Source organism: Helianthus annuus, chromosome 3, assembly GCF_002127325.2.
Source record: "Helianthus annuus cultivar XRQ/B chromosome 3, HanXRQr2.0-SUNRISE, whole genome shotgun sequence".
In the NCBI taxonomy this organism is placed as follows: Eukaryota; Viridiplantae; Streptophyta; class Magnoliopsida; order Asterales; family Asteraceae; genus Helianthus; species Helianthus annuus.
Window position 1 is genome coordinate 175,461,326 of NC_035435.2, and position 142,928 is coordinate 175,604,253.

General features: G+C 35.6%; 17 protein-coding genes across 21 annotated transcripts; 8 read left to right on the forward strand and 9 right to left on the reverse strand.

Moving 5' to 3' along the window:
• Positions 1–3,417: 3,417 nt before the first annotated feature.
• On the forward strand, positions 3,418–5,335 carry LOC110931111 (pectinesterase 2-like). The gene is made up of 2 exons (XM_022174518.2): positions 3,418–4,331; positions 4,550–5,335. The coding sequence occupies exons 1-2, from the start codon at positions 3,455–3,457 to the stop codon at positions 5,236–5,238; spliced, it is 1,566 nt and encodes a 521-aa protein (XP_022030210.1). The 5' UTR covers positions 3,418–3,454; the 3' UTR covers positions 5,239–5,335.
• Positions 5,336–12,839: 7,504 nt separating this feature from the next.
• Positions 12,840–14,758, forward strand: LOC110931110 (pectinesterase 2-like). Its single transcript, XM_022174516.2, has 2 exons — positions 12,840–13,753; positions 13,972–14,758. The coding sequence occupies exons 1-2, from the start codon at positions 12,877–12,879 to the stop codon at positions 14,658–14,660; spliced, it is 1,566 nt and encodes a 521-aa protein (XP_022030208.1). The 5' UTR covers positions 12,840–12,876; the 3' UTR covers positions 14,661–14,758.
• Positions 14,759–41,531: 26,773 nt separating this feature from the next.
• On the reverse strand, positions 41,532–43,728 carry LOC110932666 (protein FAR1-RELATED SEQUENCE 5-like). The gene is made up of 4 exons (XM_022175986.1): positions 43,457–43,728; positions 43,101–43,311; positions 42,321–42,884; positions 41,532–42,155 (listed from the first exon to the last, which is right to left on the reverse strand). Exons 1-4 carry the CDS (start codon positions 43,726–43,728, stop codon positions 41,532–41,534), a joined length of 1,671 nt encoding a protein of 556 aa, XP_022031678.1.
• Positions 43,729–47,147: 3,419 nt separating this feature from the next.
• Positions 47,148–49,222, reverse strand: LOC110931108 (pectinesterase 2). Its single transcript, XM_022174514.2, has 2 exons — positions 48,294–49,222; positions 47,148–48,044 (listed from the first exon to the last, which is right to left on the reverse strand). Exons 1-2 carry the CDS (start codon positions 49,150–49,152, stop codon positions 47,368–47,370), a joined length of 1,536 nt encoding a protein of 511 aa, XP_022030206.1. The 5' UTR covers positions 49,153–49,222; the 3' UTR covers positions 47,148–47,367.
• A 1,149-nt stretch (positions 49,223–50,371) lies between these two features.
• Positions 50,372–51,216, reverse strand: LOC110931109 (pectinesterase inhibitor 9). Its single transcript, XM_022174515.2, has one exon. It carries the CDS (start codon positions 51,182–51,184, stop codon positions 50,561–50,563), a length of 624 nt encoding a protein of 207 aa, XP_022030207.1. The 5' UTR covers positions 51,185–51,216; the 3' UTR covers positions 50,372–50,560.
• A 3,041-nt stretch (positions 51,217–54,257) lies between these two features.
• Positions 54,258–57,396, forward strand: LOC110931103. Of its 2 annotated transcripts, none has more exons than XR_004889000.1 (3): positions 54,258–55,866; positions 56,485–56,679; positions 56,950–57,396. XR_004889000.1 is itself a non-coding variant. In XM_022174509.2 (3 exons), exons 1-3 carry the CDS (start codon positions 54,331–54,333, stop codon positions 57,075–57,077), a joined length of 1,854 nt encoding a protein of 617 aa, XP_022030201.1. In that variant the 5' UTR covers positions 54,267–54,330; the 3' UTR covers positions 57,078–57,396. The 2 variants fall into 2 exon arrangements, 1 of the variants encoding a protein (XP_022030201.1); XM_022174509.2 differs by having other exon boundaries at positions 54,267–55,866; positions 56,490–56,679.
• A 2,378-nt stretch (positions 57,397–59,774) lies between these two features.
• On the forward strand, positions 59,775–61,673 carry LOC110931104 (molybdate transporter 1). The gene has a single exon (XM_022174511.2). The coding sequence runs from the start codon at positions 60,166–60,168 to the stop codon at positions 61,546–61,548; it is 1,383 nt and encodes a 460-aa protein (XP_022030203.1). The 5' UTR covers positions 59,775–60,165; the 3' UTR covers positions 61,549–61,673.
• A 3,369-nt stretch (positions 61,674–65,042) lies between these two features.
• Positions 65,043–67,293, forward strand: LOC110931105 (UDP-glucuronate 4-epimerase 3-like). Its single transcript, XM_022174512.2, has one exon. The coding sequence runs from the start codon at positions 65,573–65,575 to the stop codon at positions 66,893–66,895; it is 1,323 nt and encodes a 440-aa protein (XP_022030204.1). The 5' UTR covers positions 65,043–65,572; the 3' UTR covers positions 66,896–67,293.
• Positions 67,294–67,325: 32 nt separating this feature from the next.
• On the reverse strand, positions 67,326–70,387 carry LOC110931106 (SOSS complex subunit B homolog). The gene is made up of 2 exons (XM_022174513.2): positions 70,262–70,387; positions 67,326–67,905 (listed from the first exon to the last, which is right to left on the reverse strand). Exon 2 carries the CDS (start codon positions 67,884–67,886, stop codon positions 67,467–67,469), a length of 420 nt encoding a protein of 139 aa, XP_022030205.1. The 5' UTR covers positions 67,887–67,905; positions 70,262–70,387; the 3' UTR covers positions 67,326–67,466.
• A 9,629-nt stretch (positions 70,388–80,016) lies between these two features.
• On the forward strand, positions 80,017–83,294 carry LOC110931102 (BRASSINOSTEROID INSENSITIVE 1-associated receptor kinase 1). Its single transcript, XM_022174508.2, has 4 exons — positions 80,017–80,558; positions 81,110–81,370; positions 81,535–82,407; positions 82,518–83,294. The coding sequence occupies exons 1-4, from the start codon at positions 80,105–80,107 to the stop codon at positions 82,997–82,999; spliced, it is 2,070 nt and encodes a 689-aa protein (XP_022030200.1). The 5' UTR covers positions 80,017–80,104; the 3' UTR covers positions 83,000–83,294.
• Positions 83,295–84,183: 889 nt separating this feature from the next.
• LOC110931101 (pentatricopeptide repeat-containing protein At2g45350, chloroplastic) lies at positions 84,184–86,275 on the reverse strand. Its single transcript, XM_022174507.2, has one exon. It carries the CDS (start codon positions 86,221–86,223, stop codon positions 84,277–84,279), a length of 1,947 nt encoding a protein of 648 aa, XP_022030199.1. The 5' UTR covers positions 86,224–86,275; the 3' UTR covers positions 84,184–84,276.
• A 965-nt stretch (positions 86,276–87,240) lies between these two features.
• LOC110931100 (probable protein S-acyltransferase 14) lies at positions 87,241–90,530 on the reverse strand. Its single transcript, XM_022174505.2, has 7 exons — positions 90,063–90,530; positions 89,405–89,627; positions 88,444–88,535; positions 88,187–88,310; positions 88,023–88,108; positions 87,870–87,935; positions 87,241–87,792 (listed from the first exon to the last, which is right to left on the reverse strand). Exons 1-7 carry the CDS (start codon positions 90,270–90,272, stop codon positions 87,667–87,669), a joined length of 927 nt encoding a protein of 308 aa, XP_022030197.1. The 5' UTR covers positions 90,273–90,530; the 3' UTR covers positions 87,241–87,666.
• A 5,010-nt stretch (positions 90,531–95,540) lies between these two features.
• On the forward strand, positions 95,541–101,091 carry LOC110931098 (protein transport Sec1a). Its single transcript, XM_022174503.2, has 21 exons — positions 95,541–95,720; positions 96,035–96,090; positions 96,912–96,993; positions 97,182–97,260; positions 97,400–97,450; positions 97,542–97,638; positions 97,750–97,782; positions 97,857–97,985; positions 98,064–98,252; positions 98,334–98,417; positions 98,507–98,605; positions 98,689–98,759; positions 98,993–99,089; positions 99,353–99,478; positions 99,573–99,668; positions 99,764–99,880; positions 99,962–100,039; positions 100,149–100,348; positions 100,462–100,543; positions 100,646–100,735; positions 100,862–101,091. Exons 1-21 carry the CDS (start codon positions 95,648–95,650, stop codon positions 100,877–100,879), a joined length of 1,947 nt encoding a protein of 648 aa, XP_022030195.1. The 5' UTR covers positions 95,541–95,647; the 3' UTR covers positions 100,880–101,091.
• A 158-nt stretch (positions 101,092–101,249) lies between these two features.
• On the reverse strand, positions 101,250–104,711 carry LOC110931099 (proteasome subunit beta type-1). Its single transcript, XM_022174504.2, has 7 exons — positions 104,558–104,711; positions 104,370–104,477; positions 102,596–102,677; positions 102,378–102,507; positions 102,154–102,296; positions 101,956–102,042; positions 101,250–101,519 (listed from the first exon to the last, which is right to left on the reverse strand). Exons 1-7 carry the CDS (start codon positions 104,602–104,604, stop codon positions 101,445–101,447), a joined length of 672 nt encoding a protein of 223 aa, XP_022030196.1. The 5' UTR covers positions 104,605–104,711; the 3' UTR covers positions 101,250–101,444.
• A 20,746-nt stretch (positions 104,712–125,457) lies between these two features.
• On the forward strand, positions 125,458–130,361 carry LOC110931096 (protein cornichon homolog 4). Of its 2 annotated transcripts, none has more exons than XM_022174502.2 (5): positions 125,458–125,650; positions 129,295–129,476; positions 129,700–129,822; positions 129,897–129,959; positions 130,161–130,361. In XM_022174502.2, the coding sequence occupies exons 1-4, from the start codon at positions 125,579–125,581 to the stop codon at positions 129,925–129,927; spliced, it is 408 nt and encodes a 135-aa protein (XP_022030194.1). In that variant the 5' UTR covers positions 125,458–125,578; the 3' UTR covers positions 129,928–129,959; positions 130,161–130,361. The 2 variants fall into 2 exon arrangements, with proteins under 2 accessions (XP_022030194.1, XP_022030193.1); XM_022174501.2 differs by having other exon boundaries at positions 125,463–125,650; positions 129,700–129,784.
• Positions 130,362–132,195: 1,834 nt separating this feature from the next.
• LOC110931095 (AT-hook motif nuclear-localized protein 1) lies at positions 132,196–135,659 on the reverse strand. Of its 3 annotated transcripts, none has more exons than XM_022174497.2 (7): positions 135,559–135,659; positions 135,419–135,450; positions 134,693–135,083; positions 133,815–133,876; positions 133,485–133,616; positions 133,247–133,408; positions 132,196–132,653 (listed from the first exon to the last, which is right to left on the reverse strand). In XM_022174497.2, exons 3-7 carry the CDS (start codon positions 135,066–135,068, stop codon positions 132,363–132,365), a joined length of 1,023 nt encoding a protein of 340 aa, XP_022030189.1. In that variant the 5' UTR covers positions 135,069–135,083; positions 135,419–135,450; positions 135,559–135,659; the 3' UTR covers positions 132,196–132,362. The 3 variants fall into 3 exon arrangements, with proteins under 3 accessions (XP_022030189.1, XP_022030191.1, XP_022030190.1); XM_022174499.2 differs by having other exon boundaries at positions 134,693–135,105; XM_022174498.2 differs by having other exon boundaries at positions 135,529–135,640.
• A 3,450-nt stretch (positions 135,660–139,109) lies between these two features.
• Positions 139,110–142,607, reverse strand: LOC110931094 (zinc finger BED domain-containing protein RICESLEEPER 2). The gene is made up of 5 exons (XM_022174496.2): positions 142,469–142,607; positions 141,400–141,707; positions 139,628–141,315; positions 139,481–139,554; positions 139,110–139,339 (listed from the first exon to the last, which is right to left on the reverse strand). Exons 2-4 carry the CDS (start codon positions 141,704–141,706, stop codon positions 139,489–139,491), a joined length of 2,061 nt encoding a protein of 686 aa, XP_022030188.1. The 5' UTR covers position 141,707; positions 142,469–142,607; the 3' UTR covers positions 139,110–139,339; positions 139,481–139,488.
• Positions 142,608–142,928: the final 321 nt, after the last annotated feature.

The window sequence follows — 142,928 nt, forward strand, 5'->3', positions numbered from 1 at the left end:
TGAAAACCCGGGGACAAATCAATCGATGAAAGAAAGAGCGGGTCTAAATCCTGGCCATCGGCTAAATTTATCCCACACTATACACAAGTCACAATCATATAGACTATAATGCGGGCCCTTTGTAATTCACCATGAGTTTGTGTGTTAATCAAGCCCTAGCCATTTTAGTCTATTGATCTTATTTGTCATCATCAGGCACTTTTGGATATGTCTATTTTTGCAAAGGTTGAAAATCAATGTTTATTTTATTAATTTCACCGGTCAACATCTCTATTTTGGTGACTTTTCATTTTATTTTTTAGTAATTTGTTTTCTCTTGATACCAAGACGGTGTAGTGTTTTTGATATGATATTGAATCAAACTTTCTAACACGTACCAAGCATAAATATATTTTTGTTATTTAAACTAATTGATGAATTAAGTATATTGATGTGTATAATATATAGTGTTTGACAAGACAAACTAATTTGATTGCTTCATTGTAGTGTTATCTGATATTTGATTAATTCAATTAGAGAACATGGTGTATTAATCTGTTTACACCCCAGGTGATTAACCTGTTCATGTGTCGGTGTATCAACCTATTTACCACATTATCATGTAATTTTATACTCATGTCAAAATGACGTTTTACATGATATATTCAACAACATTCGATCACATACACCACTGTGATCCCAAGTTCTCCTATGTGACCTTGACTAATTATCAAACTAAATAAACTCATATGTACTAGGTAATTTACATATACTTTCATACGGGCATGTAACTCTCACCTGTACACGTAAACATTTTGTTCACATGCCTGAATAGGTACGAAAACTCAACCTGAACTATGCTAGCATGGCACTACTTGCTAATTAGGTAGCCAAACCAAAAATCACTGTACAAGCCTCGTCTAATCCTATGTGGAAAGACGCTATGAAATGAGTTGGTACATCATGAAACCTAGAGTTAGTTTCGAAATCGTTCATGAATAAGCCTTGTCTAGTAGATGGACGTTAGTATTGCAATTTTTGTAATGACATTTGGATCTGGGTGGGTTATATGGATCAACCTACAGGTTTTAACTAAAAACTTTCCTAATTAGGTTTGTTAGTTAAAGAAGGCAATCTATAGGTTGAAACAGACACCTAGAGCTTGGTTTGGGACGATCTATGAATTTCCGAAGCATAACGGTTTTACACCAGCTGAGGAAGACAAAATCGCCATTGTTCATGTGTATGTGGACGATCTGATTATCATGGGTAATTTGGTGAATGTGGTGAATCAACTCAAAACTAATTTGTGTACTCGTTTTATTTTTCACGAAGGACTTAGGTAGATTGAAACACTTCATTGGTTTAGAACTTGAGTATGAGACAGATGGGGTTGTACATACTCAAAGCCGGTGTGTTGTTGATGAAGTTTGGAATGGAAGCTTGTAAGCCGATGAAGGGTAAGAGCTAAAAGATGTTACTATGTATTGACGTATTCTCATTTTTCTAACTATGAAGCGACCATATTACGTATGTTGTTGGGATTTTAGCATGTCTGTTCAAGCTCAAAGTAATCCGACAGTTAGTGTTACATTTTGTGAAAACTAACCCTAGTTATGGAGTTAAGTATAAGGGGGAGCCTAAGTTGGAGTTAACTAGATTATCTGGTGTGACTATGCCAGAGTTCTGGATACGAGACGTTGCACTATAGGGTATATATTCTTGATTAGTTCAAAGTGTTATTACTTGGTGTAAACCTACGATGTCACTCTCGACTACCGAGGTTGAATATTGAGTAGTGACTACAAGAATGTGTGTGGCTTGTTTGATTGTTAAAGGTGTTGAACCTAGTTGCAAACGAAAAGGTGGTTATGTTTGGTGACAATTTGACTTCCATATTATTGGCCAAGAATACTAGAAAAAAAGCATATATAGGTTGCACTTTCACTTTATACGTGAGAAGGGATTGAATGGTGAAATTGATATCAAGTATATTAATACTTTGGATTAAGCGACTGGTGTATTCACAAAGAGTTTGCCTAAAGAAAATTTAATGAAGTTATGTCCTCTTTTAGAATGAAGGAAGAAAATATAGATTGAGAGTATCGAAAGAGAATGATGAACGTGACAATGTTTATGAGGGTGGTATGGTTTGATCTCGTGGGGTGGCTTGATGGAGATCAGGAAATAACAATTAATTTAAGTTAGTATTATTTTATTTTGTTTATCAGAATTTAGTTTTATATTTATCTAATTAACTTGTTTCCTTAGCTATTGAATAGGTATCACAATTTGAGTAGAGTCTATTTTTATAAGGGTGTCTATATAAATCCACATTAGGTTTCAGTTTACTTTGATTTCGTCTGTCGATTTGACTAATAAAACGAGCCGCCGGGACAATCTTTATTGTGTTCGTGAGATCGAGTTAGTTATTTTCCTCCGACTTCACTTCGTTTTGTTTAACAGATTCGAACCGATATTATCCGCTATGACGAACCGAACCAAACAGATACCGATAGAATACGCCGCAACACGCGAGGATTCTCACCAGTTATTACACAAAAAAAAGAAATATAATTTGTTAAGTTATTAATTGAATAAAAAAGAAAAAGCAAGCTGATCGACAATGCCAGCAAATCAAGACTTGCTAAGAATTCACTCCATCAAATGATATGCATAAAGACTTCCTGGTTGTGTATTACTTTTTAAATTTTATTTAATATATAGCTATTAATTTGTTTTCTTTTCAAACACTATGTGTGTGTTATATAAAGCTTTTGAGGATAATATCAGGTTTTTGAACCTTTCAAACTGGTTTCAGGTACATATATTCTAAACTAACGAGCTAGCCAATCTTTGACTTCAACAAATATTTACAAATTATGCATACGTATTTATAGTAAAGATTCTATAATTATCCAAGATTAAAGAGCTGTTGTTTTTCTGTGATCTGCAAATTCAGGGGACATGAAGACATAACGTCACTTTCAATTCGAAAGCGGCTTAATTCTAATTAGAGACTGAAAGACAAAAAGTGATTTATTTGATAAATCCACTAGAACATATATAATAATATTCAAAAGTAGTTGTAGGTTATTCAAAAACCAACCTCCTTCCTCCAAAAACTTTTGGCATCATTTTGATGACTTACCAAATTACGTGTGCTCCCCTTCAATTGTAGCTAGCACACCACATGCAAAATATGTTCTATTCATACAAATTTAAAACACAATAAAATTAAAATCAGTACGACTAATTAACTTATAATGGAAAGTTAGCATGTCTTCTTGTATTGGACCTAATTAACCAGCTGACTACATATGAAGGAAAGTGCCAGGTGGTGCACCCCCTTAATTGGTTGGATTCTACTTCTATATAAACCAACCCTTTGCATGCAAACACTCACAACAACAAAATAACCAGCTTTATCTACACCAATCTTTTTGTTAACAATTTTCATTGCTTTGTTGATCAGATGACGACAACCTTTACATTTATTGCAACCCTAGTTTCATTTCTTCTACCTCTGGTAGCTGCTTACGGATACAATGATTTGGAGATTACTTCATGGTGTGGTCAAACACCACACCCAGAATCATGCAACTACTTCTTAGCCAACAATCAATATTATTCAGGTCCGGTGATCAAACAAAAACCTGACTTCGTTAAGGCCTTATTAAAAGTGACCCTAGAGAGGGCGCAACACGCTGAGTCGAATACTCGTGGGCTTGGCCCAAAATGTCGTAACAAGCTTGAAAAGGCTGCATGGGATGACTGCATTGAGCTTTATGAACACACAGTTGAAAGGCTCAACATGACTGTTGATCCTCACAAGCCGTGTAACCAATACGAGATGCAAACCTGGCTCAGCACGGCTCTCACAAATCTAGAGACGTGTAGAGCTGGGTTCCAAGAGCTTGGTGTCGATGGCTACATGTTGCCGCTAATGAACAATAACGTATCTTCTTTGATTAGCAATACGTTGGCCATGAATAAAGAAGGAGGATCTCCACCCGATAATTACCAAAAAGGGTTCCCAACTTGGGTGAAACCAGGAGATCGCAAGCTGTTACAATCTTCAAAACCTGCGTCTCAGCAGGCTAATATTGTGGTGGCTCAAGATGGTTCGGGTAATTACAAGACAATAGGAGAAGCTATCGCGGCTGCTGCAAAAAGGTCTGGTAGTGGTAGGTATGTGATATACGTTAAGGCAGGTACTTACAAGGAGAATATTGAAATCGGTACAAAGTTGAAGAACATAATGCTATTAGGAGATGGTATTGGAAAAACCATCATAACCGGTAGCAAAAGTGTTGGAGGAGGTTCTACCACTTTCAATTCAGCCACTCTAAGTAAGGAAGTTCAATTACTCACACAAAAATACCATTTCTTTATCAATTAACTAAATCTACCATAAGTTATGTGATTGAAGTCAGATTGACCTTAAACATGCATTTTCTTCAAAAAAGTAACATTGTCAAAAGGGAAAAGAAATTACACAATTGTACATTATTTATATTAGAAAATTGGTTTATAATATTGTTTTTTTTTTTTTTTTTTATAAAATCAGTTGTCGTGGGAGATGGATTTATCGGTCGTGGCATCACCGTTCGAAACACCGCAGGGCCACAAAACCACCAGGCGGTGGCGCTTCGGAGTGGTTCCGATCTCTCGGTTTTCTACCAATGCAGCTTCGAAGGCTACCAAGACACACTTTATGTCCACTCCAACAGACAATTTTATAGAGAATGTGACATATACGGGACAGTTGATTTTATTTTTGGCAATGCGGCTGTGGTCTTTCAAAATTGCAACATTTACGCCCGTAACCCACCTAACAAGACAAACACTGTGACCGCACAAGGTCGGACTGATCCAAATCAAAACACAGGAATCTCAATCCATAATAGTCGTGTCATGGCCGCCTCGGACCTAAAAGGGGCCACGGGGTCCGTTAAGACGTATCTTGGCAGACCATGGAAGCAATATTCAAGGACCGTGTTTATGAAAACATTCCTTGATGGTCTTGTGGATCCTGCGGGCTGGATGCCATGGAGTGGAAACTTCGCGCTGGACACGTTGTACTATGGAGAGTACATGAACACGGGCCCGGGTTCATCAACCACCAAACGGGTTAACTGGAAAGGCTACCGTGTGATCACTAGTTCCACTGAGGCTGCAAAGTTCACTGTTGGAAACTTTATTGCCGGTGGTTCATGGTTGCCAGCGACCAACATACCCTTCACTTCTGGACTTTAATCCACTCGTTAGATATATTACATATATAGGTGACATATATTGAATTGGTTATTAGTTGCATGTTTGAAGCTCAAGAATAAGTGATCGGTTATTCAAAAAATCCGACATCATTATATAGCAAGGATTGTATTATTTTTTATTTTTATTGTAAAAGAATTAGTGTCATTCTTTATGGGTTTATTAAGGGTGAAATCATCTGTAAACAAGTCTGTAATAGTGTATAATACAAAGTGTTTCAATTGCAATTTAGTTTAACACCAGTTTAATTCAACCAAATCATTTTTTATGCTTTACTTTTCACAATCAAATGAAACATGTAATACTAATTGTATGCTTCTTGTGGATACAACACTTTACTTACTCTAAGTATTTAGTTTAATTGTGTGATTTTAATGGATGTTCTTGTTGAATTGTGTAAACCCATTAACTGAGACCTTCGGGTTTGGGGCGTTTCAAGACGTGTCCAAACCAACCAAATAAAAGATGGTAAATATGATATGCCGGCTAGGAAGGCTAGAACTAAGCTAGCAAAAAACCATGAAAAGTACAATGTGACCCAAAAGAGAGAACCAGTAAAATGATACACATGTAAAACCTGGGATAAATTTAGCCAACACATGAAAACTCGGGGACAATTCAATCGATGAAAGAAAGAGCGGGTCTAAATCCTGGCCATCGGCTAAATTTAGGCCACACTATACACAAGTCACAATCATATATACTATAATGCGGGCCCTTTGTAATTCACCAAGAGTTTTTTTGTGTTAATCAAGCCCTAGCCATTCTAGTCTATTGATCTTATTTGTCATCATCAGGCACTTTTGGATATGTCTATTTTTGCAAAGGTTGAAAATCAATGTCTATTTTTTCTTAATTTCGTCGGTCAACATCTCTATTTTGGTGACTTTTCATTTTATTTTTTAGTAATTTGTTTTCTCTTGATACCAAGACGGTGTAGTGTTTTTTTATATGGTATTGAATCAAACTTTCTAACACGTACCAAAAAACGGGGACGCAAGTCTAGATCTTCCATGATACTATACATACGTGTGCATACTGTATACGACCTCAATAAATGATCAACAATCACATGTCCAAACAAATAAGTGATAATTTTATCACAGATTCTTTGCGGGAGTCAAGTTCGTCTCTTTGCTGTACGAAAGTACTGACTTGTTCACGGACTTGCTCCTGTGCCCTCATGCATCGAAAATCAAGTTCCTCATCAATAAGTGATTCTATCACATAGGGCTTGTTTTCAATAAAAAATAAGTGAGTTTCTCACATCTTTTATACGGTCAAACAAATGATAATCGATATGCTCACCGGTAAGATGAACTCTCATGGATACCTTGATACGGGAATGTGTCGTGTGTGGATAAACACCGGTCGGTAAGTATAAATCATACCTTATCGTATCCCCTAACCATGATTACATCTGATAAGTTGAGCTTAAGTGGAAAACAATACCGATAATTGTTATAAGATGCTTATCTAAATGTTAACTAATTGAACAACAAGAGCGTTTTGGCATGACCGTACACTGATATGATTCTCTTACCCTTGAAACTCGCAAAAAGATTGTTCTGTAAATATTTATTTACTGCTTTTCGTTTCTGCATCTTTGTATATATTTATTTATTGCTTTCCGTCTTTACATTTGAAAAATGAAAAACACCAAAAAGATTTTAGGTGTGTTTTAATTTAAACTTTATAAAAGCCAAAAAGATTTTGCTTCTAGTTTATTTTTGATTGACTGATGTTGGAGCTCGAGTCTATCCTACCCAAAATCCTGATTGTAAGCCAGAAAACAATTGCATCTTCATAAACTGTCAAAGTTAACAAGTTTTGAAAGTTAAAGGATTAAATCTGAACATTTTTAAACTTTCAAACTGTTGTCGATCGGTGTTTGATTGAGATTTGATCTCATATGTGTCGTTTGTTTAATTTGTCTTTATTCCAAACGGTTGTTCTCATTACGTGTTTAGATTTCTTGTATATGCAGATGCGACATCAGAATCAGCTAAAGGCGAAGAGAACGTGTCAGATGACAAGCCGTAAAGTGAAGACACGACGTTGATGCAATCAGAAGATCAAGATGATCGGGTTGCAGTTGATCACTCATCAACACCACAAGGATCTAAAGAATTGAAGATCAAAAGATTCACGAGCATAACTCAAAGGAGAGCTTATCTTAAGGGGGAGTTTGTTAACACACTTCCTAAATGAAAAGGGAGTTTGTTGATACACTTTCTACTTACGACATGTGAAGACTTTGAAGATCCTTCGACATAAAAGACACGGAAGACGAACCATCACGAGTAGCGTCCAAGGGGAAGTTTGTTGGTACACTTTATGTAGACGCGACTCGACTCGGTTCAATTCGGTTCGACTCGGTTAGGTCCGGCTCAAGCCCGACGTCACGACATTCCTCTGTCATGCGCCCCAGAGTTCGACACGCGAAGCACGGAGAGCCGCGAACAAATCCCGTTTACACATCATCATGACATCATCATGATGATGTCACAAGTTGACCAATCCTTACAAATCTGATTGTTAGAATTCACGTTCATGCATTGGGCCAATCAATTTGTCTTATCAATTGTAGTTGGGCTTGCATTTGGGCCGAAATCCATTTCTTCAGCATGTATGTCGACGAAACAGAAAGGGTTTCGTCGACTTTGGGGTTTCGCCGAGGCCTCTTTGTGTTTCGTCATGGTCTGTGTCTTGTACCCTATAAATACCCCTCATAGTTTCTATGTGAAACTCATGAGAGCTGAGACTTTGAGAGAGTCTGTAAAACATTGTTTGTATATGTTTGTATCCATTCTCATCCTTAATCAATAGATATTGAATCTTTGGTTACGCGTGTGTTTTACACTATGTTTGGTTTGCACCGTCACGGGGATTCCGCACCCGTTACCATGTTTGTTATAAACAAGGATTTGGTTTTCGTATCGGATCCTCAGATTTCGGGACCTACATATTTTCGTTTTATATGACTAGTTTATATGACTATTTTTCGAAGTGTAACCCATTAACTGAGACCTTCGGGTTTGCGCGTTTCAAGACGTGTCCAAACCAACCAAATAAAAGATGGTAAATATGATATGCCGGCTAGGAAGGCTAGAACTAAGCTAGCAAAAAAACCATGAAAAGTACAATGTGACCCAAAAGAGAGAACCAGTAAAATGATACACATGTAAAACCTGGGATAAATTTAGCCAACAGATGAAAACTCGGGGACAATTCAATCGATGAAAGAAAGAGCGGGTCTAAATCCTGGCCAACGGCTAAATTTAGCCCACACTATACACAAGTCACAATCATATAGACTATTAGGCGGGCCCTTTGTAATTCACCAAGAGTTTTTTGTGTTAATCAAGCCCTAGCCATTTTAGTCTATTGATCTTATTTGTCATCATCAGGCACTTTTGGATATGTCTATTTTTGCAAAGGTTGAAAATCAATGTCTATTTTCTTAATTTCGTCGGTCAACATCTCTATTTTGGTGACTTTTCATTTTATTTATTAGTAATTTGTTTTCTCTTGATACCAAGACGGTGTAGTGTTTTTTATATGGTATTGAATCAAACTTTCTAACACGTACCAAAAATAAATATATTTTTGTTATTTAAACTAATTGATGAATTAAGTATATTGATGTGTATAATATATTGTGTTTGACAAGACGAACTAATTTGATTGCTTCATTGTAGTGTTATCTGATATTTGATTAATTCAATTAGAGAAGGTGGTGTATTAATCTGTTTACACCCCAGGTGATTAATCTGTTTATGTGTCGGTGTATCAATCTATTTACCACATTATCATGTGATTTTATACTCATGTCAAAATGACATTTTACATGATATATGCAACAACAACATTCGATCACATACACCACTGTGATCCCAAGTTCTCTTATGTGACCTTGAATGATCATCAAACTAAATAAACTCATATGTACTAGTTACATAAGGTAATTTACATATACTTTCATACGGGCATGCAACTCTCACCTATACACGTAAACATTTTGTTCACATGTCTGAATAGGTACGAAAACTCAACCTGAACTATGCTAGCGCGTGGCAATACTTGCTAATTAGGTAGCCAAACCAAAAATCATTGTACAAGCCTCGTCTAATCCTATGTGGAAAGACGCTATGAAATGAGTTGGTACATATAATGAAACCTAGAGTTAGTTTCGAAATCGTTGAAAAGCCTTGTCTATCAGATGGACGTTAGTATTGCAATTTTTGTAATGACATTTGGATTTGGGTGGGTTATATGGATCAACCTACAGGTTTTAACTAAAAACTTTCCTAATTAGGTTTGTTAGTTAAATAAGGCAATCTATGGGTTGAAACAGACACCTAGAGCTTGGTTTGGGACGATCTATGAATTTCTGAAGCATAACGGTTTTACACCAGCTGAGGAAGACAAAATCGCCATTGTTCTTGTGTATGTGGACGATCTGATTATCATGGGTAATTTGGTGAATGTGGTGAATCAACTCAAAACTAATTCGTGTACTCGTTTTATTTTTCACGAAGGACTTAGGTAGATTGAAACACTTCATTGGTTTAGAACTTGAGTATGAGACAGATGGGGTTGTACATACTCAAAGCCGGTGTTGTTGATGAAGTTTGGAATGGAAGCTTGTAAGCCGATGAAGGGTAAGAGCTAAAAGATGCTACTATGTATTGACGTATTCTCATTTATCTAACTATGAAGCGACCATATATTACGTTTGTTGTTGAGATTTTAGCATGTATGTTCAAGCTCAAAGGAATCCGTGCCTAATTGTCGCACAGTTAGTGTTACATTTTGTGATAACTAACCCTAGTTATGGAGTTAAGTATAAGAGGGAGCCTAAGTTGGAGTTATCTGGATTATCTAGTGTGACTATGCCAGAGTTCAGAGTTCTGGATACGAGAGTTGCACTATAGGGTATATATTCTTGATTAGTTCAAAGTGTTATTACTTGGTGTAGCAAAAGACAACCTACAATGTCACTCTCGACTACCACTACTAGAAAAGTTGATCATTTGTTACGGAAATTTCCTACGCAAAAAATTGTATAGCAAATTCCGACACATCTGCGACGTAATTTTAACGAGAATTTTTTAAACAAGTTTGCTACATAATAGCAACACAAATCTAATTAAAACTATTATTTTAAATTTTGCATCGGAGATGCGTAGCAAAATAGCAATTTGCTACTAATTTGTGACGGAACTATAATTCTTATAAAAAAATTAAAAAAAATTACGGCTCAATCGAGTAATTACAACGATTCTTCGATTTTTAAGGCTGTTGTTTGTACTTGTACTCAGGTATGAACGATTTAGGGCTTTGTTGAGTTCGTAGTTTTGTTGTGTGAATCAATTTATTAGTTCTTGATCTTCAATTATAATTTATAATTACAAATGTGTTCAATTAGGGTTTCAAATTGTTCATCCAAGTTCAATTCATTTTATTAAAGATCTGTTCAGTTAGGGCTTGGTAAACAGGAGCAGGGGATTGCCACTCTATTGATGGTGAAGAAGACGGATAGGAGAGCGGGGGTTATTGACAATGCGAGTGACCTAAGCATAGCCGGAAATGAAAGTAAGAGGTGTTAGTATCAATGGACAACGTGTTGTGCTTGTACTTCTTTGGAACATTGTAAGCATATTTCAGATAGTATTGTTCTTTAAACTGATTTGATCAATATAGCCCTGCCTGGATATTGAATTATAATTGGGAATAACTGTGTGCATTTATAAGTTTAGTAATACACAATGGCATCTGAATTCTGGATATAGAGTTAAACAAAAATGTTCTAGCGAATGAGATATGGTTGAGATATGTGTGACGCCTACTATATCTTAGTTGAGCAAAACCACACTGTAAGTAATAGTTTAAAGTATATGAAGCTTTTTAGTTGAGTGTAGTCCAATTGTTTGATGTAATGCCTAGCTGAAAGTGAGCCGGTTTGTGTTTCTTGAATTTGACAGGATCTAAAAGCGATATTGGACAACGGGGATGATCTTCCTTTTCCAGATGGTCTTTTGGTTAACAGACGAGGATCAAACGCATTTACGTTTAATGTCCAACAAGGTTTGTAAAGTTGAAATTGGAGTAGTGACTACAAGAATGTGTGTGGCTTGTTTGATTGTTCAAGGTGTTGAACCTAGTTGCAAACGAAAAGGTGGTTATGTTTGGTGACAATTTGTCTTCCATATTATTGGCCAAGAATACTAGAAAAAAAGCATATATAGGTTACACTTTCACTTTATACGTGAGAAGGGATTGAATGGTGAAATCGATATCAAGTATATTAATACTTTGGATTAAGCGACTGGTGTATTCACAAAGAGTTTGCCTAAAGAAAATTTAATGAAGTTATGTCCTCTTTTAGAATGAAGGAAGAAAATATAGATTGAGAGTATCGAAAGAGAGTGATGAACGTGACAATGTTTACGAGGGTGGTATGGTTTGATCTCGTGGGGTGCACTACAAGAAACTGAAGCAATAGGGGCGGCGGATGTCGTCGCTATTGATGGCCAAAGTCGTCGCTAAAGGGTAATAGCGGCGACATGTCGTCGCTATTATCTACTGACTCCACTTCGTTTTGTTTAACAGATTCGAACTGATATTATCCGCTATAACGAACCGAACCAAACAGATACCGATAGAATACGCCGCAACACGCGAGGATTCTCACCAGTTATTACACAAAAAAAGAAATATAATTTGTTAAGTTATTAATTGAATAAAAAAAAAGCAAGCTGATGGACAACGCCAGCAAATCAAGACTTGCTAAGAATTCACTCCATCAAATGATATGCATAAAGACTTCCTGGTTGTGTATTACTTTTTAAATTTTATTTAATATATAGCTATTAATTTGTTTTCTTTTCAAACACTATGTGTGTGTTATATAAAGCTTTTGAGGATAATATCAGGTTTTTGAACCTTTCAAACTGGTTTCAGGTACATATATTCTAAACTAACGAGCTAGCCAATCTTTGACTTCAACAAATATTTACAAATTATGCATACGTATTTATAGTAAAGATTCTATAATTATCCAAGATTAAAGAGCTGTTGTTTTTCTGTGATCTGCAAATTCAGGGGACATGAAGACATAACGTCACTTTCAATTCGAAAGCGGCTTAATTCTAATTAGAGACTGAAAGACAAAAAGTGATTTATTTGATAAATCCACTAGAACATATATAATAATATTCAAAAGTAGTTGTAGGTTATTCAAAAACCAACCTCCTTCCTCCAAAAACTTTTGGCATCATTTTGATGACTTACCAAATTACGTGTGCTCCCCTTCAATTGTAGCTAGCACACCACATGCAAAATATGTTCTATTCATACAAATTTAAAACACAATAAAATTAAAATCAGTACGACTAATTAACTTATAATGGAAAGTTAGCATGTCTTCTTGTATTGGACCTAATTAACCAGCTGACTACATATGAAGGAAAGTGCCAGGTGGTGCACCCCCTTAATTGGTTGGATTCTACTTCTATATAAACCAACCCTTTGCATGCAAACACTCACAACAACAAAATAACCAGCTTTATCTACACCAATCTTTTTGTTAACAATTTTCATTGCTTTGTTGATCAGATGACGACAACCTTTACATTTATTGCAACCCTAGTTTCATTTCTTCTACCTCTGGTAGCTGCTTACGGATACAATGATTTGGAGATTACTTCATGGTGTGGTCAAACACCACACCCAGAATCATGCAACTACTTCTTAGCCAACAATCAATATTATTCAGGTCCGGTGATCAAACAAAAACCTGACTTCGTTAAGGCCTTATTAAAAGTGACCCTAGAGAGGGCGCAACACGCTGAGTCGAATACTCGTGGGCTTGGCCCAAAATGTCGTAACAAGCTTGAAAAGGCTGCATGGGATGACTGCATTGAGCTTTATGAACACACAGTTGAAAGGCTCAACATGACTGTTGATCCTCACAAGCCGTGTAACCAATACGAGATGCAAACCTGGCTCAGCACGGCTCTCACAAATCTAGAGACGTGTAGAGCTGGGTTCCAAGAGCTTGGTGTCGATGGCTACATGTTGCCGCTAATGAACAATAACGTATCTTCTTTGATTAGCAATACGTTGGCCATGAATAAAGAAGGAGGATCTCCACCCGATAATTACCAAAAAGGGTTCCCAACTTGGGTGAAACCAGGAGATCGCAAGCTGTTACAATCTTCAAAACCTGCGTCTCAGCAGGCTAATATTGTGGTGGCTCAAGATGGTTCGGGTAATTACAAGACAATAGGAGAAGCTATCGCGGCTGCTGCAAAAAGGTCTGGTAGTGGTAGGTATGTGATATACGTTAAGGCAGGTACTTACAAGGAGAATATTGAAATCGGTACAAAGTTGAAGAACATAATGCTATTAGGAGATGGTATTGGAAAAACCATCATAACCGGTAGCAAAAGTGTTGGAGGAGGTTCTACCACTTTCAATTCAGCCACTCTAAGTAAGGAAGTTCAATTACTCACACAAAAATACCATTTCTTTATCAATTAACTAAATCTACCATAAGTTATGTGATTGAAGTCAGATTGACCTTAAACATGCATTTTCTTCAAAAAAGTAACATTGTCAAAAGGGAAAAGAAATTACACAATTGTACATTATTTATATTAGAAAATTGGTTTATAATATTGTTTTTTTTTTTTTTTTTTATAAAATCAGTTGTCGTGGGAGATGGATTTATCGGTCGTGGCATCACCGTTCGAAACACCGCAGGGCCACAAAACCACCAGGCGGTGGCGCTTCGGAGTGGTTCCGATCTCTCGGTTTTCTACCAATGCAGCTTCGAAGGCTACCAAGACACACTTTATGTCCACTCCAACAGACAATTTTATAGAGAATGTGACATATACGGGACAGTTGATTTTATTTTTGGCAATGCGGCTGTGGTCTTTCAAAATTGCAACATTTACGCCCGTAACCCACCTAACAAGACAAACACTGTGACCGCACAAGGTCGGACTGATCCAAATCAAAACACAGGAATCTCAATCCATAATAGTCGTGTCATGGCCGCCTCGGACCTAAAAGGGGCCACGGGGTCCGTTAAGACGTATCTTGGCAGGCCATGGAAGCAATATTCAAGGACCGTGTTTATGAAAACATTCCTTGATGGTCTTGTGGATCCTGCGGGCTGGATGCCATGGAGTGGAAACTTCGCACTGGACACGTTGTACTATGGAGAGTACATGAACACGGGCCCGGGTTCATCAACCTCCAAACGGATTAACTGGAAAGGCTACCATGTGATCACTAGTGCCACTGAGGCTGCAAAGTTCACTGTTGGAAACTTTATTGCCGGTGGTTCATGGTTGCCTGCGACCAACGTACCCTTCACTTCTGGACTTTAATCCACTCGTTAGATATATTACCTATATAGGTGACATATATTGAATTGGTTATTAGTTGCATGTTTGAAGCTCAAGAATAAGTGATCGGTTATTCAAAAAATCCGACATCATTATATAGCAAGGATTGTATTATTTTTTATTTTTATTGTAAAAGAATTAGTGTCATTCTTTATGGGTTTATTAAGGGTGAAATCATCTGTAAACAGGTGTGTAATAGTGTATAATATAAAGTGATTCGATTGCAATTTAGTTTAACACTAGTTTAATTCAACCAAATCAATTTTTATGCTTTACTTTTCACAATCAAATGAAACATGTAATACTAATTGTATGTTTCTTGTGGGTACAATACTTTACTTACTCTGACTATCTATGTCAATTGAGTTTGACTTGACTACGGTTACCACTTATCGTTTGCATGCCCTAAGAACCGGATGACATCATAGTAACTTTAAAATCTTCAAAAATATAAAAACTTTTCATAATAAATTTACTCTAATTTGACTATATAGTCATAAATTTAACACCAACTTTATGATAAAAATAATGTCTAATGAGTCTACTAGATACAATCACAGGTTAAAAGTACTCTAAAATTATAGCATCATAAACGTTAAACCAGACATACTTGTCAGCGTGTTAATACGAAAAATTAAACCGAAATGTAAAACATAGAAAAAAAATAACTAAGTCAACTTAGGATCTGTGTGTTGCGACAGGGCCCTTAAACGGGCAAACAATAGACGTAAAAACATTAAACCACATATGCACGTTGCAGTGTCTTAACTCGTAAAATATAGACTAAAACGTAAAATGAAAAATTTGTAAAAGATGATAAATCTAGGGGTTATAAGTTAAAAAAAAACAATAATAAAAAAACGTTGGACCACACACGCGTGTTGTATCGTGTTAACTTACAAAAAATTGACCGAAACAAAAAATATAAAAAAAAATTGTGTACAGTTTCTCCTATTGCTATTATCAATTAGGAAGAAAATAAATTGTGTAAAAACAGATATACGTTAGATATTTGGATAGCATTCATGCCAATAAATAGATGTTGCACACTCGCACAACACAAGTGAGGCAAAGAAGCCCAGGTTCCTACCAAATCTTCAACTAATGGGCCATGAAAATCTTTTTAGATCTGGGCCTGAATTTTATTGGATTATGGAGCTTTTGGGACCGAATTTTGATGTGGGACCGGATAAATGAGTGTAAAAGGCTCAAAGGAACAAGTTACGTCATTAACATTCAAGAGTAGTGTCAAACTAAACTTATCTTATCTTACATCTTATATTATAGGAAAAATTACAAGTTTTGTCCTTTATCTATATACCCTTTTTCAGTTGGTGTCCTTTTTAATGAATTTTGACAGATTTTGCCCTTTATAGGGAATTTTGTTGCACGTCTTGTCCTTTAGCCCTAACCCAGTTAGATTTTTTTGTTAAATCTAATCATGTGCAAGGCATATGAGGGCATTCTTGTAATTTCATCTTTCTAGGGTATATTATGTAAATACCTTATATTCAATGACTATTTTGTAAAAGAATAAAAAAAATATAAATAAAATATATCTCAGATCTACAATTCCTCATTTGTTGTTCATCCACCACCGTGCAACCACCGCCCAACCACCACCACCGTCGTGAAAGTCCAGCATCAGTTGTTCATCCATCGCTCAGATCTGCAACTCCACCACCATGGTCTTCAACATCTCCTCCGCCATGAATTACAAGAATTGTTTCATTGAAAAAGCTAGGGTTTGAAGAAATTGGAAGTGTATGTTTGATGGTGGTTATGTTATGAGAGTGGGGTAAAAGGATATGACAAGTTCGGGTGATCTTCAACAGAAGCCCCACCTCTGCAGCGTTAGCCCCCCTCTCTCTTTTTAACTTTGATGTCACAAAATTAGAGTAGATGTAGTGATGGATAAGCGAAGAGGCCATACTTGTCCTGAATAAACAATTCAATGATTTGTGTTCTGCCATTATCATGCTTGAAGAAGATGGATACGCTCTGATGCATCAGTAATATCCTATTTTGAACTTGATTCAATGAAGAATTAAATTTCGCATACAGATATGATGTTTCTATCTGCTCTGGACCACTTTGCTTGGACAAGAGAGAAAAAGAGACTTTTTATGTATATGTAATAATAATTTTAAAAATGTTTTGTTTTGTTTTTTAAATAATATTAAAAAAGGGGTAAAAAGACTAAAATACCCTTGGGTAACCAGATTTAACAAAAAAAATCTAACTGGGTTAGGGTTAAAGGACAAGACGTGCAACAAAATTCCCTATAAAGGGCAAAATCTGTTAAAATTCGTTGAAAAGGACACCGCCTGAAAAGGGTATATAGATAAAGGACAAAACTTGTAATTTTTCCTATATTATATATAGAGTTACCTTCACGTACAAACAGTCACAAAATGTATGAAAGACATAGAAAAAAAAACGTGATGCCATTTCGTAATTATTTGCTCGTATGGTAATTATCAAAATTACCCTACAAATGATCTTCTAGGGTAATTTTGATCTTGTAGGGTAAATTTGTAAAATGTTCTTGTAGGGTAATTTTGATATACTTGTAGAAGAATTATGATACTCTACAAAATTACCTATAGAGTAAAGTACACGAATAGTCTCCGTGGTTTTCCAAAGTTTTGGATTTAGTCCCTAACTTTTCAAAATTACACCGATGGTCCCAGTGGTTTGCACTTTGTAACGAATTTAGTCCCCAACTTTTTCCATAAATACGTGGATGATCCCTGTGGTTTGCACTTTGTAACGCATTTAGTCCTCAACTTGGACCTCCTGAAACCTTTAGATGTGTTGGCTGGGGACTAAATGTGTTACAAAGTACAAACCACATGGACCATCCATGTGCTTTTAGAAAGCTAGAGACCAAACACAAATTTTTGAAAAACCATAAGGACTATCTGTGTAATTTACTTTTACCTACAAGATCAAAATTATCTTACAAGATCAAAATTACCCTACAAGAACATTTTACAAAATTACTCTACGAGTAGATAATTACGAAAATGCCATAACATTTTTTACCTTTTCACTCTATTCATACGTTTTGTAAGATAAGAGTATTTGTATTTAATCTTTTGTCATTATATATATAAAAAAATTAAATGGTAAACTATACAAGTTGAAATTGCTTTATCTTTCTTTACAATTATGAAGTAATATGTAAAATGGATATAAAATATAATTCTCATATGTAAAAAATATAGAAGTCGACAAAAGACAGAAACTATATTGTAATGCCCCAAAACCCGAACGTTTAACTCACTAATGAGATTTCATGGAATACGAGATAAAATGTGACAAATATGTTATTTAACTTGGTCACAATACAAGTTAGATAATAGTAGTAAAGTTTGTGACTAAACAATTACCACACTAAACTCAAGGGACTAAAGGTGACAGGTTAAGAAAGATAGATTAATAAATATGAAATAAGAATTAAAACACACACACACACATCAGGTGTGTGTGTGTTCGACGCCCAGAACTAGAGAAGAAGGGGAGACCCTTCTAATCACAGAAATCCAGCCAATTGAATCCCTAATCGTGACTAAATCTCATGCATGTCAATGATTTCTTGATCATCTAGGCTTATTAAAGCTTAAGGTAAGAAGAATTTGATAGTTTGATGATTTTGAATATGTAGGGTTTCAAGAAATTCCATGAGTTTATATGAAATTAGTATGATATTGAACTAAGATCACCATCTAGAACATTATGAATGCTTGAAATCGATTAAATCAATGTTGGGAATGAAAACCCACTTAGAGTAGAATGAATATGAGTTGTAAAGTGTGAAATTGGATGAGGGTATGTATGATGATTGTTTATAATAATAAATTGTTAGTTAGAACTGAATTAGAAGAGAAGTTATGTGAAATTCTATTGAATATTGATGTTCTTGATGATATTGATATGGATTGGTCATGTTATGCAAATGATACTTGTACACTATGCTTAATTAATGGTACGCCCACCAAGTGTATGATGAAATGCCTAAGTAATGATTTTAGATGAGATTGTATGCAATTAATGGATGAATACGCATAGAAGGTGTTAATGATGAAATTGATAGTAAACTAACATGAATAATGTGCTTTAGATGAAGTTCATATGATAATTCGGGTTGAATGCATGTTTTGATCAAAATCATGCATTTGGGGATTGTACCTTATGCTTGTATGGTATGACGGTCACCATGGAATTGATTAATTGTTTAATGGTGATTAAGAAGTGAATGTGTACTAAATATATAACATATGACCATACTAGTAAAGGATGATGTTATGAATTACGCTAAGTTGTCTAACTTAGCAATGTGGTTGTCAAATGTAGAATCATGAAAGCTTAAATATGTGTGAATTGATTATGTGTATATTGTGTATGTGACTAGGTGATCATGTAGTTGTATGTGTCATACAACATTGTGTATGGAATGATTATGATGTCATTAATATGGTCCACCATATCAACATAATGTGTGTTCAAAATGTTGGAAGCTATATGCTAGAAGGTTGACTTTCTGAAAGTCAACCGAGAATATATAGCATGGTTAGGCATTTTTGACACAAATATGAGAATCAAGAGATCATGGAATATGTGTTAGACAAATTACGTGCTATTTGTGATAACGAGTTTGGATTTCGAAGATATTGAGTAACGTGGTTGACAATTCATGTCGTATGCGTGTTAGTGAAAGTTAATGTAGATAAGAGTTGGAAAATGTGTGTTAATATGAATGAGCATGAATACTAACATTATTATGGCATGACAGCATGAAAGGATAGGAACCACACTAGCATGGACCAAGCATGGAAGGCTAACGGGTCAAAATGAGACAAGGAAGCGGCTACGAACACGGATGCACAAGGTAAGTGACTTCCGACTCACTTCTTAGTATGCATATTTTTTTTTCATGTTCACGAAAGTGGGAAAATTATGTAAGGTTATGTAATGATGAAAGTTTTAAGGTAAGCATTGAATTAGTTTAGTCGGGGGTAGTCTTCTAAGTCGAAGGTAATTGGATGGGTTTAAACGGGTCGAATAATTATGTATAAGTAAGGTAGCGGTAATGAAATTCGTAAAGATTATGGACCCGGGGCAAGGATTCTTAGTCTAAAATGTAGGGAAAGGTTTTACAAACAATTAGAAACAAGTTATGTTGATATATGCATGAACGGGTCAAAATTTGGTAAAAGGGTAATAAGCCGAAGGATTAAAAGTCATAAAGTTAGGTAGTCCAAATATTGGATTTTCACTCCATGTGATGGAGAAATAAATTACGGTCGCATAGGAAAATGAATCGGGTAAAACGGATCAAAAACGAGAAAGTTATGCTCGTTTCCGTGAAATCGAGTCGTGCTGAGAATTATACAGCACCAGCTGCAACAGTCTGATCAAATCAGGCCGTGGCGTAGCGCGACGGGAATGCCCCAGGCCGTAGCGCTACGCGAGCGTATGCCAGTTTCGCGAAAATCGTTTATTTTAACCGTTGATGCATTGCGAACCTGTCCGGGCCGTTTTTAAACGCGTGTAAGCTAAGAATGATTAGTTTATTCCTTGTTTTAGGAAGTGTAGACACGTATGGAGGTATGTATGAATATAGGTTGTATGTATGATTGAAGGTATGTTTGGATGTATGCAAGTAGGTATATATATATGAGCGTAGGCACGTATGTAGGCATACGTGAAGATATGAATCTATGTTTGAAAGTATGTATGTAGCTGTGTATGTAGGTAGTATGTATATGTACGCAAGTGAGTATGTACGAATGTATGCATGTATGTAGATATGTATGTAATGACATAGATGTGTATATATGTGGGTATGTACGTATGTATGTTTATAAGTATGTGAGCAAGTATACGCGGATATATGAAGGTATGTATGTGAATAGGCATGTATGAGTTAGGTATGTTGCAAGTAGGGATGTATGTGTATATATATGTATAATGCTATGGGTGTACGTAATGATGTAAGTATGGATGTATGTAGATATGTATGTAATGATGTAGATGAGTATATATGTGGGTATGTACGTATGTACGTAGATGGTTATGTGTGAACATATAAATATGTATAAGTATGTATGAAGGTAGGTACGCAAGTATCCAATGAAATTGAGTACTAACGATAATATTAGCGTACCTGGTGAATGAAGTGTAACGCAGGAATAGCAAAGAAGTCTCACCATGGATTGTATGATCAGATGGAAAGCTGGGATGTAGAGAGTTAACGGAATGAAAAGTAATCGTGAATAAATCTTGTATGTTTATAATGCGTACTAATGTTATAAATTTTATGTGGTGAGCTCAGGTAGTACGAGTCATGAGGATCATCAAGGAATAGAGATCGAGGATTGAGTCACTAGTGAGATTGTACTTGAACGTTGATGTATATAACGTAGTAAATATAAGCTATGTTTTTACTTAGTAAATAAGTTGATTGATGGGTTTATGTGAAAGAGTTATGTTAAAGTTAAGTTTTAAATAAGTTAAGGTATTTATAATGAAAGAAATTTTATAACACGAATTTCCGCTGCGACTTTTAGTCAAATACGTATTAGGGTCTTACATATATGCATAAGAATTTCCTAGCCCAATGCATGTATCAAATAAATAGTTTCATTTATATCTAGGGTAAATTACACTTTTCGTCCTTTATGTTTGTATTGGATTGTAATTGATGACCTTTAACTTTAATAATTACAGTCACAGTACTTTATTTGCAAAACTCATTACAATGTACGTCCTTTAACAGTAACCCAGTTAATTTTTTTAGTTAAGTTTAGTCAGATAAGGGCAATTTAGTCTTTTAACTTAAAAAAAATGTTTTTAATAAATAGAACAAAAATTATTTTCAAAACACTTTGCTGTTAAGTCGTGTGTAGTTCCAAACTACCCAAACAAATTGCAATGACAGTGGCATAATCTAGAACCTTCAAACAAAGAAGACGCCTAGTCAAGAAACACCGCCACCACGATCGCTAACAACCACCTCCACAGTCCCTTCTTGTCTCCCCATCCTCGTTCTCCCTTTTCCGATGCTACCCACCACTTACCACCCCACCACCACCATTATCACGGCAACATCTGACACCAAGCAACCACCACCGACACCAAACAATCACCACAGCCGACACCAAACAACCACCACCGTTGGTACCAAGCAACCACAACCACCGTTGTTTAACCAGAATGATGAACTCGTTCATTTCTGATTTTCTTAGTTCAAAGAAATCAGATTCCAGATAGAAAACTTTAACTTCTTTGTTCATTCATCAAGTAAACCGAACTTCATCTTCATCATGTTCGCCGGAATCTGAAGGTACAACACCGCTTCCATATCATTCTCAAAATTCCTTCAAACCCATCCTAATTAGAAAACGGTTTTGTGGTAGATCTGAGGGAACCGGAGGTGGGCGGTGGTAGTAGTAGATCTGAGGGAACCGGAGGTGGGCGGTGGTTATAGATCTTGGATCTAGTTTTCTTTTAGAGATGGGAAAGAGTTATAGAGAGAGAAGAGTTACAGAGAGAGAGAGAGAGAGAGAGAGAGAGAGAGAGAGAGAGGAAAAAAAGGATGGTACAGATATATAAAAAGGTAAAAAAAATTATTATTTAAATTCTATTTTAGTAAAGAAGAGTATTTTAGTAATTGCATATGACTTAACAGAAAAAGCTAACGTCTGTTAGTGCAAAGGACGCACAGTATAATGAGTTTTGTAAATAAAAGACTGTGACTGTAATTATTGAAGTTAAAGGTCATCTATTGCAATACAATACAAACATAAAGAACGAAAAGTGTAATTTACCCTTATATCTATGGGTTGAGATCCTGTACAAACAGTGCTAACTGTAAGAACCGTAAGAACAGATCTGAGTCGTTGATAGTTTAAATTAAGGGTTGATATTGATTACAAATAAAACCCCTATAATTAATAATTAATACTATCAAGTTAGGGTATTTTAGTCATTTAGTCATTTCCCATAAAATACTAATTCCACCAAGTTTTTTAAACTAAAATAACTTTTATATATTTCATTAATTTTAGAAAAAAATTATACCATAAAATCAAATATTTTTTTATCTTTAATATGAGTACCATATTGTTATACTTTTTTTATTTATAAAAATGACTTTTAAAAAGTTACAAAAAGATGTTTTATAATTGTGCTAGTTACGTAGTTAGAATGTGCTAATATGAATATGTATTGTGTTAATTCTAAATCTATACTTATGTTCTTGGTTTATTATGTAATTCTTATGTGTTGTTATTTTTTTGCTTTTGTGTTGTTATTGGAAGCCTATTTATAAATAAATTTGTTTTCTACTAGTTATGTAATCGTTTGTGTTATTTACAAAATTAAAACAAAAATATGAAATTGTGCTAGTATGTAACAATATGTGTTGTTTATAAAATAAAAAAAATGAAATTGTGCTAATTATGTAATAATTATGAAATTGTGCTAGTATATGTTTATAAAATAAAAAAAATAAAATTGTGCTAGTATGTAACAGTATGTGTTGTTTATAAAATAAAATAAAATGAAATTGTGCTAGTATAGAACAATATGTGTTATTTATAAAATTAAAAAAAAATGAAATTGTGCTAGTAATGTAATAGTATATGTTGTTATTTTTTTTCCTTTTGTGTTGTTACTGAGAGCCTATTTAGAAATAAATTCGTTGGAATGTTGTATTTTTATTGTGCTAATGTTGTTTTGTTGGTGTTACCGTCGGATGCCCAGACGGTGGTGTTAAGAGAGTACTAACGCCGTTATTTGATTGTGCTAATGTCGTTTTTTGATTGTGCTAATGTCGTTTTTTGATTGTGCTAATGTTGTTTTTTGATTGTGCTAATGTCGTTATTTGATTGTGCTAATGTCGTTTTTTGATTGTACTAATATCTTTGATAATGGAAGTTCCTTTTTTGATTGAAACGAGAATGCTGATAATGTGGATGGTCTTACGTTATGCTAATGTCGTTTTTTGATTGTGCTAAGGTCGTTGATAATAGAAGTTTCTTTTTTTTATTGAAACGAGAGTGCTAATAATGGAAGTTCCTTTTTTTATTGTGCTAATGTCGTTTATGTGGGTGTGCTTATGTTTTTTGTATTGGTGATTCCTGCAGGTTGGTTTGATCTGAATATGTTACAAAAATTCAAATTTTGGTTTGAATTTATCTCCATGGATTTAAGGATATTTTGATAATTAATTTTAATTATAAATATATAGGGTCAAAATGTCTAAATTACCCCTAAACTAATTTTTAATTGAATAACACTTGTCATTTATGTATTGGTTCTTATGGTTCTTACAAACATAAGAGTTTGTATTTGATCCCATGCCTTATATCTATATCTATATTGCATCTAATATAAGAAAGAACATTGAACCATTAATTACTAAAATAACGGGTTCTTTATACCAAACCCTATATATTGAATTTAAAACTTATATTAAACCCTATATTGAATTTAGAACTTATATTAAAGTGTTTGCCTAACACTGTCCATAAAGATCATTTTGAAGGGATTAGGCATTTATGATAAACAAACCAACCTTTCGAAATATAAAGTACGATTTGATCAACACTATAAAGTAATTTCATTCACCATTCCGTTGGCCGCCGGTACGTATTGCATAAAAAGATCATCTTCAATAGCTCTTTTCTTCGGAAACAAAAAGAAATAGAAGAAATGACCAAATACAAGTATATAGTTGTTTCTCTTATTGGTTCAGCACATAATTATTCAGATGTTGCCAAACAGCCTCTAAAATCTCCCAATAAAAAAGGTCAATAGGGATGGTTTTTAAAATTATATGTCTTAATCACACTCAATAACTAAATCAAACAAATTACACTATTCAACTAATCCATGTCATAGTTTTTAATTAGACACCCACTTGATAATAATATAAATTTTTTAATTCTTTTTTGTTCCGTGTAGAAAATTTATGAAAGGGGAAATTCAAATGTGATTTTTTTAAATAAAAACTAAAACTTTCATTTGATTATCCAAACAACCAATTACAATTAAGTTGACTAGTAAACGGGCAATAAGTTGTGTCGCAACATTCTTTTGGATAACAAAACAAATACTACTAAAGATAAAACTATGTGTCTTAGGAGTCGAGAAATTACTATGGACGACTTACTGGACCCTGTTTAGGATCCACATCCCCGTGGGCTAGGGAACCAAATGTATTAAAAGCGAACAGGATAAACATGTGTTGATTCTCTAACCAAGCTTTCTCGTGTTTAACAACTTAGACCATGCGTAATGGGCATTATAGGGGCATGAAAGAGTTTGATAAAGCCCCTAGCACCATCCCCTTGGGCATTATAGGGGCATGAAAAGGGAGGGGCATTTCTAGAATAATGCCCAAAGAGGAGGAAAAAAATGGTAAGTATTGAATGAAATGGGCATTAACCGTTACACATTTTTTGCAGGGGCGTTATAATGTTGATGTGGCGAAAAATGCCTCTTAGGGGGCATTAACCATTACAGATGGTCTTATAGCTTGAGGATCAACTGGTATGGAAGTTAAGTCTTGATCTCCGATCTTGATTGAAGTGATAAATACTTATAAGGTTAGCGAAAACATTTATAAACACTTACAGCTTAAGAATCTAACTTATTGTAAAGTGTCGGTAGATGCTGTAGTAACTTACATGATTAGGAGAACCACTTAAGATGATCATTTGATCAGTCCTTTTCAATTAAGTGTTGTAATTTCAAAAAAGTAATTGTCCTTTGATATAGATGTTTAGATTCAATTAAGAAATTATGTGGTTAACAAGATGCTTGGAAAAGGTCACTTCTCGTGGCTGAGTAGATTTAAAGGATTATCCTTGTGTCCGTTATCTTTGCTTAATCAATAGTCACCAAATGTTTTTTATACTTGTTACCAGTGATCAGTGGTGAGAAGGGGCGATCGGGGGACTTAACTGAACCTTTAAGGGAGGCAATCATGATTTTTGCCTAAAAGTTATACTAAATTTTGTTTTTACAACCCCCCCCCCCTCCCTTTTTCTTGAGTGTAGGTCCGCCAATGTCATTGATCCGTGGAATACGATAGTATTCATCGGTAGTTAGAAATGGTTTTCTTTGATCAAAGAGGGATGTGAGGTCATAAAATGTAGGTCTAAAGAAAGCTATATTTGGTGGAAATTTTGATTAAAATAAAGCATTGGGACCGATCAAACGATCAAGATAAGTAGTATGGGGTCTGGTCGGGTTTGGCAATTTAATTGTGTGTGGTGTCACTAAGATATATCTAAGTTTGGTGGGTCTCTTGTATAAACCGACAGATTGGGATATATTCTACGATATATTTGTAGTCACGTGATTAATTATATATATTTTCAATTTGGTGGTCTCTTATATATACATATGTAGTACGAACATGTTGGTAAATATGTTATGAGCCTATGAGGTGTCGTGTGTGGTGCCACCAATGTATATTACCCGAATTTAACCTCTAATATTGTAACATATTACGTTGACTAGACGCCCTCCCCCCCTCTTCAGTTGAGCCTGTTGTGATAACTTCACCAATAGTGACTCAAAACACAGCAACACATGCCCAATCATGCCAGTGACCACACTAAAGCCTCCGCCCATGTCCCCCGCAGAAGTTTGGACGTTGTGGTGTGCGCGACCTGGCTGGCACCCCTCGGTGAAGTGTCCACAATGGACAACCTTAATTCCTAATCTTGAACGTAACTTGATCGTTTCAATTGTTTATCTTCAATGGAGACTCAAGTTCAATACTCATTTGTGTCACTTTGGTGGATTAGGCAATGATAGATAGAGCATAGCCTCCTTGCAAAAGTGTCAGCTTTTATCCTGAGCCCACACAGGTTTTCGTCCCACTGTGTGTTACACCAGAGAGTGTTCAACTCTTGGGTTTTTTTTTTTTTTTTTGAACGGCAAATTTGGATCACTGACGGACCACTGGAGTATCATCGTGCCACCAGCAGAACCACCCGATCATATCCATCTCCACTAGGCAATATAATGCCTATACACCAATTCAGGAGGAAACCCAATAAATTTGGGAAAAAAACCCCCTTTGTGAGAATCGAACCCATGACCTAATGGTCATAAGTCAGCGGTTGTGGTGGCACGTCTGTCAAGTGGCAGTCAGCGGTATGGTTTCTCAGGAGAACGTCTAAGTCAAACTCTAAAGCCAGCGTAAGCCTGGTTAAGACAACATAGTCTGAACGGAGTAGGACAACAGAACACTCCAATTTAAGAAATGTGATAGCCTAATACAAAAAATCATCGTTAAAAAAAACAAAACAAAAAAAACATGTATGAATCATATTAACCAAATATTCCAATCTTATCAAACAATTGATGGTCCATGAAATGCATTTGCCAATTGGATGCTTTATAATTTATGATTTTTTGTATGAAACTAATTATGTGCATGTGACATTGTTGGTTTTAATTGACTATGCATTATGCATTAATATTTAACGCAACTTTACATGGACCCCAAAATTTGTACCAACTAACCGAACCTTTTGCTAAATACACATTAAAACTATACAAGTCTAGCCACGGAGGCAACATCAATTAATTGCCATAATACACAGTAAACCCTTACTAAAATTTTACTTTGTTTTCGTCGCTTTCTTACATATTAAAATATTAGTTTAGCGGCCAACAAAAACTATACAAGTCCAGCCATGGAGGTAGCATCAATTAATTGTCATAATACACAATAAACCCTTAATAAAATTTTACTTTGTTTTCGTCGCCTTCCTACATATTAAAATATTAGTTTAGCGTTCAAAGTATTATACGGTTGAATAATAAAAATATTAAATAGTTAATAATAAAATTTTAAGAAGTATAGAATGTGACACGTATAGGTTAACATACAAAAAGGCTTATCGTACATTAACGTAGGTGACGCGCGTAACCGTTGGATCAATACCCTAATCACGCATAAGACACAAAAATAACGCATGGGATCCATTTTTTGGTGATAATTACGCATGGGGTGATAATCACGCATGGAAAAGTATACTAACGCACGTTATAAAGGTTAAAAAAAATCACACACGTTATCATATTTGCCGCGTACGTTAATGTAGGTTAAGCCTTTTTGTACATTATACTTTCTCTACATACATATATACATACAAAAAGTAACTTAAAGACACAAAAGTTTAGATCACATCTATTCAAAAAGTCACAACCCTTAAAACTATTTTAAATATATTACAACCATTACAAAAACTTTTAGATATATGACACTCATTCAAAGAGTCACAGCCCTTTAAACTAATTTTAAACACACCACATCTCTAACAAAAAAGTCACACTCTTAAATTTATCGCACCCCTTCAAAAAACCACAACCCTTTAAACTACTTTTAAATATATCATACTTTACAAAAAGTCATAACCCTTCGTATTATTAAAAAAAACAACATATTTTCCAATGAAATGAAGGGTAGGAATATAAACAAAATGAATGGAAAAATATGTTATTTGGCATATGAACATGTCGGTTCCTTTTTTTTCTTGGATTCCCATTCTAATTGACGATGCTTTTTTTGTAATACGGACAAATTATGAATCATTTTGATGAAATTTATGGTATTTTGTTTCCACACAAACACGAAAACATTGCGACGGTTCAAATTTATTAACATCATGACTATTATCCAATTGTAAACAAATAAAAAAGCAACAACGAGACATCATCATCTAATCATAATGAAATATTACCCAAATGTAAATAAAAATCATTCTGCCACACCATATTTCATACATCACATCCACATGTTAACCGTACCACCGCCTCGCTGATTGTCTCTACTTTCAATTTTACTCTGCCCCCGATCATCATTCATTTACGTTCATCCCAGATTTGGCGACAAACGTTTTCACAATATAATCTAAAGTTTCGATTACGATTACGGTATGTTTTCACTCCCACCGTTTTATTACTTCGGTTCTTTTTTGATTATCTGGTCCTCTTTTTTTTACATTTTGCTTGTGGATTTTGTTTGATGAGTTTGAAGAATACGCATATTCATGTTAATCTATTTGCATATTAAGGGTGGATGGTATGGTTTGGGTAATTTAGGGTGTTTGAGTTTTCTCTACCCAATGATATAAAGCCATGTCAACTCCCCCCTTCACTCCCCATTTTCTACTCAAACACTAGGTATGCTTCAAACACCCACTCAATTAAAAATTAAAAAATTTTGATTGGTTGTTCTCTCCTTTCTCCTATCTCTCTCTCTCCTCCATCACTCTTCTCCACCTTCGGTGACTATTCACCGATTTCTCTCCCTCTCTCCTACTCAAACACCCTAACTTAATCACCAGGTGTAGTCACCAATCGGTGACTCCACTCCCCCACACCACTCACCGATACCATACCACCTACCCTAAAATTTCTATCACTCATGTTGTTTTTGCAAAAACTGAATTTTTTGTTAGGTTTTATGTTGTTTTCTTACAACAATAAAAAATTTGAAATTCTTTTAATGTTTTATGGGATGATGATCCTTTAGTGACAATCACCTTTGGTCGCCAAAACCAAATTATAAATCTAGAAAATAATTAAATGCATTGCATAAACATATGCCCATTTACCGGTCATCACAAACCAAAGAGAAAATAATGACTATGATGGAAACCGTAAACTTTTAGTTGTTAACCAATGGACATCTATGGTCATTATTTAAATGAATCTCTTGATTTTCCGGTTTACAATCAACGATGTGCAATATAAATGAAGAAACTATCAATAAAAGTTATGTGCTTAATTAGTTAACATGTCGAATTGTTTACTCACAATCTTTAGTTTTCCATTCGGCAATATGAAAAAATGTATTATTATGATGGGTGGAGATATGCTAGGAAGTTTATTTCGCTAGGAAGCATAGGAAGCAATCATAACCGTCCAATTGCACAATCTACGGTCTAGATCAAAATCAAATTAAAAACTGTCATTTAAACACGCTCTCCGGGCTTTCAAGGGTATTATCGTCAAATTCCAAAATAACCACCGTTGAATATAAACAGAAATGCTTCGAAAAAAAGTTCATTACATTTTACACTTCCATTGAACGATCACACACATACAGAAATTTGAGAAAATCATACTCCATTAAAGTTTATGGCGTCGTCGAGAGATAATTTGAAGGTTTACCTTCGATTTACTGAAAAGAAATCCGTCTCTGAAAACCCTAAATCATGAAAGAAGCCAAAAACATCATCAGCTGAAGAGAACATATATCAACAAGTAAATATTAGTCGAAAATCAACAATGAAACAACAAAGTAATAGAAAACGCAAAGAGATTTCAGACAATGGTAATTTTATGTACTTTTGCTTTTTAACTGAATTCAAGTTACGTTTTATGAAGTGCAATAGTCCTAATATATCATATCCCTTCCCAAAAATTGTTAATGAGTGATATCTTATCCCTATCTTAACATTTTTGTTATTAGAGACTACATTGCGTTTTAAAACTATGACCTAGGGTGCTAATGCTTTTTATGGGATTTATATATTGTGAATTAATGCGTTTTATCTTAATAAATTTGCAGAAACAAAGAGGTTATTTTATGATAATTGTAATCGAATTTTAAAACATTGCGTTTTATCTTTGAATTTGCTGAGATACATGTGTTGTTAACTATTGCGTTTTATCATAATACTATCAAATGCTTTTTTTTATTTGACTAATGCGTTTTATATTTAAAATATCATAAAAAACAAAATGAGATTATGTAATGTTAATTTGCTGTGTTAAATTTAATATGATGTAAAGTATTGCGTTTTATCTTAAAACTGTGAATTACTGCTTTTTATCTTTATAGTGTTAGCTAATGCGTTTTATCATAAATTTGTTAATTGACATTGTTTCATTATTCTGTTTAAAGTTAAAAAACAAGAGGAAAAACAAAAAAGGAGAAGAAAGAAAGTGGTGATAGAATCTTCAGAAGATACAGATTCTGTTTCAAAGGATGAAATACTAGTCGAGCTATAGTTCTGCATACTTCTGAACAACAACAAGTAAATTCAGGTAACATAAAACGCATTTAACAAATTTCATGAAAAAAATATATGTTTCTAAAACACTTCAATGTATCAGATGATGATTTTGTTGATCCACCATGAAGAGTGAAACAGACAAAAAATCAAAAGAAGGAAAAGGCAGAATCAAAACCAAAAAGATCATTGAGGAAAGATAAAACAGAAGAACAACCAGAACAACAACCATATTATGATTACGACGGAAAAAAATAAACATAAGATGTGCAGTCAATAATCTAAAAGATTATATTGAAAATTTGTCAAAAGAGCAAAGGAAAGTTGTTAGAGAAATAGGGTTTGAGAGCATACTATCATTCAAGCTGCATTCAGTTCCACGCAAATTCGGATATTGGCTGGTAAAAAACTTTGATGCTGAAAATGATCAGATAAATACAGGAGATGAGAAGATTAAGATCACAGCTGAATTGATCCAAAAGGTATTTCAAATACCAAATGGAAAAACAGAGATTGAGGAAAAACTGAGACCAAAAGAAACTGATCTTATAATTAAATTCTGGCGCGGTCAATTCAGCAAAGATATTTTGAAGAGAATGTATGTTGCCAACTTGATTAAATATTTAAAATCAAGAAATGAGCTTGGAATAATGTTCAAACTAAACTTCTTGGTTATACTTTTTACGGTCATGGCAGAGGCAATGCAAAGTAGTAACGTTAATCAAAGATTCTTGCCATCGATGAAAAGTGACAAAAAAAAAACCCAGGATTTTAATTGGTGTGAATATATTCTGACTGTTTTAAGGCGTACAAGAAGACAATGGCCTGGAAATGACAAGCTCTTCAATGGACCTATTGCATTGTTAGCGGTATGAAATCTGATCTTTCATTATTGCTACATATTTGCTGAATGCTTGTTTAGGCTGCTTGTTTATATTCTTTGTTTAAAATATGTTTGATTAAAACGCAATGTATATAAAGTTACAAAACGCAATGACTTGTTTATTTTAGTTGTTTGTTTGTTTAAAACGCAACGTTTATAAAGGTACAAAACGCAATAACTTGTTTATATGCTTTTTTCAAACTATGCTTTATTAAAACGCAATCTTTATGTAAAACGCAATGTTTTTGTAAAACGCAATGTATTTAAAGTTACAAAAAATTAGTTGTGTAAGTTGTTTACAATGATTTATATTATAAAACGCAACAAAATTAGTATTAATTATTTTTTTAAAACGCAATGATTCATACAGATACTATATGCTTACAAAAAACAAGGATTTGACGATGCTGAAAACACTGAAGAGTTCTCTCTTGATAAAATTGACTCTACAACATTACAAGAATTTGAAGATGAATTGGAAATTGTTGCGCATAATGAGGGGAGAGGTCTTGTAATGGATAAAAAGAAAAAAGAGAAAAAAGTCAGAAAGAATAAACAAAAAATAAAGATGAGGAGGATGAATTTTATGTTTATCCAACTGAATCCGAGAATGAAAACGAAGAAATTTTTCAAGATGAATCTGAAGAAAAAGATGAAGACGATGCTGAAGAACAACCAAACATCAATATCAACTCAGAAGAGATAGAAGATGGAAACACCTTACTTAAAGCTGCAACAGACTGGATTGAACAAGAGGATCAAGAGAATGTTCAAAACAGCCAACTTAAAACCAATGAAACTGAGAAAACACAAACAGAAAGTGCAGCATCATGGGGGCAATTCTTCATAAAACCATCAGAAGGAAATAAAGATAAAATGTGGGTAGACAATCAATGCCGATTTCGTAATTTCATGCCATCACTAAATCAAAGTGAAGGTCTTTCAGACATTCATTCAACAAAAAAGTGGCGATGAAAATATGAAGAACATTGAAGATAAAAAATCAAATGAAGAATATGTTGTGACTGCCTTGGATAATCATTTTAAAGGATTTGAAGAAATTTTCGAAAGCATCCAATCACGCATAGATGAGATCATTGAAGAATATCCAAACAGTGAAATTGTTCATAACAAAGTAAACGAATGGGCGTCATTGATTGAAAAATTCAACGATCAAGCTAAAAAGCACAAGAAAGTTAATATTGATTCATCTCTGATGGAAACACCATCAAGATTTCTAAATTTGAGCCAAAATGAAGACACCGAAAATCAAATCATTTCAACTCCATTGATTGTAAAACGCAATGATGATGCTACAAAACGCAATGAAGATAACACAGTTGTAGTCCAGTCCTCCAATCCAGAAAAAATCAGTGAGAATGAACCTGCATCGATTCTGAAAACACACATTGAAAACCCTTCAATGGTACAATCATCATTTAGCGAAGAAACTCCATCATTAATGTTGGAGATAATACAAAAGACAGATGAAGAAGAAAAAAAATCAAATCAAAAGAAAATTCAAAATGATGAGGTACCATCATTTGATTTGAAAATTTCTCAGTTGTCTTCAAATGTTGATGAAAATGAAGTGGAAGTTGATACTACTCGCCGCGTTGCACAAACCAAAATTCAAGCGGAATTTGAAAATAAAACAACCGAAAAAGAAGTTCAAATTACTGGAATACAAACAATGTTTGATAGAATTGAAGAACAGAAAACTGAAAAGGAAATCAGTGATCTAATTCAAAACACATCATTCCTCAACCCACAAGAAGATCCGTATAAAACACCTACATAATCAGTTCATCAAGAACAACCAACAAGTGATATAACCAAAACAGAACAAACAATCACAAAGATGGTACGACCAGATCGACAAAAAAATGTACCAGAAGTATTTTGTTCACCATACTATCTAAGACAAGTTGCAATGAAGGAAGCAAGAACGGCACACGAAAACAACATATCGGGATATGCTTTCCATGCAGAAGGAGAAATAATGTAAAAAATCATTTATATACACTAACACAAAACAAAAATCAAAATATTATAATTTAATTATTATTTTTTTGCAGGGACACTCTCTTTGAAATTAGAGATCATGTATTTCTGTCGAGATATGTTGCTGAAACAATGAGGCCAGCATTGGAAATCACCGGAGAAGTAATCAATTGTTGGACATATATTTTGAATGAAGAAGAAAAAATAAGATCAAAAGACAACAAAACTCCAAGATTTTCTGTACTATTCGAATGCTGGTAAGATATATAAAACGCAATTTGTCTGTTCTATAGAAATAATATATGTATAATGAAGTTTTTTGAAGTTTGATTGAATGAAGTTTTATAAAACGCAATTGCCAGTTTTATTTCTTTCATAAAACGCAATGTATACTTTGTTTGAATGAAGTTTTATAAAACGCAACTGTATGTTTTATTACCTTCATAAAATGCAATAATATGTTAATTTGTTTAATGTTATGCAGGCTTTAACATCGAGTGATAAGGAAGAAACTGAAAATGAAGAAAAGATGATAGAAGCATTCACAAAGAACATTGAAAAAATTCTTCAAGGTGCAAAGCTAAAAAGCATAAAAGATTTTAAAATTATCCTTGTCCCGATTCTCCATTCAGAGCATTTCTTTGTGATCTCGTTCAATCTTGAAGAGAAACAAATATTCATCATTGACAATAGTGCAAAAGAAGTCACAAATAAAGAAAAATATGGTGATGTGCCTGAAAATACAGTAAGTATTCTTACTTATGCTTTTAAAACACAAATATAAACCACCTAATCTTTTTGTTTTTTTTTTCTGTAGAGGAATGCTTTGGCAGATTACCTTAGATCTGTTGGACATGAAAATGCAGATGATATAAAGGGAATAACCCCTGTTAGAATGGAGATGAAATGGAGGACGAAAGATAATGGCATTGACTGTGGTATATTCTGTATGCGTCCTATGGAAGGTTATAATGGTGAAGCAGTCGAAAAATGGGATTGTGGGTTTAATGAGGAATATGAAGAACCTGCAATTATCAAGAATGGTAAAAACAAAAAACAAGTGAACAAGCAGACCGCACAACTGATGATTTAAGAAGAAAGTTCATCGCAAAGATATTATTGCACGAAATCAACGAACTCAAAGATTATGTTATTGAGGACTCAAAGAAGTTTCGAAACCTTAGTGCGAAACTTAAAAAACAATCTTATGACACTAGTTTAGAAAGGATTAAAGAGAGGCTTGCTCTTGCTGGTTTACTTTGATTTAGAAATGCTACTTATTATAAAACGCAATGTTTTTTCTTTTAGCCCAAAATAAGGAGCGGAACGAGTCATCAAGATTCGGGTTTCACCCCTAACTTAACGACTTTATTCCTGTTTGTGTGATAGAATGACGAGATAGCGAAGGAGAATTGCGTCGAAGTATGGATTTCACTTCTGATTCAACGCAAATTCTCATGTTTATAGTAAAAATGTGCGTCGAACAAGCGATCTAATCAAGAGTTTGCGGTTTTCACACCTAGTCTCAATCTAATCACTCGTTCATTTTCGAAAATAGCGTGCGATGCGCAGTGTTCGTGTGAGAATAAGTTCGAGAAGGCGTAACATAAATAGGCTCGTGCAGAACCCCTACCGGGCTCGCACAAGGCGGTCTGTTGGTACTTAGACTATAGACTAGATTGTTTCGAAGACATCGACCCAGACTAGGTCTTAGTATAACGCAGTATTTTCTTGATCTTGCTGGTTTACTTTGATTTAGAAATGCTACTTATTATAAAACGCAATGTTTTTTCTTTTAGCATAATTTTAATATAACGCAGTATTTTCTTGATCTTGCTGGTTACTTTGATTTAGAAATGCTACTTATTGTAAAACGCAATGTTTTTTCTTTTAGGTTAATTTTCATATAACGCAATATTTTGTTGATATATTTAAAATGCTACTATTTGTTTGTTATTGTAAAACGCAATATGTATCCTTTCTTTTAAACATATTATTTAAAATTTGTACAGTTTATCAATAAAAATTTTATATAATATATTTAAAAGAAAGGATACATATATAGTGAAATGTTATTATGATAAAACGCAACATTTTCATTGTATGCTATAACTCAAAATTGTCTATTTATTTGTTGTTTGACATAAGTTATTTATTCTAAAACGCATTACAAAGTGTTTCCTAATTATTCATTTCCAAACATATAACGCAATATATCTTTATAACGCAATAAGAGTTTTTTTTTTACTATTTTTATAACACAAAACAAATTAAAAGCTTAATTACAATAATGAAAATCATAAAACTGATATATTATCTATATATATTCTAAAGTTTAGTTATATGTTCTATTTTAAAACCAAAATTTATGGTTGTTTTAAATGCATCATCCTATAAAAATCCTATTAATTGCATTTAATTTATATTAAATAAATAAGAGATAAGATAAAAAATAAAATAAAATAATTATATATCAATAATCATTAAAATTAATATCATCAATAACACATTATACTAAATAATATATTATAGATAAAGGTAGATTAGTTTAAAGTTAACTTTGATCTTAATTTGTTTTAATAATTGGTTTAAAGATAATTATTCCAAACTTATGATTATTCTATAAAATGATCTTTGACAAGGTAACCATAAATTTAAATTTCGAAGTAACTAATATATTAAAAGTAGCTCAAATATAATTCATAATAAAAATACAACAATATATTTTCAAAGAAAACATATAATAAAAAAAAATAGGTAAAGGGATCCAAATGATATCAAATATTAAGAACTTATCCATGATATTAGTATCAGAATTTAATAGATTAAGATAAAATTTAAACCAAAAGATCATAAGTATCATAAAAATATCATTAAATTAAAGTTAAAAAGTAAAGAAAAGAATTATTATTATAATATTAAAATAATAAAAATATATAAAAAACTATATATATTATTAAAATATTAAAATTACTATTTGCACCGATACCAAACAAGACCGTACCGGTATTTTCGATACCAGTACCGGTTGACACCAAGCTTATCCGACCCCGTAATACTAAAAAATCATTAAATTAAAGTTAAACAGTAAAAAAAGGAATTATTATTATAATATTAAAATAATAAAAGTATTAAAATAACTATATATATATATATATTCTAATATATTATTAACAAGATTTTGGCTAAATTAACTAGATTATTATAAATAATAATAATAATTTACAAATAAAACAACACAATTTGCAACAAAGCAATGCATGAAACACCATATTAACATATAGTACAGTACATTAATGCTAGAACCTAATCTATACTATATTATAAAGCATTTCATAAGGATACCAACCAAATTTAAGTAATTACAATCTTTTATACTTATGGTACAACAACTTAATGATGTTAGTAAGGGGTGAAATGGTCTTTCTACATTAATATTAAAAAATAAAAAAAATAATTATCTATATCTATATCTATCTATCTATACTATATTATAAAGCATTTCATAAGGATACCAACCAAATTTAAGTAATTACAATCTTTTATACTTATGGTACAATAACTTAATGATGTTAGTAAGGGGTGAAATGGTCTTTCTACATTAATATTAAAAAATAAAAAAATAATTAAATGAGAATATAATCACAATTAATTATAATAATACAATAATAAGTTTGGTTCTTAAATGCAATTAATAAACGAAACCTATTGGGATAAACCGCAAAAGCACTCCAAAGGTACAATTTCAATCAATATGTAATAAATTTGACCGATTAAGGAATCTCCTATCATTGCTATAAATTCATCATTTCACTCAACATCAACTCCTTTGTCTACTATTGTGCGAGTTAGAGTCGAAAAGAAAGAGATAAGAAAGAGATAAGTTGATATGAAATTTATTTATCTTGGTGGAAAGATGTGTTCTTTTATACCCATTTCAACATTTATTCGAAAAAACTTTGGTTTGTTTCTTAAAATATTCAAATGGGATAACAGTTTTCTTTTACATAATCTATGAGTTTATATTGATGTTTTATTATGTTTTTGGTGATTTAGTGGTTTTTTTTCAAATTATGATTTTATATTACATATAAAGTATACACACAGGTTATTGGATACAAAAAGACAGACACTTCATACTTCATCAAGGTACCCTTGCATGACTATAGTATCTGGAACCATTTACCAATGTATTGTTTAATTGTTCATAAATTTATAGTCTTTTTCCTTTTTGCAGCTTCATGTATATGGAGGTGTAAAAGGGTGGGTACGAGAAAAGTTATTCATTTGGAGATAGACATTTATTTGGCCTATTGGTATTTCCTTTTTTAATTTCTACTTTACTATTTTTTTAAACATATGATGCTTTTGTGTGATTTAATTGATACTATATATAGGCAATATAGATGCAGAGGAAATATTTGAGGAGGTATTGTTTGACAGGATTGGGCAGCAAACTTTAAGGGCTCGGATGTTTTCAACCCGCGCAAAAGATTTAAATTGATTGCGTTTATCTATACTATCGTATAAAGCATTTTACAAGGGTTCCAACCAAATTTAAATAATTGCAACATATCATGCTTATAGTACACCAACTCAATGAAGTTAGTAAAGGGAATTAGTCTTTCTACATGAGTATAAATTGATAAATACAATTAAATTGATAACTTTATAAATTAAGTATTGTTAAATACTTGATAAAGAATTAAATCATTTGACTTAGTTGAACATCATCACCTTCCTCATATTTACATTGCTTTTCCATTTCAAGTTCTCCGTAACCGATTACTTGATTGAATTTTATAATTAAGTCATTATTATTTGGTTTAGTAATTGCTAAACATCATACAAATAAGGTTACAACCTTTTTTGCAATTTTATCAGATAGTTGATGAACATCATATGAAATAAAAATAAAAATAATAATAATAATAATAATTAAATATAAAAAAAACTTGATCAACGTTATTATGAATTTAATTATAACTATAAATGGTTTTAAAACTTAAAAGATGCTAACCAATTAGAAACGAAAATTACTAAAAGGTAATTTCATGGGGTATTATTATCTATAATACCTAATAATTGCAACAATAATGATTAAATAATGAACTTAATTACAGATGGTTTAAAACTCAAAAGAATGCTCTTTGCATCTTACCTCAAGTCTCATGGAATAAGGTTCAAATGATAACCATTGCATAATTAGGAACCACTTTTTAGCCCTTGGATCGTATTTTGATGGTTGAGACCTTTAAGTGCAATATCTATATCTCTAAGATGAAGATAATGTATGGTAATGAAGATTTGGAGCAGCAAGAGGTAAAAACAGCCCGAATTTTTCCTTTTATAAATTCGATTCGATTCGTGAGTGTTAGTGTGTGTGTTTATATTGATTAGGGTTTCATCAAATGCAATGTGAGGGTTTCCAATCGGTGTTTATACAAATAATATAGAACCCAATTTTTATGTATGTGTATGTAGTGTGTAGTATGGGGTCTTGCTTACCTCATTCAAGGAATAACAATGAAAGACAGGGGTCATTGATTTCGAAAAACTCCGCCCCTTTGTTCGCCTTCTTCCTGATTTTAAGTTACGGTGAGTCAATTTCCTTTTTTCTGATTCTAATCGATTAAGAACTATACGTGATTAACCAACGAATTGTGGTAGATTTTATGTTTCTATTGCAGTATTTGGATTGAATTGACTGTTGCAATTTAATAATCGTCAGTTATAGTTCGTTTTTTGAATATAGAGAAACACTGACTTATTTAAGGTGCTTGATTTGGGTGAATAGTAGCAATATAAACTGCTATTGTAATTTGGTGTGATATTCAATTCAATATCAGCAACCTAATCAAATTGTTCCCTAAACATAGAGTAAATGTGTTCACCAGCAAGGTAATAATATGTACTAATTTTCAATTATAAGAGACTTCTAATAAGGAAATATAGCTATTAGGTTATGTCAAGGTAAGCATAGTTTATAAAGAATATGTTGCAGAATAAAGTTAATACAACATTTTAGTAATAAATAATAAACTGCTTTCTTATCTATAAAAGGGAACAAAACCTGCAATTTGACTTTTAGATGTCAAAAGTGAATTTATATGTATATGTGTATGTAGTATAATATATATATTTAACATCTATTTTACACCATCTAAAACAATGAAAAAGAAAAAATAAAAATAAAAAAATTTGAAAACTGTGACGTCTTTTGAAGAGGGTTGAGAAACCACACGTCCATAGAATTGAAGTTTTGTGAGACCACATGTGGTGGGGCGCAAACCTCTCTCAAAGCGTCTTAAAAACGCGGGGGAACACTGTACCCTCGGGCGTTTTGGGCCTTTTTTTGACTGGTAGTGCTACCACAAAGCGCCGAACGAGGAGTGGACTTTGGTCAAAATAACCATGGTCAAACGGCTAACTTTAAAAAAAACCGGTTTTTGTTTTAAAAATCTATACTATATTCGCACTTTCATACCGTGTCACGCACTATCTATATCAGTCGTCGTTCCAGGAAAAAACAATAACTATTATGCATGTCGTGCATCGCACGGGTGTTCCCCCTAGTACTCTTCTAAAACGCAATGTTATAAAATAAATAATAATAAATGGGGAGAAGATAAAACAAAGAAAAAACTGATAGCTTAATGACAAAAAAATTGATTAGACAAAAAGCCTTAAAAAGCCTTAAAAAAACCTTTTGGATTCCTGATAAAATACTGTATGATTGAACAATCAATTCAAAGAAAAAAATAAAATATAATCATTTTTAGAGTTAATTGCTCGGATGGTCCCTGTGGTTTCAACTTTTTTCACGTTTAGTCCCCACCTTTTGAAAATAGCAGGTATGCTCCCTATGGTTTGTCATTTTGTTACTCGGATAGTCCATTATATAAGAACAAAAACCCTAAACTATTTTCACATTCCTCATCATACACCAAATACACCAATACCCAACAACAAAACACACACACAAACCCTAAAATGGCTAATCAACAACTATCAGTTTGGTGGGTTAAAAGAGAGAATTTCGTTCTTCAATTCCTTGATGGAAAAAAAATAAGATACCATTCCGTTGCTTCTGTTCTTCAAAACTGCAATGATAATGTGTTGAGAAGGATGAATGAAATAGGTATACCACCTGCTTGTTACACAAATCAGACAGCCGCACTGTTCAGAATTCTACACAAAAGATTTGGAAATCCAAATCAAACTGCAACTGAAGAAGCCCAAGTTACATCTTGGGAGTTCATTGAGGAAACTTTCAAAGTTTCAGTGACTTGGGACGATGGTGATGTGGAGATGTATGACCCAAAGGACATATCTTCCAGTGAGGATATAAAATTTTTGAAGCAATTATCTGAAATACCAATCATCAACAACTCTGCTAGCAAATTTGCAGAGAAGCTTCAAAAGGCAGTAGTCTCACAGGTTGAACTTTGAACTGAATCTGAAAGTGATGAGGAAATCCCTGATGGAAGCTTAGGGTTCTCATCCGAAGAAGAAACAAACTTTGATCCATGATGCTGATCTTGCTAGTAATTTTTATTTAATTTTGGGGTTTGTAAACATCATCTTTGTTTAAAACTATTATCATCTATATAATGCAATGTTTATGATATCCACTTGCATTTCTTGTTTAATTTGATCTGTGATCTGTGTTATAATAAAACGGAATAATCAAAAAAATTCCATTTACAATATATTGTTCTATGTATAAAACGCAATAACAATATACTGTTGTTATCATAAAACGTAATTAACCAAAAAAAGCTGATATTTATGAAGGATACCACAAAACGCAATAACAAAAAGAGATGAAACCTATACATCATAAAACGCAATGACAAAAAATTTTTCTTTCTTATTGATATCAGAATTTGACAGAATTTGTATACATACTTACATTGCATTGCTAGAACCTATAGCTTTAGAAGAAACCTTATCTTTACATGTGCGACTGTTATGTCCTTTTCCACCACATACACGGCACGATTTCTGGATCTTTGATGATTTCTGTATTGTAATCTCACGATTAGACTTGATCCTTTTTTGTACACCGCATCCTTTGGTCCTTATTTTGATCGGGACACGAATCATAGAATCTGACTTTTCTAAGTTCCCTCCAATATCAGCAAATCTTTCTTTGCGACTAGGAGGCGGCGCAGCAACCATAACCTCATCAGCTTTATCAATATAACTTTTAATATGATCCCTGTAACGACACAGCTCATCTAAATCCCCAACCAACCTATTAACCACATACTCATTTGCAACAACGATTTCTCTAAAAACTTTATCAATTTCACTATTCCTACCAATTTCATCAACCCGAATATTGCAATGATTTGATCCATTTGAAACAACATCTCTCATCCATCTTCTATGAACATATCTTCTAGAAAACTCAGTTATATCATCATACCGTAGAACATAAAATCTATGGCGGCACAATATACCAAATTGTTCAAACCGTTTGCAAGTACAACTTATACTTAAACCATCTTCTTGTTTGCTGTATTGAACCTGTAAATAAAATTAAAAAGCTATATAAAATTAGTGAAATGTAATATAAAACGCAATGAATAATGATAAAACGCAACAAATGATCATATAATGATAAAACGCAACAAATGATGGAAAAAATAAAACGCAATAGATGTTTAAAACAATATAAATTTAAAAAATTACCTTGAATAAAGATGTGCATGGCTGTTTGAAATCCTTTATTTCATAATATTGAACATCACCCACAGTATCAAGAGACTTTGACATACACTTTGTAATGGCAGCATCAATTTCAATCTGAATATCTTTAAAAATTGTTTTGGTATATATTTCTGATGCTTGTTTCTCCAATACAAAGTCACTCCAGGTCTTACACTGAATATACCTTGTATCATGATCATTCCTCCTATGCTCGTGCCTTTGAAAATCCATTGCAGTCTCAAAATGAGTGAAAAATTCAACAAATGTACATCTTGGATTGCAAATCTGACCAAAGAAGTAATTCTCGCTTTCACATCTAGACGTAGTACGCATAAGACCAGCCAAATTCTCTCCATGGTAATAAGGGGGAATCCAATCAAATCGAAGATCGTACATATCTTTTAACCACTCATGATTTTCCAATCCAAAAGTAGACATTATTGAATGCCACTCAGTTTCAAAATCTTCTGGAATAATAGTATCATTCCAAACAACATGAGTCATTCTTATATTAAAATCAATGTTTGCTAACAAAACAGGAACAACCTGTATAAAAAGTAATAAAATTATTAAACATAAAATGCAATAATTTAAAACGCAATATATTGAAAATGATAAACAGAATGCATTAATGGTAAAACGCAGTTGTTTTGTAATTCTATTGATAAAAGTGTTTGGGGATCTTATTGTATAATACACAAAACGCAATAATAAACCTATATAAAAATTGCAGTTTATTATATCATAAAACGCAATTAATACCTTTATCTTCAATTTCTCCCATATATGCCACATACATAACCTATACCTACGTCTTGAAAGTACATCCTTAATAGCTCTCTTCATTGCAGCATCTTGCTCAGTAACAACAACTTTAGGCTCATTTCCAAAAGCATTAACAAAGCACCTTAAAAGCCATCTATAAGAATCTGCAGTCTCAGAACCAAGTAATGCACCACCAAATGTGACATTCCTAAAATGATTATCAACCCCAGTAAATGGCAAAAAAAACCAAATCATATCTACATAAAAACAAATTAATAAAGCATTAGAAGAAATAGAACAGGATATATAACGCAATAGAATATGTAACGCAATAAATGAAAAAAAAAACTTACTTGTTTGATTTATAAGTAGCATCAAAACCAACTATGTCACCAAACACTGTATAATTTGTTTTTGATTGCTCATCAGCCCAGAAAAGTCCTTTCAATCTTCTATCTTCACCAATAACATAATCACATGTGAAACCAGGACAACATTCTTTCTTCCTAATAAGACGCCTAACTACTATTTCTGCATCATACTCTCCTATGTAAAGATTCAAATCCCTTCTATAGTTCTTACAATCAACTTTACTAGCACCAACTTCACCAAAACCACCATACATCGTTTTCATAATATTGAATGCTTTAACAGGTCCAATATTGATTGCAGACAATCCAGATATAAAACTTTCTTAAACATAATCAATACTTCTGGCAGCCGGCAAGAAATGAATATTTTCATCTTCAACAAAGATATGATTATGTTCTTCTTCAAAGTAGTAGATTTTAAACATATTATTGTTCTCTAATATTAATTTCACATGAGCATTGCATCCAACTCTTTTTGAACCTCTATTACGTCTAACAATCTTTTTACTATTCTCATCAACTGAACCAGAATCTATTTCTTTGCTAACATGAAATCCTTCTTTTGAGCAGACAATATATCTTATTCTCACTAAACAACCACCATTTTTCCAAGAGGTATTTTTTCTTGCAGAAAAACCTGCAGCAAGTGCATATCTCTGATAAAACGCAAAAGCCTCATCAAATGATTTAAAAAACATTCCAACAGCAGGTGTAATGGATCCACTGACTTTAGGTTTGAAAAACTTTCTTCCACTGTTTAAGCATAGACGTTCCTCCCACTTGGAAATGTGATCTGAAACAATTAACAAATAACTATAAAACGCAATACCTCTTATATAATAATGTTTTTAGTGTTAAATCTCAAAATATATTAATAAAAATTTAAAAATACAGACCTTTAAAGTTTGTATATGAACTAATATGGATAGAAGCATAAAACGCAATACATTCAGTAAAATGCATCAAATGATGAACAAACAAAACAATGTATGAAACGAACAAAACTCTAAAATTGTACAACAATGACAGTTATTGCTTTATATTTCATCAATCTTAAATTTAAAGCTTGTATGCATATAATGTGAATCAAATCATAAAACGCAACTCTTCACTAAAACGCAATAAGTGATGAAGAAACAAAACGAACAAATTATGTTAAATTATACATCAATAACAATTAAACTTATGAAAAATCAAATATTAATAACAGAAAGACGAATTATAAAACGTAAAACAATGAATTTCGGAAAAAATAACAAAAAGTTACTCAAAATTGAAGCTAAACTTACCAATAGAGTCTGAAGAAGACATTGAGGTTATCGAATTGACGAACGAAGCAAGATTATTGCTTGAAAAAGGTGAATTTGCGATCGATTGCGATTTAGGATTATAGAATCTTCAATTCTGTTATAAAATTGATGAACTAAGAAGAGAGGTAACATAATCTATAATCGTATTAGAACGAAGATATGATAATGTAAAATGACGAAAAAGCCCACGCGTCCAAAATTTTAAAAAAGCAGATAAACGGCTAAGATTGTTTCCTATACTTCCTAGCAAAAAAAAACTTACTATTTGATCTCTTCCCTTATTATGATACACTCGGTTAAAGTTTTTAGATGTGATAAGCAAAATTAGTATTTGATGATATTAATGATCGGGTCAACGGAAAGTTATTCAATTCAAATTAAGCATAATAGTCATTTATAATTAACACCCCGCCGCAACGCGCGGGTAGCGTCAACTTGTTAGGTACAATCATCAAGGTTTTTCATCGAAAGATGTATTCTTGTTAGAATGGGTATATATGAGAATTTATTAAGGACAAGCTTGACGTAATAAGGGGATCTTCAATTTAACATATAAATAGAAAAAAACGGTGACCTTTAAAGACTGATTTATGGTCGCTTTGATCATCGTAAGGCCGGACAAAGTCCTTCAGCGGCGATTTTATGTCCTGGGTAGCATCCCATGAGTGACTGAGGAAATCACACCCGATCGGCAAGAGGGTTTAAGATTTTACAGCCCAAGTCTCAAACTACAAAGCAATTCGCACACATAAATGCCGATTCAACGGCAAACACCATTCCACATGCGTTGGTGCCGATGATCCATCCCGCCTACATAACTTTTTTTTTCTGAACAACGAATTTATTTTATTTCAGTCGTCTGTGAGACTTGAAGCCAAGACCTCCCCACCCAAAATATTTAAAGGTTTTATCTGGACAAATAAACCACCACCCCGTTGATGTGCCCTTACATAAATATTTTTAGTAAATGGGTTTTTTTTTAACGGCCAACAAAATCAATCCTGAGCACTCTCGGGGCATCCACTAGACAAACGAAGTACTTCGAAAGTAACCCGAATCCACCACCAATTCTGGGGAAAACCAATAACCCACTCGCCCGTAGGCACGACGGTGAAATTACTAGTAAAACCATTTTGGCTCAAGGATCCAACCCAGGTTTCCCTGGCTCTCCTATCATTGCCCACCAGTATCTCACTCTACACCAAGTGAGAGTTAAACCTATATCTCTCTAAAAAAAATGCAAGTCTTCCATCAGTAGCTAAAGGAGTTTGCTTTAAAAAAGCATGCATAGTAAAGATAAAGAGTAAATTGCCATTTTAGTCCCTGAGTTTTGTCCAAATTTGTCATTTTAGTCCAAATAGTTTTTTTTTTTGCCTCTAGGTCCCTGAATTTTCCCTTTTGTTGCCATTTTGATCACATACACTAACTCCATCCAAAAACTCCATCTTTAACCAGGGGTATTTTGGGGATTTTCATTTTAAATGTTTTCAATTGCCATTTTGATCCAATTCCAAAAAATAAAAAAATATCCAAAAAATTCTAAAAAATCATAAAAATTCTAAAAAATTCTAAAAAATCCAAAAAATCCGTTTCGGCGCGAACCGTTTCGAACCCGAACCATTTCGAGCTGAACCGTCAACCGTTTCGACGCGAACCGTTTCGACCCGTACCGTTTCGACCCGAACCGTTTCGAGCTGAACCGTTTCGACCCGTACCGTTTCGAGCTGAACCGTTTCGAACCAAACCGTTTCGGCGTTCGAAACGGTTCAGCTCGAAACGGTTCAGCTCGAAACGGTACGGGTCGAAACGGTTCGCGTCGAAACGGTTCAGCTCGAAACGGTTCGGCTCGAAACGGTTCGGGTCGAAACGGTACGGGTCGAAACGGTTCGCGTCGAAACGGCTCAGCTCGAAACAGTTCGGGTCAAAACGGTTCGGGTCGAAACGGTACGGGTCGAAACGGTTCGCGTCGAAACGGTACGGGTCGAAACGGTTCGGCTCGAAACGGTTCGGGTTCGAAACGGTTCGCGCCGAAACGGATTTTTTGTATTTTTTTTAGAATTTTTTAGAATTTTTATGATTTTTTAGAATTTTTTGGAATTTTTTTGATTTTTTGGAATTGGATCAAAATGGCAATTGAAAACATTTAAAATGAAAATCCCCAAAATCCCCCTGGTTAAAGATGGAGTTTTTGAATGGAGTTAGTGTATGTGATCAAAATGGAAAAAAGGAAAAAGTCAGGGACCCAGAGGCAAAAAAAAAACTATTTGAACTAAAATGGTAAATTTAGACAAAACTCAGGGACTAAAATGGCAATTTACTTATTTATAAAAGAAAACAGTTAACGGTTAAATCACTAAATGACATGACGCATTAATAATTTACTTTTATACATTTAAAAAGCTTAGATGAAATATTTTCGCATTTCTCAAATACATTACACACTCCAACTATACATTTTTAAGCTTTAACATGTAAATAATATATAGTCACTTGAAACTATATTATTAACCTTTTTAACATGTAAATAAGATGTAGGAACTTCAAACTATATTATTAACATTTTTTATATATTGGATGAGTGAATTAAAGGGCAGCAGTCCAGGGCACGCCTGTTTCCGGCAACCAAGATCCACCAGCAATGAAGCTACCCGGGGCGAACTTTGCGGCCTCAGCCGCGCTAGTGATCACATGGTAGCCTTTCCACTTAACCCGATTCGCAGTTGACGAACCAGGGCCGGTGTTCATGTACTCACCATAATACAACGTATCAAGCGCGAAGTTACCGCTCCATGGCAACCAACCCGCGGGGTTCACTATGCCATCGAGGTACGTTTTCAAATAAACGGTCCTCGAGTATTGTTTCCACGGCCTACCAAGATATGTTTTAACGCCGTTTAAGCTTGAGGCAGCCGTGACCCGACAGTTATGGATCGAGATTCCAGTGTTTTGGTTCGGGTCGGTTCGACCTTGTGCGGTCAACGTGTTGGTCTTGTTAGGAGGGTCACGTGCAAGAATATTGCAATTTTGTAACACTACAGCTGCATTGCCAAAAATGAAGTCAACAGTACCATAAATGTTACAATCTTTATAAAACTGTCGGTTCGAAAGAGCGTAGAGCGTGTCTTGGTAGCCTTCCAAGCTGCATTGGTAGAAAACTGAGAGATCGGAACCACTCCGGACCGCCACTGCTTGTTCGTTTTGCGGGCCCGCCGTGTTTCTAACCGTGAAGTCACGCCCTATGAATTTGTCTCCATTCACCGCTACATGTCATTAAAAGAAGTACATTTATTTTAATTGTTTAAAGCAGTGGCGGACCCAGAAATTATTTACTGAGGGTGCGGATGAGGTGTTCAACCATATTTTCAAAAGGTGCGGTCGGGTTTTTTGCCTAAAATATACACTAAATTTTTTTTTCAAGGGGTGCGGCCGCCCACCCTGTCCAAAGGCTAGGTCCGCCCATGTTTAAAAGTGAAAACCAAGTGGAAGCATGCTTACAAGTTGGAACTTACCCATTGTACATGACCCGAAAGAGGTTGAGCCGGCCCCGACACTTTTACTACCGGTTATAACTGTCTTTCCCATACCATCTCCAACTATCATTATGTTATCCGATTTGATATCAATGTATTCATTGTAAGTTCCTGCCTTCACATATATCACATACCTCCCACCACTTGATTTCGCGGCTGCTAACGCGGCTCCAATAGTCTTATAGTTACCCGAACCATCTTGAGCCACCACAGCGTTAGCCTGAGAGGAGGGGTTCGACGATTCCAATAGCTTTCGATCACTATGCTTCACCCAAGTAGGGAAGCCTTTATGATAAGGTTCATTAGGTGAATTTCCACCTTTGTTCATTGCCAATAAATTGCTAATTAAAGATGAAAGATTATTGTTCATTAGTGGTAACATGTAGTCACCAACTCCTAGCTCCTCAAACCCATTCTTGCACGTCTCGAGGTTCGTGAGAGCTGTGCTTAGCCAGGTTTGCATGTCAACCTGGCTACACGTCCTTTTAGGATCAACAGTCATGTTGATCCTTTGGACAGTGTTTTCATAAAGTTGTAGACAATCTTTCCACGCGGTCTTTTCAAGTTTGTTGTGGCATTTTGGACCGAGTCCACGCGCGTTGGACTCAGCCTCTGCCGCTCGCTCTTGGGTGACTTTCAGTAATGCCTTGATGAAGTCGGGTTTTTGCTTCATTGGACCGTAATTTAGTTGACCGGCCAAGACATACTCGCAGGGTTCCGGATGAGGTGTTTGCTTGCACCATGACCTAATATCGGATATAGGGTAACCGTACACCCATGGAGTGAGATGAAGGATCAAACAAGAAATTAGGGTTGCTAAAAACGTAACTATTGTCATCACAAAAGCAAATTGTTTGTTAAAAGAAGAGAGAGAGGCTTGAAACACGTTTGTTTTGGTTGTTGAGAGACTTCCACTAATAGGGTAGCATTATATAAAGGTTGAATCTACCCCTCATAAAGGCTTCAAAACTGTTTCTTTCCGGTTTTTCCTATTATCCAAAACCATGTATATAAAATCACATGTCAAACCGACGTTTTCTACAACAAAATGACAACCAAACAACTTGTACTAACCAAACTAAGAATCTCTAAAATTGCAGTATATACAACGTATTTTCAAGAGATATTATTAGATGTTAAATTGCAAAAGATAAAAATCATAATTTGCTAAATCATAAGAAATGCATATGTTTATCATGGGCACAACTCGATCACAATCAACTTTTAAATTAAATTAAAAAAAAAAATAACTATACCCACCTCTCTCTATCGGTATCATTGACAAAACACGAACACACCTTGTTGCCTCCCACTTGCCGATCAACTAGTTGTCGGTGCTTGTGTTGCCACCTTGGCGCCCAGGGGCATAGTGTAGTGTTGTTAGATGTAGCACGTGCTATGGCTCAATCCCGTCTTCGTAGTGTAATTCTTTATTATTTTTTCGGTTTTATACAAATGATATCCCAGAATAAATACGAGGATACCCTGAAAAAATAGGATACTTGAATTTATTAAAATCCCTATTTTTTTAAGCCCAAACATTTTTATAACACCAAACTTATATAATTAATTAGCCCAAATGATAAAGTTAGTTCAAATTAAGAATGGTTTAATTGAAAGGAGACCCATTGGATAAACTTAACCCAAGCCCGAAAGTCCAAAACAATAAAATATCCATTTTTATTAAGGGAGACATTCTAATGGGCCCGGAATATTTGAACAGTGGTCGAAAAACAAAATATTGATAAACTAAAAGACGACGATGTGATGGAACGATTTCAAGCTATGAAAACAAGAAGAAGACAAATTATTAGGTATTTGTTTTACTTTATTTATTATTGTATGATTGAACAATAATTTTTTTTTAGGATAACCCTAAATTAATAGGCTAGCTCCGCCACTGTTGGCGCCGCCCATACCGCTTACCACGGCCCAACCCACGCCCTCCACCCTCAGTTAATGTGTTTTATGAAATTCTTATGTTGCCACTGGTACTATCAGTTTGTTAAATTACACAAACATTCTAATTTTGTAGTTTATCACATGTACAAGAAACATTTTGAAAACACTATTTATAAGATTGTATACCTTTCTCAAAACTTCATATTAACATAGTACATCGACAATTACATTTATATACCTTGGACATATTACAAACAACAAAGAATTAATTAACAAGCACCACAAACTAACTTAATATTACATAGGGTTTCAATACGAAATATATATTGTTATATATGAGACTCTTACGGGTTCTTGATGGCACGAGAAGCACGATGCCTAGCTGTAAATCGATTGAGCAACGCAAGAGAATTGCTAGCAAGTTCTTTCACATTCAAAAACCTTGTTTTGATCATACTTTTTGTCTTGCTCCCAATCTTATCCCCCAAAAATCCATCCATGCAAGCCGTGGCGTCTGTTAAGGCCGCGCCAACCCAACTTTGCACGTTACTCTCGTGCCACCCGAAATTCTCCTCCCCGTCTTTGCCCATTTGTTGCAACTCCTTGACGGATTGAGTTATTTGATTCACTCCATTGTTGATTTGGTACAAGCACTCCTCTAGGGCTTCGTACTCACCTGGATTCTTCGTTTTGTTTAGCTCTTTCGCAACCATATTCACATAAGCCTTTGTGAACCGCGCTTTGGCTAGACATGTGGTTAGTGAAATTTGGGCTATTTTTTGCGGACTTGGTAGATCGTATTTGTTAGCATGGGGTAAAAGAGTCCGGACACATAGATTAGTGTATAACGTGGAGCGACATTGTGCCTCAAGGTATGCCCTTGCCCGTGAACGCGCCTCGATTGTGCTGAGAAGACAAGCTAAGATGGTGAGATAGAGGACCAACAATGAGAAAGTCATTTGTGCCATTTTGTGATATTGTTTGTGTTTTTGTGTGTGTGTGTGTGTTAGGATTGTGAAAACATGAAGAGGTGATAAGGGATTATATAGAAAAGCTTGTCACATGCATTCCAAGTGTATTGCACATGCAACTTTGCTAACATGTTAAGTGAATTATTTTCTTGTTATTGAAAATAATTTAAGTACTATGACTATGAGATTGAGTGATCTGGAAATCCAAGTAACCTTTTTTTATCAATCCACGACCGTCCATTTGTATTATATAATATGAAAGAATATATCAAGGTTGACTTTTGAACTAATTCACAATCTCGTTGACTAAAATATCGAATTATCGATACTCAAAATATGTTTCACAGTTGCCGTTTTAGTCCACTGTGTTAACTTCATCCATTATGACTGTTAACGAGAAGGGCAATTTGGTCATTTTATATAGTCGAATTGTCTTTCTAGTTAACGGAATTACATATAAAATGACCGAATTGTCCTTCTCGTTAACAGTCATAATGGATGAAGTTAACCCAGTGGACTAAAAAGGCAACTGTGAAACATTTTTTGAACCACAAGCGAAAAATGAAACATTTGGACTAAATTGACAAAATTGTCCAAACCACGAAGATTAAAATGGCATTTAACTCTATAAGAAAACTATCTAGAGTAATTTATATTTAGAATCAAAAGGAGTACTCCGTAAGGATTGACCAAGCAATTGTGCAAGCAATAGCACAAGTTTTCCATGAGACACGGTGCTGGTCTTGAGGTGATCAAACCAACACATTGCTTAACCAACATAAAGATGTTTAAATAATTACACTCATATAATATCCTAGATTTCTAAATTGATAAATAAATCGCCATTATTTTTACTATTGTTACCCCATCTTTGGTTTGAAGAATGTTTCTCTTCCTTGCACAACAATTATGAGTCAAATTTATTATTTTACTAAAATGGCAATGAACAGATAGTTGATTGAAATTGCCTATTTATTTTACCAAATTGTAATAAACTATACCTAAATTGTCATTGTATTCTACAACTTCAATTGAAAATAAGTATAAAGTTAATAAATAGATTATCATGATCAAGATTACAAATAAAAAACTTTAATTTATGATTTCATTACTCCTTTAAGATGTAAAATTATGAACCAAAGTTGTAATTTTCATATAAATCAATGTTTTCTCATCATTTTCTATGATTAAAAAGATGGAAAATCATGAAAGTAGGCATGTTAACCAAACATGTTAGTAAAATAGGCATTAACTTCGGAGGGTAGGCTACGATAGTGATGAAAAGTCCGAGTGTGAGTTACGGAGGTGCTGGCGGCTCTGAGTGTGAGCTATGGAGGTGTCGAATTGTCAATTCGGGGAGGTGACGTCGGCTATAGAGGTGTCGTTGGCTATAGAGGAGCCAACTTATTGGAGTGTGGGTTATGGAGATGCGGGCTCATCGTGAGTGTGGGCTCTGGAGATGCTGACTTATCGGAGTGTAGGATATGGAGGCGTCAGCTCTACTTATTTGTCTTTCTCTTACTGGTTTGCTTATTTTCACAGTCCACGTATTAAATACCTATTTTGCTAAATTTCTTGGTCAACTTAAGTATTTTCATGATTTTTCCTAAAAAAAATCACCGCACATAACACTCTTGCTTGTGAGTTTCCAGTTTCGAATTAATTTGGGGACTTGAATCTGTGTTTGTGTTTATGTAAAACCCTTCAACAGTGAAGGATTTGCTAATGAAGTTTGCATTTGATTGAGGTCTTCATTTGATAATGTACATAGATTGGAATTCATTTTTATATTTTAGTTTAAACTAGAATGTTCGTTAACTTGTAATTGTAATAATCCAAGCCTAAAATTGGTATTAATAACTTTGAGAGTACTACAACATTTAAGCTTATCAACGTTGATGAGTTGTAGAATTCTCACATGCTACTCGTGAGTCCATTGACCGCACCTCAAGGGGATATTATTATTCTTTAAAACTATTTTGTTTAATACAATCAAATCCTCATGGAATCTTTAAAACTATTTTGTTTAATACAATGAAATCCTCATGGAAAACTTTACTCGATTTTATGCTCGTATATAAAATTAGTTTGGTCCAACCATACAATTAGTAATCCATTCAACATATTCCCGGTGGTCCGACCACCAGATTCTAGGACATTTGGACCGGACTAAAAAAGAACAAATAGTACATGTGACGGTGGGTTGTTAATGACTATTTCTGCTAGCAAATAGAGAGAAACCGCTACATAGCCACTAGAGGTGTGCAAAAAACAAACTGGTTGTAATCCCAACTTTGAAACGGTGTGAACTTGGTAAAACAAATCCTGGTCCATTTCCTATCAAAACTGGTTCCAACCTGACCCGGTTTGGCCAGAACCCCGTTTTGACTTTTGTTGACTCAACTCAACCCGGTTTCAACCCAATCTAGTTTGGGCACAAAACCCTACTTGTGCACCTGTAATAGTGACCACCATGTGTACTAAGCCGTGGTCGATTTAGGAGGTGCAAATGGGCTAGGGGTGTCAAAATCAACCAATCCCAATTAAATTGACCGGTCTGATTGTCATTTGGGTTATTGGGTACTACAGATTGAATAGATTGGATATCTAATAGTGCTTAGGGGCTGTTTAACAACTTCTGAATGGTTAAGTGCTGAACCAGTAAGAGGTCTAAACTATTAAGTGTTAAACCAGTAAGAGGTCTAAACCATTAAGAGTCAGTATAATGCTTAACCGTTCAGAGTCAAATATCTGACCAATTCAGATTAGAGGTCTTAACCATTCAGACTCAGTATAATGTTTAACTATTCAGAGGCAAATGTCTGAACCATTCAAACATTTGTTCGCGAAACAAATAGTCTAAACCATTAAGTACTGAACCAGTAAAATGTTTGAATCATTAAGAGTCTCACTAAGATATAAACAAATAGCCCCTTTGTGTGCTCATGAATCCATTAATGGGCCCAAGGCAAGTTCAAAGTTAATATATAGTTTCTAAATCGGTTTCAATCAAAAACCCAACAAATGGAAGGGATAGCAACAACAATAAAGCTGGGCCGGTAATGACCCAATAAGAAGGGGAAAAAACGGTTATTAACCGGAAAAGTTTTAGAACATTCGACCAACTTCCTACACTTCCCAAAATGAAATCTTTCCACCGGACAATCCACAACCCACGCCGTCTCTTCCGTCCACCCACCACGACCCTCCTCCCTCTCACCACCACTCTCTGCCTCCCACCACCACAAACCACCATGTCAACCTCTTCATCCTCGACCCAACAAAATCCCGAACAATCATCACTAACCCAAGTTCTCACTTACCACAATCAAACCAAACACTCATTCACCAACTACGCTAGAGGCCCACGTGGCCTCGATTGGGACAACCAACCAAACCCTTTTCGCCGCTACATCTCCGCCCCCCTCCGCCCCCTTCTCCACCCTAACTCCGGCGACTCGGTTCCCTACAATTCCCTCTTCAAGACTCTTCCTTTTCCAAAACCCATTAACAAGATTACAATTTCTGAGTTTTTCTACGATTCTCTTGCGTTATCTGCTTGGAAATCAATTGGGTTTTCCACCTGGTCGCTCAGGGTAAACCCTAGCAGTGGTAATTTACACCCAACTGAAGCTTACATCATATGCCCACCAGTTGAATCTGTTTCGGATTCGGGTTTTGTAGCTCATTATGCCCCAAAGGTACATGCTTTGGAGGTTAGGGCTCAAATCCCATCTGGGTTTTTCACCAATTTGTTCCCTGATGGGTCTTTTTTAATTGGGCTGACGTCTGTGTTTTGGCGGGAAAGTTGGAAGTATGGTGAGAGGGGGTTTAGGTATTGTAATCATGATGTGGGTCATGCGATTGGGGCGGTTTCGATGGCGGCTGCTGGACAGGGGTGGGATGTGAAGGTGCTTGATGGGTTGGGGCATGATGAGTTGAAGAAGGTAATGGGGCTTGAGGTGTTTTCAGAGTTTGAGATTCCTGAAAGAGCTGTGAAAGGTAAGTTTGAAGAGATTGAATTTGAGCATCCTGATTGTTTGCTTCTTGTTTTTCCTAGTGGGATTGATGGGTTTGATGTGAATTATGAGGATTTGAGGTTAGCGATTTCGGAGTTTTCTAATTTGGATTGGAAAGGAGAGCCTAATTCACTTAGCAAAGAACATGTATGTTGGGATATTATCTATAGGACATCAGAGGCGGTAAAAAAGCCGTTGACATTAGAGAAAAAGTTTGTTATTGATCCGTTCGAAAAGAGTGGGACGTGTAGCGAGGATTCGTATAAGCATTTACCTTTAAGGGAACTCGTTAGAAAGCGTAGGAGTGCAGTTGATATGGATGGAGTTACATCGATTGAAAGAAACACATTTTATCAGATTTTACTGCATTGTCTTCCTTCGGGTTGTCAAGAAAAACAAAAGAGGCAATTGGGGTTGCCGTATCGAGCAATGGATTGGGATAGTGAGGTGCATTGTGTGTTGTTTGTGCATAGAGTTGTCGGTTTGCCAAAAGGGTTGTACTTTCTTGTTAGAAATGAAGAACATTTTGATGATCTTAAGAAGGCCACGAGGTCGGAGTTTAAGTGGGAGAAACCCGAGGGTTGCCCACAAGAGTTGCCGTTATATGAACTCGCGCAGATGGATTGTATGAAGCTTTCAAAACATCTTTCGTGCCATCAGGTACTCATTTTTCAGTTCTAGACCTTTTAATTGAGATAGCAATTATGACTTATTTACTTAATACTTAGAAAGGCCTAAGTGTGTTACATTATACATCTTATAGGTAGCCTTCAAAAACTTCACTTAAAATGAAATGTGTCAGATGGGTCGAATCTTGAAAGTTGACCGAAGTAGATGTAATAATGTAAATGCGCACAACAACTTAAATCTCTTTATTCAAAGAATTTATATCAACATCTTATATAGATCAACATCTTCTTGTGTTTATGCCGGAATGAGGTTGTATGCTATTATACATGATTTACATTATACTGTGTCACTCTGATCACTTTCTTGGTATAGGTGACTGCTTTTTTTCTATATTCTATTTGTCTATATTCTTTGACTTGATGTGTTGGTATGTTGTTCGTCTTGGAGCCGAGGGTCTCTTCTGGAAGCAGCCTCTCTACATCCCACCCTCCCCAGACCCTATAAGCAGCTTTGCTATTTGTGGGATTTACTGGGTATGGTGGTTGTTGTTGTTGTACAGTATTACCTTTATGTGAAATGATCCAACAGAAGGGTTTATAAGTGATTTTTATTTTTTTACCTTTTTGGTTTAATAATTGCTGTTATTAGTGTAGGATATAGCAAGTGATGGTTGCTTTAGCCTGGGTATGGTTGCACGTGTTGAGCCGACATTACGGGAGAAGGGTGTTTGGATGTATCCTAGGTTGTTTTGGGAAACCGGGGTTTTGGGTCAGGTTTTGTACCTTGAAGCACACGCGGTTGGCATTTCTGCAACTGGCATTGGTTGCTTTTTCGATGATCCTGGTATGCAATCTTACTCTTTGCTGGTACCCCAATCAATTTATATATTTTATAATGAAGAAATTTTGGTAAGAAAACGGGTTGCAAATGATCGACCAACTGGTTTCTGAAACCTTGTGCTTCGGTCTTTAATCGTCGTCCTGCATAAATATTGGTTTTACGTTCCCGTATTTAACAGTTATACTGTGAGTTTGTGATTAGCCTTTGATGCCAACAATTTCACATGTTTTTATATTTAATCGGTAGTAAATAGTTTCCGTTGTTGTATTGCAGTGCATGAGGTTCTTGGGTTGACTGGATCAAACTTTCAGAGCCTTTATCATTTTACAGTTGGCGGGCCTGTTGTCGACAAACGAATAACGAGCCTCCCTGCGTATCCAGGCCCGGGTGTTGATGCATAACATGCTTACTTGCAAGTTGCAATCTATATTTGTTAATCATGGCCAGATAGATCCTTCAAAGGCGTTACATGTTTTGTTGTTCTCATGATGGACTGGGCCAAGGTGGTTGCTGGGCTAGTTTCAGTTTACAAAAGTATATTAGAAGAAATTGCTAACTCTATTATTATTATATAAAAGGCAGGGTCATCTCATCTGGGATTGCTTGCTTGATGAGAACTAACTCTGTTTGTATATGTCTTTGTTAAGAACCATCGTGATTGATGATACATATAACAAAATTTATAAGCAATAAAATTAGATTATTTATGGGTGCCTCAAACTAAAGTGTTTATATTTAATGGGTAAAGTTCTTGTACAAATAATCTTAACATACTAAATATACAAATTGAAGGAAAACTCAAAAAGACAAGGTGACATTTTTGTAATTATCAATAACTATCAAAGTTACTCTACAAATATACCTAGAAAAATCTAACCACTCCCCCCACCCCAAAAAAACCTAAACCCCCCCTCCCCCCCCCCCCCAAAAAAAAACCTAAAAAAAAACCTAACCCCCCCCCCCCACCCAAGCTAAAATGCTAAAAACTAAACCCCCCAAAAAACCTAAAAAAATCTAAAAAAATAAAAAAAAACACACAAATTATTTTATTTTATTTTTTTAACATTTTTTATTAAAAAATCGCTACTTTTAGTAGCAGCCAAAAAAAAATTTTTTTTTTTTTTTTTTGCTAACGAAATGTAGCGATTTTTTAATAAAAAATGTTAAAAAAAAAATTGTGTTTTTTTAGGTATTTTTGGTTGTAACTTTGATAGTTGGTGGTAATTACAAAAATGCCACCTTGTCTTTTTGGGTTTTCCTTCAATTTGTATGTTTAGTATGTTAAGATTATTTGTATTTGATCTTTTGCCTATATTTAATTGTCTAATTTTTTGTCTTTAAAATATGAAAATATCATCTTCTGCTAGCTAGTTTTGCTTTGCCACCTCTTGGATCGTCCAAAAGCCAGTTATGGTAATTAGTCCTTCATAGTAATAACATTCTTGTGTTGGTTTTTTCTTCTGCTATCATTGAAATTTGATGTTAAAAAACGTATGTTCTATAACTTTATGCCCATATCAGAACAACAAGTCTCGTGTCATGTGGATACGTGAATCCTTTGTTTTTTTTTTGTTTTTTTTGAATGGCAATGCTTGTCATAAATTAGACGTATACCCCATAATTTTCTACCATGTGTACCACACATGCAACTATTGTATGACACTAGTCATGCTTTCATCTTTTGCTAAGTTGACAATATGTATGACAATACCATTAATATGATTGATCGTACAAACCAACCTAACCGCAACGTTATCATATGATTTTAAAGACTACTCATATATTTGAACTTTGAATCCTTGTCATCGACATGCCCATCTCTCTATGTATGTGTAATGTGTTTAAATGAGTTACAAACAAACAAGATTTGAATCAAACAAACAAGTTTCAAACATAGGTACATACTAATGACATTTATACGTACATACAATATGTATGTGTTGTATGTATGAATATATGTATGTTGGCATATGTTTAATTACATAGATAATGGTTCTATTAATAAAATAAATATATTGAAAACAAAAATACATGTTAACAATTTACAATTATGTCTACTTTTACATATATAAGTAAAGTTCATACTCTTGTTATAAATTTGTTTTCATATATTTAAACCAATAAGATTGCTTATCAGTAATTTTCTTTTTAAAAACATCCCTATAAGAATATAAACATATGATGCGTCTATGCCGAATTATGTACCATTCACTTCTCTTTTGCTAATGACCCCTCGTTATTTAAAAGGTCATATTTAAAGATTGAGACTCTTAAATTTGATAGATATTGAAAACCGAAAATATATGTTTTAGGAGTTGACTAAGGTGATGTTTGTTTTTTAAGAGGTAAAATGTCCACAGTCTGCGGACCACATCTGCAGACATCTGTAGAAGAAGATGTGGACCAAACCTCTGCAGTCTGTAAGAAGAAGACTTTTTGTTTTTTAACGTATATAGACTTCTAAAATAAACTGACGGTGGTATACGGACGGATGATGGTTGTGGGTGGTGGTGGACGGTGGTGCGGGACGTTGGTGGTGGGTGGTGGTGGTGGACGGCGGTGTGGACGGTGGTGGTTGATGGTGGTGGTGATGGACGGTGGTGGTGGGACGTGGTGTTAATCTTTTGCAGACCTTAGAAGATCTTAGAAGTGGTTGGGCCAAGTCTGCACCAAGAAGAGCTCGCGCAGACGTTTTTTAATGAAGCGTCTTCGGAAAAACAAACAGTCTGTAGATGGCAATGTATGCGCGTGGTCTGCGCCGCGCAGACAGAAGAGCCTGTGCAGACCTTTTTTAGAAAAACAAACACCTTCTAAAAGATTTGTATGTTTTTAAAGAAAAAAACTTAAAGGGCCTCGATTTATGAACCAAAAACGTTAAAGCTTAACTGTTTGGAAGCCTAATTGTTTTTGCCAATCAAATTTAGAAGTCCAATTGTTTTAGTGTGTAACGGATTAATGACCTGGCCCAAATCAATAAACAATTTATGGCCCAATATTAACCGAAAAACCCTAGATGATAACTTCCCTAGATGATAACCTCCCTGTATATTTTAGGAGTTGACTAAAAGATTAAATGCCTGACATCAGATTAACAGCCGTTTAATTCTCTCTTAACAAACCCTGGGCTTATAGCTCAATGGTTATGGAAATGAGGGAAGACTTTTGACCGAAAGGTCTCAAGTTCGATTCCTGATCCACCCGGGTTTTACCGGCTTTGCATTGTCGTGCCCTCGGGCGGGTGCAGGGTCGGGTTTTCCCCGGAACTGGTGGCATGGTGGGCTAGGGGCTCCGTGCGTGCAGGTTGGGCTGCCGCGGGCTACCTTTCGGCCAATGGGTGCCGCGTACGGAGTACCCGGCGATTCTTATGTTGGACGTTCAAAAAAAATTCTCTCTTAACAGTACAGCAGCATCCATTATAAAAAGCACATATTCCATTCTCTTGTTTTCTTTTCCAACTACAATCGATTCATAACGTTTCTTAACACCACCATGGAGCCCAACAACAACCACCAATCCCCACCACAAACCACCACCACAGCCGCCAAAAAGTTGAAAAACAATCTAGTTTTCCGGTCAAAATGGGCTGAAGTCAACGGTGCAATGGGTGACTTAGGTACATACATACCAATAGTTCTAGCACTGACACTTGCTAGTGACCTTGATTTAGGTACAACGTTAATATTCACAGGAGTATACAATTTTCTAACCGGTGCAATCTATGGTGTCCCCATGCCAGTCCAACCCATGAAGTCAATAGCTGCAGTGGCCATATCCGACCCGGATTTCGGGATCCCGGAGGCCATGGCGGCCGGTATATGCACCGGTGTCATCCTGTTTGTTCTCGGTGTGACCGGGCTTATGCGGCTGGCTTATCGCCTCATACCGTTACCAGTTGTTAGGGGGATACAGTTGGCTCAAGGTCTATCCTTTGCTATGACCGCGGTTAAGTATATTCGAAAAGTTCAAGATTTTTCCAAGTCGAAAGCCAAGGGGAATCGAGATTGGATGGGTCTTGATGGATTGGTTTTGGCAATTGTTTGTGTTTGTTTTATTGTTATTGTGAATGGTGCAGGCGATGAAGATGAAAATGAAAACGAAGATGATCATCATGATCAAAATGATAATTGTGTTGTAAATGGAGATGATCAAGAAAGAAAATGGAGAAAAATTGTTGCAAGTTTACCATCAGCATTTATGGTATTTTTGTTAGGGGTAATATTGGCAATAATAAGAGAGCCCAAAGTGATCAAAGGGTTTAAATTTGGGCCATCTAGTATGCAAGTTGTTAAAATTTCCAAAAGTGCTTGGAAGAGAGGGTTTGTCAAGGGTACAATTCCACAACTACCCTTGTCGATTCTCAACTCGGTTATCGCGGTATGCAAGTTATCGACCGATCTTTTTCCGGAGAAAAGTGTGACGGTGACCTCGGTTTCCGTGACGGTCGGGTTGATGAACCTAACCGGATGTTGGTTCGGTGCAATGCCGTGTTGTCATGGGGCGGGTGGGCTGGCTGGTCAGTATAAGTTTGGGGGGAGGAGTGGGGGGTGTGTGGCCTTACTTGGTGCAACCAAATTGGTACTAGGGTTGGTACTAGGTGGATCTATAGTTAAGATTTTGAGTGCATTTCCGGTTGGGGTTTTAGGGGTTTTGTTGTTGTTTGCTGGTATTGAACTAGCAATGTGTGCTAGGGACATGAAGTCGAAACATGAGTCGTTTGTTGTGCTCGTTTGCACCGCGGTCTCACTTGTTGGCTCAAGTGCAGCACTAGGGTTCGTGACAGGCATGGTAGCGCACTTGCTTCTTAGGCTTCGAAAACTGGGTGGCCCGAAAAGGGTCGGATCCATTTCGTCGTTTTGGATGAATAACCCATAAGAATCATCATCATGTTGTTTATAAATTATCGTTTGTGATGAACCTAGTAATGTTGATGGTGTAAAAAGAACTAAGTTTTTATGTAAAAGCTGATTATGAAATAAGAAACGTGTTCATGTTGTGTATTTTATATTTTTTGAACGGCTGTCACAAGTTTATTTTTTGTTTATTCTTATTGTCACAGGTTTATTTGGCTCACCTTCTAATTGTCTTTTGGCTCATAGAATTTTGACTCTTGAGAGGAGGAAGGTGAGATGTGCCGAAACTTCATGTGTTATAATGACTATGGATCCAGGCCCAAACAAGCAGCCCAGTTCAAGAGTTAGTAAAGGCCCAACAAGTTTTCTTATTGATTTGCGTAATAAATATGTGTTGACGGGTAAGGATATTGTAAAAAAAACAAAAAATGTGAGAAAGGTAAGAAAGAATCTCAGCCATTAGATCTAAATTAATTGAAAAGGGTAAACAAGTAATTTTATCATTAATTCAATTAATTAAAAACTTCCCATAACCACCACCTTAATTATAGGAAGTATATAACACCATTCAGCAAGTATATAACACCATTCAGCATTCAGCAAGTATATAACACCATTCAGCAAGTATATAACACCATTCAGTAGGTATATAAACCATTCAGCAAGTATATAACACCATTCAGCAAGTATATAACACCATTCATTGACTAAACATATGATCGAAACATATTTTTTTTCTCTATATAAGTATAGCAATATGGTACTCATATTAAAGATAAAAAAACGCTCGTTATTATGGTGTATTTTTTTTAAAAAAAAGTTACGTATAAAAAGTTATTGACGTTTAAAAAAGACGGGGAGAAGTTACATGTGCATTACCTAATTTCTAGTGGGTTTAAAAGACTATATTGCCCCTAGATATTTCAAGTCAGTCCAAATTAATGAAAATATTTTACAATTTGGTCCCTATTGATCTCAACCATTAGATCAAAAGATCTAATGGCTGAGATTCTTTCTTACACTTCTCACACTTTAGGTCTTTTTTACAGGATCCTCTACCTATGTGTTGATTATCTTAGATTTACCCAGTTCGATTAGTGAATATCAAGTCACTTCAACATATTAGTGTCACAAATGACAATATGGTACTTTAAGTTGAAAATCAAGAGAACTTAGGGGTTGTTTGGTTCGCGGAACGATTTGGATTTGGAATTTGTATAGGAATTAGAATTTGAAGGATTTGGATTTGGAATTTAAACATTTCAATTGAAATTGGAAATTGTTGGAATTGGAATCTCAATTCCATTTGTGTTGTGTTTGGTTGTCAAATGAATTGGAATCCATCACCCCGGCACCCACAACCACTAGTTCGGGTCGAAACGATTCGTGTCGAAACGGTTCGGGTCGAAGCGGTTCGTTTTGAAACGATACTGGTCGAAACGGTACGGGTCGAAATGGTTCAGGTTGAAACGGTTCGCGTGGAAATGGTTCGATTCGAAATGGTTTGGGTCGAAACGGTACTGGTCGCAACGGTTCGCATCATAACGGTTCGAGTCGAAACGGTACGCGTCGAAACGGTTCGATTCTAAACGGTACAGGTCGAAACGGTAGTGGTCCAAACGGTTCAGGTCAAAACGGTACGGGTCAAAACGGTTTGCGTCGAAACGGTAAGCGTCGAAACGGTTCGATTCTAAACGGTTCACGTCCAAATGGTTCAATTCGAAACAGTACGGGTTGAAACCGTTGGCTTCAAAACGTTACAGGTCGAAACCGTTCGTGTCGAAACGGTACGGGTCGAAACGGTTCGGATCAAAACCAGTATGGGTTGAAACGGTGCGAGTCGAAACGGTCGAAGATTCCAATCAATTTACTTCAATTCCTTCACATATAAGAAGGATTTTTAATTCCTTTAGTTAAAAGGAATTTGAAGGAACTCATACCTAATTTCAATTCTATTGACAACGAAACATATAAATATCAGAATTGAAATTCCAATTTCATCAAATTCTGTGAAACAAACATTTTAAAGATAAAATTCAAATTCCAATTTGAATTCCTACGAACAAACTACCCCTAAAAACAAACATTTGAATGTTGTGCATGTGGGACTGTGGGAGAGAACTATATTATTATTTATCACAACTAAAATGATATAATAATATAAGCATGTGTTGTAACATAATCTTCCAAAAAGTGGTTATGCCTCATAATACATGACATGTGTTTGATACAAAACAATCCAAGCAATTATATGTTACGTAACGTAACAATATCACTCTCTTTGATTCTCTTTCACATCTAAAAAGTGGTTCGGTCTCATTATTAGTGTGCATGACATGATGTGTGTGTAATTTACAGATAATGTAAATATCATAAATAATGTTGAAATACATTAGATTTTTGTAGCCATTATTATTTACTAATTTAATATAAGAGTTCTTAAAGATATACAAATAACTTCGAGGGCTTGCCGGTTCTCTAATAAAGTTTATTGTTCAAAAAAATATATATACAAATAACCAGTTGAATTTTGACATGTGCAAAAAATGAAGATAAAAAAAAAAAAAAAAAAAAAAAAAAAAAAAAAAAACCATCATCATATGTCCGGTTCTCATGTAAAATATCACTAGCTCTGTAACTAATTTGTTACTTCGTTATTGGAATTAGCAATTGAGATATACAACTACAAACTAAAATACCAACAAAAACCTCTAATAAAAATTGCATTTCCATAAAAAGTGGGAGCACATGTTTCTCAAGGTTTGAAATTAATCACTTCAACAAGACAGGGGTGTATAAAATCACTATGTGAAATATATTTGAAGAAATTAACAAGTTGATAAAGCTCCACACTTGTTTTAGAAGCTGGTTTATTTACGAACCAACTAGTATATATTAGTCAAATTTAATATTAAGAGTTATAAGCGAGTTATCATCATAATAGAGATGTTATGCGAATTGTACTCGAAAAAATTGAAATACAAACCGAATTAAGTGAAGAATTTGAATTCAATTTCTGAAAGTCGAATTTGATTGATCAACCTGAATTCAAACTTAATTTGAATTTTGATTTTAAATCCAAATTCGGTTTCCATACGATATCATTCTTAGAAAGCTAAAAACCCAATAACGTAAAAACCAATTCAATAGTGACATTCATAAGTTTGTATATAATATAAAAAGAACATAAATGACTTGAAATACATTTATCTTAACAGAATATAACATCCTTTTTCTAATATACATTTATTTTCATAATATTTGTTGCCAAAAAACTAATAATGAGTAGTTAATGAGTATACCATTTCAATCCTGTAAAGGACTAAAGGGTAAAAACTCCACATAATTAGGCATTTAGGCTCAAAATCTCACCCAAAACAACACACAATTGCAAATCCCAAAATAAACAATTATCAAAATAATTTCAAGCCCTGCATTAATTATGAAAAAAAAAAGATAGGGGAAACAATAGAATCTAAAAAAATAAAAGGTTGGAGAACACCTAATTTTACCCCAATTCTGTATGAATTTTCCTGTTTTTTTTTTTTAATTTTTATTTTACAGACATTAACCCTTTCTTTGACTATTACCTTTTCTTGATTTTGTTAATCTGTAAATAGTCCACCTTGAATACCCATTATCATTTTAATAAAACCTTCAAACCCATTCTTCCTCCCATCTTCAATAGTCCACCTCCCTTTATCTATCTTTCCCTTTCTCTTTCTCTCCCCAATCACACATTTCTTTCTGCAATCAATCTTTAGAATCAACCAAACCCACAAACTCAATCCATCTATCCCTTCAAGAAACCCCAAGATTCCATCTTTATTCAACAAGATTGAGGAACAACACCACCCTTTTGTTCTTCTTCATCAATCACCAGTTTCTTGAAAAGATTTCATCTTTCTTCATACCCATTTTTTAAATAGAAAAAAAAAATACAATCTTTTTTGCATTCCAAGAAGATCAGACCTAAAAAAAATTGGGTTTTTCCATTTTTCCCATTTTTTACCTTTTTTTTCCATTTCAAGATTTTCTTGAAAACCATGAAGTTATCTCATATGGATAATATTAATACCCCATCAACACCTGGGAAGTTCAAGATGGAAAAACCCAATTACAATCATAGATTCAGATGGCATTATTCTTATCTTGCAAAGCTCACATTTTGGAGCTTTGTGTTCATGGGATTAATATTCATTTTCTTCTTCAAATCACCACCCACATCAAACCCATCATCCATTTCATCAGATCTCTCTCGCAGATCCTTAAAAACCAGATCTTGGGGCGGACCCGACTGGGAAAAACGGGTCAAATCATCCTCCAAGATCCGATCAAAATCTGGGTTTTCTGTTCTAGTCACCGGCGCCGCCGGCTTCGTCGGAACCCACGTCAGCGCCGCCTTGAAACGCCGTGGTGACGGCGTTTTAGGGTTAGATAACTTTAACGATTATTACGATCCTGCCCTTAAAAGAGCTCGTCAATCTTTGTTGGAAAGAAGTGGGATTTTCATAGTGGAAGGGGACATAAACGACGCCGCATTGCTCAAGAAGCTTTTTGAGGTAGTTCATTTTACTCATGTTATGCATTTAGCTGCTCAAGCTGGTGTTAGATATGCTATGCAAAACCCTAACTCTTATATCCATAGTAATATTGCCGGTTTTGTAAATCTTCTTGAAATATGTAAAAATGTAAACCCTCAACCTGCAATTGTGTGGGCATCATCTAGTTCTGTTTATGGGTTGAATACCAAAGTACCCTTTTCGGAGAAAGACCGAACCGATCAGCCCGCGAGTCTGTATGCTGCGACGAAGAAGGCGGGTGAAGAAATCGCGCATACTTATAATCATATCTATGGGTTGTCTTTAACTGGTTTGAGATTCTTTACGGTTTATGGACCGTGGGGTAGACCGGATATGGCTTATTTTTTCTTCACTAAAGATATCTTGAAAGGGAAGTCGATTCCTGTTTTTGAATCGGCGAATCATGGGACGGTTGCGCGTGATTTTACGTACATTGATGATGTTGTGAAGGGTTGTTTGGGTGCTTTAGATACTGCGGAAAAGAGTACGGGAAGTGGTGGGAAGAAAAGAGGGGCTGCACAGTTGAGGGTTTTTAATTTGGGGAATACTTCACCTGTTCCTGTTTCTGATCTTGTTAGTATTTTGGAGAAATTGTTGAAAGTGAAAGCGAAAAGACGTACGATGAAGTTGCCTAGAAATGGTGATGTCCCGTTTACTCATGCGAATATTAGTTTGGCTCAAAGGGAGTTTGGGTATAAACCGACGACAGATCTTCATACGGGGTTGAAGAAGTTTGTTAGATGGTATGTGAGCTATTATGGTTCGGGAAAGAAGAGTGATCATTGAGGCATGACGCGTTGTTGAAAAAAAAAAGCGGTAAACTTGTTCTTGAATTGTTATTCGTTTTGATATATTCATATGATTGTTTTGTTAATCCAGTACTTCCGATCATATTATCTTGTTTTCGACTATTGGCATAAAGGAAGGCGAAAGAGAGGGATCTCACACGATGAACAAGTTTTTGGTTCGTTTTGTTTTAAGTTTTCGTGGTTCGAGTGGTGTCTTTGATATGTAGCAAAAGAAATGCAAGAGCTTAATGTTGGTTGGTATTGACTTATGGGAATGTAATTTGTTGTAGCATTATTTTGTAGGATTCATGACTGGTAGAGCAAATTCGCTTTGATTAGTTAACTTGTATCATCTCTTGGTTTTCAAATAAATACAACACTTTGGTTTGAATGTTATGATGTTTTCTAGTTACATGTCTTGATTCAGGTTTGAATATAAAAACAAGAAAACAATTTAAACTCAAAATTTTAGTCAAAACCGCACCACATAATACTTGCGATACATAGTACATAGCAGTTTTTGCCTTCGTGCCAATTAGCTTCATTTACAAAGCTTTTTCGACAACGCCTTAAACCATTGGTGGGAAAATACGCGAACGGGGAGAAATAATAGACTCTTGTATATATTTACCTGAGTTATTCGGATCCGGGACCCATGAAATCTCACTCATATTTGGTGATTCCACAAACGCCATTGTAAACTCTCCGACCTTCTCTACCTTGCCTCTTTTCCCGGCCCTCAAAACTAAATGATTACTGCGATTATAAGAGAATATTCCATTAGACAAGCGCACAATATCTCCAGGCTGAAAAGCCTCGCACTCTTCATTCCAGAATTGAAAGTGAACCGATGCAGACTCATCTGCCACGAGTCCCAAACACGTCTTGTTTTCACCTCCTTCTAATGTTATCCTCCCTTTTTCCAAAACTATGAATTGTGTGTTTATGTTGTTCCGTGCTGCTGGCATGATCTCCTTTAAAGATTGCATCTTTGTTGCTACTTCGATGCTGTCATAAGACAAACAAACAACTATTTGTGGTTAATTAATTATCTTAGGGCTAATGTCATAGAATAACAACATACTATTGTTCATAGCGAATAGCTAGCGACAAGCTACCTATACGCTACGTAGCGATAGTGATGAGATAGTGAGCGCTATTTGATGTTTAGTGATAATGTATTAGATTTTTTTTTCAAAAAAAAAAAAAATAGGGAGTTATTCATGAATTTAAGGTTTTTTGATGCAATTAGTGAATATTACAGCTGTTTGGTCTAGGGCTGTAAACGAGCCAAGTTGAGCCGAGTTGAGCCGAGCTAGACCCAGCTCGAGCTCAGCTCGAACTCGATTCAAGCTGGCTCGGCTCGAGCTCGAATTTCAAATTGAGCTGAGATTTGAGGCTCGAGCTCGACTCGATTAGAATTCGAGCTAGCTCGGCTCGATCTAGCTCGAACTAACAAAAAACCGCAAAATTTACTACTTAAAAAGCCCTAGAAATGAATTTCTTCATAGACTAAGGGCCATAATTGTCATTTAATTTAACCATATGGCTAAATATGCAAGTATAAATAGTTAATTCACTTTGTACATTGTCTTTACCTTCTTTTATAGGGGAAATACTACCTTACTTTTTGTTTTCTAAGCGATGTGGGACAAAAAAATGAAGAATGTTAACCTTATCGAGCCAGCTCACGAGCCGAGCCAGACCAAGCTCGAGCTCGGCTCGTTTACAAACCGAGCTGAGCCGAGCTGGCTCGCTAACAACCGAACCAATTTCGAGCCGAGCTTTTTTCGAGCGAGCTGCGAACCACGAGTTTTTTGAACACCCCTAGTTTGGTCGATTAAAAATTGGTTTTTAATATTTAAAAAGAAAAAACCCTAATTGTAGCGCTAAACATCAGATAGCTATGATCCAGCACTAGGCTACGTTATTCGCTATCATCAACACTATGCTATTGTTGGTGGTCTGTTTTCAGTGTTTTGGTAATGATGTTGAAACTTGGCAATCTCATATATACTTTTAAAATGAGCTAGCTAGCTTGGTAGTTGGAAGTTATATTTTTAAAAACTCCAAACAAACTAGCAGCAGCAGCAGCAGCAACTATATCAGTGAAGTAATAACTACTTAAAACTAGCAAGAAATAGTAATATGTGATTTTCTGAAACATTTTTTTTTAAACAATATTGTCCGCATGCATGAGGGATATTGGGCTGCCATATGACCAACATTTTCGAACGCATTGGCTATAGTTAAACATGTTTATTATTGAGTTGATCTCAAAAAATCCCTCGTTGATACTGCTCAAAGGAGCGGTAAGTAATAGGCAGGGATTTGAACCTGTGACATTATTCGAAGAAGATCGTTTAACCGTAACACAAGTACTTACGGGGAAAATATGAGTGGGGGTAACTTTCTAGGAAGTTTCCACTCGCCGAACCAAGGGCGTAGCTTTGTGGGGGCGGGAGGGGGCGGTAGCGGTCGACCCCCCAAATTTTTCACTTTAGTAGTGGAGAGTTACATTTTCAATTATTAAGTAGGGCTGTAAACGAACCGAACGAACACGAACAAGGCCTTGTTCGTGTTCGTTCGTTAAGAATATTATGTGTTCACGATTGGTTCATGAACACTTACCGAACGAGATTTTTTGTTCGTGTTCGTTCATTAAGGAAATGAACGTGTTCACGAACACAGATAAAATCGACGAAGTTCAATTGTAATTTTCGATGTAAATAATAAGAAAGAAAGGTGGAGGTAGGGTTTCCTATTTTATTTTTTTGGGTAATGAGATAAATAAGAATTAAGGAATATAAAAGGTTTAGATAAAATAAATAAATGCTAAAAAATATTTAATGAACAAAATAAACAAACGAACATGAACAAATGTTCACGAACACGTTACCGAACGTTCATGAACGCAATTGAACGAACGAGACAGTTGTTCGTGTTCGTTCATTTAACTAGTCGAACGGAATTACTTGTTCATGTTTGTTCATTAACTAATCGAACGAATGTAAACGAACTTCCCGCCGAATGGTTCACGAACTGTTCGCTGAACGTTCGGTTTGTTTACAACCCTATTTGTAAGGCTTGAATTGGATTGGAACTGAAGCTAATATAGTTAGTTCCAAAAGCGAGGTAAATTTTCTTGAATTGCAATTCCCCTACCTAATAACAAAATCAGTTTGTGAAAGAAAGAAATATTGTTTCCGATTAGAAACAGAAACAAAAGGGTGTGTTTTGACTTAAACGAACAGCCTTTCAGATGCTAAACCTTCACTTTGAAATGAATAATAATAATAATTTCCTGCAATTTCCATTACGTATTATAAGATTGAATTAAGCTACTTTTAAGAAAACAGGTTACCTGCAACGAATCGCCGTCGTCGGATTTGGAGATTTGACGCCGAAATGGGTTGACCCGTATTTGTTTTGAATGTGGGCCGATGCTTCTGCTGCTGGGATTAGCAGACCTGGGGCTCCCCTTGCTATTATTTATTTTGTATTTTTTATGAAATCACTATCACCCTAATTAATATTTAATTAATTGAATGTGGGCCGATGCTCTGCTGCTGGGATTAGCAGACCTTGGGCTCCCCTTGCTATTATTTATTTTGTATTTTTTTATGAAATCACTATCACCATAATTAATATTTAATTAAGAATCCTACACATGAATGAATTATTAACATTTAGGGTATGTTTTGTAAAAGTAGCTGGTAGCTGAAAGCTGGAAGCTGGTAGCTGGTGGCTGAAAGCTGGTAGCTGTAGCTGGTAGTTAGTAGCTGTAGCTTTTTAGATATATTTGATGTTTGGTAGAGTAGCTGGAGCTTTTAATAAAATGTATAAAATGACCAAAATGGATATAACTAAAAATTTAGAAAGTTGGTGTATTAAAAAGTTCCTTATTTTTAGAGGTTAAAATAGTCATTTTTCCTTAAAAGCTTGTAGCTCCTTCTAAATGCTACTAGTAGTAGCGTTCAACCAAAAGCTTCAAGCTCCTAACCTAAAAGCTTAAAGCTCCTTCAACCAAACAAGACTTTTTATTGAGTATGAGCTTTTTCTTTTTTTTTTGAACGGCAAATTTGGATCACTGACGGACTACTGGAGTATCATCATGCCACCAGCAGAACCACCCGATCATATCCATCTCCACTAGGCAATAATGCCTATACACCAATTCAGGAGGAAACCCAATAAATCTGGGAAAAACCCCCTTTGTGGGAATCGAACCCATGACCTAATGGTCATAAGCCTTATCCCACCTCCAAGATACCACTAGGCTATAATGCCATGGGTCTATTGGTTTCCTTACGCAGAATGCATTGTAACATTTTTACAAGAATATAAAGCACATAGTAAGTACATTAAGGTAGTGGTGTAATGCTTTGCTATGTAGCATTGTCCATGACACATGTTACTCCTATATCTTTTAATAGATGATGATTTAATTTTCGTTTAAATGTCCCGTTACGAAGTGCTTATTTTTATTGACGTCTCAATATAAATTTTATTCAAGATCCAGATGTAAATAATAATGTATAACGCATTCATGCATCAACGTACAAATCCCTTAACAATTTTGTTATTTAAGTTAAAGTTTCACATGGCCATACGTTGTTTACAAAATAAATCCTTTTTTTAAGAATCATCTTATCTTTCCTTAATAACATTTATTTAAGTTTTCTTAACAATAAGGGGATTTTTCTCAGATTTATTGGTTTTCCTCCTGAATTGATGTATAGGCATTATTGTCTAGTGGAGATGGATATGATCGAGTGGTTCTGCTGGTGGCACGATAATACTCCAGTGGTCCGTCAGTGATCCAAATTTGTCGTTAAAAGAAAAGGTACAAATTTTGTTAATTTCATAAATCTATACTATATAATAAAAGAAACCTGATTTTGGACACGTGTCATTCATTGAAGATGTCTACATTTATAATTTTCTACCTTTTCATACTTAATATTATTATTTATCAAATTGACACTTTTTTATTTAGTTTACCATTATCTCATATTTTATGAAAAAAAAATATCGATTATTCTATGTCTTATTTTTTCAATCTCAACTCACAATTTTTGATAAATTTAAATTTGTTTCCTACCAAACACAATTAAAATTTTATACCGTCTGTTGTTCAACTTTGAGAAATACAATAATTATTTAACTATACTTTTCAACTAATAACAACCATAATGAATCCGAGAAAAATCACTATGTTAATAAAAATGAAAATTTTACCATTAAAGTTTGAATCATAAGAATGTGTAGCCATAATGGATGAGAAGGTACATTTATTTTTATTAGATTCGTTAATTATCAATGTTAATGTAAAAAAATGTGTAACACTCAAGTTATTAAAACTACTTCCGAATATCATATTAACAGATAGGGAACAAACCTTTTTGATTTAATTAACAGTCACGGATAATAAAACATTTTTTCATCATCCAATAAGAACGAAACTTATTAAAAAAACAAACTAAAACAAGTTATGTTTATTAAAATTATCATAAAATCTATCTATTGTAATAAAAGAAAACCAACTTTTAGACACGTGTCATTCATTGAAGGCATTCTCAAATATATATATATATATATATTTTTTTTTGAAAAGAATTCTCAAATATATACTTATCTTATATTAACTAAATAAATAATAAATTAATATTAATTATTATCATACTTTAATAAAATATTATCCTCAAAACTAAATTGTTAATTTAATATAGTTTTAAAACAAATACCTCTCTTTCCTACTTATCTTATGTTAAATATATAAATAATAAATTAACATTAAATGTTATCCTAATTTATTAAAAATATCTTTTTTTTTATTATTTGGTATACAAAATATATTTATCCAACTCGTGTAAAACGCGAGGTTTTTAAAAATTTAACTTTTATTGTTTACTATACAAAGTTACATTTATATAACCCGTGTAATACACTAAGTTTTTAAAGATATAACTTTTTTTTATCATTTGCTATGTAAAATTAGATTTATTCAACACGTGTAATACACAGGGTTTTTAAGGATATAATTTTTTTATTGTTTGGTAGATTTTTCAACCCGATTATACACGGGTTTTTTTAAAAATACGACGTTTTTAGTATTTAATATAAAAATTACATTTATTTAATCTGTGTAATACACAGTGTTTTTAAAGATATAACTCTTTTTTAGATCTATTCAACACGTGTAATATACGGGGTTTTTAAGGATGTAATTTTTTTTATCATTTGGTAGATTTATTCAACCCGATTATACACAGGTTTTTTAAAGATACGACGTTTTTATTATTTAGTATACAAAATTATATTTATTTAATCTGTGTAATACACATGATTTTTAAAGATATAACTTTTTTTATTATTTGATATATAAAAATACATTTATTCAACCCGTGTAATACACGGGGTTCTAACCTAGTATATAATAAAATATATTTACGATATGTTTGCGTATTAACTCTATATTCTATATTTTTTTTAATTCTATATATGTCTGATATTAACTATACTTTTTATTTAATTTGGTAAATATATAACAAAAATATGTATTTGTATTTTTAACCGAAACAAGAAAGTGCTGTCTCATTCACACGACGGTTCACTTTTTTGAGTCGTAACCTTTTGTTGGTGCTTTTCAAGTTGCAAATACTAGAGCATAGTATTCCTTCTTCCAAAAAATAAAGTTAAAAAAAACACAGAAGACAAAAGAAAAAACCATCTGTTTCTTAACCAAGAATGAATGACACGTTTAATTAAGATGACAAATTTTATGCCCAATAAAGATGTTGAGATATGTGTTAAGATCAATGAGAGACTGGCATTCACTACACATTCAACTACATCGCACTAAACACGCACAAATCTCTCATAAAATTACCATCAAGAATGAGACTGGTTATAGAGAAACCTCCATCTTTGTGGGCTTGTGGCGATACTAATGGGCGTTGCTTTCCTTGCAAATGCCATGTACACCCAATGGTGTGAACTGTTGGGGATATATGTATACCACGGATAATCTGAGAGACGTGCGATCATTTTCAGATCAAATTATTTAGGTGGTTCTCCTGAATAATTCAATCGGTATTGTTTCTGTAAATAAAACTCAAACCTAATCTTTCGCTATAATATAACTTCTTTAGGTAAATGGTCTTGATGTAATAGGGTGTGACTTTGGTAGTGACATGGTGTTTAATGTGAAGGTTCTCCAAGAGAGGTTTAGTATATGAAGAAACTTGTTTCTTGGAACTCAAATTTTTTGCTTTTGAGTTAGATTAAGTTTGGTTCAATTCGAGCTTTCAATTACAAGCGGTTTGAATCATATAGTCACATAGCTAAAGATAGTAAGGGTTGAAAGTATGAGAATGAGATTTGTCACATCTTTTAAAAAGATAAAAGGATCGTTTATTTAATCCATATGTTAAATATGCTTTCATTTTAAATTAAAAAGATAAAAAGGATGTTTATTTAATCCATAGGTTAAATATGCATTCATTTTAAAGACAAGTGTGACATGTTTAGAAATAAGAATGATTTTTTAAGTTCATGGAGATTTTTTCATGTATAAAGTAAATGGGCTAAGTATATACTTTACTATATTATTTTATTTATCCTCAAGTTTACTAATTCTAATATGTTTCTGAAGTTTTGCCAAAATGACTACTATGAGTAATGTAACGTAAAACAAACAGTTAAAAAGTAAAAAAAGAATGATATCAGCATGAGAGCATTTATATGATATTCTAACATGTAAGACCCACACTATTTTCATGCTCCAAAAGGAAGACGACAAGAGTAAAGAACAAACAAATACATGTTGGTAGAAAAGTTGAAATAAACACTAAAATTTTCCACTAAAATAAATGATTGTGACATTTGTAAATTCATTTGCTTCACCAGTTCACATGTTGAATAGGGAATAATGGGTAGAGATCAAATAAAAGCTGCCATCATCATCATGCTCAAAAAAATGTCTCTATCTACCGTTGTAAAGTGTTTTCTCCTTACATTTTAACAATTACTATGTCCACCAAATGATTAAAAATAAAACTCATAATTCCATGTATCCTTTAACTTTAAGTATATATTTATACGTTATGGTTTATTATATCAAACAAGTTCTACCCTTTACAGATCGGGAATACGTGAACATATTTCATTTATCTATTTTATATCCAAGTTATCAACTATAATTTGACACATGATTTAGTTATTTTCTCTCTTTTCATAATTATCATTAATTATAGATTTGTTTAATCTCATAGTTAGATTAATTTCTAGGGCGATAAACTTTACTTCAACAAAACCGATATACTATATAAATATTCATTGTGTTTATAGGATTAGGATCAAATGCTAACCACTTGTTATTTGTGAACTTAAGAGAACCATTATCAACCAAGTAAATTTTTTGATATTTTATTATTTTTATTTATATGTTACCAATATTTACCCAAATAGAAGAAAAAGTGAAAAAATATGTAGATCGATGGGTTATATCTAGGTACATCGTAAACTACATATATTTATCTACACATATGTATATCGTCAATCTAAATACATACATATATATATATATAACCTTTTAATAAAAAAAAAGTTAGACAAAAAAATGCAAAAAAATATATTTGGTTGATAGTAGTTCTCTTAAGCCCGCAAATAACAAGTGCTTTGCTCAGCACCCTCTATTTATAAGCTTAAAAAAATATTTAAAAAAATATTTAAAAAGCACAGTGGAGAATACTTCCATTAACAAGCATATACATATTAAATAATCAATTTTATTAATTGTAAAACAAATTTCATAAAAAGTTGTCACGTCTCTATTCTCACGGAGCTTTTCCACACAAGTGAATGCAGTATGGCTTTATAAGATTGTACTTCAAGTTTTTATTGTTGTACGTGCAAAGTTGCCTTCATCTCATCATGTTTTGGTAGAACAATTCAATAAAGTTGATGTTAGACCAAAAAGAAAGTGTAAATATAACGATGATTGTTTAAAAATCTATAAATTTTGTTTTCATTTTGTAAGAATACACTAAAAACGGAATTAAACTGTTGTTAAGAAAACATGGAATTAAACTAATAATAATCATGTTTTTGGATTTTATAAAATTTAAGTATAATATCTGGTTTTATTATAAGGGGTTGTCTAACTATTACTTTCTAGACTAAAAAGCAGTAGTTTTTGTTTTATTCTTTTTGTAAATTCATCATTAACTTATATAGTATATTATTATTTAATTAATTAAATATGATGCGTGTTTTAATAGTTACTAACAGTACCCGATGACTTTCTTTAGAGGAAGTCGTCAATTGGAATCGTTTCGTGACAATATGTCATGCCTGAATCAATGGTTTTATCACAGTGAACATTCTGATGACGAGTTTCTTCTGAAATTGACAACGGTCCAAATAACTAGTGCTATATGCAATTGTAGGCGTAGATAACCTTTTGCTTTGTTAGACATTAAAAAAAGTTAAGTTTTCTTTGTATCAAGTATGAGTAAAAAATATCAGTATTTTGAATTTGAAAATTGGAAGAAATAAATGTTGCATTGAATGTATGAAGACCAATAATGGATTGTTCCCCAAAGGTGGTGTTTTATTAAAGTTGTATTCTCCTCATTAATGTTAAAACCAACTGTATTTTAGAGCATTTTCATTTAGAGCATTCACATCCAACCCACTAAAATCTGTAAGTGGAATTTTTATAATGTAAAGAGTATAAAAAGTAGTTTTGAGTGGAGGAGAGAGAAAATGTTACTATTCATCTGTATATTTGAGGGGACACTGTTCACCCCCTATAATTTTTTAATATATTTTGAAAGTGATTGTGAGTGGAGGAGAGAGAAAAGCTAATGATAAAGGTATAAAAAATATTATTTAATTGAAAAGGAGAGAGAGAAGATGTAGTGTTTTTTAGTGTAATTTAGGGTGAAAAATTGATGGAGTGGATGTGAATGCTCTTAATCCTCTATGTGACGAAGAAAGAAAGTATTACTGCTCATTAGTAAATTTGGGGATACTGTTTTAAACTCTATAATTTTTAAATACTTTTTAAAAGTGGCTGTGAGTGAAGAAAAAAATAATAAAAATATAAAAACATATTAATTAATTAAAAATGAGAGAGTAAATGTAATGATTTTTAATGTAATTATAAAGGTTGAGTTGAAGATAGATTGTGAATGCTCATACAATTCTAATTGAGTACACCGTGAAGTACAATCTCGACTGACAGGGGCGAAGGTTAGTTGGTGTCTGGGGATGCAACCCCTCCCCTCCCCCCCCCCCCCCACACAATGTTTCGATTAGAAGTGTATGAGTTTCAATTTTTCGTCCAAAATTTTTAAAATTATATAGAATCACCCCCCCCCCCCGATTATTTTTCCTACACTGTATATTCTAAATACTTATACAATATATACATTAAAGTAAAGTTTGTTACCACTTTGTATATCCTAAATATCTATACAATATATAAATTAAAGTAAAGTTTGTTACTGTTTTAAAGTTTGTTACCACTTTGTATATAAATATGGGTAGTTTGGTAAATATATTTTTACTCTTATTTGTTTAACCATACATTACCCATCACACAATAAACTTAATCACAACTTAATACCAAATTATCAATCATCTTCTTCCGGTACTTCCATAGCTTTCTGCGGCCCATTCTTTTTCCAATTCCATCAAGACATTTTCAGTAATAATTCTTTTATTGTTGTTGTAAATTGTTGATTACATAGCTTGGTAATTTACATAGAAAAAGAAATTGCTAATAAGTTCGATTCGGAAGACATAATTGATGAATTCAAAAACCTTAAAAGTCGTCGGGCTGAGTTGTAATTATTCGTCCAGGTTTCATTTATCGCGTATCATTATATATATTGGTCTTTTGTTTGCTATACAATATTTAGTTTTTCTATGTGCAAGAATGGTCCTTTAAACGAATGAATTTTTTTAGTTTTATTTGGAACTATCATTATTTGACATAGGTCAATTTCGAATAGCCGACCCGACTCGAAAATAACGATAGGAATTTTTTTTTTGGATCTCATCATTTTACGCCCCCTGGAAACTTTTGGTCAAGCTCCGTCACTGCCAACTGATGTAGGTGGCTTCCAAGTAAATGTAATGTTTTTATTTGAAGAGTCGCGATGGACAGAATTGTTACCATGGATGCGTTAAAAAGAAGGAATATTGGAGTGGTTGATTCAACTTGTGTGATGTGTGGTGAATGTGAAGAAACGCTGGAGCATTTAATAATTTCATGTTGCATTGCCTCTGTCCTTTGGCCTATCCTTAGCATGTGGTACAAGATCCCTAATATCTAGCATTCTCGGTGAAAGATTTGTTAGAAATGAACGAGCAAGTTGGGATAAACGGTCACAAAAAAGAGGTTGTCCAAGGGATTACCAGGATCGGATGCTAGAGCATTTGGAGAGCGAGGAACAAGGCTAAGTTCAACAACAAGGCAATCAAAATTGAAGGGATCATTAGCGAAACAAAGACAGTAGGATTTTTGTGGTTTAATAGTAGATCGAAATCTATAAAGATTAATCGGGAACATTGATGTAAATTTGTCAATATGTAATTTTCGTTGTTTGTTTTGTTTGGCCGCCTCGGTTTGAGGGTTTGACATGTTTTAGTGAAGTTTACTTAAAAAAAACAAATACAACTATAATTGAATAATTTATTAAGAAATAGGCTTACCAATCATGTATCATTAAATGTGAATTATGTAGGAATAAATGTAATCAGAATATACAAATGGTTCTTTTTTTCTTCTTGCAAGCATTACATATAGTTTGGAGCTAACATGTTCTTTTAACACCGGTGAATCCTGAATCCATAATTTTCTTTTGGTGGGAAATTGGGTAGGGGAATCAAACTTTTAGCTAGGATCGATATCAATAAAGAGGCTTAACCATATTTTTTGAGAGAAAACGTGAATTTTTGCTTAAAAGTTACAATAATAAAAGGGTTTTTTACATATTTCCCCTTGCTAAGCTGATTTATTACATATTTCTTCAAACAAAAAAAAAACAATTACATATTTCCCCTCCCTAACCCATAACCCATAGATATTACATATTTCCCCTTTTCATTAAAACTACTCTTATTAAATGACTATTTTACCCTTAAGGAAGAATATTTACATATTTCCCCTTTCTTTTATCACTCCCTCATCAATGTAGTTTAATCTTATAAAATTAATCTATAACAGTTTACCTTTCTTAACAATTGTACCATATTTGAGAGTTCTTATCGAAAGATTAATAAGAAACGTAACTTAATCTTACTATTTATCTATAAGAGGATTATGGGACCCGCCATGGCGTTAACAGAGATCACCAAGCATCCATTGGATCTGATATCATGCAGTAAAGTTTTGATAGCAGTTTTTGGCTTACCCAACAGGAACATGAACTGAAAAACCCTGAATTAACTCATGAATCCTTAATCACAAAACATAGATTTTTGCACTTGTTCTAATAACTCCTCAAACAGAAAGACATGGGACCATCGTAAAACCACCAAAAAGAAACTCAGTTCTCTATGCATTTAAAAACTCTATTAGATATAAATACTCGATTGAATGTGTAATGATTCACCATAAAACCACCAAAAAGAAACTCCGATGGTCGCGTTGTGAGTAGCATAAAACTCGATTGGATGTACTTACCTGGAACGCACTGTCGTTACTACCAGAGGTAGAAGAAACGACGACCGGATTTGGATGCATCGATCGTACCAGAGGAAGAAGATACGATGGTCTGGTGCAGGGTTTGTTGTGTGGAACGTATACAAGAGGAAGATGAAAGGAACTGATGATTACAAGGTTAGTTGGGTAATTTCTTAAAAAAAAAAGAAAATATGTAATTGTTTTTTTTTATTTAGGGAAATATGTAATAAACCAGCTTAGAAGGGGGAAATATGTAAAAATCTCCTAATAAAAATTCTTTAGGAGTTAGATAAAACTACCCCTAGTATTGACATAAACGCAAACATACAAGGGTCTAAATGCAACTAATTTGAACTCCAACAACAATACCGTTTCTTCAACCTTGACAAGATTGGCACCACTCCACTCCGACTGTATCTTTCTTTCACATGTGCCTTTTGTCAGTTTCTCTGCTTCACCATTTCAAATTCTCACTCAACACACCACATTTCCCCCAAAATAATCGCTATGAAAATCCTCTCTCTCCTCTCTTCTCTCTCTACCTTTCTTGTTCTTCTTCTGCTCAACCCCTCATTGCAAACCCTAGCAAAAGACCAACAAAAATCAGAGCTTTCAACCCTCATCAAAATCAAATCTTTTTTAGACCCAGATGGAGAAACCCTTACTTCTTGGTCTCCAAATGCCACCACTTACTGTGGTGGATCTTTTGAGGGTGTTGCTTGTAATGAAATGGGTCAAGTGATGAACATTTCTCTTCAGGGTAAAGGCCTGTCTGGTCAAATACCTCCTGAGATTGGTCAGCTCAAAAACTTATCTGGGTTGTACCTGCATTTCAATGGGTTACATGGTGAAATCCCTAAACAGATTGCTGAGTTGACTCAACTCGCTGATCTGTATCTCAATGTCAATAATCTTTCTGGTCAGATTCCTCCAGAGATTGAAAAAATGGCTAATCTTCAAGGTTTGTTTTTAATATTTATTTGTGGGTTTTCTTTATATTTTATAAAGTTTTAATCTTTGATTAAAGTATCTGTTTTAGACAATTATTTGCAATTATTGGAGGCTTAATATATATATATTTTTTTTTTGTGTTGATAAACATAAATCTGGGTGTCTATAAAGAATTAATTTTTATAATAAATATGTATATAATAATTGATATTCCTGAAAATGGGTATAGTGCATCTCTCAATGGCTAATTTACAAGTCATCACAGCAGCATTAATAAGGGTTTGGAAGTTTATGATATTGAAAAAAACAAAAAACATTCATGTGGTTTTTTGATTCCATCAGTTCTGTCATGTTACAAGATTCTTGATTGGCCCAAACTGAGTAAGTCTAGCAGTTTGACTGGTTTGGTTGAATGTTGGATCTTCTGTAATTGGTCAAACTGTGTTGTTAGGTAACAATGGTGTAAAAGAACTATACCTTAATCTTATCAAATACTATAATGTTATCTAATGTTGTTGTTGTTGTTGTTGTTTTTTTTTTTTTTTTTTTTTTGTATTGTAGTTTTGCAACTATGCTACAACCAACTGAGTGGAAGCTTACCAGCACAATTTGGTTCTTTGAAGAAGCTCAGTGTTCTTGCTCTTCAATACAACCAGCTAACCGGTGCAATCCCGGCTGCACTTGGGAATTTGGAGACTTTACAGAGGTTGGATTTGAGCTTTAATCGCCTTTTTGGCTCGATCCCGACGAAGTTAGCAGATGCCCCCATATTGCAGGTGTTGGATGTGCGAAACAATACACTTTCGGGCAATGTCCCTTTAGGTAATTTCATATTATGTTTATAACTTTGGTACTTCATTGGCACATAATTCATTAATTTGCTTAGATCTTTGTTCTTGATGAGTTCATGGTTTTATAGATTTCGGAACATTTTTGCAGAATTTGATCGAAAAATTTGTGTTTTTTTTTTTTTTTTTTTTTTGAAGTTTTGAAGAAACTGGATGATGGATTTCAGTATGCAAACAACACAGACTTATGTGGATCCGGTTTTGCGGATCTAAAAGTCTGCAACTCTTCGTTTGGTCCTGAAAACACGAATAAACCCGAACCGTTTGGAACGCAGTCAAAAGGAGCCACACCCAAGGCCATTCCACAGTCCGCAGACGTAACGGGTCAGTCAAAGTCAAAGTCAACAAATGCAGGACTTGCTGCTATACTTGGAGCTGTTTTGACCGTTATGTTACTAACCGGAGGAATCTTTACGTTCATTTGGTATCGCCGGAGAAAACAGAGGATAGGGACTGCCTTCGAATCGTCAGATAGTCGAATTAGCACAGATCAATTTCAAGCTAAAGAAATAGTCAGCCGTAGAAGTGCCTCCCCCCTCATAAGTCTCGAGTACTCAAACGGGTGGGACCCGATGTCGAAAAGTCACACGGGAAGCGGGATCTTGAAAGAAATTCTCGAGAGCTATATGTTCAATGTCGATGATGTTGAGTCAGCGACAAGGTTCTTTTCTGACTCGAATTTGCTAGGGAAAAGCAGTTTTTCAGCTACATACAGAGGGATTCTTCGAGACGGATCTGTTGTCGCTATTAAACGTATTGCGAAAACGAGCTGCATATCGGATGAGACCGACTTCTTGAAGGGATTAAAGATACTAATCTCGTTGAAACATGAAAATCTTCTTAGGTTACGAGGTTTTTGTTGTTCCAATGGTAGGGGAGAGTGTTTTTTGATCTACGATTACGTTGCTAAGGGAAACCTGTTGCGGTATCTTGATGTCAAGGGCAAAACCGGAAACGGGAATGTTCTCGATTGGTCGACTCGGTTCTCGATAATCAAAGGCATTGCTAAAGGTTAGTTACTTGTAACAATCATGTAATCACTTTCAAAATGCGCGCCCAACTTTAAAAATAAAATGTTTGGTTTTTCGATGTTTAATCTTCTTCTGTGTTTGTTGTTGTAGGTATCGAGTACCTGCATGAGACCAAAGGAAAGAGACCGGCTCTCGTTCATCAAAACATATCGGCCGAAAAAGTGCTAATCGATCAACACTATAAGCCATTGCTCTCGGGTTCGGGCCTCCACAAACTACTAGCTGATGACATCATCTTTTCTACCCTCAAAGCCAGTGCTGCAATGGGATACCTCGCTCCCGAGTACACCACAACTGGACGATTCACCGACAAGAGTGACATTTACGCATTTGGGACGCTCGTGTTCCAAATCGTCTCAGGGAAAACGAGAATCGGTTCGTCTATTCGCCAAGGTGCCGAGGTATGCAAGTTTGATGACTTTGTGGATGCTAATCTTGATGGGAAATTCACAGAGTCTGAGGCAGTTTTGCTTGGGAAAATTGCATTGATCTGCACTCATGAGCATCCAAACTCGAGGCCCACGATTGCAACCGTGGTTCAAGAACTAAATAATGTTGGTTCCGCCCACTGATCGGTAGTTATATATGGTTCGAGTTTCTCACTCGAACTGGTTAGTAGTTAGGTTCATGTTTGACTTCACCTTTGGAATGATCGTCCGATGTGGGCTTGTTGTCTAGGTTTGTAATTTGGTTTAGTTTTCGACTTTAACTGTAGTTGGACTAAGATTTTTTTATTTCGTAAGTAAATTTCTTAAATCCTAAGCGGTACACAAATTTTACCGCATGGTATTCGTTGTTTAGAATGTGAGAATGTTAGCTCTATAATGTTTATGTTCTATATTATGAGTAGTGTGTTATTGGGAGGAATTTGAGCTTGTCCACGATTGAGAGCTCGGTTTATTTAAAACTTGAAGAGGCGTTCGACCTCAATGTCTAAAACTTGAACTCGTCTTTGTAAGTTTTATAAATCTAGCTTAATTAATTAGTTCACTTATATGCATACATGCTAATGCTAATATGTTTAGTTATCAACGCATCATCTGTGTACAAATCTAGACTATCAAGCCATCATCTGCGTACAAATCTCGAATTTAGGCATAAGGTTTGGCTTGTGCGCACTAGAAGAAGACCAATCCCCGACTATCAACGCATCATCGGCGTACAAATCTCGAATTTAGCACCAATTATTCATATTTTCTAGTATTTGATAAAATAGATACAAATATATTTAACAATTCTTATAAATATTAAATTTTATTTATTTTTGTATTGTTTCTTGTTAATATCTCCATGTGTAGCACTCAATTCAAAACATTTGGTTCTAATCTAAACTACAAACTTCATGTAATCAAACAAAAGATACTTTATTCTGTACCCCTAAGAAAAAGACAAATGGCCTAAAAGGTATCCTTTTGAGTAGATAATAATAGTGTTTAATGCCAAGTGAATGTGAACCCTTGGTGTCCTTTTCAACAAGCAATCAAGAATCCATTGGGACTCAACGAACATAGGAGGAGTTGGAATGACACCAATATCAAGTTGATGGGTGTTTAGTGTAACTTTTTTAACACAAATTATTTTTGCATGTAAGGACAATACATTTACATAATTGTCACACAACCCCCTGTTTACCATAACTATGCTAAATGGACCATATAACCAGTGTAGCTAATCTGCAAGGTGTGTTTCAAAATGCTTGAATAATATAAGATATCAACTTATGTTCAAGTCATTTATGCCATGATGCTCGAATCGCTTTCCACTAAACAATCGTATTTCACTTTTAACGTATTTATGAGACAGTTTCTTTTCGGACATTACAAATATACAGAAAAAGCAAAACTAGCTTTCAAATATTGCTACCAATTGACGACAAAACAGGCTCGAGTTTAGATTGTAACCCCAAAGATTTAACCTGAGAATCGATAGAAAAGCAGTTGTCCAACACCGAATAAATCTCTGCAACTTGAGGATGAGTTCCATCTCCTACATAAAACTCATGAAAAGTTCCATCAAGTTCTATCCAACTAACACCAGGAACTTTCTTGATTTTTTGTTCTTTCATCATTCCCCGCACCCTTCTAACCCGGTCCCACATGCCAAACCGAGCGTATATGTTAGATAACAACACATAAGTACTTGAATCATAACTATCCATCTTGATTGCTTGTTTCACCATGGGGCTTGTTTCTATGCTATCTTCAAGATTATTACACGCGCTAAGTAAAGTACGCCACAACACATTGTTTGGCTCAACGGGCATTTCCTCTAGGATGGTTGTCGCCTGTTTTATCTGCCCCGCACGGGCAAACATGTCAACGAGGCAACCAAAATGTTGGACTTCGGGCTCTACGTTTTGAACTCTTCTCATTATTTCAAAACACATAATACCTTCCTTTACCAAACCCGAATGGGCACAAGCATTTAACACGTTGACGAATGTGATTGCATCTGGTTTTAAGTTTAACCTCTGCATCTCAATGAACATATCGAAAGCTTGTTTTCCAAACCCGTGTATAGCTAAACCACCAATTATGGCATTCCAGTGATGCACGCTTTTTCCTGTTATGGAATTGAAAACGTGCATAGCGGTATCTATGCTGCCTGATTTAGCATACATGTCTATAAGTGAAACACCAAGTTTTCCATCCAATTTAAGTCTGTTTTCGGTTATGTATGTATGCACAACTACACCTTCGTCATGTCGTCCTAATTGTGCGATTGCAGAAAGAGCGATTGATAACGTGGTATCGTCAGGAGCTATATTGCCCTCACTCATCATATTATTAAAGACTTCTAATGCTTCCACACAAACCCCATTTTGCATATATCCTGCCATCATTACATTACATGAGATTACATCTCTTTCAGTCATTTCGTCGAACAACTTTCTCGCAATCGCAATGCTTCCCAATTTTGCATACCCATCGATCAGTTTAGCCCAGGTGATAACATCTCTTTTCGGCATCCTATCAAAGAGCGCTCGAGCCAAACCAATCTTTCCGCTCTTAATGCAGCAACGAATCATTAAATTCCATGAAACCAAGTCTCTCTCCGGCATTTCCTCAAACAACTCCCAAGCCATCTGAAACCCGTCTTCCATGACACTGTATCCACTAATCATACAATTCCAAGACCTCAAATTCTTCATTTCCAGCGAATCAAACAACTCGCGCGCCAACACCACCATCCCACTCTTAACATATCCATCTATCATCGTGTTAAAACTAACCGCATCCCTTTCAGGCATTATATCAAACACCTGGCGCGCAAACTCAACACAGCCACACTTGACATACATACACATGAGACAATTCTGTAAATACAACTCATTATCAAGCCCAGTTTTTTTCAAAAACCCATGAACCTGCATTCCTTCTCTAATCAACCCCATCCGCGAACACGCCTTTAACACCAAGGAAACCGTGAACTTATCGACACAAGACCCGTGTTGAAGCATCAAACCCAAAACAAAAACAGCTTGTTTTGGGTCATCCCCATGTGAAAAACTCTTGATTACAGCATTCCACAGAAAAGGGTCGTCTGTTTTTGAGCTACAAGGAACCAAATGAGCGAAAAAGACATGGCGGGCGAATCGAATTAGAGGAACATGTGGAGAAGAAGCAAAGGTGAGTATAAGTTTGGTGGTGAAATAGGAGCTTTTTATGAATCCAGTAGTGAGTAATCGAGCGTGAATTTGGTTTACATCGAATTGGGTTTTGCAATTTGGGAGATGAATGAGTGTTGAATTCCATGGGGGCTGGTGGTTTGCAATTGAATTAAGGCAGGTTAGCATTGGAAAGTGTTGCAGGGCACCAAAACAAGATATTATTAGTTATCTTCTGTTGCTCTGATCCGTTAAAATTAGTTATTGTTTGTTTGGGATATGTACGTACAACTATCAAAGCAGTGAGTACACATCATATTTAAAAACCAACTTGGAATATCAAATACTACTTAATACTCTCCTATATTTTTTTATTGTAATAACTTCGAGATCTAACAATTTCGACAATGTATATTATATGATTCTTGAATTCTATAATGTATTAATATATTTGATTTCGATGCGGTAAAACACCGGACTTTCGATCACGTATCATTCAACACTACTTATTATATTTTTAAATCTCCATAGTTATAAATAAAAATAGGATTACACTTGGCTCATTCCTAGAGTATCCACCTAAAATTTTGCCACTTGTCAACTCTATATTATTTCTCACTATTTTTTATTATTTATGGTAAAAATCTAGAAATATTTTTTTATATGCTTTTTAAATTGTAAACTAATACATCTATATTTATGGTATCTTTTAAATTTTTGTTACAATTATTTGTAACATGTTTTATATTATTTAAAAAAATCTTTAATTTAAGTATAGTATTGCTATACATTAAAAAAATCAACTATTTATAAAATAAAATAAAGTAGTTGTTATGTTGTGTATATAAATAATAATTTTTATAAATTACTTAATTATGTATGTACAATGTACATAATTGTAGGATGAGTCGCGTAATTATCATTATAAGTTTTGTAATTACGAGATATGAACAAATTATTTTCACATTATATTTATGCTACCCGTGTAGTACACGGATTGCTAACCTAGTGATATAATATATCAATAAATTCGGTTTCTGTGCCAGGCATCTTTATGAGACGCATCTCCTCCCTCTATTCAGCACATAAGCTAAAATATTCCAGCGAGAACGCTTTAACCCTTTTGCTAACTTCTTATAACACATAACTCAATTTTGTTTTATAGGATTAAAAAAATAAAAATCCTTTTCTAGTTTTTCCTTTAAATTACAAAAATATTAACTTTACTGGTTATTTCAAGAATCTCTATAATATAATTTATTGCTACAAACATAAAAACAGTAACTTTGACAACAAAACTAGTCACGAAAAACATCGAACCCTCGGGAAAAAAATAGTTCACGGTTACATACAGTCAAGTAGCCAAGTAGGTACATTTCATGTGAACCTGCATACACAGCTTACAGTAGTTTCATGAACCCCGATTAATCAAAACTACCGAATTCCACGTCATCTGCTCCCATGATCACGCCTTCATATTTTTACTCCAGAACTGCCTGCCTGCCTGCTGCTTATAACACTGATAACCCAAAATCCACTGTACCATGTTTGATGATGTATGCTGGTTGTCGGGGACGGCATTCGTGTTATAAATACAGAATATTGTTAATTTGTTTCGTTTTCTGGTCGTGTTTAGGATTCTTCGGAGTCCAAATCTGGCTTTGAGGGATACTCAAGACCCTGAAGCGCTGGCATTCTACGTAGATCTTCTTCACTGTAAGCTGGAATAAACCAGTATCTCTCCACAGTCCCGAAGACCTGACATTATTCACCAAAAGTTCAAGCTAAAAAGACGATAAAACCGACATGCACGCAAAAAGTATAGAAGATAATACCTGTTCAAAGTTTCTCTTTCGGCCAAGATCATATCGCCATTTTGGACTCGTTTTCTTCTCATACGCCTGATCAAAACACAACACCAATATGGATTCAAAACCGAACTACATGTAAACGTGGGCTTAAACTTTATAGAGACAAGAAGACGATACCTCAATTGTTGTAGTATTACCCGACACTAGCGTTGCATGCATAATCAAAAATCCAAAAACACTTAACGCGAAAGCCAAGTTCAAAACTATAAAAAAGGAAAAAAAAAGATATAGCAAAATGAAAGGGATATAAGTTTAATATTTACGGCTTCAAAATCTCATACCAAAGGCGAGAAAAGTGGTTGCTAGAGTGCTGGGGGACCCAGCAATCTCTCCGTCACTAAAGAATGCTAAGAAATACGGTAACAATGATATTGTTACAAGAGTTGTCTCCAGAAGCGTATAGAACTGCATCAAACAACAATGTCAATAATGATTACACGACCTGTACAGAGTTAGATCATCAGAAGCAGAATATGTTTAAACTAAATATTATCACGTGAAGTCACGGTAACCGGATATATTGTAGCGGAGGACATACCAGGAAGAGAAGAAAGTACTTGTAATTGAGTGCGCCAACACAATTAACAACCCACACACAATGATGGTCCATTTTTAGCACACACCTTCCACCTACAAAACAAAAAAAAAAAAAAAAAAAAAAAAAAAAAAAAAAAACATGAATTGATAAATACTTTGAAAAAAAACTCTAATAGATGAATGCATCATACTGACTTCATACATACAACAAGGGCTGCAAACGAACCAAAAGTTCGGCGAACAGTTCGTGAACCGTTCGGCGGGAGGTTCGTTTGTGTTCGTTCGTTTATTAAACAAACGAACACGAACAAGAAATTTCGTTCGTTTAGTTAAATGAACAAACATGAACAGAGGTCGTGTTCGTTCATTTATGTCCGTGAACGTTCGGTAACGTGTTCGTTTGTGTTCGATAGTTCATTTGTGTTTTTAGTTTTTATATATATTTAGATACTTCAAAATTCCGACAAATTAAATATCTAATAAGTGTCAGTGTATTATATACTCTGTTCAGTGTATTATATACTCTGTTTATGAACGATTGTTTGTGTTCGTTTGTTTCCATTTGTGTTCATGAACATTAGTTTGTGCTCATTTGTATTCGTCAACATTCGTTGCCTAAAATTAACAAACAAACACAAACGAACACGAACAAGTTCATTTCCTTAACAAACGAACACGAACATAAAATCTCATTCGATAAGTGTTCGTGAACGGTTCTCGAACACATATATTTCTTAACAAACGAACACGAACAAGGTCTTGTTCGTGTTCGTTCGGTTCGTTTGCAGCCCTACATACAACAATAGAACTGAACTTTAAGAAAATCATAGATACCATCATGCTGACATCATATAACCAAGAAAATATGTAACACAATGGAAAATTGTTTCTAAATTCCACTTAAGATTGTAAAATGTACTAATAATTAATAACAATAATATAGAAGGAAGAATCGGACTTACAAACAGAACAATGGTGAGAACGAGGAGGTTTTACATGGTTACACTTTCGACAATAACGGACTCTTGTATTTGTTGGTTCAGGTGTGGTCAATTGGGTGAATTCAGATCCAGTCAACTGGTCAACATCCCCTCTTTCCTCGTCTACTAGTGGTCTATAGTTAGGTGGCACACCACCAGGGTCCGTGAGAACCACAGAGAAATAACTCCATAACAGCATCACCAACTGTGCATTTAACATGATTACCAAATAAAATTTAAAAATTAAAAAGATGTTAGCAGTGAATCAATCAAACAACAAATGTTGTAGGTAGATTATGATAAAAGAAGAACCGAATCAACAGCCATGTTCTAATGAGACCCGTGGCCATCGAATAAAAAGTAATGAAGGAAATATGTGTTGATATTTATTAAAGATTTCCTAACAACTGCAATAACCTCTGATCTTTTGCATATATCAAGTTATATGTTGTTAAAATTAAAATCAAGAATCAAGTAAAAGGGATCTAAAAATCAGGTTCTTTTATGTTCAATTCAAATAAAAATATAAAATTTCACTAAAACTAGAATCATATAAAAAAAAATAGCCCATAATGACATACATACTGTTATCATAAATAAATAAATAAATAGTAAGTGAAATAATAAAACAAGGAATTACCAAGGCGTGAAACATGAGCAAGACAGCAAGTGAGATGAATGAATCAAGACCACCAGAGGTCAAAGCAGGGCCATAGATAGACAAAACGACGGCGTAATAAGAAACACCAACAACACCAAGAACCAACAAGATCATGATCGAACCTAACCCTCTGAGTGCCGTACAGAATCTGAACACATTCCAAGCCATCACAGCTCCAGATCTATACATAATACTAATACTCCTCCTCAAAACTCAAAGCCTATTGTCAACAAAATTAAAACCCAGAAAAAAGATTTGATCTTTTCTTCTTTTTTCTATTTGGGTGTTTGTGAATTTTTGAGATTTGGGTTTTTTTTTTCTTTTTTTGATTGTGATTGTGAATTTGCTCTCAAGGGTTTATGAATTTTAGGTAAGAAACACTGAATCCATGGTTGTAAGAGGAATGAGAGAGGGGGAGACAAGACCGATGGCTATTTCTTGTACAAAGGTAAAATACTATTTTGTCACACTATAAGTTTATATCTAGATAAATGATAAAGTGTCTTGACAAAAATAGATTATACATTTTTAGTTTTAAAATTAAATTTAGTTAAAGTAAATACAATGTGTCAACTTATAAATGAAAGAAATGTTGCTAAGATTAAATAATCGTTTAAGTTGATTAGTGTCGTAAACAGGGTATTGGTAGAAATTTAGGCAGTGATAGTTGCAAGCCTGTAACACATGACAAAGGTGACGTGTGGAGGAAGACAATGACAGATTGGTGACACATCTTGAGTTGGTTTGCGTCGAAATTGGACAGTGACGACGACGTTGATTAAGGGATGTAGTTTAGAAATGTATGTCTCATATAAAATTAAGAGTTAATAAAGTCATATTTATAAATATAAGTTGTCTTTGTGAAACTAAACTAAACCCTACTAATTAGGTAAATAAATTATATTGAATCATACTTGAGGGTTATAGTCCTAAATAATAATCACATTTGATCCGAAAATACCAATTATGCATCGGATCCATCATACACCGACTCATAGAGATCGTGAGAAGTGTGACCAAATAACACCCACTAACATCGTGGCGTGCCTATTACCTAGTGGCGAAGCTTGAGATTTTCGACGGGGAGGAGGGTCGAAAACATATATTCCCAAAATTTTCTATAGAACCAGGGGGTCAAAAAGTATGTACTCAAAAATTTCTATACGAAAACCACATATATTACAATACTGAACGAAAAGTTCGAGAGGTCCCTCCCCCGGCCCCTTAATAGCTGCACCACTGCTGTTACGTGTCACGTCCTGACAATAACTTCACATATTTGAGAGGCATGTCATGCGACATAAAATAGTATAAATTCTTGACAATACTAGGAAAAATGTTATAATAGACAATCATACTTTTACCTATCATTCCTTAGACAAATATTTATTCTCAAGCTAAAGTTTGATTGCATGAAAAGGTTTGCTTTTAGTGTGACAAGACTAACGATTTTCGATTTTACAAAAAGATTTTAATATATGTGGATCATTAGTCCGGAACAAATAGGTGTCGGATCCTGGCTTAATACATATTAAACATATATAACTAAATAGCATCAAATTGTATATTATAATATATTTTGTCTAATAAAATTAGGATACGCCAACTATTATATAAAATTTAAGATTACCTAACACACCAAGAATATTCATTTTTTCCTTCCTTCTCTATGTATCCAAATAAATAAATAAAGTGATTCTTGACTTTTGTGGGAAACACGATTGTCGTTGCTATGTCATGTATTTGCTTCATGCATGGATTGTGGTCATCACTAATACCTACCCTTCCTCACCTTTTTATTTTATATATATATATTTAGAATGCGCTTCATAAGACAACCTTATAAAATAATAACATAAGTCATAAGATGTTTAGGGGCTAGACCAATCATATTATATATTAAACATTAAACACTATAAATAAGCAACATAACTATGCATATATGTGTTGTAATATTAGCTTTGGGAGTCTTTCAAAAAAAATTTGAAATTTTCATTTTTAACCCTAAAGTTTTAATGTTTGACAATTTAAGTATAAACTTCTAATTTTTGTTTCCTTTTTAACCCTAAAGTTTAAATCTTTGACAATTTACCATAAAGTTATATTCTTTGACAATTTAAGCTTAAAATTCTTAATCTTTGTTTCCTTTTTAACCCTAAAGTTTTAATCTTTGACAATTTAAGTTTAAAGTTTTAATATTTGGTAATTTAACCCGTTTGATTAATTTGATTTTTTACTTCTAATTCAAAAGTTTTCATTTTTTGCGATTTAACCACTTTGATTTTTTTTACTTATGTGTTGTAATCTTGGCTTTGGGGGGTTTTTAAAAAAAAAATGGTTATGCATATAGTTGTTGTAACCTTGGCTTTAAGGGTTTTTCAAAAAAAAAAAAATTGATTTTTTTACTTTTCACCCAAAAGTGTTTCATAAATTACTTTTAATCCAAAACTATTTGTTTTTTTTTACTTTTAACACAAAACTTTCTATCTTTTGCAATCTATCTTCACAACTTTTTTTACTTTCAACTTTGGTCCTTTATAGTTTTCATTTTCCGCAAATTTTTCGCTTTATGCTTCGTTCAAAATTTTGTGACTTAACACATCGCAACGTGCGTCTTTGGTTTAGCGTTTTTACGTTTCATTCTAAATTTTGCGAGTTAACACGACGCAACGTGCGTGTGTGGGTGAACGTTTTTACATCGTCTATTTTTTCCCGTTTGACAGCTTCAACATAACGTGCGCGTCCTAAATCAATTTAGTTATAACTAAAGAATCCCCGCTGCATTGCGGCGGGTCGTATTTCTAGTTATAAATTATAAATTAGCAACAAAAATGTGCAATTCAAGTTGTACATTATGCTTTGGGATTTTTTCAAAAAAAAAACTTGATTTTTTACTTTTAACCCAAAGGTTTTTACCTTTTACAATTTTAACCCTACATAATTTGTTTTTTAACTTTAACCCAAAACTTTTCATTATTTGCAATTTAACTTCACAACTTTTGTCACTTATACTTTTCATCTTTCGCAAATTTTCGTTTTACGTATAGTTCTAAATTTTTCGAGTTAATACGACGTAACGTACGACTGGTTCAACCTTTTTATGTTTTGTTTCAAATTTTGCAAGTTAACACGGCGCAACGTGCATGTATGGTTCAACGTTTTTACCACTATTTTTTCATGTTTGACAGGTTCGTCGCAACACTCAGATCCTAGGTCGAGTCAGTGTTAGTGGTCGATGACGGTTGTGTGGCATTAGTATTATTTGACACCGTTTTACGCCCTGCGGGGTGTGCTTTGAGGGGTTTTAAAAGAAAAAATGGTTATGCATATGGTTGTTGTAACCTTGGCTTTGGGAGTTTTCCAAAAAAAATAGATTTTTTTTTTATTTTTCAACCAAAAGTATTTCATAAATTACTTTTAACACAAAACAATTTGTTTTTACTTTTAACCCCAAACTTTTTATCTTTTGCAATCTATCCTCACAACTTTTTTTACTTTCAACTTTGGCCCTTAATAGTTTTCATTTTCCGCAAATTTTTCGCTTTGTGCTTGGTTCTAAATTTTGTGACTAAACACATCGCAACGTGCGTCTTTGATTTAACGTTTTTACGTTTCGTTCTAAATTTTGCGAGATAACACGATGCAACATGCGTGTGTGGGTGAACGTTTTTACATCGTCTATTTTTTCCTGTTTGATAGGTTTAACATAACGTGCGAATCCTAGATCGACTTAGTTATAACTAAAGAATCCCCGCCGCATTGCGACGGGATGCAATTCTAGTTTTATCAAAATAGCATTAAGGGATGGTTAACAAGTATGCCCTCCCTTGGATTACAAGGACCTAAATAAACAACACTGTATTTTAGTGGGTGCAAACCGGTAAAATAACATACAAAAATAATAATTAACGGCCTCGTAGTCGGAGTGAACTACAAAGAACGTTCTAGGACTATTTCTATACTTACAGGTCTCGTCCTTTGAGAATCATCTTTTACATATTTGGTTCTTCATTGTAGTTCTTGTCTCAATCAACCTTTTATCATGGTTGCCGTGGATGAGTAAGTCGTGCCTACGCTTCTAATTTTTTAAAATGAGTTGCTTGATTTTACCCTAATATTTCAAATGTTAATTTTTTTTCGTTAATCTCCATTAAAATACCAAAACAACAAATTACAAACAAACGACAGGTAAACGGGCAAGCTGCGCCACAAGGTGTTTATGGTCCGGTTTCGATTTCTTTAGGTTGTTTGGATTTGGAAATTTTTAACTAAATCCAAAACCTGGACAAATTTGTATTGAAACTATTTCAAGTGACTTGAATCCGGATATTCAAAGTTGGTCCAAGCTAATTTCATATTGGAGACGTGTGCGAAAGAAAGAAATTAGGTTCGCCATCCAAGCGTGAGATGTGTCATTGTGAAGATGAGAATGCATTTGCTAGATTAACATCATTTTACTTGATTTGGCAAGGGTTGTATTTACATAGTAGGAAGGCGTAACACCACTTCTCATATTCATACACACAATTTTTTTTAATAAAAATCACTAGTTTTAATCTCCAATTTTTTTAAATTTTTTTTATTGACAAAAAGTAGTGATTTTTATTAAAAAAAATATTTTTTTGGTGGTTTTTTTAGGTATTTTTTGTTGTGTTCACATTGGATCTCACAGTTCTCGCTATAAAGGGTGGTTCCTAATGGATTCTTCTCCTATATATATGATTAAATAATATATTGATATAGATAGAGGATCATGTACATTAATCCAGAAGTGTGGGAAGTGTATTATAACACTATATATATAACACTATATAACACCATATAAACACCGTATAACAATATGTCACACCATATAACACCATATAACACTATATAACAAATATGGCACTATAGTTTGTCTGATAACATGTCTATGATAGATGTATAGTGTTATATAGTGTCATATAGTGTTACATAGTGTTACATAGTATTATATGGTGTTACATAGTGTTATACGGTGTTTATATGATATTATATAGTGTTATAATGCACTTCTCACACTTATGGATTAATGTACATGATTCCTATCCGATATAGATATATTCAATTCTGATGCAAGTCAATGGGTATGAGGTTGGTATCGGGTTATCGGGTAGGATTCAAGTTTTTTTTTAGTATCAACTAGATAACTTTGGTCTAAGCTAAAATGTTTATTTAAAATCTGTAGTATCATTATCTCTTGAATTTATGACTCTTCATATGAATTTCCTGCATATAGTCCAAAATTGAAAACTAATATAATGAAAAATTGCCTCTTATTTAGCTAGGAAAAAAAACTGGACTATGAAGTCCAAAAATGAAAACTATTATTTGCAAAGTATAAGTTAGTTTAGGGGTATTTTTGTAACTCCAGTTTTTCGTGGGAAACAAAGAGCGCTTAATAACTGTCACCCCTTAAAATATGACAATCTCCCTCCCCTTCCTTCTCTCTCTCTCTCTCTAGAATTGATTTTGTGTTCTTGAAGATCTCCACGGTTTCATTTCTCAAATTTTAATATCAAATTTCTGATTCTTATTATATTTCAATGTCTTGCAATGATTCCGATTCGTCCTCTCACGGCGGAGAGTATAGGAATTTTCGTCAGATCAGCCGCGATAGTAAGTTGTATCTCCATCATTTGATTGAATTATTAGGTGAAATATATAATGTATGATGGTTTTTATCGCACAAAGTTGTTGATATGTGTAAGAAATGTAACAGTTTTTTTATTAAACAGTATATGTTATAACAGTTTAGGAGTTGTTTGGCCTCAAATGCATAATGTACCTTTTCTTACACCTCATAAGAATGGTTTTTGGTAGCTTAGTTGACCTTTTTTTTGGTTTTAGGGTATGTAACAAGTTTCACTTATTCTACTACTATGTTTAATATTCCACTCGTTTTGACGAAGAACCGGATTATTTTTTTGCAGGATTGCTGCATGAAATGCTCAAATCCTCATCAGGAGACACTAGATCAAGTTGGAAGGTATGTAATTATATTTATCACATGGAATAGGTTTTATAATGAGTAACCGGTGAGATTCCTGTATCATATATATTTTAAGATCAAGACCTCTAACTTATTCTAAGCAAGTTTGAACCTGATGACGGGGGTAGCCCAAATCTCAATAAAATGACTAATATACATAACAGCTTAAAAGGTTAAAAGGTTGAGAGGTTCAATACGCGCAAACTCAGGTGAACAGTAAAAAAGACAAGCACAGTGTCCGGTCACATCAGCACTTAATGTGTGAACCATTTCTGCACAGAAAGAACATGTGCACAGAGACCACCCTTTTGTCCGCAACTCCAAACTGTTTAGCCCTAAAAGGGTAAGCCCCTCACTGCAAGCCAGGTTTACTAGTTAAAGGTTTCCCTTTGAGAAACCTCTTCCCCTATAAATTGCAGCCCATGTTAAGCATATGGGACACCCCAGGATCCGCAGATATCACTCTAACTCTCTGATTCTTCCTCTCCCTCTTGAGAACCAGCTTCAGGCTTGCTTCTCTTCTTCTTCTCCCATGAGAACTTGCTTCTTACAAGTTCTCTTCTGCACACTAAATAATTCATCTTCTCCAACGATCGCTTTCTAGGCTGATTTCTAATCAGCTCAAGATCTAAGGAAGATAACAACAATACTAGTGAACCTCTCTCCACGTCTTGCAAACGTGGGGGGACCCCACGACCTGCGTTAGGCTAATCGAAACCCTTGAACCCTTTTACCCGGAGATATCGCTACAGGCCTTGGTCTATTATTTGTTGCATCAACAGAACCATATAATTAAACTTAGCAGAGAATTTTTTCAGGTGCTTATCATGGATAAAGTTACCGTGAAAGTTATGTCTGCTTCATGCAAGATGACAGATATCACAGATCAAGGAGTTTCCTGTAAGTATATAAAATGTCGTTTCCTTGTGTTATGTATTTTAAGTTGCCGAAGACACAAATTTTCCCTCTTACCCATAGTGATCGCTATCTTGTTCAGTTTACTTGCATTACGAGTTTTTATGTTTAAAAATGTGAAAAAGTTTCTTTCATATGCGAGTTCGATATTATGTGCCTGTTTTCCTCTGCAGTGGTGGAAGACATTTTTAAGAGAAGGCAACCTATGCCATCTATGGATGTTATCTATTTCATTCAACCAATTAAGGAGAAGTACGGTTCCTGTTTTTGACGATGTTAACCTTTTCATTTTTGTATCTAGCTGTGCTGATAGGCAAGCGTAAAAACTACATTATTTCTTAACTTTCCATTATGTTAATTTAACTGACTCTTTTCTTTGTTTGGTTTGCAGCATTATCATGTTTTTATCTGACATGTCGGGAAGAGAACCGTTATACAGGAAGTATGCAAAAGTTTGTAACTCGTAGGAAACTAGGCCTTCTTTTTTCCACTCGTTACCTTATATATCGTATTTTCTTTTCTTTTTGTTGCAGAGCATTTGTGTTTTTTAGTACCCCCGCACCAAAGGATTTAGTAAGTCGATTAAAGAGTGACATGAGCGTTTTACCACGCATTGGTGCGCTAAGAGAGGTTAGATTTCCATCTTTTTTTTTTTCTTTTAAACCTTTTTTTTTCTAAACTAGTCTTCGATCTATGATTAGAAGCTCATGAGATATGATCCAACGGTTTATTTCATTGCAGATGAATCTGGAATACTTTCCTATCGAAAGTCAGGTAAACATTATATATTCGCTTTTATGGTTTTTTTAGTCATGCATGACTTTTATTTAACCGTATTTCAAATGTAGGCATTTACAACTGATCATGATAAAGCTCTAGAAGATATGTACAGTCAGCTTGCGGAGAATTCCCGCCAATTTGAGGCTGCGTTGAACACAATGTCTACTCGCATTGCTACTGTTTTTGCTTCAATGAAGGTAACTAAAAGTAATAATAATAATGACGATTTTTATAAGTTATTTGTTGAAAGGATGGGCGTATTTTCATATCTTTAGGAACTTCCATTTGTATGGTACCGTGCAAAGGGGATGGATGGATCTAGTGCCGCAACATTCCGTGATTTAGTGCCCGTAAAGCTTGCTTCTGCTGTCTGGAACTCCATTTCAATGTATAAAACTACAATTGCTAATTTCCCGCAGACCGAAACATGTGACCTTGTCATTGTGGATAGATCTCTTGATCTGGTAATCTTAGTTTTTGTCGTTTTTTAATTCCTTACGGTCTCTAGTTTTGTGGCATCTTAATAACTGTGGCTATAACTTCAGATTGCACCCATCATACATGAATGGACGTATGACGCAATGTGCCATGATCTGCTAGACTTGGAAGGGAATAAATACGTGCAAGAGGTACAAAATTTGTGTAGAAATCGGTTCTCAGTTGAATAAAATAATCGTTGAGGGGCATGACGTGAACAAATGAAACATGTTGTGTGTAGGTCCCTGGTAAATCTGGTAGCGAGACTCAGAGAAAAGAGTTCCTTTTGGAAGACCATGATGCAGTTTGGCTTGAAATGCGCCATTTACACATAGCTGAAGTATGTTGTTTTTTTTTGTTTTCTGTTCACATTGAAATATTATAAGTTTTAATGTTTTTTTTTTCCTCTGACTGCCGTATCAGGCTAGTGAAAAATTGAGCGACAAGATGCAAAATTTTGTGTCGAAAAACAAAGCTGCACAATTACAACAAAGGTTGGTTCTATAATGCAGCTACAACTTTGTGAGATTATATTATACATTGTAGTGCTTTACAATAAGCTTTTTATATTTAAAATATATATATATATATATATATATTCACATGTTAGATGTCAGATATTTTAATGAAGCAAGATAGACCTTTTGACTTAGATTGATCAGGATATATAGTTTGACATTATGCTTTACGAGTTTCTTATGCAAAATTGCGGCTTGAATTTATGCAGAGACGGGGGTGATTTATCTACACGAGAGATACAGAAGATGGTTCAAGCTTTGCCTCAATATAATGAACAAATGGAGAAGCTCTCACTCCATGTAGAGGTCGGTTTCTTATTCACGTCGTTATATTACCCCTTTAGAGGTGGCATGATTTGTTTTTTTTTCTTCTTTTTGTGTGTGTGTGTGGGGGGGGGGGGGGGGGGGGAGAGAAACGGGTCTGGGTTGCAAGTGGTCAAATTATTACAGGTAAAAATGAGTCGGTTGGGGTTGGATTGCCTCACAAACACTTTTTGCCCGTCTTTTAATTAAAAACATTTTTTGGTTATGTTCGGTTCAATTCGAATGATGTTTAAATCCCGAAACAGATTGCTGGAAAAATCAACAAAATTATCAGAGATGAAGCGCTCAGAGATCTTGGTCAAGTTGAGCAGGATCTTGTATTCGGTGATTCTGGGACAAAGGAAGTCATTAACTTTTTAAGGATGCATCAGGTGACTTTAGGAATATACATATACATACATATATATATGTATGTATACACACAAAACTTAAGGAGCTTTTGTTAAAATGTATAATATCTTACAGGACTCGAGACCCCAATACAAGTTGAGACTAATAATGATTTATGCTATGGTATACCCCGAAAAGTTTGAGGGTGACAAAGCAACAAAGCTTATGCAGGTAGTTAGTTAAAATGAAAACAGGAATCACTTTTAAAGTAAATGAAAATAAATTAAACTGCTTATGCTGTTTCTGTTTTTTCTGTTGCTGCTTAGTTGGCAAAATTGCCTCCGGAGGATATGAAGGCGATACAAAATATGAGATTGCTTGAGGGATCGAACAAAAAAAAGAAACACCATGGAGCCTTCTCCCTTAAGTTTGATGCTCAAAAGGTAATTATCACAACTCGATATATTTTCACACGGTTATATATTGAAATTGCGATAATCGTTGTCTTCTTGTTCCGTTATTAGAGGAATAACGCATTAAGAAAGGATAAGACGGGAGAAGAGGAAACATGGCAACTCTCCAGATTTTATCCTATGTTGGAGGTACTATAATCATAGCTTTTTCAACCACCATATTTTCTATAATTTATGTGTGTTCGTATTATGGATCTGTATTTGTTGGTGTCATATTGTGCTTTATTCCTTTCCGTAGGATTTGCTTGAAAAATTAGCCAAACATAATCTGGAAAAGGATGAGTACCAATGCATGAACAATCCAAGTAATCAAAGTTCTTCTAGTAGCGGCACGCATGACACATCAGCAAGGAGTGGGTCAGCGAGTCATCCAAATTCAAGGAGATCAAGAAGGACCGCCACATGGGCAAAGCCCCGTCCAGCTGATGGACACTCGAGGTAACCTTTACATATTTTTCTTCAAATATATTTTAAAACAAATTTTAATCAGATTAAAAATGATCCCCACAAATTCTGTATTACTACTTATCTCTGTCCAACTGTTTTTGTAGCAATCCGGGAGGTACTAAGGACGTGAAACACATGGGACAACGTTTATTTGTTTTTATCATCGGTGGGGCCACCAGATCCGAGGTTGGTTAAAATTTGAAGTTTGTACAAGTGAAAAGCTGTTGTCTCTCATTAATTATTATAACATGATGACGCTTTGTTGTTTGATTTGTGGTTCGTCTACAGTTGCGTGTTTGTCACAAACTCACTGATAAACTAAAAAGAGAGGTTATACTAGGTTCGACTAGTATCGATGATCCACCACAATATATATCGGTAATATTTCTTTCACATCTTTTTAATGAATTTATATAATTCCCTAATCACAATAATAAATTACAATATGCATGCAGGACTAGAAGCTCAATTGATTTTCTAATTTCGATATCATTTTTGTTGCAGAAAATTAAGTTGCTGTAACCTTGGAGCTGGAGATTGTGTATGGTTGGTTAGTCCTACAGGCACACTAGACTAGCTTGCACAAATCTTGATATACTGACAATATAGAAGGAAAAATGAACCTGCAGAGTAAGTATATGTTTTATTCGGGATGGACGTTCGAACTTGAGTTGTATTACTCCACTAATATGAACGATTTTGAGTTCGAAGTATATTGATTTCTTGACCTTAAATTCAAATTATTTTATTAAGCAACACAAATGATCTCAAGTATATTGATTTCTTGAACTTAATTCAAATTATTTTATTAAGCAACACCTGCAGTCTCCCGTCACGCATTACCCTTTAACCTTCAGTTGTTCACTTTCCGCTCACCTTACGAATATAAGTGTAGTTCAAACAAACTGGTTTTAATTTCAAAAAAGCATTAAACAAGTCATCGGACGCACATAAATTCATCGACAAAAGTAAATTGAAGACCTTGAACATTAATAGTCTAAAAAGAGTGCAACGACCCTTGTCTAAACAAGTTTGATTTACGGAAATTGAAAAAGGGCTGGCCGAGAGGCAATCTTCAGTTTGGTAACTAATCCTTGCGCAGCTGTTCACTTTCACGACGAACACCATTAGCATTTAGGATTATAATTTCAACACTATCTCCCTGCATAATTTAATAACGTCAACATTATTTTTCACAAGTTTGTTAGTTACTGATTTTGAACCGAGTAAAATGCACAGATAGTCCCTGTGGTTTGGTAAAATTTCACCTTTAGTCCCCAACTTTTCAAAATTACACTGTTAGTCCCTGTGGATTGACAAGTTGTTACTCGGATAGTCCCCAAAATGGATGGAGGTTAGTTTTTCTGGTTAAGTGGGTATGAAATGACAAGGACTATCCGAATAACAACTTGTCAAACCATAGGGACTATCCGAGTAACAACGTGTCAAACCACAGGGACTATCCGAGTAACAACATGTCAAACGACAGGGACCAAGAGTGTAATTCTGAAAAGTTGGGGACTAAAGGTGAAATTCCACCAAACCACAGGGACCATCCGTGCATTTTACTCTTTTGAACCCTATTAGTACAAACTTACAGTATATATATCTCTTTCTGTGGCGGATGAAAAACACGTCTTCACCAAATCCACAGCTTCAGCTTCTGAAAGTGGCGTGACAGCGTCCTATGCACAAATAAAATAACAATTATAATTAATAGTTTGACCAGTATAATTGTTGTGGATGAACTTTATAAATTTGGTCAACAATTTTATAAGACAAAATTCAATCCCGACCTTTGCGGGTAACAGAAGCGGGCTCGGGGATTTTAGCTGGTTGTCCAAGAATGGAGTGATGAGTGTGGCACCAGAACCTTGAGCACTGTATCCAACTCTTTCGTAGGATCCAACAGCGTCGTATGTGAAAACGCAGCCCTTACCTTAAAGTTCACAAAATGAGTACGCGTTACTATATGTTTATGCAAATTCATCCACAACTAAAATGGTAAATCCACATATACCTTCACTATCAAGGCCACCTAAAACATTAAAGGCGTAATAAGGAAAGAAACGCTTGTAGTAGAGGGTGTTTGAAAGAAGCTGAGCCATAGCAGGGCAGCTCATTTGTTTGTTGTGCTGGTGTTGATAAATCTGTAATGAATATATATAAAATATCAACATTTTTTATATAAATTAAATAAAAAATTAATATGAGACTAAGGAAACTTAAGAGGCTTACCAGGTGTCTAGAAGACAGGACCTTTTGAAGTGCTTTCACGTCGGCCTGGAATCCTGAAGAAGCCATGAAGCTTTTGTCCGCTCTGAAAATATATATTTTAATAGCTTTAACATCTAAGGAAGCATATATGCTTTCCAGCCAAACCAAATGAGAATTAGGAACAAGCAAACTTTTTTTTAATACTGTTCAATGAGAGAGATGCTTCAAATATCAAAGAAAGGGGAGCAAAAGCAACACCATTCTGTTTGGATCGCAAATACATTATGAAAACAACACTTCAATGTAACATACTAACATGTACTCCATAAGTTGGGATTCTGAGAAAAAAAAAACTATCAAAAAATGCTAGCGCACAAAAAAGATGGTCCACAATCATAAAGCATCTAAAAACCGTTAACAAGCATGATAATAAAAGAAACCATCATCTCTAATTCTCTATGGATAAATATGTATACGACTCTGAACAAGATTGCCCTTGCATAATTATAATCTGAAATCTTTATAACTTTTTGGGTCTTTTCGATGCCATATAAAAGACCCACCGAAAAAAATATTATAAAAATCACTTTGGTACAAATACATGAGCATGAAGAATTCAGCCCCTAGGTAAAGGACCACTGACAGCTTCCCACACGAATCTAACACATAACTTTCAACTTCCAACAATCCAACCATCCAACCAACTAATGTAATTATTCATGTTCTACAGAAATACTGCGCCCTGTATGCACTACTTAAAAGTTGATACCTTTGTGGGTAGTGGGTAGGATCAAATGTTCATCATCAACCAAACACATCAACTTAAGATACACTCTCGTCTCATGTACAAAAAAAGTGTTGGCTTTCTCAATACATGGGTGTCTATTACTAGGGGTGTAAACAAGCCCAGAGGCTCGAGAGCTACTCGTTATCGGCTCGGTTAAAAGCTCGAACGAGCCAACCTTTAACGAGCCCGAGCCCGATCCTGAAATAGAGCTCGTTTAGTTATCGAGCCCGAGCTCGAGCCTGAAATACAAAGCTCGTTTAGGCTCGCGAGCCTAAACGAGCCCAAACAAAAATTTATTTATTTTATATATAAAATGATAATAATGATGATAACATTGGAGAACCGAGCTCGAGCCGAGCTTTGGCTCATTTAAGCGACACTGAAGCGAGCTCTAGCCGAGTTTTTAGCTTGTCTGAGGTTGTTCATAAAACAGCTCGAGCCGAGCTCGAGCTTTGGGTTTTACTCGCAAGCCGAGCTCGAGCTCAAATAAGTAGGCTCGAACTTCAAAAAAACATGACGAGCCGAGCTCGAGCCTAGTCGAGCTCGGGCTCGGGCCGGCTCGTTTACACCCCTATCTATTACTATTAGTAAGTGTGTTCAATGTTGATAAAGATAAGAATCATATAATGCACCCCTGTATTCGACAATTAGTGAGTGTTGTTAAGTCATGTCAAACTGACTGTTCTACATCAAAAAAAGAAGCATCTTGCATACTCTCAAACGGCGAAACCTACACAGCTCAAAGCCATATCCTTAGTGTCTGCAAGTCTTTGCAAAACAAGTATTTGCAAAACGCTCGAAAAACGATTCCAGTAATCAAAAGAAAGAAAGTGACTCCACATTCATGATTTAAGCTACAACTTCAGCTAAATGTTTTTGAATTTGATAACATCTACAAACCCTAAAAAGCGACCAAATAACAATCCAGACAACATGGCAATAAAGCTTAAGAGTAAAAAATGAGAAAACTACAAGAACCCTAAAATCAAGCAAGAAATTTGATCATACAGTTTACAGATTTTGGAGTAATCTCGGGTGAGAATACTGTAACCGGTGGACATCCGAGTGTCCGCAGCAATCACACAATAATCCGCACCAGCAATCGCCACACAAGTTCTGCACATATAAAAGATTAACAACTGAAAGAAAACATCGAGAAAGTTGTACAAATGATATTTAGGGGTTGAGTTACATACCCTCCATTGTTATCGTATGGAGACCAATTGGCGTGTTCCTTTGTCATGATAATGTGGTTTCGAAATTTAGATCACAAGTGAAGAAGAGCCCTTTTCTCCTCTTTTGTTCTTCGATTTCTTTTTTATCAAGAAAACATGAAAGGAGAAACTGGTTTGCAATATGGCCCCTAAAGTTTATGGTGTTTTCTTCACCTCTTGTAACTTGTGTTTTTATCCGTTGAGATAACTATACAAGTAAGGTTGGTTGTTCATGAATCCAACTGAATTTAGCAGATCTTTGTTTGTGTCTGGCTTGTTTAAAACTCGAACCAAGTTGGTCACCTCTTATACAATCGGGCAGCAAATCAAACGAGTAATTTTCGAGCATTAAATTTTCCGAGCGAGCGACGAACGCCAAAATCAATGGTACAAAGATAGTACATGAATTGAAGCTTAAACGTCTATGTTTATTTGTTAATGGTGAATGGTTTGTAAATTTCATGGAGTCATGATCGAGCTGTTTAAAAGCTTTTTGTAAAAATCGAATTACAAGATTACAAGCTTGATCAACAAATTAAATAAGCACATTACAAAAGCAGGCAGTGAATGAGGCGGTGTCGTACTTGTGAATCGATTAGGGCAGAGATTGAGTTGGTTTTCCTAGACATTGAATCCGATGAGCAGGGAACAAGAGAGGCAGGAGTGCGCAACTCGATATCGAATTAGGGTAGAGAACGAGAGAGGCGAGCGTGTCGTAGGCTCCCAAGTTGTAGCGTCGCTTAGAAAATTAGGGGATGTCTCGAACTTGCAATGTACCAGAGCCATTTGGGTTACATACTACTTTTTATTAGGCTAATTGAGGCATTATGATAGTATACTATGTACAAATATAACATTGCGCGTGTCTATGTATACATAATCTAATAAAATTGAACCAATGAAGTGAGTAGATCTTTCACTTTTGCTTATGTTTGCCTCATTTTCAAACCAAACCAAGTCAATTGACACATTTACTATCACCATAAAATCTTACGAGCATTTCTTTGGATTTTTTCGATCAAACGACGAGCAATTTGAACAGCCCTATTAATATCAGTGATACTTTTATTTTAACATCCTAGCGTGAATGGAGGTTAGTTTTTTATGCTAAGTGGGTATGAAATAACCTAAATGCCTTTAGTATTAAAAAATAAAAACTAAAACAAAAAGAATAAATATAAAAAATTCAGATGGGCCCACATCCACCCCTCAATCACTGCTACACCTTCCACGACCTCCACTGCTCCACCTTCCACCGCCTCCACAGCCCCTCTACCCATCCTCCACCCTCCACCCCTCAACCATCGCTACACCTTCCACCGCATCCTACCTCCACAACCCCTACACCTATCAGGGACCCTCTAAACGATTCAAGCGTTTCCTGATGTCACACCCCGATTTCCACGTGTATCACCGGTGGGCCCGGTGGGGGATTACCGTGACGTAGTTGGCAACAATATAGTCAAACCACACAATTATATAAATGCACAGCGGAAGCTTAAAGATAAATATATACTTCAACCTCTGGTTGTAATATCAAAAGTATTACAGAAGTCGAATGTATCCACAGCGGATCAAAATAAGAAAAATATTGTTCAATCAGATACAGCATCGAGTTTGCGAGACTATTCGTGATGCTTAGGAAGCTATTACCAGCCAATTTCGTATAGTACCTGCACTTAATCTTTTGGGGAAAAATACGTCAGTTTACACTGGTAAATACGTTCAACTTGCACATTTAAAAATGTTTATTAAAATTGATTTGAATGCACGAGGCACAAACTCTTTTATAACTTGGGAAAATTATTAAAATCTTGTGAACGTATTACATGTTCTTTTATGCGTTCAGTAGCCCGGATCGTGCCGGGTTAGAGTTTAATAGACACACCACATTGCGTAAAACCGTAGTATAAAAACCAACGGCTACGTCTTTTAATTAAGTGTCGACAATATATACCGGGTGTACGCCTACACCGGGATGTCGAGGTCGTGGCCATTTCGTAAAATGATGCCAAGGATATCCGGGACAACGGTCATTAACCCCCCAAAGGCTTTTAAGAAACAAAACTGTTTAAATGAACCGATCACATTACACAAATTAACCACCTCAGCGATGGAAGATATAATGCTCAATCAAGCGGTATTATTATACCGTATCCCAAGCCCGTATAGGGGAAATAAGTTAAAAGTATTTACCTTTGCAAGTATATTCCTTAATTTGATTAAATCACCGATAGCTTTTACTGGGGCTCCTAATCTGGAACGAAGGTTTTAATTAACCTCTTAGAATCCTAACGGGTCTTTATATTAGCCGTAGCCTAGACCGGTTGGTTCCGATATATAGATATGGTTTAATCGCGTGAAAGGCGAAAACCGAGAATGGAATGTGATTCTGCCCCAAACAAGTTCAGAGACTTGTTTTATATGGGTTCAATGTTCACACTCTGTATTTTGGGGTCAAAATAATATAGTTTGACCCGTATCGGCTAATTTATGAAAACTAGTTTCATAAGCCGAACCGTGCGCGCAATAGGCGAAACGGGTAACCATGAGAGTCTTACGCTTATTTCCTAAGTCAATATGCCTTAAAGAGGTTGTGGTATCAGTAGGATACCTTCCGTGATGCCCGTAACGAGTTTAAGTTAATATTACGCCCCGTAGGGGCTTTTCGGTCATTTTAAAGACTTTTAAATAGCTTTTCGAGTTCTACAGGAAATCTGAGTTTCCCGAACAGTTTATAAAGTCTAAAATACTTTATTTATTATTTAAAATCAGTAGCAACTGGAATCGGGTCAAAAGACCTTGTAGAACTCACGTTTTGGCCGAAAAGGGCATATTCGGTATTTACCGAACCGTAGCCATAACCGCAGGTTATGAGAAAGGTAAAAATTATTAAAAATCTTAAAATTCCAAAAATATTATTTTATAATAGTGGGTAAAAGTTTTGGTGACGGAAACTTGGTTTAGATAGGGGTTATGCTAATTGCGCCGTTTATTACAAAAGTTTCTTATAAATGCGCTATTTAGCATAACTCTCATTCTAGACCTCGGATTGACGTGAAACTTTAAGTACATGCTTATAATTTAATAAGCAAGGTTATGGTCCATTCACGTGTCCGAAATACTCGTTTTATTTTTTTTAAAAGGCCGTTACGATCAACTTTTAGGCGATTAACGAAAATGCGTAAAAGACTCGGACAAATCATGAACCGGTCACAGAGGGTTATACTATCATGTAACCTGGTCCTAAGAGAGTCCTAAGGCATATCTATACCTCACTAAAACGGGTCAGAACTGAAGTCAAAGCAAAAGTCAAACTTTTGCGACATTCGGCTCCGAACCGGGTCAATATAGCAAATGGTCGATTCAAACGAGCGTAAACAAGTTTATATACTTAATATCATGTTTTATGAGTGTCAAAACAGGTTTCAAAGCATATATATTACAGATTATGTATGAAACGGCAAAATAGCTTTCTGTTGACTTTTTAAGTACATGTTTGACTTGACATTTGACATAGTTAGAGTGGTGATCAGAGAGAACCCTTTTAGGGGTTTATTACCCACATAAATACCAACTCATAACTACTTTTGATCCGACAATTCACTGGACCATTTGTGAATTATCGCTATGACAACCGTTAGTTACGACGGTTGGGTTTATAAGCTAAATCTATGGAAATACAATACCACAATGGATGTGAACGACTTACAGAAGTTGTGTCTTGCTTAGAGAGCAGAGAAGAATGCTTGAGAGCTTCTTAGAATGATCAGTTGAGTGTATTTGAGTTGTGTGATTGTTATGAACCAAATGTGGCTATTTATAGTGAAACAAGGCACCTAAGATCATCACACAACCCCTACAACTGATCATGGATGATGGGCAGGTGTCCCATAGAGCTATGGGTCGAGTAGGGGGCGCCCATGCTTCATTAATTGATGTTTTGATCGTTCACAAGCTCAAAAGGCATAAAAATACAAGGTTTCTGCATCTGGGCGTCCCACGCGGCCCGCATGGGAGTTTCCATGCATTTGTACGCGGGTCGCCTGAGATTCAAACTTCAGGCGCGTAAAGGAGGTGGCTCGCGGCCCGCCTCAACTTAGGCCAAAACATCACGCGGGTCGCGAGAGGCCTGTTTTTCAGGTTTTTAAAATCTTTTGCAATGATGAACAGAATCTGGTAATTAATAACGAAATCTTTCGTAATTATTAACCTGACCTTTCGGGTTTGAAGGGGTAACTTTGCGGTTTGGCCCTTGGTTAATTACAACTAAGGACCTCGTGTTAATTACCCGCGTTGTTAAGTCCCCGGTTCGTTTATTAATTATTCAGAAAGCCTTAACTTTCATTATTGACGCTTTTAACCCTTCTCATACGAATTTGATTATAACTTTCTCGTTTTAAAACGGAACTTCACGGTATTTATACAGTATATTCTAGTGAGCGTATAATACTGTTACAAAGCCTCGGGAGCGTTAAAGGGTCACTCAGAGGTATAATTAAACATGTTGACACAGTTAACCCCTGTAGCTTGTAATCTCTCACTTTCTTCCGCGTTTCGCTTCCGTACGATCCATGATTATTCGTTTGAAGGTACAAGCACTATTTAGGGTTACCATACAGTATATTTACCCTTGCTTGACATCTATAACCCTCGAATTTACATATATTCAAGGTTTGTCAAAATTAGTCCTTTATTTAATATCAATGCCACGTGTAATCAAATGACACGTGTTAACACATCAATGGACACAAAAATTCGAGGTGTTACATCCTCACCCCCTTAAAATAAATCTCGACCCGAGATTTACTCAAATAAATAGGGGTACTTTTCTTTCATTGTGGCTTCGACTTCCCACGTATATTCGGGACCTCTACGAGCATCCCATTTGACCTTTACAATCGGTACGTGCTTTCTTCGAAGCTTCTTCACCTGTCGATCTTCAATCGACAAAGGTTTTTCTACAAACTTTAAGCTCTCATCTATATGCACATCTGTGTGTGGAATCACCAATGATTCATCGGCGAAGCACTTTTTGAGATTGCAGATGTGGAACACATTGTGAATTCCATTGAGCTCTTCAGGCAAATTCAATTTATAGGCAACTGATCCGACACGTTCAATGACCTCAAAAGGTCCTATGTATCTCGGACTCAGTTTGCCCTTCTTGCCGAAACGCATCACCCCTTTCCAGGGCGACACTTTAAGCAACACCTTTTCACCTACATCAAAGTGAAGGTCCTTACGCTTCGGATCAGCGTAGCTTTTCTGCCTATCACGGGCAGCCTTGAGACGTTCCCGTATCTGGACAATCTTGTCCGTTGTCTGGAAAACTATCTCTGGTCCCGATAATTGGACCTCTCCTACTTCCGCCCAACAAACAGGCGATCTACATTTCCTACCGTATAATGCCTCGAAAGGCGCAGCCTTTATGCTGGTATGGTAGCTATTATTGTAGGAGAATTCGATTAGGGGTAGATTCTTATCCCAGTTACCACCTAAATCGATCGCACATGCACGAAGCATGTCTTCTAACGTCTGGATAGTACGCTCACTTTGACCGTCCGTCTATGGATGGTAAGCCGTACTGAAATTCAAACGCGTACCCAAAGATTGCTGGAAACTCTTCCAGAACGTGTATCTAGTATCCCTGTCGGAGATAATAGACACAGGTATGCCGTTTAAGGCTACAATCTTATCAACATACAGTTGGGCTAACATATCGGAGCTATACGTCTCCTTGATGGGTAAGAAATGAGCTGATTTAGTCAGCCTATCGACTATGACCCATATCGTGTCGTTTCCCTTCCTGGTTTTCGGTAACTTGGTAATAAAATCCATAGTTACACATTCCCACTTCCACTTGGGAAGCTCAGGCTGTTGTAGCAAGCCAGACGGCTTTTGGTGCTCGGCTTTGACTTGAGCACAAGTCAAGCACTTTGCTACATGGGCGGCCACAGACTTTTTCAAGCCTATCCACCAATAGTTTGCCTTTAAATCTTGATACATCTTGTCTGCACCAGGATGGACAGAATATTTGGAACTATGGGCTTTCTGGAGGATAACATTTCGTAGTCCTCCATAAATCGGAACCCATATACGTCCGTTCAGTCTAAGGATTCAATCCTTGCTAAGAGTCAACTGCTCCTCAGTTACTCCTAACTTTTCATTAGGATAATTAGCTTCCAACACAGCCTCTCGCTGTGCAGCTAATATCCTTTCAATTAAATTGTTCTTGACCTCAATGCTCTTGGCATTGATTCGAATAGGTTTTACCCTTTCTTTTCTGCTCAGGGCATCAGCGACTACATTCGCCTTGCCGGGATGGTACCTGATCTCGCAATCATAGTCATTCAAGGTTTCCATCCAACGGCGCTGCCTCATGTTCAACTCCTTCTGGTTGAACAGGTGCTGGAGGCTTTTGTGATCAGAATAAATCACAAATTTAATACCATAAAGGTAATGCCTCCACAATTGCAAATACAACGGCACCCAACTCCAAGTCATGGGTGGTGTAATTCTTTTCGTGCACCTTTAGTTGTCTTGAAGCATAGGCAATCACCTTGCCCTTCTGCATAAGCACACACCCCATGCCTGTGTGTGATGCATCGCAGTAAACTACGAATTCATCTGTACCTTCAGGTAGTGTCAACACAGGTGCGTTGCTTAGCTTCTGCTTCAGAACTTCGAAGGACTCTTGCTGCTTTGGGCCCCAAATAATTTTTTCTTTCTTCTTGGTTAAGGAAGTCAGGGGCGCAACAATCCTTGAAAAATTTTCAATAAATCTCCTGTAGTATCCTGCTAATCCCAGGAAACTACGAATTTCGGTAGGCGTCTTTGGCTCTTGCCAGTTCATGACTGCCTCTACCTTAGCGGGATCCACTTGGATGCCACGCTCACTTACAACGTGACCCAAAAACTGAACCTCTCGTAGCCAAAATTCGCATTTAGAGAATTTGGCGTAGAGTTTCTCACGTTGTAGCAACTCGAGAATACAACGGAGGTGATTCTCGTGGTCAGCTTGGTTTTTTGAATATATGAGGATATCGTCGATGAAGACTATGACAAATTTGTCCAAGTACAGCTTGCAGACGCGATTCATGAGATCCATGAACGCAGCCGGTGCATTCGTGAGCCCAAAAGGCATCACTAGGAACTCATAATGACCGTAGCGAGTCCTAAATGTTGTCTTATGCACATCTTCATCTCTGACCTTTAGCTGATGATAGCCCGACCTTAAGTCGATCTTCGAGAAGTAGCTCGCTCCTTGCAGCTGATCGAACAGATCGTCGATCCTTGGTAAAGGATATCTATTCTTGATGGTAACTTTGTTCAGCTCACGGTAATCGATGCACAACCGCATCGATCCGTCCTTTTTCTTTACAAATAGGACAGGTGCTCCCCAGGGAGACGAACTAGGTCTGATAAAACCTTTTGCCAACAGTTCATCCAACTGGGTCCTTAATTCCTTCATTTCCGTCGGAGCAAGCCTGTAAGGCGCTCTAGCTATAGGAGCTGCTCCAGGTATGATATCTATTCTGAATTCCACTTGTCTATCTGGTGGTAAACCAGGTAGTTCTTCGGGGAAAACCTCGGAATATTCAGAAATAACGGGAAGATCCTCTATCTTTGGCTTGGGCTCTTCAATTATCACTTGAGCCATGTAAATGACACAGCCTCTCTTCAAACATCTAGAAGCTTTGAGCATAGATACGTCCTCGGGTAATCCATACTGCGTGTCTCCTCGAATGGTAAGCGATTCACCACTCGGGGTCTATAGCACTATAAGCCTTTTGTTGCAAACGATTTGGGCCTGATTACGGGATAACCAGTCCATGCCTAGAACAATGTCGAAACCCGCTAGATTGAAGGGAAGTAGAGATAGAGGAAAAGAATGGTTCTTAATGGACATTTCACATCCCTCTAGAATAGTGGAGACGGTTTCTATCGTGCCGTCTGCTAACTCTACCTCGTATTTCACATCTAGGGTTTTGATAGGCATATTTAATAGTTGGCAAAATTTTTGGTCTACAAAGGATTTATCGGCGCCTGAATCGAAAAGTACTCTTGCAAATATATTATTTACGAGAAAAGTACCTGTAAGCACATTGTCGTTCAGCACAGCCTCCTTTGCATCCATGCGGAAGACTCTCGCATTTGTCTTTTTGGTCTCCTCCGCCTTCCTGGCATTCTTAGGGCAGTTGCTCTTGATATGCCCCTTTTCATTGCAACCGTAGCAGGTTGCGTCCTTGATTTTCTTACAATCTACAGTCTTATGATCCTTGGACTTGCATAGTCCACAGGAAAAAGTCTTTGGCTGAGACTGTGAATTTGACCCAAACCTACATTTCCCAGAGTGGGGTTTCTTGCAGATTTTGCAATTGGGTCTTTCACCAGTTTGCCCATCTTTCTTCGTCTCCGACCCTCTTTTGCCATCACCGTTTCCACGGTGCTTCTTTCCTGACCTTCGTGAGGTATCATCCTCACGTTTCCTCTTCTCAGCCTCCTTGCTCCTTAGCGTCCTCAGACGGACAGCATCTAAAGTGAGAGACAAGGAGAGGTCAGTAACTGACCTGAAGGTCGTCGGCCGAGAGGCCTTCACGCTAGCCTTTATCGCAGGCTCCAAGCCCCCAATGAAACGGGCGATTCTTCTGGACTCTGGTGTCACAAGATACGGAACCAGGCGAGACATCGTATTGAAGCTCGTCAAATAGGCCTGGCAGTCCAGGTTTGTCATCACCAGTTACACAAAATCGGACTCGGTCTTTTCTACCTCATGCTGAGGACAGTAGTTTTCCTTAATGAGAGCAATAAATTCCTCCCATGTCATCTTGTACAGAGCAGACTTACCCGATGCTTGTACCAACGCTCTCCACCATGCTAGGGCCTCGCCCTTAAATGATTGTGATACAAACTTCACCACATCCTTCTCCGCGCACCCACTGATGTCCACAATAGTGTCCATCTCATCCAGCCAGGTGATACAATCAACAACACCTTTTTCCCCTGTGAACTCCCGGGGCTTACAAGACATGAAGTACTTGTAGGTGCAACCCTTGGCACCGGACGCATCAGTATATTCACGTTCACGACGAATACTATTCTCAGCGGACGAGTGGTTATCATCATATTTCTTGGGTTTGGAGAGTGGTTTGGATTGTGACTTTGGTTTGGAGGGTGGTTTTGATACGGTTCTGCCTTGGGACTCAGTATATTGACGATCCAGAGCTGCCTGAACAGCGTTGTCAATCAGAGCCTTTAACTGTGAGCCTGTCAAATGCACTGGCGCATTGTCGTAGTCATCTTCATTTGTATGGCTATTCTCTCCATTGGGATCCGCCATTGTAACTTGAATCTGTTACAGAAGATAACAAAATTTTATTTAGAAGCTTATTATGGAATTGTCTTTTATGACAATTCGTTAACCATGGTAACAGAGACCATATTTGGTTAACTTATTACTCACTTAGTTTTAGGATTTGAATACATCCTATTTTAGCTATAACAATAATATTGGCGGCATAAAGCCTAATCACGAGGATGTTTTATAATATTAGCCGAGATTTCAGAGAATCAAAGGCATAGAGGTTTGAACCGTAGTTCTCTTACCCCTTTCTGGCAGGGAGTCATAGACCACCACTGTCTTTTGTCTTTATAAGACAATTATTACGGCCCATAGGCACTACACCACTAATGGATGTTTTAATAAGGTTGGCCCGTAGGCACTACATCACTTAATGGATGTTTTAATAAGATTTGGCCCGTAGGCACTACATCTACAATGGATGTTTTGAGTAAGGTTGGCCCGTAGGCACTACATCACTAATGGATGTTTTATAAATGATCATCTTTATTGATGATTTAGCCCATGATTTATAAATCATTTATTTGGGTTTTGTAATCCCTTAAAGGATTATTGTATAAGAATGACGTGTGTGATTTTTTTTTAACGAATCACATCTGCCATGATCGTCAACATGCTTGCAGAGGTTAACAGGGAATCTGAATCCTTTAATTTGGTCGTACCATCTTGGCCGGATCTTAAAAGACACCTGGCTAGGTTTCACTCTAAGATTCTTTATTTTGGCAGATCAATTTAAAAGGAATGGTTTTGATTTATTTCATATATATTAAAACAAAACTCAAATCATACATTCCAAAATCTCAAATACTATTACATATTGCCCTAAACGGGACTTTAAACGAGTACATACCTACTTAGAGGTTTTAAAATAAGTGACAAGTCCACGCAGGGACTGATATAAGATAGGCGTCCATGCAAGGACTAAAAGATAAGTCCACGTAGGGACTGAAATTGTCACACCCCGAAATATCAGAGCTTGGCGTGACTGGACCGGTATCTTCATTGCACAGCGGAAGCAAAAGGCCAAGACTTCTAAACAGTGAACGCCACTAAGTACTCGAATTCCCGTGGGTTCTCCTATTCCAATCGTTCCATAGTTTTGAAAATGTAACCTGAGAAAGAACATGCGAAAAGTCAACATAAAGTTGAGCGAGTTCATAGTTTGTTTTGAAAAAGATTTAAAACAAATCTTTTTGATAACCGGTTTAAAAGTTGTTGTGAAAATATAAAAAAAATCATTTTCTCGGCATGATATATAAAAGCTGTGAGTCTAGCCCACGAGAGTCTTTGTAAGCAGGACTAACACGTCCTCTTATTTGTACATAAGTTGAAAGTGTTGTCCAAGTTTGTAAATACATGTATTATGAGTTTGCGTCAAATGAATATAAAAAAAACATTTGAAAGTTTTAGTGTTGCAAGTTGGTATGTGAAGCGTCTATGAACATGTTGATCATTAATGTTTCGCGAGGACATTAATATATGCGACGACATAGGAGGTACTCAACCCGCGTAGGCAATTTAAGTGTCGAACTCTCGACGCTGGACACAACAGCACTCTAAGTGGTCACCCATGGACCGTGAGTGGGGCTCGCCCGTACCCATTAGATCTAACCTTTGTTCCTTGGTCCTCAAAAGGATTAATGGCACCTCAGTTACAGCCTATGCTCACATGATCTAAGAGTTCATTCCATAACTTAATCATACCTAAGTTTAACATGTATTCCCCCGAAAGTTGTAAACCGAAACGTTGAAAGAAAAGGGGGACATGATCTCACTGAGTTGTCTCGTTTTTCGTACGCAGGCCAACCCAGTTCCGTTGTAGTAACTAGGACATTCTCGTCACTAGTCATGAAAATCATGCACGTTTTGTAAAACCGGTATGTTTAGTATAATTCGTTCGTAAACTTTTCAAGTTAGTTGAAATTCATTTGCAACATAGTTGAGAAATATGAGTTTTCGTTCATCAAAAAGTTATTCACTTTTGCAAAAACTTGCATGTCTTTCCACCCCCGTAAACATTTATAAAAATGTAAAAACAGTAAAAAGTGGGGGTTATGAACTCACCTGAATTTTCCTGTGCAAAGCTAGCTTAGTGTGATTCCGTGAGGTTGTTCCAAGAACTTGAATTAGCTAGCGTACAACTATAGTATTCCTAACAAGGAAAATACTTATAAGTTTCTAATTTAAACGTAGTTAAACCACGCGTCCGAGCTCTACCGAGTCGTTAATAAAACGACTCTACGAAGGTGTTATCGTGATTTAGAATAATCATCCTATAGTTATGTGATCCCGTTTATAATCGGGATAAAACTAAGTTTCGAGATCGACTTAGTTTTCGAATGATTTTTGATATATATATTTATATCTATAAATATAAAATACATTTACATAGTCGTGTTAGTTGTCGCAAATAGAAATGCGTAGATAAAATGGTACGGGTTCGATATGTCGTATGTGATGCGGTAATATACCGTTGTAGTTTTCGTAGGATGGAAATTAATAAATATATATACATATATTTTTATATATATTCGAAAACTTGATGTTCGAAACGAATATAAACAAATATATTCACTTAAAGAATTTGGAACCTAGACGATTAAAGAAGTATAAATAATTATTTTTATGTTATATGGTTTCCGAATGTGAAACATTTGAAATATGAATTCCGAATTTCCAACGCTTGAAATAAATGTAATTCGTTATATTTATTTTATGGAAGTACTCGGATGTACAAATGTCCAAATAAATGTAGATAATTATGTTTATCTAAAAAAAATGTCGAGTTTCGTTAAGTTGTAAAACGTCACTAAATATACTTTTATGTTTATTTTATAAGAAACTCAGACTTAGATAAGTGTCGTTAAGAATTAAACGCGTTTTATAATTTGGGTTTTTTTTAACGAAAATCGGGCAGAGTTCCCTCTGTTTTTGAAATAACCCCGACAACCCAAGTTGTCATTATTTTATCAAAAACTCAACAATTGTGAATCAAACAATATATGTAAAATTTTATCAAATACGACAAAGTAAAGCGCAAGCAGTCGTCAAAGGCATCGGTCGAGCTCGATTCGCGTAGTCTAAAAAAAAAAAATCTAAACTAATGTATATATAAATTCTAACGCGTTGCTAAAATCTCGTTACCGGGTCTTTGAGTTGACCGTGGTTGACCAGAACCGAACTGAGTTGACTCGTGTGGACTCAGGGTTGACCGAGTTGACCGGGTCAACTGTGTTGACCGGCAGGGTTGACTGAGTCAACTCGCTGAGTTGACCGAGTCAGCTTGCTGAGTTGACTTGAACCGACTGTGCCGCGAAACTCGAGCCACCCGGACTGAACCAAGACTCGTGTTGACCCGAACCAGTCTGACCCGAAACCGAGCCGCTCCAAAACAACTCGAACCAAACTGTTGACTGTTTGACCTGGACCCGAACCGAGTTACCGTGAAACCCGAAACTCCCGAAATCTGACCCGCAAGAAACCAACTAAGTCCCGAAACACCCACTGGTGAGCCGAAACCATATAACCTGAGCCGAGATGTGACCTGAACCAGAACCGAGCCGAACCACACCCGCTGGAGTTGAGTCGAGTACCCAGCTCTGCTGAACCACCATCACCGCTGCCCACTGTCGCCGCCGTCTGCGGCGGTGCCGCAGCCGTCGCCCTCTTCTCTCATCGCCGTTCTCTCTCTCTGTGTCTCGCCTCTCTCTCATCTCTTCAGCTCTCTCTCTCTCTCTCTCCTGTTTCTATCTCCGCCGCCGCACCACCACCAGACTGTGGTGGTGGTGGTCGTTTCTGTTCAAGCGAGGGGGTGGGGGTGTCACTGATCTTTGCCGAGAAGGGTGTGGGGGGGGGGTAGGTGGTCGGAGCCACCGGCTCCTTGACGGCTGTTTCGTCGGAGGGGGAAGGGGGGTTGTTGAGGGGATCTGTGTGTTGATATATATACATCGAGAGAGAAAAGGAAAGCAGGCAAGGGTTTTATGATGTGTTTTGTATTTTGAGATGGTGGGGTGTGGATAAGATTAGATATAGAGGACATAAAATGAGATAGGAGGAAAATGATAGTAAACGGTTGATGATATGTGTAGATTTAGGGTTAATCTACTCTTATATACTTAGGGTTGTTTTAATGGGCTTTGGGCTTGGGCCCAAGGCCCACAAGCCCAATCTCATGTTTAGGTAGCCCGTAATTCCTACGAACCCGTTTTCAAACCCGAACTCTATAAAATGTCGTGAAACAAAATTTCAAGTTTATAATATGTAAAGTAATATCAATAATCGTCGTTTGTCGCATTTGATCGCTGGTCGCGTTAAAAATTGCGTAGAATGCATCGATTGTCATATTAATGCATTTTTAAAAACCAAGGTAAATATATCATAATATATTCATATCGAGATGGAATTCGAGTCCGGAGCTTCCATTTCGTCGTTGATTGTCGGTGCGTTACTGTTTCCGCGTTTTTCGTTCACGTTAGCGTTTTGCGTCGTTCGAAAGCATAATAAATTCGCAAAACTAAATTTATAAATATAAAATATTTCCGATAAAATTCATACTTGTCGACATTGTCAATATTTTTTTTTTTCGGTTTCAATTCGTAGTCGTTTAACGTTTGACAGGTTATCATTCGCGTACTGTAAAGTCGTGTAGGCATTCCAATAGCCAAGTTAAGCTAATTCGTGTCTTAAACACTATTTGTTATCGCCTAAACGTTTGTTAATCGCGTAATTAGAAGCCGTTAATTGCCGGTTGTCACATTACGATAAATGTCCACGCAGGGACTTATTTCAAAGTAGAAATTACATTAGTACAACTATTAAGGGCTAGTGATCACGTTTCTTCTTTTTGCCCTTTAGTAGGTTCGCCAAGCCTTTGAGAAATCCTCGGTGGCTCTTTTTCTCTTCCTCGAACTCTCTCTCCACACGATCTAGTCGATGGAGTATCTCTTCCTGTTCAGGAGGAGAGAAACGTGGTTGTGGCGCTTGTTGCGGAACTGGAGGTCTGGGAGGTATTGGATACCCATGGGCTGAGTAGTCCGGTGCTCCCATGTTCCCATGAGCTCCGTCAGGATAGCGTGCATTATATCTAGCCGACACCACATATGGGTCGCGCTCATAATTGTAGTTGTAATGTGCTTGTGATGACGGTTCGAACGGGTTGTAAGCCGTTGGACCCGTGTAAGCAGGTATGGGTTGGTCGTACCCAAATGGTGGCGAATTTGGTGCAGCTGGTGCGGAGTTCGCCTCCTGTACAGGACTTGAAGGTCCTTCTTCTTGTAGTGGCGGATAGTGGCTACTACTAGAGTGTCGAGGGGTGCTGAAGTGGATACCCCCTCCTCCTCGTGTGGACATACGAGCATTTGTCCTCCTACGCCTTGGCGGATCAGGCATTACTGGTTGCGCCGGTGGCGGAGGTGGTGGCGTAACTGCCACAAAGCGTGAATCCTCAGAGGGATCCTGTGGATGTCGCGGTTGTTGTGATGTCTGTTGAGGTGGTGTGTAGTACCACTCATGTCGGTCGAACAACGCTTGGAAACTATCTGGTCCCTGATAGGGTGTGCCATGGAAGGATGACCCATCAGAGACTTCTATCGGATGCGTGGGCGTACCACGAGCAGGTTCTGTTGGATCAGTATCTTCATCCATATGGTCTTCGGAGAAGTGATCTTGTGGCCCTAATGGAACAAAGCCTGAAGGTTCCTGTATGTAGTCAGCTGGATTAAACTGACCTATGAAGTATGGAGTAGGGTCGTCATAATTTCGGTGCGATACCGAACGTTGTAGAGGTATGAAGGAAGGTTGTGGGTTGTTGGGATCATTCTCTGAGTTTGGCCCAAAGGAGTGCCGGTATGATGGCGTCGAGCTGTGCGAGGTGGATGCCTCGCGGGTTCGTAAAGGTCTCTTCGCCTCTGTGGTTCTTCACTCCTTGTAGTCGAAGGAGCTCGCGTACCAGAAGGTCCGGCTTCGTGATCGTGATGAGTAACGATCTCTCCTCTGCCTCTTCTTCCCCTTCCTCTTCCTCGGAATATCACTGGCGGCATGTTTCTTGCTTTATAAAACTTTAAATACCAATAATAAAAGAAAAAGACAAAATTGGAATAACAATTCGAAATTGGTCCTAAGTTCTTGTCTAGACTCAAGTATGTGCAATTGTGTCACTGAGATTAAACACGTTAGGATAGTGTTTAATTCACTCAATGTTGGCTCTGATACCAACCTGTCACACCCCGATTTCCACGTGTATCACCGGTGGGCCCGGTGGGGGATTACCGTGACGTAGTTGGCAACAATATAGTCAAACCACACAATTATATAAATGCACAGCGGAAGCTTAAAGATAAATATATACTTCAACCTCTGGTTGTAATATCAAAAGTATTACAGAAGTCGAATGTATCCACAGCGGATCAAAATAAGAAAAATATTGTTCAATCAGATACAGCATCGAGTTTGCGAGACTATTCGTGATGCTTAGGAAGCTATTACCAACCAATTTCGTATAGTACCTGCACTTAATCTTTTGGGGAAAAATACGTCAGTTTACACTGGTAAATACGTTCAACTGGCACATTTAAAAATGTTTATTAAAATTGATTTGAATGCACGAGGCACAAACTCTTTTATAACTTGGGAAAATTATTAAAATCTTGTGAACGTATTACATGTTCTTTTATGCGTTCAGTAGCCCGGATCGTGCCGGGTTAGAGTTTAATAGACACACCACATTGCGTAAAACCGTAGTATAAAAACCAACGGCTACGTCTTTTAATTAAGTGTCGACAATATATACCGGGTGTACGCCTACACCGGGATGTCGAGGTCGTGGCCATTTCGTAAAATGATGCCAAGGATATCCGGGACAACGGTCATTAACCCCCCAAAGGCTTTTAAGAAACAAAACTGTTTAAATGAACCGATCACATTACACAAATTAACCACCTCAGCGATGGAAGATATGATGCTCAATCAAGCGGTATTATTATACCGTATCCCAAGCCCGTATAGGGGAAATAAGTTAAAAGTATTTACCTTTGCAAGTATATTCCTTAATTTGATTAAATCACCGATAGCTTTTACTGGGGCTCCTAATCTGGAACGAAGGTTCTAATTAACCTCTTAGAATCCTAACGGGTCTTTATATTAGCCGTAGCCTAGACCGGTTGGTTCCGATATATAGATATGGTTTAATCGCGTGAAAGGCAAAAACCGAGAATGGAATGTGATTCTGCCCCAAACAAGTTCAGAGACTTGTTTTATATGGGTTCAATGTTCACACTCTGTATTTTGGGGTCAAAATAATATAGTTTGACCCGTATCGGCTAATTTATGAAAACTAGTTTCATAAGCCGAACCGTGCGCGCAATAGGCGAAACGGTTAACCATGAGAGTCTTACGCTTATTTCCTAAGTCAATATGCCTTAAAGAGGTTGTGGTATCAGTAGGATACCTTCCGTGATGCCCGTAACGAGTTTAAGTTAATATTACGCCCCGTAGGGGCTTTTCGGTCATTTTAAAGACTTTTAAAGAGCTTTTCGAGTTCTACAGGAAATCTGAGTTTCCCGAACAGTTTATAAAGTCTAAAATACTTTATTTATTATTTAAAATCAGTAGCAACTGGAATCGGGTCAAAAGACCTTGTAGAACTCACGTTTTGGCCGAAAAGGGCATATTCGGTATTTACCGAACCGTAGCCATAACCGCAGGTTATGAGCAAGGTAAAAATTATTAAAAATCTTAAAATTCCAAAAATATTATTTTATAATAGTGGGTAAAAGTTTTGGTGACGGAAACTTGGTTTAGATAGGGGTTATGCTAATTGCGCCGTTTATTACAAAAGTTTCTTATAAATGCGCTATTTAGCATAACTCTCATTCTAGACCTCGGATTGACGTGAAACTTTAAGGACATGCTTATAATTTAATAAGCAAGGTTATGGTCCGTTCACGTGTCCGAAATACTCGTTTTATTTTTTTTAAAAGGCCGTTACGATCAACTTTTAGGCGATTAACGAAAATGCGTAAAAGACTCGAACAAATCATGAACCGGTCACAGAGGGTTATACTATCATGTAACCTGGTCCTAAGAGAGTCCTAAGGCATATCTATACCTCACTAAAACGGGTCAGAACTGAAGTCAAAGCAAAAGTCAAACTTTTGCGACATTCGGCTCCGAACCGGGTCAATATAGCAAATGGTCGATTCAAACGAGCGTAAACAAGTTTATATACTTAATATCATGTTTTATGAGTGTCAAAACAGGTTTCATAGCATATATATTACAGATTATGTATGAAACGGCAAAATAGCTTTCTGTTGACTTTTTAAGTACACGTTTGACTCGACATTTGACATAGTTAGAGTGGTGATCAGAGGGAACCCTTTTAGGGGTTTATTACCCACATAAATACCAACTCATAACTACTTTTGATCCGACAATTCACTGGACCATTTGTGAATTATCGCTATGACAACCGTTAGTTACGACGGTTGGGTTTATAAGCTAAATCTATGGAAATACAAGACCACAATGGATGTGAACGACTTACAGAAGTTGTGTCTTGCTTAGAGAGCAGAGAAGAATGCTTGAGAGCTTCTTAGAATGATCAGTTGAGTGTATTTGAGTTTTGTGATAGTTATGAACCAAATGTGGCTATTTATAGTGAAACAAGGCACCTAAGATCATCACACAACCCCTACAACTGATCATGGATGATGGGCAGGTGTCCCATAGAGCTATGGGTCAAGTAGGGGGCGCCCATGCTTCATTAATTGATGTTTTGATCGTTCACAAGCTCAAAAGGCATAAAAATACAAGGTTTCTGCATCTGGGCGTCCCACGCGGCCCGCATGGGAGTTTCCATGCATTTGTACGCGGGTCGCCTGAGATTCAAACTTCAGGCGCGTAAAGGAGGTGGCTCGCGGCCCGCCTCAACTTAGGCCAAAACATCACGCGGGTCGCGAGAGGCCTGTTTTTCAGGTTTTTAAAATCTTTTGTAATGATGAACAGAATCTGGTAATTAATAACGAAATCTTTCGTAATTATTAACCTGACCTTTCGGGTTTGAAGGGGTAACTTTGCGGTTTGGCCCTTGGTTAATTACAACTAAGGACCTCGTGTTAATTACCCGCGTTGTTAAGTCCCCGGTTCGTTTATTAATTATTCAGAAAGCCTTAACTTTCATTATTGACGCTTTTAACCCTTCTCATACGAATTTGATTATAACTTTCTCGTTTTAAAACGGAACTTCACGATATTTATACAGTATATTCTAGTGAGCGTATAATACTGTTACAAAGCCTCGGGAGCGTTAAAGGGTCACTCAGAGGTATAATTAAACATGTTGACACAGTTAACCCCTGTAGCTTGTAATCTCTCACTTTCTTCCGCGTTTCGCTTCCGTACGATCCATGATTTATTCGTTTGAAGGTACAAGCACTATTTAGGGTTACCATACAGTATATTTACCCTTGCTTGACATCTATAACCCTCGAATTTACATACATTCAAGGTTTGTCAAAATTAGTCCTTTATTTAATATCAATGCCACGTGTAATCAAATGACACGTGTTAACACATCATTGGACACAAAAATTCGAGGTGTTACACCTGAACCATGACGTTAGCGTCGGAGTAAAATAGAAGCTCGATATCATTACCGAAGATGTGCGACAGTCACCGGATCTTCTTTTGGCGGTAGATTGAGCCGGCGGCAGTGGATTGAGCGGCGAAATCATACCGGACGGTGATGTTTCGCTTGTTTGGAACTGGATGAACCTTCATAGTTGTTTGAAATGGAGAAATTGTAAACCCTAGGTGACTGATTTGAGTGTTGTGAAACAGATCTTGATACAGATTGGAGAAATTAGGATGATGATGATGATTATAAGGAGTGAGTGATTTGAGTGTGTATAGATATGGTGTGTGTGTATGTATGTATGTGTGTATGTATGTATGTATGTATGTATGTATGTATGTATGTATGTATGTATGTATTGGGAGTTTGTGAAAATGAGAGTGGAGGAAAAAGGTTGAAATGAACTTCCATGAAAGTTACAGGTAAGATTGGAAAATGTTGAATTGAAGTTCCAGGAAGTTTCATGAGTTGCAGAGGTAGGGGTGCTTGGAGTTGGGTGGCTGCCGAACATCTTCAGTAACGAGGGGATAGGGGTGAATGGGTTAGGTTTTATATATTAAGAAAATGATGGGCCCCACCTACATGGACTACTTAGATATTTTATAATATTTAAAAAAAACTAACAATAAGGGCATTTATGTCATTTCATACCTATTTAACATAAAAAACTAACCTCTATCCATGCTAGGGACTATCTGGGAACGAAATTGCAAAAGTTGAGAACTATAGCTGTAATTTTAAAAACTTATGGACTAAAGATGAAAAAAAGTCAAATCACAATGACTATCCGGGTATCTATACATATAATAAAGTAAACCAATGTGTGACACGTGTCATTCATTGGATACACCTATTTTTGGGTTTTCCCGCCTTTCTTTCATATTTATTTTCTAATAATTTATCTTCTAATTTGTAGATAATATTAAATAGAAAAATGTTTATCTGATAATTATAACCCTTTTATTGAAATTTGAAAAGGGTTTTACGCTTTTTTGGATTTTATTAAAATTCATGACTACATTATATAATTATAAGTTTGAATATATATGTCAAAATTAAAAATTATTCTTCAAAAATTCAGTAACATCCATACTCTATATATACATTTAGAAAAATGTTAATAATTGCAAATAATACTCAATAGAAAAATGTTAATTGAATAGAAAAAAATATAGGATATCATCAAATGTATATCGATTACTTAAATGAGTATACACATGCATGGGCGGTGATAAGGGTGTGCGGGGAGGACCACCGCACAGGGTCTATGATTTCGATGGGCACGTGTTTTTATAAAAAAAAAACCCGATATCTATGTTAATTTTTTTAAAATAGCATACCAAACATGCTCTTAGTGAGCCCAATACCCATTGGCATTAGCTTTAGGGCATGTTTGGCTAAGCTTTCTGAAAAAAATTTATTGACTTATTGGCTTTTTGAAAAGTCATAATCTGCAAAATGATGTTTGACAATATGGGTGTATGTGAGAGGAAAAAACCAATAAGTCAATAAGTCACTCCATACTGACTTTTCCAAAACCCAATAAGTGCATAAGTTGTTTCAAAAAACATAACCAAACATGCTCTTACTGAGCCCAATACCCATTTTATTTTAAAATTAAATAATAATATTAAAACATTACGAAAGAACATATTTTTTCGAGCTCAAACAGGGTACATGAATTCTTACAGATGACTCCGTACACATGTATGAGATTTTTTTACTTTATTATTAGTTTCATTATTTATCAAATATATATAAATGTCTCCGTCTTTGACTTGCATTTACAAGAAATATTTATTATATAGTTTAAATTGTTCAACCCGTGTAACACACGGGGAACTAACCTAGTTTAACTTATAAAAATAAATAAAAAAGAATGCGAGTTGTGTGAGGAGGAGGAGGGGTTGGAATATTAATGTTCCTTGTGAGTTGAGAGACTAGATTCCAAAACAAAACCCATAAAGAACGAAAGTCTTGTTGATTGATTCCATTAAAACACAGAGAGATGGGAGATCTGATCGCATGGCTGTTATCCTTCTTCATCCTCATAGCAGTCTTAGCCCTTGTTCTTTATCAGGTACCTACTTGTTCTTTATGTTTTTTGACGGTAACTTAGCTTCTTTCATGAAATTACATGATGAGGTTTATTTTATAAAAAGAGGTGGTGTTACTTTGGATGTTTGATTTCAAAGTGGTTATTGTCACATTCGAGAATTAGAATCAGATAATCGATTAGGCTGCAACAAAGTAAAGTGATTGCGTTTGTAGTTTTACATTTACATTCAAATCAATTTTGTTGCAAAAACCTTACTTATGTTTGCTTTACAATATTTTGGCTAAAAGATTAGATTTTAGAATCAAGATCGGATTTTTCCAACACTTCACAAAAGTATAGGAGTATGGATGTTACCAGAAAGCTAGGAACTTTGGGTTTCTTGATGCTTTTTAATGGTTTAGCTGTGTGACATTCTATTTAATCATGTAATATGGTTATTTTGATAGCATTGTACGACATCTTGATAGGGTTTAAATCTTGGGGAAGAAGAAAGCTAAGAGATAGAAGGAAATTTGACTCAAATTCTGACTGATTTCCATTCCATACGTAAACCAAATAAATAAACAAGACACTTACACAAGACACCCCCAAACTAAACCAAAATAACATCCTAATCCCTTGACTTAACAATAATAATAAAACTAAAATATAAAATAAATAAGATACGTAACAGTACTCCCCCCTTAACCTACTTTTTGCCCTCAAAAAGTAAGCTCTTCAATTCCATCCTTAACCATTGTCGTCTTGTTCAGTCTCCTCATCGCCTTCCACATTAATCACAAAAAGTTGTTTCTTTTTGCACTTGTGTCCTGGAACGAACTTTTCAGTGCACCAAAAGCATTCTCCTTTTGACCTTTTTAACTCGAGTTCCTCACCTGACAAGCGCTTCGCGTTAATAGTTGCTGGTTTATAAGCTGGTGGCCCAGGGACTCCTGTTGGATCTGGAAGCAACGAAAGTTTGGCCGCATTCACCGGAGGTGTAATCTTCTCAGATTCATTCCCATTCTTGACAATTCGCGACCCCTCCTCCAAACCAGCGAGTTGATTCATCAAGTTCTTATTGTTAATATCTTGGATTCTTGCTAAGCCATACGCCTTATGCAAAGTTTGTGGCTTGAACATCTTTACGGGTCCTTTGATTTCAGGTTTCAGCCCTTTTAGATACAAGCTAACAGCATAAGCTTCGCAAATACTCACATTATTCAGTAAACTATCGAAGGAACTATTATACTCTTTCAATGAACCTATCTGGGTAAGCGATGCGATTTCTTCCATTGCGTCTTCAAACATGGCATTGGAAAAACGGGAAGTAATGGCCTGAACATAATCTTCCCATGGAAATTCAGCCACAGTAACACCCCTTGTTTTCATAAACGATTGATGCCACTCGATCGCATCTCCCTCGAGATGTATGGCCGCGTGCCTGAGTTTCAGATTGTCGGGGGTCTCGTCGATGTTGAAGAAGTGCTCACAACGGTAGAGCCACCCTTCAACATTCTCACCGTTGAACCGAGGGAACTCGACTTTCCCGATCCGCATCGGCCGGTTGCCGAAACGTTCATCCCCTTCAATCTTCTTTCCGGAACCAGAAGTGTCGATTGTTATGGTCTTGTTCTCATTCAGCGCCTTTAGAATCTGTTCTTGCTGGCTCATCATTGTCGCTAATGTTTCTTGAAGTTCGGATATGGCCTTGCCATGATCCTTGATTGCTTTGTCGACCTCTTGGTTCCTGGTGTTCGTCATGGTGATTGGAATTTTTTCCGATAAGGATCGACTGGAATGCTCTGATACCCTTGATAGGGTTTAAATCTTGGGGAAGAAGAAAGCTAAGAGATAGAAGGAAATTTGACTCAAATTCTGACTGATTTCCATTCCATACGTAAACCAATTAAATAAACAAGACACTTACACAAGACACCCCCAAACTAAACCAAAATAACATCCTAATCCCTTGACTTAACAATAATAATAAAACTAAAATATAAAATAAATAAGATACGTAACAGTACTCCCCCCTTAACCTACTTTTTGCCCTCAAAAAGTAAGCTCTTCAATTCCATCCTTAACCATTGTCGTCTTGTTCAGTCTCCTCATCGCCTTCCACATTAATCACAAAAAGTTGTTTCTTTTTGCACTTGTGTCCTGGAACGAACTTTTCAGTGCACCAAAAGCATTCTCCTTTTGACCTTTTTAACTCGAGTTCCTCACCTGACAAGCGCTTCGCGTTAATAGTTGCTGGTTTATAAGCTGGTGGCCCAGGGACTCCTGTTGGATCTGGAAGCAACGAAAGTTTGGCCGCATTCACCGGAGGTGTAATCTTCTCAGATTCATTCCCATTCTTGACAATTCGCGACCCCTCCTCCAAACCAGCGAGTTGATTCATCAAGTTCTTATTGTTAATATCTTGGATTCTTGCTAAGCCATACGCCTTATGCAAAGTTTGTGGCTTGAACATCTTTACGGGTCCTTTGATTTCAGGTTTCAGCCCTTTTAGATACAAGCTAACAGCATAAGCTTCGCAAATACTCACATTATTCAGTAAACTATCGAAGGAACTATTATACTCTTTCAATGAACCTATCTGGGTAAGCGATGCGATTTCTTCCATTGCGTCTTCAAACATGGCATTGGAAAAACGGGAAGTAATGGCCTGAACATAATCTTCCCATGGAAATTCAGCCACAGTAACACCCCTTGTTTTCATAAACGATTGATGCCACTCGATCGCATCTCCCTCGAGATGTATGGCCGCGTGCCTGAGTTTCAGATTGTCGGGGGTCTCGTCGATGTTGAAGAAGTGCTCACAACGGTAGAGCCACCCTTCAACATTCTCACCGTTGAACCGAGGGAACTCGACTTTCCCGATCCGCATCGGCCGGTTGCCGAAACGTTCATCCCCTTCAATCTTCTTTCCGGAACCAGAAGTGTCGATTGTTATGGTCTTGTTCTCATTCAGCGCCTTTAGAATCTGTTCTTGCTGGCTCATCATTGTCGCTAATGTTTCTTGAAGTTCGGATATGGCCTTGCCATGATCCTTGATTGCTTTGTCGACCTCTTGGTTCCTGGTGTTCGTCATGGTGATTGGAATTTTTTCCGATAAGGATCGACTGGAATGCTCTGATACCCTTGATAGGGTTTAAATCTTGGGGAAGAAGAAAGCTAAGAGATAGAAGGAAATTTGACTCAAATTCTGACTGATTTCCATTCCATACGTAAACCAATTAAATAAACAAGACACTTACACAAGACACCCCCAAACTAAACCAAAATAACATCCTAATCCCTTGACTTAACAATAATAATAAAACTAAAATATAAAATAAATAAGATACGTAACAATCTAATAAAGTCAAAGTTATACAAAATTTCACTATATTGTTGTTGTTGATACTTGATATTTCATCTATAGTCAAACACTTTTGCATCTAGTCAAAATTTGCATTTATGTTATGATGAAGATTTTTTGTTTATGCTTAAACTGTATTTAGGTACACATGTATTTTTATATATAATTTACCTTCAGTTTAAAAAACTATAGAGGTCGATACTGACCAGTCCCGTTAAATATCTTGCCAGAACTTCTTATTTATTAGCACTTACTATCTGAACTGAAGTATCTTTTGTACTTTTATGGTGTAATTAACAATTACAATCTTTTATTGCAGTTAATGTGCTTTTTGGATTTAGAGACTGATTACATCAACCCGTATGAGTTAGCAACCAAAATAAACAGCATTACATTGCCAGAGTTTATCACTCAAGGAGTATTGTGCTTTTTACATCTCGTCACACGGCATTGGTTCATGTTTTTGTTGTGCCTGCCATATTTATGTTATAATGTGAACCTGTAACTCCATTTCTCACTCTTCTTTCTTTTTTACATTTTCTATTTATTGGTTTGCTAAATAACTTTACCTACGCCTTTTAATAATGTTTTACTGGGAGGGACTGGGAAGTGATGATTTGCTTGCACAAAATATTGTTTGGACAGGGAACATTTTGACTTTTTAGTTAACCTTTTGTAATTACCTATAACATAAGTTTTTGTTTTTGTTTTTGTTTATATATAGGTACATTCATAAACGCCATCTAGTTTATGCAACTGAAGTGTTCGGTGAGCTGTCAAGGGAAAAGAAACAGCGAATATTCAAACTTGTTTATCTTGCTTTCCTTCTCTTTTTTTCAATATTTTGGTATGAACACAAAAAACTTTTCGAGTTTTGGTCACCTGGAATTGACATTGATGAGTTTCTCTGTATTGTTTTAGGATGATTTGGAGTATCGTGGATATGGATTAAGAAGACGACGCTCCTCATTGAGTAATACAACTGTAAGTAATTACTAAAACTCATTAAACTTGTAAACAAGTGCAACAAGTAAACAGAGAGTAATTGAGTAATTAATCCTAGAAGCCTAGTTTGACCTTAAAGTCAAAGTGGATGACAAAATAGAATCCAGCTTCCAGTACCCTCAAATGTTTTCCTGTTGTTGATCTTAAAATGCTGATCGGATTCGGATGTAATCTTTTCAGGAACAGTCGCCGTTGATGAAGGCTTTCTAATTTGGACGAGTTTAACATGAACCTAGTCGATCATATTTAGTTTTGAACAACTATATTGTGTACAGGTATCTGTATATTTAATATTTTACTAGATTATGGGCTGTAATTTGCTCCCTTTTATGTTGGATAGTAAGTTTTTATTTTATATAAAAAAAAAATTCATCAGTGATAGTCATGTTTTCATATTCATTTATTGGAAGAACTGCTGTTAGTAGTTTAAGCAAAGAAATCGGCAGCTTCTTCCGGTTTGAGATTATACGGTCCAATTCACAATTTACTGAAACCAGGGCATAGGTGTAAATTTAGGAGTAGGATTGAGGGTATGCGAGTTAGCCGCTAATAACAATAATAATCATTGAAACTTGGAACCCTCCATATAAACCAAACTGACCATCTTTATGAGTTGTTTAAAAAAAAAAGAAACTAATACAAAGTTGAGAGGGCTTTTTCTTTAAAAAAAATACAAAGTAACAATCTTAAACACAATGACATTTAAAAAAATGGTTAAAACCGCCAAACTGGACCGTTTGGCGTGTCCAGCTGATCCAACCAACCTGGTAGGTTTGGTTTGCTGTTTTCAAAACCGTACTAAGTGGTTCGACCCATAAGTTTTATCAAAATTGGCGAAAGCTGACTCTTCTGAATCTCCCGGGAAGTGTGGACATCTTCTGTAAGAATGGCTAAAATAAGTTCAGCATTTTTGTTTGACATTTAATTAACAAGAGGGTATATGTAATTTAAATACTATTGGGGTTTTACAAATACATGCCAAATTTGTTTCATATATGTCATGAAGATTGGAAGAATGTAAAAGCATACATGGGACCAACCTATCACAATGGGTAAATTAGTAATTATACTCGAGAAATCTGAATCCTAACACACCAAATGCCAACATGATTCCAAACAAGTCAAAACCTAACACTTTAGTATTAGACCATGCGTAGTAGTAAGGGTGATACAAACCTGCTAATTCAAATCTGGATGGGCTGAATTTTAGGAGAGTCAAAGTCAAAAGGCTGAATTTAGGGGCTGAAGTTTAGGAAGTAACTCTTTTATTTTTCATCTAAGTATTACATTTCAGGTTCGAGTTTGCCATTTCTTGTTTAGTTTGATTATCTAAGTGTTTTTGTATTGGAGATTAGCCATCTCGAATCAGGCCAACTATCTTATTATTTCAATAAATCAGCCTCTTGTTTTCGAGCATCTATCAAAGGGTCAATAATGCCCCCACCCTTGGGTGTTTTCCGTCATGTGACAGTCCAGTCAGCAATGGGCATTATTAAGCGTTTTTCTAAAATGGGTGTAGTGGGGATGTGGGTATATTATTTAAAAGGGGTGTAAGAATTAAATAAAAAAAAAACTAACCAAAAAAAGGGGATTGGCCAGAAAAAGAGAGATAAATCTGATTGGCCAACAACTTTCCTTTTAAGCATGATTTAAACCACGACGGAGGGAGTTTTTTTACAAAAAACGCCCAAACACGCCCAAGGGGGGTGGGTGCTTGGCGTGATGGGGCGTGATTGGCTATAAAAAACGCCGGATCCTGCCCACTACGCATGGTCTTATGGGTGAGCTTTCACTTTCCACACCCCATGGAAACAGCAACGTAAGCATCACATTATTTCTACAGAATGAAAACTGCCACGTGTCTACATCTCATCGCTCCACACCATTAACCTTGGTCCCACCTCTTGCACACCTTTTCTACGGCCGTGAAATGAACCACGCGACCCACGCCACACCATGACCACGACTTTGCAGGTGCGGTATTCCACAACGTGATGGGGTTCCACCTCAGCACACGCTGTGGGTTTGGCACCCGCACCAGACAGCCTTACAAGTTAATGAGTTCGGTCGCCCCAGACAGCCTTACAAGTTAATGAGTTCGGTCGCTTTGTGGGCGTCTGTGCCTAATAATTGTTTCATCAACTAGATATAACATTTTCTATTCAGGCACTTTTGTCATCATACATGTTTATTACAATGTTTGGAGTGAAGTAACTTTTAACTAAATTGGCCAAAAAAAAAAACATGCAATAAAATTTTCACGAAAAGTTTGATAATCTCTAAACCAAAGACATACAAAGTCACCTAATTAAGTTGACATATATCTCCCCAAGTATTTATAAAAGCATCCTACAACAGACTACTACTAACAACCAAAAAGACTCAATCTTCCCTCAAGGACACATTCATATCTGTGGCGGCCCTCCTCCAGTCGTGCACACCTGGCATTGGGCTCCGGTTCTCATGCTGGAAGTGAGGGGCATCGGTAGGGGTAGGAGTAGAATTCGTAGGACTTTCTTGGCTTTGTTCGTTGAAGTTCTGTTCCTCCGTATTTGTAGACATATGTGCAGTAGGGTCTGCCACAGGCGTCAAGAGTTTAACGGTGTTTTTTGGTTTTCTTGGTTTTGGCCCTACTGAATTTCCTGCATCAGGGAGAAAACTGGCCACAACAACCTGCGATTAACGGGTCAATAAATTTTAGCATTTAAAAGAAGTATGCAAAAACTCGTCCAAGTGCATCAAACCGTCTAATTTACTGTATTTTAGACAAAATGCACAACGGGTCAACCCAAGTGTATATTTTGAAATAAACCCATATTGATCCATACCTGAGCCTCTGAATGTGATGATGAATGGTTTCTAATGGGTGCAAATGAGCCAAACCAAGCCCGAGCTCGAGCTTGTTTAACTTATGTAAGCTTGAGCTCGGCTCGTTTATTATTTATTAATATCGATTAATTCATATTAACTGTAATTATGATTTTATATATGATGTAGTTATTTTTCATAATTTTATCATTATTAAGTATTATTTTATACATTATTTAAAATTTATATAAACAGTGACTCGTTTACTAAACAAGCTTGTTTTTAGGCCTGGGCTCAAGCTCCTTTAAGCTCGGCTCGTTTCTAGCTTTTTTTCGAGCCGAGCTCGAGTAGCTCGCAAGTAGTTTGGCTCGTTTGCACCCCCAGTTTCCATTTCAATTTAATTTCTCCTCATTTGACCAGACCTATAAGGTCAAACATTCACAAAAGGGGAAGGGTACCTGAACAGGGCCAGCTGCAGTGAGAAGTCCCGCAAGCAGACCACCAACCACACGGCCATCAGGGCTAGATAACGCTATGCTCATGCCGCCTTCTCTTGATGATATTCCTCCAACCTCACCAGGTGTGAAAGATCCAGACAACGAAAGAATTTCAAACCTTCCCTATATAGATAAAATTGTTTAAAAAAAGTTTACTTGATGGGTTAATCTGTAAGAAAATTAAATAAAAATTGCATACCTCATACGTCACAGTGCCTCCAGATGAATTACCCTGGCGCAAAGTCACATGTGAAATAATACCAAGTGCGGATAGGACGCATATTGCTCGGGGCCCATATTTTGAAAACGATATGATTTTAGACGTTACGTCCTGAAAAAGTTGCAAAATGGTGCATTTCGTATCAACTAGCATTGGATGCAAGTGTTTGACTGGATCTTAAACGTCTTAAGATAATTTTCAATAATTTAGATCAGGAGAATCTTATAAAAAAGCAAATCAGAAGTTTCGATAAAAAAAAAAGAAGATTATTAAAATGTGAGGGGCCAAACGTTCACAAGTAAAACATACCTCTCCAGGATTAACAGTGACCATGTGAGGGGTAAAACTTCCACCAGAAGTAATTTGGTCCCCTGCCATGAAAACACAAAAGATGTAAATGAACATATTCATGTTTGTAGGGTAAGAACAGAAATTTGTGCGAGGACCCTCGAGTTTCTAGATTTTACATAAACCACAATGAAATCAGATCTCAAATATGATAGCATGGTCCACATAATTTGACCTATTTTATCATCCAAAAAAAATTAAATATTATAAATCATGGAAACGATTTTTTGTATGGCTCTTTAATGCAAAGAGATGAACCACTTGTGAAAAAAGGGTTTGAAGTAATGCTTGACCATACGCATATTTTTTAATAGCGAATAGCGGACAATGGCGACAGGCTACCTATATGCTACGTAACGATAGTAATGAAATAGTGCCCGCTGTTTCATGTTTAACAACACAAGGGTAGAAAAAAATAATAATAAAAACTATATGAACACACAAATTATGTATACAAATGCTAAAAATACGCTAAAATACGATATCACTAATCATCCAAATAAATAAATTAAATAAAATAAAATGAAATGAAAAAATCCGTTGTCTATCGCAACAGGGTCTACAGCGACACTACAGGATCATAAAACAATAGAAATTGGTTACTAACTCTAATAGTACAAAAACCATGATCACAAAGAATTTCATTGTTGTGAGTAGTAAAACCTGGCCAAAACATATATAAAAAAATCCAAAAATACAATCTTTTGCATTTTATACCAGAAGAAGGAAACATATCCTAAGTTGTAACACACTTCAAAATTAATTCAACTATACTTTCTACAAGATAAAAAGTAGGCAAATTAATATTAACTGAGCAAATAAACTGCAAATTGATATACCTAGAAACATGTTTGATTTCTCTGCTGCAGAGTTCATTTTCCTTTTTTTCTTCTCAGCCCGAAACTCACCAAGCTTAGAGTCTGAATAGCCGCCGGAGGTGGGTGAAGAGGCGGACAACGGCATTGGCGACAATGTGCGGCCAGTGACAGCCGTCCCATCTGGGCCATACTTCCTGGGCCTACCCCTCTTTTTCTTTGCCAACGAAGAGGGGAAGCCGCCGCTAGTCTCCGTAGAAAACCCTTGCGGTCCCATCACCTGGGTAGGGTTTGCAGTTTGTGTGGGGCTGTTAGTGGCCAGGACCAATTGATGGCTTGATGGAGCCTCGGGTGCTTTTGTCTCAACTGCTGCTGGCATTATCACTTCTCTTGATTCCATGATGATTTCCAAATTCTACACATTTGTTAACACATTTCTAAACATTTGATGAGATTATTAACAAAATGCTTATAATTACACCTATTCGATAGCGAAAGCGAAGAGCAAAGTGCATTATTTTACAAGATCAAAACCTATTAATTCCTAGTTTACACAAGAACAAATACAAAAATGAATTTTAGCAGCAAAAATATAATTAAATAGAGAAAAATTACATAAGATGATAAGAACTAACACATAGGAAAATGAATTTTAGCAACAAAAAAAAAAAAAAATACCTTCAAATATTCCGAATTACATACATGCAAAATGAAATAAATCATACTAAAATCATGAGAATTAGTGCTTACAGTTTAATCTTCGCCAAAAGTTCTTCACGTACCTAATCATAATCGTGTAACAACATGAAAAACAACTCAACGGAAATTAAAAGCCTAAAAAATAAAAATAAAAAACTTACAGGAAAAATAAATATTTCAAAGAATGGTACCTTCTTCTGATGAAGCTTCAAAACACACAGTGAAATGCACTCAAATATGTGTGTGAAAACTGAAATCTTCAAAAACACATGCACTTTTGTTTTCTCTTTCTCTGTAATCAATCAACAATAAATTATTATTAAATTATTAACAATAAATAAAATAAGTAATAATTCAAAAAATTTAAAAATAACAACTCATAAATGAGCAGTTGGGTTGATAATACCAATAAAGTAAATTTTGATTAACTTAAAAATTTAAGTCCAGGTCGATAAAGTTAACCAAAAATCAAGAATATACAATAATATTTTATTATAATCTGAATTGATTTGAATTTCAAAAGTAAAATAAGGAAGAGAAAGTCACCCCTCCAATAACTTTTAAAAATAAAACATTTTTTTATGTATTTAATTTTATTCATTTATATGTGACAGGTGGAGACACCGTACTATTTTTAACAAAGGCATGTACTTGGTATAAAAAGTGAGGGGAGGTTTTTATATTTTAAAGGGTATAAAAAGTGGTTGTGAGTGGAGGAGAGAGAAAATGTTACTGTTCATTTGTATATTTGAGGGGACACTGTTCACCCACTATAATTTTTTTAATATATATTGAAAGTGGTTGTGAGTGAAGGAGAGAGAAAAATGTAATGATAATATTATTTAATTGAAACGGAGAGATAAAAAGTATTTGTTTTTAGTGAAAATATATTGATATAGGAGTTGTTTTTTAGTGGAATGTATGTATAATTTGATGGATTGGATGTGAATGCTCTAAGTTTCATATACGACCATACTATTCACACACTCATCATCTTATTTTCACATCTTGAGGTGTACTTAAGTGTAATACTCAACGTTAAGCTTTGGCCAAAGCTCAACGCTTCAGAGTAATACTCAACGTTTTGGCCAAAACTTGGCGTTTGGATGGTTTTTTAATTTTTAAAATTTGATTTTAATTCAAAAACGCACCTATACTTGTCGAACTTTGAGGTATTTTGTTATTACACGTCATTTTATGAAGCATATGATCTATACGGTACGTTCCGGATAAGTTCGGTTACGTGTATTGCCGTATTCCATGATTTCATGCAATTCTGTTTTGATATCACTTGTAGTCTAACGTGCCGTTTTTCTGGTTAACGGCTGTGTGTTCCAATATCTTAGAAGTATAGTGTCGTTTTTCTAATAATTGAAACGTTTTCTATCCGTATATAATGATATGATTAGATATATAACAGTGGTTAATTTAAAAACTAAATACCATTCATGTTCTTATGCGATACAGATTGTTTTAAATGAAATATGAGAAAAAATGTTAAATGAAAGACGATAAAATATAAATAGGAAATAAAAATTATTTTTGAAAATATTTTTTTTAGGCACATGGTTCGGGTAAACGAGTATAAGGTTTCGGGTAATCGGGTCGGGTATTATCAAATCCCATACTCGTGAAATATTTTTTTCCAATCCCCTACCCGTTGGGTATTAGGTATACCCGTCCCGAATATTTCGGGTTTCTGGTATACCATCCGGACTCGAGTTTTTTTGTCATCCTTAAATCTGAGGCATGTATGTAAATTTGAAATACACTTTTTTTACGTAGGCGTCTAGTTTATTAAATCATGCTACATGACAAAGTATAAGTAGTCTAATTGTGTTGAGTATTACCCTGAAGCGCTGAGCTTTGAACAAAGCTCAGCGCTGAGTGTTACCCTGAAGCTCTGAGCTTTGGCCAAAGCTTAATGCTGAGTATTACCCGAAAACGATGAGCTTTGGCCAAAGCTCAGCGCTTCAGATGTCAAAATAAACAAAAGAGGTGTGTTAATAGACGGGGCTTCATATATTTTCTGTTTTTTAGTTTAAATGATATATTTTAATGTAAAATCTTTGATATAAATCCGAAAAGATGTAATGATGTTTTATATTAATCCATCTTTGATATAGACTTTATCACAATCATAGCCGTATCCAAAATGATAGATTATCTTTTATCCTGTTCAGTTTTTTGATAAAGTTAATGCGAAATTGTTAATGAATAATAATAATAATAATAATAATAATAATAATAATAATAATAATTTATTTTTTATAAAACATTATACACTAAAACTTGTAAAAAAAATTGGCATAAGATAAGAGTGTGATCGGTGATATTTAAGATGTAAATAGAATTCTCTCAACTAGTTAAAAGTTAAAACACATAATTTTTTAGTTATTGGATTTTATCACCCCCAACTATCGGCCTTTAGCCGTTGCTACCCCCAACTAACAATTTGACATCCGGCACCCCCAACTTGACTTTTAGTTTGTGCTGACACCACTCAGTTAAATCTTTACTAACGGAGTTTGTTTGTGATCCTACGTGGCACATAGCTGATGAGTTGGACAGGATGACGTGACGAATTCGTGGCACAAGTAGCCATCATCATCATCGTCTGTCTCGTGGAGTCTCTCTCCATCATCCTCTCATCATCCCCAATTCCCCCAAACCCTAAATTCCCAAATTTCAACCTCTCATCTTTATAACTCTCATTCACACTCTTCAGAAAACCCTCATCATCCCTATGTCGAAACTTCAGCATCAATCTTCTTATCTTTAACAAAACGACTCCACCCTTTAAAGATAAGAGTTTTAAATTTGGGAAATTTAGGGTTTTGATTTAGGGGAATTGGGGATAATGAGAGGATGATGGAGAGAGACTCCATGAGAGGGATGATGATGATGCCTACTTGTGCCACGAATTCGCCACGTCATCTTGTCCAACTCATTAGCTATGTGCCACGTAGAATCATAAACAAACTCAGTTAGTAAAGATGTAACTAAGTGGTGCCAGCACAAACTAAAAGTCAAGTTAGGGTGTCGTGTGTCAAAGTGTTAGTTGGGGGTGGCAACGGCCAAAGGCCGATAGTTGGGGGTGATAAAATCTAATAACCCATAATTTTTTGACTTTGATGTATTGAGGGTGGAAGGGGTGCTCTCCAAATGGGGAGTGATAAACTTTTTCTCTAGCCAATAATTTCATGCCTTGTTAACTTTTCTCTTCACTTTTCATTTTGCACTTAAACACTAACACTATATTCCCGAGTCTCATTTAACAGGGGGAGGGAAAGGAAAATTTTCTCTCCTAAGCTCTCCAATTTGGGAGGATGAACATTTGGTCATATTTTCTTCCCTTTTCCCTCCTTTTCCCTCCCCCTGTTAAATGAAACTCAGGAACATGGTTTTTCATATTTTCATCTCTTTTACCTCCCTTCCCCTGTTAAATGAGACTTGGGAACAGAGTAGGGTGCTTCCTGTGGCAAAACTAGCCTAGGGGTGTAAACGAGCCGAGCCGAGCCGAGCCAGGATGGGCTCGAGCTCGAGCTCGATAGGAATCGAGCCAGCTCGGCTCGGCTCGAAAATGTAAACGAGCTAGATTTTTTAGCTCGAGCTCGACTCGAAAAAACTCGAGCCAACTCGAGGCTCGACAAGCCAGCTCGATTTTCTTTTCTTTTGTATAATTTATATTTTTACATATTGTTGTGTTTAAAGAAAATAAAATACTATATTAACATAGATACATCCAGCTCAATGCATTAAAATAAAACCAAATTCAAGATATCCATTCGGAAAAAAAAAACCCAAGTTAATTACATAAGTTCTTAACCAAGTTAGAAAAAGTAAATAACAAGTAGAACTAAGTTCTTCAAAACAACGTCACTAGCACCAATGCCATCACTAAAAAATTTGCCCATCACCATCTTATATTCCTTCACCAACACTTGCCCATAGCCATGAGAACGAATTAATCTACAATGTCAAAAACAAAGTTAATTATGTGTATATATTGCTAGATCAAAGACCTTTGTAATTAAATTTTCAATTAAAATCTAAGTTGCAATCTGTTTTACACTCAATATATATATATATTGTAAATAGTAGTTAAATTACCTTTTATGTTAACTAGATGCCCCATCACTCGTCGGGATTGGAATTTCTAAATTTTCTTCTTCCTTTGCCGATTGCTACATATAAAAAAATACGAACATTAGAAATAAATTATAAAACTAAAGATTTGAAAGATATATATAAACTTACTTCTAGTGTTTTAATAAATGATTTTGATGCCGACTTTATCCAATCTCCTCCACAAACAAGAAGCTCGACCATATCTTTAGAAAGAGAGCTTCTATAGTCATCCAATACACGTCCCCCAGCACTAAATGCTGATTCCGAGGCAACCGTTGTGATTGGAATGCAAAAAATGTCACGAGCCATTTTGCTTAGCACGGGGTACTTGCTAGAATTTTGACACCACCATTGTAACACATCAAACTTTATAGTTCTTGGAACTACAAAATTTGGCTCTTCTAAATACACATCAAGTTCTGATTTTTGTGTACTTTCAACGGGTTTAGTTTCAAGATAAGCGTAAAAATCATCGTCTCCATCACGAATACTTGGGCCCTCAGATGATGTACCATTTAGATTGCTATCGGCAGCCCTAGCCACTTGATATGCATTAGAGTATTTTTCAAAAAGTGGTTTTAACTTATTAATCACATCTTCAACCCGACCATCAACCTCATTTTCTGGATACAACTTCTTAAATGTCCAAGAAATAGATTCCTTCTTAAAACGCGGGTCTAAAAGAGAAGCAATTGACATAAGTACCCCGATTTCTCCCCAATACTTCTCAAACTTGTCAAACATTGGCCTTCCCATATTTTTCAAGAAATTATCATTTGATTTAACAGCATTAGTTATCTCTCTTTTTACTTTAAAAATCTCAACAAGAAACAAATTTGCGGTCGGATATAATGTACCCGAAAACAAATCTGTAGCATCCGAAAACACCTCAAGTAGCTTGCATACCTTTTTAGCCCGATCCCACTCCTCATCCGTAAGAGACCACTCATAATTCGAATCCCTCAACGCGTAACCTTCAAAAGCATGTTTGTAGTGAATCGCTGATTTAAGCATACGATGTGTTGAGTTCCATCGGGTTTTTACATCAATACACAATGATCGGCGGGTTTCGATACCAAGGGTGATCGAAATTTCACCAAACTTCAAGAGGCGACCCGCTGACTTCTTCAAATATTTCACACCTTCTCTTATTTTGACAAGACAACCATCAATTGTTCCAAGTCCATCTTGTACAACCAGGTTTAGTATATGAGCACAACATCTCACATGAAAAAATAAACCCTCAAAGTGCAATGTTCCCTTTCCTTGAAAGGTATTCCTTAAAATTGCGGCCGCCCTATCATTATTTGATGCATTGTCTAATGTTATTGTACCTATTTTATCTTGTATACCCCATTTAATGAGGCACTCTAGAATAGCATCCGAAATGACCTCACCACTATGGGGCGGTGCTAGCTCATTAAATCCAATTATGCACTTTTTCATTTTCCAATCAGAGTCAATATAATGAGCTGTCAAACACATATACCCAATAGTTTGATTTGAGGTCCAACAATCACTAGTAAGTGAGATCATATCAGTCTTTTTAAAAACTTTCTTCATCTTCTCTCTTTCTGATTCAACCACTTTAATGCAATCTTTTCTAATTGTGGCTCTACTCACTTTTTGAAAAAGAGGGTTCAAGTATTTCAACAGGGCATTAAACCAATGGTACTCTACAAAGGAAAAAGGTAGCTCATGGGCTACAATCATTTTGGCAATTATTTCCCTACATTTTGTTTGTTCAAATCCCCCACTCAACCCATATTCAGTTGCTTCATTACCAGCTTTTTCAAAATTTATAAAACCTTTTTTACCTGTGCAAATTTATATGATTTATACAAGATTAGTAAGTATAATTCACGTATGCTACAAGTATGTTAGGAGTAGGTGTGTCATACCTTTTGACCTTTTCAAGTATGAACACTTATTCAAGTGTCGCTTTAGCTGTGTTGTGGCCTTTGAAGCTTGTGGTTTGTATAGCTTCTTACAATGTATGCATCGATCTTTCATGACCTTCTTCTCTCCTTCCATCATTTCAACTGTTTCAAAATGAAGCCAAACTTCAGATTTACTTTTTCGTTTTGAACCAGCATCAACATCATCTTCGTCAATCATATTTTCTTCTTCAAAACTTTCCTCATCATTTAAATCAACATGCTCACTTGGGTTGTCGGTCGCATCAAGTGATTCTTTAAGTGAAGACATCCTACAAAGTGAGACACCCAAAAATATTCGCTAACAATGATTAGTACAACATACATTTACACCCCTAGAAATATTTTAAGCATACATTTATTTCATGTTTGATGAATATAATAAATTAAATTTATATAGTATAAGTAAATTAATAACTAATTAACAAATCAAACGATCTAAAAATATACATAAAAAAGGTGTGTCTGATTTCATAACCTAAACTAAATTAATTAGCTGATGATAAAGTTATTCATATTCTACAAAAAATATAATAACATAATAACCTAAACTAATGATTCAAATAATAAATATAATAACGTAATAACCTATACTAATAATTCAAATAATAAATATAATAATATAAGAACCTAAACTAACAATTCAATTCAAAGAAACTAGATTTAAACAACATTATCACTAATATGTTACGAGCATTATCACAAAAGGTGTTCACCATTATCAGTTAGTGAATTTCTTTTTTAGTAGCACTTGTTTTTTTCAATCATGTTTGATTTAAACACCATAATCATACTAACATGATACATACTAACAAAAAAACAGTTATCAAATCTATTTTTCTCATAACAAAAGAATGATCAATTGTCATTCATCATAAGACATACAGTTACATTATCAAGATATTTTATACCACCAACTAATATCTACCAAGCATGTCACCTTTTCGTAAATAATAAATATGTATATGGAGATGAAGCAGTTAGGAAAGATTGTAATTAAGAGGTTAACATGAATATGTAGATGAATCTTTACCTTGAATCAAGAAAGATGAATTGCTAGGGTTTAGTCGCAGGGGTTGAGTTGCCGCTTGTGTATTTGTGTGAGAGAAATCAAAGAATTTAGGAATGAAATAGATTATTGTGTAAATTGCATATGGAAATTGGTTTTGAATGGATTTAGGGTAATATGGCGGTGACTTAAATTTCAAGCATATATATTTTTATTAATTAATAGATATGTTTATTGTATGTAATATGTTAAGATATCTTTTAAATAAACAAAAAGATATGTTTTCATTATATTGTGGACAAACTGTTTATTATTGAGGTACATTTTATTAATTTAATAATAATTTTTATATCAATCAATCTACCATTTAACAAACTGATACTAGGACAGTTTTAAAAACATTTCGTAGCCTACATCATATCAACAAAAAGGTTTCTGATGATGATATGAAAACTATATAACTAGTTATTATTAATTAATATCT

Coding starts and splice junctions, on each gene's coding strand:
- LOC110931111 (XM_022174518.2), top strand. CDS start 3,455: ATGACGACAACCTTTACATTTATTGCAACCCTAGTTTCATTTCTTCTA. Junction 4,332..4,549: donor TTTCAATTCAGCCACTCTAA/GTAAGGAAGTTC, acceptor TTATAAAATCAG/TTGTCGTGGGAGATGGATTT.
- LOC110931110 (XM_022174516.2), top strand. CDS start 12,877: ATGACGACAACCTTTACATTTATTGCAACCCTAGTTTCATTTCTTCTA. Junction 13,754..13,971: donor TTTCAATTCAGCCACTCTAA/GTAAGGAAGTTC, acceptor TTATAAAATCAG/TTGTCGTGGGAGATGGATTT.
- LOC110932666 (XM_022175986.1), bottom strand. CDS start 43,728: ATGTATGGTGGTTTTGGTGAAGTTGGTGCTAGTAAAGTTGATTGTAAG. Junction 42,885..43,100: donor GGGAGAAATTGAAGATAAAG/GTATTAATTGCG, acceptor CTTTTTATACAG/GTTGTTCCTGTTTTGTTAGC. Junction 42,156..42,320: donor CATGCACATCTTTATTCAAG/GTAATTTTTTAA, acceptor TTTTATTTACAG/GTTCAATACAGCAAACAAGA.
- LOC110931108 (XM_022174514.2), bottom strand. CDS start 49,152: ATGACAATAGTTACGTTTTTAGCAACCCTAATTTCTTGTTTGATCCTT. Junction 48,045..48,293: donor TTTCGGGTCATGTACAATGG/GTAAGTTCCAAC, acceptor AATGACATGTAG/CGGTGAATGGAGACAAATTC.
- LOC110931109 (XM_022174515.2), bottom strand. CDS start 51,184: ATGGCACAAATGACTTTCTCATTGTTGGTCCTCTATCTCACCATCTTA.
- LOC110931103 (XM_022174509.2), top strand. CDS start 54,331: ATGAAATCTTTCCACCGGACAATCCACAACCCACGCCGTCTCTTCCGT. Junction 55,867..56,489: donor AACATCTTTCGTGCCATCAG/GTACTCATTTTT, acceptor TTATTAGTGTAG/GATATAGCAAGTGATGGTTG. Junction 56,680..56,949: donor TTGCTTTTTCGATGATCCTG/GTATGCAATCTT, acceptor GTTGTATTGCAG/TGCATGAGGTTCTTGGGTTG.
- LOC110931104 (XM_022174511.2), top strand. CDS start 60,166: ATGGAGCCCAACAACAACCACCAATCCCCACCACAAACCACCACCACA.
- LOC110931105 (XM_022174512.2), top strand. CDS start 65,573: ATGAAGTTATCTCATATGGATAATATTAATACCCCATCAACACCTGGG.
- LOC110931106 (XM_022174513.2), bottom strand. CDS start 67,886: ATGCAATCTTTAAAGGAGATCATGCCAGCAGCACGGAACAACATAAAC.
- LOC110931102 (XM_022174508.2), top strand. CDS start 80,105: ATGAAAATCCTCTCTCTCCTCTCTTCTCTCTCTACCTTTCTTGTTCTT. Junction 80,559..81,109: donor AAAAATGGCTAATCTTCAAG/GTTTGTTTTTAA, acceptor TTTGTATTGTAG/TTTTGCAACTATGCTACAAC. Junction 81,371..81,534: donor TTCGGGCAATGTCCCTTTAG/GTAATTTCATAT, acceptor TTTTTTTTGAAG/TTTTGAAGAAACTGGATGAT.
- LOC110931101 (XM_022174507.2), bottom strand. CDS start 86,223: ATGCTAACCTGCCTTAATTCAATTGCAAACCACCAGCCCCCATGGAAT.
- LOC110931100 (XM_022174505.2), bottom strand. CDS start 90,272: ATGTATAGATCTGGAGCTGTGATGGCTTGGAATGTGTTCAGATTCTGT. Junction 89,628..90,062: donor TGCTCATGTTTCACGCCTTG/GTAATTCCTTGT, acceptor TTAAATGCACAG/TTGGTGATGCTGTTATGGAG. Junction 88,109..88,186: donor AACCACTTTTCTCGCCTTTG/GTATGAGATTTT, acceptor CCTTTTTTATAG/TTTTGAACTTGGCTTTCGCG.
- LOC110931098 (XM_022174503.2), top strand. CDS start 95,648: ATGTCTTGCAATGATTCCGATTCGTCCTCTCACGGCGGAGAGTATAGG. Junction 98,418..98,506: donor GGAATAAATACGTGCAAGAG/GTACAAAATTTG, acceptor TGTTGTGTGTAG/GTCCCTGGTAAATCTGGTAG. Junction 99,669..99,763: donor AAGCAACAAAGCTTATGCAG/GTAGTTAGTTAA, acceptor GTTGCTGCTTAG/TTGGCAAAATTGCCTCCGGA.
- LOC110931099 (XM_022174504.2), bottom strand. CDS start 104,604: ATGACAAAGGAACACGCCAATTGGTCTCCATACGATAACAATGGAGG. Junction 102,678..104,369: donor TACTCCAAAATCTGTAAACT/GTATGATCAAAT, acceptor ATATATTTTCAG/AGCGGACAAAAGCTTCATGG. Junction 102,508..102,595: donor TCCTGTCTTCTAGACACCTG/GTAAGCCTCTTA, acceptor TATTCATTACAG/ATTTATCAACACCAGCACAA.
- LOC110931096 (XM_022174501.2), top strand. CDS start 125,579: ATGGGAGATCTGATCGCATGGCTGTTATCCTTCTTCATCCTCATAGCA. Junction 125,651..129,294: donor TAGCCCTTGTTCTTTATCAG/GTACCTACTTGT, acceptor CTTTTATTGCAG/TTAATGTGCTTTTTGGATTT. Junction 129,477..129,699: donor TTATGTTATAATGTGAACCT/GTAACTCCATTT, acceptor GTTTATATATAG/GTACATTCATAAACGCCATC.
- LOC110931095 (XM_022174497.2), bottom strand. CDS start 135,068: ATGGAATCAAGAGAAGTGATAATGCCAGCAGCAGTTGAGACAAAAGCA. Junction 133,877..134,692: donor GAAATCAAACATGTTTCTAG/GTATATCAATTT, acceptor TTTTCATGGCAG/GGGACCAAATTACTTCTGGT. Junction 133,617..133,814: donor TCACTGTTAATCCTGGAGAG/GTATGTTTTACT, acceptor CAACTTTTTCAG/GACGTAACGTCTAAAATCAT.
- LOC110931094 (XM_022174496.2), bottom strand. CDS start 141,706: ATGTCTTCACTTAAAGAATCACTTGATGCGACCGACAACCCAAGTGAG. Junction 141,316..141,399: donor ATACTTGAAAAGGTCAAAAG/GTATGACACACC, acceptor AAATTTGCACAG/GTAAAAAAGGTTTTATAAAT. Junction 139,555..139,627: donor CATTTATTAAAACACTAGAA/GTAAGTTTATAT, acceptor TTTTATATGTAG/CAATCGGCAAAGGAAGAAGA.